This window comes from Phodopus roborovskii, unplaced genomic scaffold (assembly GCF_943737965.1).
Source record: "Phodopus roborovskii unplaced genomic scaffold, PHOROB, whole genome shotgun sequence".
NCBI lineage: Eukaryota > Metazoa > Chordata > Mammalia > Rodentia > Cricetidae > Phodopus > Phodopus roborovskii.
Window position 1 is genome coordinate 180,152 of NW_026126624.1, and position 144,179 is coordinate 324,330.

Sequence of the window (144,179 nt, forward strand, 5' to 3'; positions counted from 1 at the left end):
TGAAGAGAACATCTCCTCAAATGCTCAATTTAAGTAAAGAACAACTTGCCATAAGGAGAGGTCAAATGTTGTGGGAAGCCACAGCCCCAAGGTGGAGCCTGGCTGGATGCCAGGTAGTCCAAGCTTAGCTGTAAACAAGCCTTATTTGGAAGTGCTTGATGAATCTGGTGTGCTTCCTCCTTCTGTGGCCTATCCGGGATCTCCAGGTGGCATGAGCTGATTGGGCAGTGAGCGCATATTTAAGGGCTTGCTGGGGATGGGAGGAGCAGAAGAAGATTGTTCAAGGTTCCTGAATAAACTGCTTAAAGAAGAGTCCGAGCGTCTTCCTTGTGTCTTCCTTGCTGGTCGAGGTGGTCGTGACAAAATGTCCCTCTGAAAAATGAGCTAAGTGGGGCTCCATACCCCAAAGAGCCTCCTGAACATGTACTTGCAGCCACAGGCACACATCCTGATCCTAGTTTACAAAACTGTTCAATAAAGCAGAAATGGTGAGTTTTGATATTCATTTGTAAAGACAAAGACAAATTCCTTAAAAATGTAATATAAAGGTTGTTTTTTTTCAATGAACATAAACATAAGTGTATTAAAATGCCAACCTATCAATTCAGCAAAATATTTTAAAAAGTAATCGAGTTCAGCCCTGGTTTATTCTTTAAAATCCACATCTGTTTAAGAATGCGTATCTCTAGTAATGTGTCAGAATGGGATCTCAAATGAGAACAAACATTTGAACCAACTCACATCTGTTCTGGTTTTAGGAAAGGCACATCTTAAAACTCAAGAAGAGGATTACTCTGACATGATAAAACATACATTATTTGGCATGTAAATAAATGCCAAACAAAGCTTCTCTTCAGAGTGAAGCTTGGCTAATAGTACATGAAACATGTTAAACCACAGGTCAATCAGGAAACCCAGGTTTCTTATTCGCTGAGCTTCTTGAAGGCTTTCATATGGTAATACACACAGGAATTTCTAAGATGCTGTTTGTTCTTAATTATCATTAATCCTCATCCTCCTCACCTAGATGCTTTGAAACTCATTTATCTCATAAAAGAACTTTCACTGTTAACATAACATGAATCTCCTTTGTTCTGGAAAATTCAGCCACTGCCATGGGACTGTAGAACTCAGGAGGCTGTGAGTGCTGTAAAGGTTATTATAAATGGCTTACTTTCTCTTTTGACTAAAGAAAGAAAATGAACTGAGAATTGTATGCACTAGAAAAACAATCACTTTTCCTAACTGTGAAAACACCAAAATGATACCTTAGCAGGAACTGAGTCTAACATGAAGGACAGATGAGACACACATCAAGATCGCAGTTCATTATACGGGGTCTCTGCATGGGACTGGTACATAGATGCCAACGTTTCAGAACTAAATTTTACATTACACATAATGAAAATTTCAATGCATTTAAAGATGGATGAAGAATGGAAGGGAAAATTTGATACCATCACTTTCAAGTATATCTGAAAGAATAAAAACCAGAGATGGGCTAGTAAGACAAGTTAGTGGGTAAAGGTGGCTGCCACCAATCTAAAAAGTTGAATTTGATGCATTGAGACCACCATGGTAGAAAGAAAAAAAAACTCACACCAGCAAGATCTCCTCTTCTCTCTATTTGCACACTGCCCCATGGGTTTAGCCCAACACACACACACACACACACACACACACACACACACACACACACACACCTTGATAATTGTTTTAAAAACTTAGAGGTTAGATACTTCCTAAAGCATCACGAGAAGGCTAAAAAAAATGTATTGGCTACTCACACATAATGACAGCATGTAAAACTGCAGGACTTAAGGGGGAAATAACAGTAATGGAATATTACTAACAAATGATAGCTAGTGAAAGATCAACCAGGAAGCAGTATGAAACTGAACTTAAGCTCTTTCAAGGCATAGATTTATACCCATGCCTTTAGTATACCAGGTACCTCATTCATGAGTGTGTGGCAGTGGGGAGAAGCTGGTTTACTTGTAGAAAGAAACAAGCACTGCTCTTCCTCACAATCTAAAGTAAATTTACTAGTGACCCTCAACAGCCACTTGTATAATGTGGAACTGAATGAAGGGTGAAAGACTTGGCAGGTGGGAGGGGCACCTTGAGGAAGAAAGAGGGTATCTCAAAGCAGCAAAATATGGGGAGAGGAAATGCCTGATGGGCTTGAAGATTGTAGAGGAAGCCCTCACACCTGCTGCCTTCTTAAGATTCAAGTCTTATTCAAGGTATTCATTAAAATCAAAGATAAAGCTGTGATCAAACCCATGTCTGATCAGAATGGAATAGAAATAGTGACTATAGCCATGAAAATCCCAACCTCACAACTTAAGTACAAATTTAGATATAGTGACAGGCCACATTCACTAAGAAGTTAAGGATTAAACATGCTAATCCACGAGGCAAAAGCAACTCTGTGTCTAAGAGAGTGTAAGTTGGAATGACTTTTCTAGAAAGTAGTTTAGACATGTGTATTAGGAATTTTCACCAAATTTGTCATTTTCAACCTGGTATTTTTCATTTGAAGAAGGGTTAACTGGAGAGATGTCTTGACAGTTTTGTGTGCATGCTACTCTAAAAAAGGCTGAGTTCAGTCCCTAGCACCTATGTCAGATAGCTCTCAAGCATACAAACTCCAACTACAAGGGATGCAGCACCCTCTTCTGGCATTTATGGCCACCAGTACCCCTCTCTACACACAGGAGACATACACTTGTGCACATACACACAGAGGCTTGCACAAAGGCACATAGACAATTAATTAAAAATGACATATTTTTAAAAGAATGGGCATCAAAAACAAAGATTATTTTTGAAAATACTTGTCGAAGAAGCTTTACTTATCACTAAAATAATAAAAATTCTTATTAGTAAGGGTCAAAAGGTAAAGGACGCAAGAATGAAGAACAATTACTTATTCGCTGTGGATTTAAATCATGAAATACAATACCAGCCTTAAAATTCATAAATTCATATTTTATTAATTTATGTTTGTGTGTGTGTGTGTGTGTGTGTATGTGTGTGTGCATATGTCACATGTAACTGGGTACCTACATCCACAAGAAGAGAATGCCTGATCTCCTGGAGCTAGAATTACAGGTAGGTGTGAACTAGTTGAGACAGGCAGTGAGCTTTTTGGATTCTGATCCTCTAGAAAAACAGTGGGCACACCTAACTGCTGGGCTATCTCTCCAGCCCCCAGAATTCATATTTTAAAAGAATATTATTTAATAGCTTCAGAAAGAATTATGCTACATTGTTATATCTATAATCAAGAAAACAAAATAAGACAAAAGTGGTTGGACATGGGGTATGTCTGTAGCATGATCCTGAATCATCTTCAGAGAAGGCTAGATAGAAAACATAACCACAATGACAAGATTACCAGTGAATGATTATAAACAACTTCTAAATATTCAACTTAATCTTTACCACTTAAAAACGTGACTGAATTAAAACTGTATGCATTTTCACATAAACACAACACATGCTCTTGTAATCATTGGATCATTTGAGTGAATGACACATTCCCTTGGGGCATTATTCCATTCCTAGAGCAGAGCTTGGAAACCTACCCAAAGCTGTATTTCTTTAAATGATCTATCACTACCGCATATGCTAAGGAAGTGAGTGAGTGTAGGTCTTTTCATCTCGAATTTTGAGAATGAGAAATGGGATAACTCTAGAAAACATTAGAGGATAAATAAAAGCCTATAAAACCAGCCTTGCAAATCATCCTATTTATAATACTTTTCAGAGACAATGACAAAAACACAGCAGCCATGCATTATGGTAAGCTAGAGGATCCAATGGAGATAAATCAGATTATAACAATTCTTCTATCTTTCAATATTTTATTTATGTGTTTGTTGTTTGTTTGTTTGTTTAAAATATATGTGGGCACATGTGGAAGATTACTTGATGTCCTATCTACTAATTGGCTAGTAAAGGCTTATCTAAAATACACAGTTCCTCATCACTTCTTGAAGCCTTCTCTTAATTTTCTTCCAAAGCCAAGCATCTTAATGATTGGTGGTAGTGGTTTCTGGTTGGTTGTATCTAAATGGTGCAAAGGACATTATTTGACATCAGTGTAGAATGAAGTACACATGAAAAGAAATTTTAGGGGAATCAAGCAATGGTTATGCAGGTGTCCTACTTAGCTTTAACTATCAACTTGTCACAGCCTAAAGTCCTATGAGAAAGGTATTTGAACTGAGGATCTGCCCAAGTCAGATCAACCTGGAATTCTTGATTGTCAATTGATATAGAAGGGACAGCCCACTGTGGGCTGGGCAGGAGATTCTGGCTTGTGTGAGAAATCTGTGAGTGAGCCAGAGAGCAAACTAGTATGCAGTATTCCTCCATGGTTTCTGCTATACTTCATAGGCTGAGAGTGAGTTCCCTTGTCCAAGGTAATGCTTTGTGAAATTACAAGCAGTCACCTGGTACCAGCCTTGAGTTCTTTAATGACCTGTAAGTGTCAGCCAAATAAACCCTTTCTTCCTCTAAATTGCTTTCAGTCAGAAATGTAGCAAGACAAGAGGGTAGAACTGTGTCCTTGGTAACATAAAAAGTACTTTTAGCCCCACAATTAGGGCATTAATTATAAAGAGAATTGAGAGGCAGAACTTCTGTTGGGTTGATGAGCATGTGTAATGTTCTATCAATCCCAGGCCTTGTTTTTCTATAGTTCTCACAGCCATGCCAAAATTGGATCCATCAGCAGCACGTTCTTGGGGGGCTGACCTTCCTTTCCTCACCTGCCTTCCTTTCTGATCTATCTTGCTGTGAAGTTTCATCTGAGTAAGGCCATGTTCTTTTTGTTTCATTTCTGTAGTTAAGTCTCTGTGTTTGCCCTTTTAGTGGCCATAATTCTAGAAAGTCTGAGTGTGTTCCTCTGTTCTATATCACTTTGTTTCCAGGAAGAGTTTTAGGGGTTTACAAGATGTAACAGAATACATACAGTTTAAAAGCCACAGAGGAAGCATTTATTCAGTGCAGAACTTCTGAGTTTGGGAGAGTGGGTCAAAATGCTTCACTTCCTCAGTCTCGCCTGTAGGTTGTTGGTGAGGTAGAGCAGAGTGACCTCTGTGAAAGACCAAGAGTATCTATCTGTTCACGGAACCAGAACACAAAGCATTCTGTCTTCAATCAAGGAATGCTTGGTACACTGCCAAGTCCCAAGGTGCAGGAAGCCTGCATCTTCTGTTGTCTGCACCAGTGCTGCTCTCCATGGCTCAGTTGGGCCTGTGTCTTCCCAAGGCAGGAAGTAAGCTACAAACACACTACCTCCTTGGCAAAGCATGCAGTGCCCAAGCCAGTGTGATCCCTGGAGCTCTTCTATTGAAGTACTTGGTTGAAGCTGTTGGGTAGGAATTGTGCATCAGCTCTGTGACCCTGATATTTCAATGACACTCAGTGTTGTCTCCACATTAATGCCAATGCTTTTATATTGGAACATCTTTTCCACATACAAAAGGCAAGGCTCCACATTTTTATAAATTACTGTTGTCTTGTTCTTAAGAAATTTATTCCGGTATTTTCACAGTCCATTGTAAATGAAGTCCAGAATTTTGTAGAGTCCATACTCTAATATCCAGAACATTCTTGCATGTTAATATCTGTAGCCTAGTTTAAATATTTTTGGTTTTATGTAGAAGTATTTGTATTTTTACTTAAAACAATGTTTGTAGTTGTTGTGAAACATATTAGCTGTCATTTGACTGCTCTTTGGAAAGTTTTACTAGTTTTAGGTTCTAGCATTATAAGAAAATACCAGTTTAACATTTACATTCAGTTTGTGAGAAAAGTTGTATGTTTTTTTTTTTTTTGGCTTATCAAGCCTGATATTTTATGTAGATCATCATGTCAATGCCTACACCAGGTCCTCTGTCAACTTCCACACATGTCCCTGACTCTGGTTACCATTATTTCCTAATCTGTCTCGCCAAGACCTAGTCACTAGGCCAAGAACTTAGGTTCAGAAATAATCTTCTTAAATATTACCGTTTAGATGTTTTTCAAGGTAGGTGAATGGCATTTAAACAGCAAAACAGATTCTCTCCAAATAGGCAGGCTGTATCCAGATGCTATCAGTTAACTGACAGCCCATGCTTATGCTGTCTGTCAGGGGCATTTCAATGTCACCTCTGAAGGGCTCACCACTCTTTGGCATGAATCAGAGAAAACAGAGTTCACTACCTGTAAGCACATTACATTCCTGCTTAATGTGTGTTTCCAGGACTACAAGGTATCCCACTGAAATACCTATCTGAGCATATAAGCTCTGTAAATTATCCAACAGAAATGGCACAATGTCTCAAATTGGAGTTCTAAAATGGAAATTAATTCCTGGTGCCAGGACACACTCTTTGAGGTCAAAGTTGACAGGACGGGAGAGGCCTGCTCCATCCAATCGACTTTCCAGCTGGGTGTGGATTCCATACAGGCAGGCCAAAATCAGCAGAGTGGGAATCATAAACAGGAGGGCTGGAATAGTCCCCTGTACCTTCTGCAACTAAAACCTGGCAGGCAGAGGCTGAAAAGCAAATGATTCCTAAAACACATCTGTGTAAGTGAGAAGGCTCTACCAGAGGCAGTCAAAACTAACTGGAGAGTTCCAATGGGGAAGACTGGAAATTGCCCCTCTTGGCATCTCCAAACAGCATGGGCTAAATACTAATCATAGACAAGCACTCTACTGGGTCCTACGCTGTAGGAGAGGGGGACAGTGGCATGGGATTCTGCCTTTAGAGAATGTTTGCAAGATAAGACAAGGGAGCCAACAGTGGTCGGGGACTCTGCTGCTGCCATGCTCGGGCTCCTCTCACCACTGTATTTGTCACCAATAATATGAAAACTGCAGGATTCATTTTTGCTCAGGTTGTACCAAAGAACAGTTTGTAAACCACAAACATTCATCATGTTTAATTATTGTTGGAGGAATTAAAGAGATGCCCAAGATAAATCATGCTTAAAACTGAACTCTATGAATAGAAAGGAAATTTAAAAATTAAGAAATGAGCCCCAAACTCCAAGAGTACCAACGGACAAAGAAAGTTATCAGTGGTGTGCTGGGCTTTTAACTGCAGAAGGCCAAATTTTTCTGAGCTGGCTGTTAAACACAGCCGTCATTAAAAAGAAAAACACTTAAACGTAATGAGGAAATATTCTTGAAAGTAATAAATACTCAAAATTCACCCCCTCCTAATGACTACCTCCTCTGACTACATCGCTCCCTGATTTCTTCCTCTCCCTCCCTCCCCACCTCTGTGAGTGTGTGTGTGTGTGTTCCTCTTTTTCTTTGTGGCAGGAATCCATATAGCCCAGGATTGTCTGGAACTCACTATGTATCCGAGGATGACATTGATGTTCTGTTCTGGTGCTCCTGCCTTTATCACTGAAGTTCTGGTCCTCCTACCTCTATCTCCAAAGGGCTAGGATTACAAGTATATGCCAGCATGCCCAGTTTTATGCTGTGCTGAAGTGTGAAGCCAGGATCTTGCTGTGCATACTAAGTAAGCCCTCTAACAATAGGCTATATTTCTAATCCCATTCATTTTACTCTTATTTATGCATTCCCAACTATTTGTATTGTTTGAGCTGTGTGACAGAAGTATGATAACATTGTGAGCTGCATTGCCAGTCTTCCTTATCCAACCTTATCTTAAGTGATATCACACCAGTGGCCTACAGCCAACCACCAATGACATCAAATCAGTGGCCTACAGCCAACCTCGGTGCTTATACAGTGAGAATTATCAAATATCAAAAGTACAGGCTTGGTTTATAATTTTGTTTGTGACCTGCACTTAAGAAAGTGGATATGAAGAAAATGTTTTTAATTCAAAGTAAATATAAGATACACCAATTTGTAGTTAATTGTGAATTTTATACAATGTTAAGGGAAATGTTCCTCACTATTGGAAACAGGTTATCTCATTTACCAGGGGAAATAACAGCAGGTGCTTTTACCTGCCAAGCCATCTCACTGGTTCTATCTATACTTTAATTTCCCCCAGAAAGATGGTCACTAAATGATTATGTCAGTAGAGATAGAATCCATACAATATCTTAGCACTGAAAGTTATAGGATGCAGATGGGAGACTTTGGAATGAGATTGTAGGTGTAAAACTGAAAACCACAAGTAACTTTACCCCCCCCCAGATGGGACAGCCAATAGCTCCCTTAAGCCATCAAATACAGGGTCTCTATGTACTTGGTGATCTTAGCACAACAAAGGTTTAGGAGTGGGGCATCCAAGGAGAAGGCAGGAAGATGCAGGGTTCTGTTTTGTTGTAGTTTCATTGCACCTGTTTAAGACAGTAGTTGGATAGTGGATTACTTAATAGAGTAAGAATTATGTGTTACTAGCATGTGTAGCTTATAAATTTGCAAATGCTATACATGGTTGAGGTGACAAGAGGGAGTGTTTTCTATATGTGTGCACTTTGAGGGAAGGAACCAAGCCCAGGCATCACTGATCTGACACCTAAGACATGCAAGGGACATCTGTGAGGCCCTGACCAGTAAGGTCCTGACCAGCATTTGCTCTTCTGAATGACAGCACAGGACCTGAAAATGTCAGCATTGCACTCCATGCTCAGTTCTTACAGGGCTCGGTTGCTACCAGCTCTGGTGACTCCAGAAACACATGTCTAGCAAGCAAATCTTCCCTTATTTGGGAATGTTATTTACCTGAATTCTCCATCTGCTTTTTGTCAAATTTTGTATTGGTTTTAGGCAAAGAAGAGCCAAGAGCTCTATTGTTTTTCCACTTTTGGCAACCTATAAGAAGAGCAACATCATAGAAGTTAAAGATTGAAAACTTTCTCTAATTTTAAAATATTTGTCAGGCAAGTATGTATTCAAACACCACCTTCAGTTAATTCTATGTCTCTTAACCTTCAATGACTATAATAAATAACCCAATAAAGTCATTCCATAAACAGAAGAAGGTTGTTTTGACTCAGTTTGGAAGTGACAGTTCATGGTGAATTGGCTTCCTTGTGTTTGGTACCATGGTGAGTCAGGACATATTTAGATACCACAGCCAAGAAAATGCACCTCACCTTATCTGTAGGAAGCCATGGGGAGAATGAGGCCAGGTTTCCACAATACTCTTTAAAGATATTTTATCAGTGATCTACAGACTCCCTTCTGGTCACAATTTCTCAAAGACTCCATTGTCTTCCAACAGTGACAAGTTGGGGACTAAGTTCTGACATGAATTAACCTGGAGCACTCCCGTCTATAAGAAGTCTAATGAAACATGGAAACTACATGTTCTTGGTTAAACTAATTCCGAATAAGGTAACCTGGATAAAGCCCTTCATCTCTCAGCTTCTTAAATCATGGGACGACATTTGTGTGGGCTCATGTGACTGAATGTTGAGGTCACAAAAATTTTTGCAACAGTAAAAGGTTTCTGATTATGTGACAACCAAAAATGAACTAAAAACGAAACAGGTAATGAATTCCAGTTCATTCTACTTAACCCAAGTTTGCATTGGACAGCATGACTGTCTTCATGAACTTATGACATGCATGCTTTGTCCTGTACACCATCCTGCCCTACAGGTCTGGCTGTTCCTGCCTCAAATACCTCGGCTCCCATCCAAGACAACTGTGTGCTTTTAGTTGCAATGTTTTGACTGTACAAAGTTTCCTCTTGCAGAAACGAGATGGTTTAATAATGGACAGAGAAGCTCCTTCAGGATTAAAGCCTGAAGCAAACAAATCTCAGAGTGACTCAGTCAGATACTCCAAAGAGGTGTGATGGAGGAAGACAGCTGACACAGGTGAGAAGAGTTAAGAGATGAATAAAGAACGGAACTCTCAATTTAGGGGGAAAAACTCTGAAACTGACTTCATCTATAGCATTATTTTAGCTAAATGAGGCAAATTCCTTCCCTATTGCAACTGGCTTAAACTATTTTCTCTCTTACAAACTGGATGGTTCCTCAGCAGGTGTAACCCTGGAAACTTTGATGTGGAAACTGAACACACCCACAGACATGCCTATCTTTCTCCTCCCAGGATACTCATGGTTCCTGGCTACCCAGGGAAGACTTGAGCAGAACTCTCTGCTTCACTGTCCTCTATCTCCTGCCTGCCCTCGCACAATGTCCAAATAGCCATTTAATATTCCTTTGGAGTAGGCAGGACTAAGTGAAGAAGATTGGGTAGGCATGATGTTTTACAATCAACAGAAACAGCTGAGCAGCTCATCCCATCCTTAGGTTAAAGCGTTCTGGCTCAGGCATCTATTTGTTGTGTTTTCTTCTGACATATGTTTTCAATAAAGATGAAGCTCTAAAACCCCCTGAGCTAGATAAAACACAGGAAAACTCTAGAACTGAGAAGGAATACTGCCTCCCCACCCTCAAGTCAGAAAGCACATTTTTAAGATGACCTGGGGTCAGTGTCCATCATTGGAATTTCAATGCTTGGAACACTTTTCCGCTGAAGACATTGCCTTCAGAGAATAGAGAATTAGTCATGCAGAAACTCCCCTTTAAGCACTTGCTGTGAATCACAACCAGATTAATAGAAACGCTCAGGTTTTTAGCTGGAATATTCTCCCAGTGTTTTCTAAGTCATGTGAAATTGTTCAGTATCTATTTCAATAGTGTATCATTCCTTTCACTAATGAAAACCTTTGTCAGCTGGTAGACAGCTGTCAAACTTGGCCATCTCAGGAAACATAGCTAGGGTTACTGACAAAGTGGAAATGGAAGAAACTAGGGGTCTCAAGACATGCTAAGGTGTCCCCCCTAATGTACCCTCTTCTCTGGGCGTGCATCTGTCTGTCCAGGCTGGCTTACTGTCTTCTGCAGCATGAAGGCATGGCCTGCTCTACCAGCCCTGGAACAGTCTGGCCTTGTACAAAGCCACTCCTCATGTACATTCTGACCCACACCTCTCATGTATCAATCCTCTGTAGCACAGTCACCTAGATTAGATATTTCAAAATTATGGCTTCTTTCAAGAACAAACTCCTCCAATTCCAAAGCTAATTGTCTCCAATAGCTGATGAATTTACAAATTCCTATATGTAGCTGCTTTGCTAACATACAAACTTGTGAATCTATTCCTACACCTATAATCTATGTAATGGGATTTGAATATTCTAATGTGGATTTTTATTGACATGCAATATGTGTATTTTATTAGGCTACACATACATAATTTGCTACTTTAAAAAGATTTGTTTTTATTTTATGTATATATGTGTGCCTAAGTGTATGTATGTGCATCAGATGGGGACAGGTGCCTAAGGAGCAAGGAAATGGATGTGGGATCCCACTGACTGGAGTTGCAGCTGTGTATGAGCTTACCCATTCCTTTGGGTGCTGAGAACTGAATCCAGATCTACAAGAGCAGCAAGTGCACTAAACTGTTGGGCTATCTAGTCTCTATGGAACCTAAGTTACTTTTTTATTTGCCACAGACATATTAGACTGCCTTATCAAAGAATATATGTCTATTGTCTCATTGATAATGACTATTACTGGTAGTCCATTATATTAATATGTATAACTTACCTGTTATTTGTACTAATGAACCAAATGCATGTTCTACATTCTCCTCAGTTTTTTCTCATTGTGAAGATTTTTAAAATTCTCTGTATGCATTTATTTGTCTAGAATATATTTCCAAATGAATATTTTCAGTGAAATTAAATATGAATGCTTTTTTAAACACTATCAAAAAAAAAAAAGGTGTTTAAATGGATGTGTCTACAGCAATGGCCAGGTCAGCTTAGGCTTCATCATGATTTGAATGGCATCATCAGGATCCATGACTGGAGAGATGGTGGATCTATTTCCATACCAGTTACAGTGGTTGGTATTGTGATTGTGGAATGGATAGAAAATCAAACTGCTGAAGTTATCCATGGGCTGAAATCCTTAATAAAATGACATAAACCAGTAAAGTCAAACCAGACGATTCAGGTTCTATTTGCAAGTTGTTAAGATACCTTATCAGAAAGAAGCACTGGCATTGTTTTCACATAATTTCTCTTGTAGATCCAGTGTTTACACTGGGCAATGCATACAGTAGCCAGACAGAAGTAATCTTCGCCTGGATTCCTTTATTGATGCTAAATCTGTATTTCCACCCCAGTGCAGAAATCTCTGCCTTTGATGATGCAGTCCTGAAATCCAGAAATTCCATAGTCTAAGGAACAGATAGCTCTTTACCCCAGCATTCCTATCTCTGATACTGTTGATTCTATAATTTCTGGGCTCAACATTGAGCTATCCTTGATGCATCAAAATCCCAGTGGCTTCCACAAATAAAATCTGTGTTTCTCATCTATCTCTGAACACTAGACAATTGCTATTCTGCTTGCTTGCTGGGCTTTCCCATTATTCACTCACTTGCTCAATTACTTCTACGATTAATGACTTTTTCTAAGTTATGACTCTGACTCAGCCCCACTCCCTGTATTATATGCTGTGAATGATTCCTGTTTCATTGAATAACTATGAATATAATCTGGCTTTGAATGCTACATCCCATTTTTTCAGCTCAGCTGTTTAGCGATCATGTCTCTCTCTCTCTCTTTTTTTTCTCCCAGTTCTTTTCTTAGTATGTTTGCTATTTCACAGAATGGAAATAGTGCTATGTTCCACCCTGTTTCTGTCCTAAATATTTTCTCCAATCATTCCTTGTCTAAGATACTTTCTTTGTGCATCTTTTAGCCTCATGTTTTCATCACTACTTTGGCTTCTGTTGGACAATTTCCCATCATATTCTCATTTAGTCCTTTGGACAAGGTTTGGGTTTTGTGTTGCTATAACAAATACCTGGTGTTGGGTACTGTATAAAGAAAAAAATGCTAATTTGGTTTATAAATCTGATTTCTGGAAAGGCTAAACAGAGTAATTATAGCATTTGATTAAGACCTTCTGGGCGGTTCATCAAGGATACAGAAATAAAAGAGAAAAATATGTGCATGGAGGGTTTCTAGATGCCAGACACACTTATGGCAACCTACTTTGACAAGTATTAACCTTGTCTCAAATGACCTAGAACTTCTTTAATACAGCCTCAAACCAACCAACTGAGAGTGCTGTCTATCACCCCACTTCAAGGCCCGACCTCCTGAGGATTATTCATTACTCTAGGGTACATGTCCTAGCATGGAATTTGATGGGGAAAATTACACACAACTTATAGCAGGTATTAATTATTTTCTTATATGGCTCCTGTGAGCCATCTGTCTCACTGGGAGCCACACTTCTGCTTCCTTGGCTCCTCTGTGACTTGCACAGACTGTTCTAAAACCCCAAAGTCAGGAAAGTGCAGACAGGAAAACATGTAGCCTACTGCATGGTAAAGCATATTTTAATATTGACGATTGTTTAAACCAAGACTCCTTCACAAATGAGGCTGCCAAAGTCACTTCAGACACCCTAGGCCATGGGATATAAGACATACTTCCAGCAACCTCAGAACCCAGGAAATGGTAACAGGTTTTCCACAAGAAGGTTAACCCTAGGTTGGAATCTTTATTCCAATTGCCTGGTGCTTTCCAGAGGCGAGCACTGTAGTGAGCTTCTCCTCTCCCACAGAGACCGAGAAAGCTGATTAGAAATGACACCCTCTCCAAGAGGCAGCTGGCACGCTTAGCTTAGGTGACTTCCCCTTCCCCCCCCAAAAAAAAAGAAAAGAAAGAAAGGACTGACTAAATCTTCCCTTTAAATTTCATTCATATTGTTTCTCAAGATCTCGCTGCTTAGAAATTTGTGACTGCTTGCTGTTCATGCCTGGAATGTTCCAACTTGAATAAGTCTAAAAGAGTAAGTAATTTCTACTATTGGCTAAGCCATTCCCACACCCTCAGTCCCTTAAGAGAACAAAGATGAGGCAGTTGAAAGACTTACAGTAATGTCATTTCCATATGTTTACTCTGATTTGAAGAAACTTAATACATAATGTTAATGATGTCAATCAAGACAAGCTGGTAGTATTGACTGGAACACTTTCTTTTGCTGTTGTTTAAAGCAGTGACTTGTACAAATTAGATTAATTGATTCATCTTGTACATGTGTTGCTTTCATCCTGATGATAAGGCACACCACTCAACTGATATAGAACCATCAATACCCCTCCACTGTACCTAAGATCCAAACTTTGTGTGACTTGTAGCTCCTGTGGTCAATCCATACTGCAACTTTCCAGTTTTTGTTTTTATGTAGGGAGACCCAAGCCTGCTATGCCAAGCTCTGACATGTGTTGTAACCCAGTAAACAACTGGAAAGCTTTGTCAGACTTAGAAAGAAAGAAGTGCTGTGATTAGATGGGCCTTCAATGTTGGAAATGAACACAAGAACAACTTTCATCCTGGATGCTTCTCTTCCAATCATCCTAAGTCATCCTCATCCTTCCAGGTCCATGTCATGCACATGAGTCAAGCACACAAGTCACCTCAAAGCAGAGGCTGTTATCCTTGGAGGCATTCATAGCAGAAGTTGTCTGAGCTCTCCCCAGAAGCTGCTTCAGTGCATTGATAGTTTGCTGAACTTCACTGTCCACCATGGGCATGTAATGAGTGTCTAAACCATGCTGTTTACTTCTATTAGATCATCAGATTCTTGGAATGTGTGGCTAGAGTCTATACATCTTTAGATCCAAGTGACAATTTAGCCTAAGACATTTAGCACTGATGTGTTACCCATCACAACAAACATCCTTCGTGCCCAGGGACTTAATGCTGAGAAACATTTGCAGCTTCCTCTGGCTCCCTCTAGTGATGCCTGAAACATAACATGACACTAGTTTCACATTCTGTTCCATCCCATCTGCTGGCATTTCACAACTAGCACATGCCATACAGTGATTAAATTCAGCTACCAACAGGAAATTAAATTAACGTATTGTTCTACCCCAAATGGATCAAGGTCTTTTGCACTCCAAAGCTGTTACAGAAGTCTATGAACATTTTTACCTCACTGGCAGGGCAGTCAGGAGTAACTGCTCTGGTGTTTAGAAGAGAGGAGACTGGGGCATGGCAGTGTCAACGGAGTTGCTTAAGGTCCCCGGTGTGGTTTTTCCTTACTGCCTATCAGGCAGGGTTTAGCATACAGAAGAGTGTACTAATACTCCCAAGGAATTGGGCTATGGAGCTGGAGTGCATTACTCTTAAACCTCATTAGGAATTAATCAGGTTGGATGTTTATAGCAGGCTTGTGGGAAGAGCAGGTAATAGCTCAGCTTGGTTTGAAAGAAAATGAACTTTGCATTTCAGACAGCAATGGGATGAAAAATCAAAGGCCCGTTCTGACTGACAGTTACACTCAAATCTTCCAACATGGACTACATCAGAAGCCTAAGATGATAGTGCCTTGCCTATGAAAGGTTTCCCTAAAACCTGACTCATCAGGGCTGAAGACGTGTTTCAAGGGTTAAGGCCACTTACTGCACTTGCAGAGGCTCCCGGTTCTGTTCAAGCACCCTTCCTAGGTGGCTCCCAAAAACCTGTAACTCCAGTTCCAGGGGGATTTGATGGCCTTTTCTGGCCCACATAGGCACTTACAAGCATAGGATGTGGATACAAAATATATATATATACCCATGAATGCATACATAAAAAGAAATCAAATTAAAAACTGAAGCAATTTGCACAGCATCTACTGGGGGGCTTCCTCATCTGTTAGTACCGACACAAGAAGGTGGTGCCACCAGTGGTGTTGCTCACATGCTGTCAGAACTTGCAGAGATGGCTAAAAAAGAGAAACTATTTCCCTCCTATGCTATCTTCTCCCAGGGCTGTAAACAATGGGGACGATGCTTGTGTGGGCGGGACTGGGGATTTTAATAGAAATTTATTTCTATCATCACAAGACAATACCAATTTTTTTAAGAGACTAAGTTTTAATACAAGCACCCTCCCCCGAATGTAAATTGTGACTAACAAAAGACATCTGTTTCTGCTTAACACCAGGCAGGGAGATCTATATTAGGAGCTATGGTTTATGGAAATGTCAGTGAGGAAATTTAGCCGGTCCTTCTGTCTCAGGTGCATTTGTAGATTTGAAGTCATTTTAATCACCAGCCAATCTCTCTCCCTCTCTTCCTCCCACCTCTTGAAATTAAATATTAAAAAATAGCTTTTTCTGTATTTAAGCCATGTGAACATATGAGACAGTGAACAGGTCTCTCTCTCTCTCTCTCTCTCTCTCTCTCTCTGTGTGTGTGTGTGTGTGTGTGTGGTGTTTGTGTTTGTGTGTGTGTGTGTGTGTGTGTGTGCGACAGGACAGTATGGGAGATGAGAAGAGAAATTCTTCAGAAATAAGCCCCCAGGTTGCACTTTATCTACTGAGTGGGGAACCAGATCTTACAATTTCTCCACAGACATTAAAACCTATTTTTAGGGGTGATTCTGCCACTTTGAATGATAGCCAAAAAAAAAAAAAATAAATGCTCTCTCATCTACAGACTGAAGTGGAATTGGAAGGCCTGACTGAGAGGCATGGGGGAAGCAGCCAGTGGGAGTCAAATGCTGAACGGAGGAAGCCCTTTGAAACCCACAGACCAAAGCCCAGGGCCATGAGGAGGGAACTGGTTTTCCAGCCCATCTACCAATTGCTTGTGCAGTGACCCTGAGAAAATGAGTAAGCTTTCCAAAGCGTCCTGTTCCTCTGTAAATGAATATTCATTTCACAGGACTGTGTTGAGGAGAAAACCAAAGGAACCCTCATTCCATGTCCTTTGCTAGTGCCCAGACACCAGGCAGGCAGACTCTTCAGTATGTGTTTGCAGCAGCCCTCCACTTCTTTCAATGTACTGTAGCCTGTCACCTGTTTAAATCATCTGCCCTGGGCATCCTTCCTCTTACAGAGTGACTGCTCTAGATTACCTGAGACGAAGATCAGAATGTTCCATGCCACCTGTGCTAATTAAACAAGGGCTCATTCACCTGCATGCTGGTCCCTGAGCCAAATGGGAGTCCAGTATATTTGCCTGACAGTCCTCACAGAGATGTTTGTGAGTGCCCTTTCACTACCAAAACAAAAAGACTCAGTTTGCTTCTGTTCCTGTAACAGTATAGAAGTATAGAAGGCCCCTGGTTTCTGCAGAGGGACTTACTTTATGGAGGAGCAAAAGCCATCCACATTAACAAGAGGGCAGATTTTGAACTTTGCTCTCTTTCCCAGGCTAGTCCTACACATTTGGAAACCTACTCGAGATGCCTGACAGTTATATTCCATAGTCAGCCATGAGATCACAGAGAAGAATACCAAGACCCCACACAGTGTTATAACCTACTCATGGATTTTTACCAGACCTTTCTTTCCTTTTTGTGTATTTGTTTGTTTGTTTGTTTTGAGACAGGGTTTCATCTCACATAGCACAGGCCATCCTACAACCTGCTATGTAGTCAAGGATGACTTTGAATTTATTTAAAAAACAAAACAAAACTATTGATTAAGTGTTTGAATTTCATAGATGTTTATATGAGTTTCAATTAAACCCACCCATGCTCCCTTACCTCCAGTTTCCTTTTATCTCACCCAACTTAATGTGCTCACATTTTTCCTTTCCTCACTATACAGACCTGGCTTGCCTAGAACTTTCTGTGTATTCTAGGCTAACCATGAAACTCACAGAGATACATCTGCCTCTGCTTCCTAAGGGGAACGTACCTGACCATATGAACCAGTATTTATCCCTACTTCAGGAATGGGCTCTCGGGCCCATTCCCTATGGAAGGATACTCTCTCAGCCTATATACATGGGGGACTGCCTTGGTCCTGTCCCAAATGATGTAACAGACTTGGATGATTCCCTATGGGAGGCCTCACCCTCCCTGAGGAGTGGATTGGGGGTGGGGAATAGGAAGATGGGAAGGAGAGGGAACTGGGATTGGTATATAAAATAAGATTGTTTTTAGTTTGAATAAAAATTAATTTTTTAAAAAAGACCATATGCAAAAAACAAACAGTAAAACCACACTAAGTGTCTATTTAGAACATCCACGTATTTGGACATAGAATCAACAACCTACCAGAGTACATGTAGCTTCTCAGGGGCCATGTCTGTTCCTTTAAAAAAAATTACTCTCCACCCCACTTCAGACACCATTGCCAATAGCTCCCTAGTTAGTGGTGAGATTTCATGGGCCCCTCCTCCAGATCTTGTGCTTCCAAGCACTGGTATTGGAGAGATTTACAACCACATGTGTTTTATGCTGTACTAGGGATTGAACCCAAGGTGTAGTGTATGCTGGGCAAGTGCTCTATCCATGGAACTACACCTGTAACTTGCCATAAGATGTTTTTATTAAATGATACTGAGCTCTTTGGGGATAATCCATGGCAATCCAAGGACAGGCTATAATTCTGTGTTCTACAACTTCCTCTCAAAATTAAATAAACAAGAAACATTTGATTGTGGACAAGTAAGCCAGATGGACCTGAGAAAGCAACTGAAAGATTAAACAAGGCATTGGGATACCCTAATGGAAGAAATATCCCCAAAAGCAACAAGTGCCTGGGGCATATAAACCTTGGCATTTCTAAAGAGCAAGAGACTTGTCATACCTGTGTTCACTCTGCAAACCATGATCTCAAGAGTTCTCTGGGATAAGGGTCACTGATAACTTTAGAAATTGTCTTCAGATAATGGAATCTTGAGATTCACAGGCAAGTGGATGACACTTGAAGAAACCATCCTGAATGAGGTAACCCAGTCACAAAAAGAGGAACATGGTATGTACTCCCTCATATGGATTTTAGACCTAGAGCAAAGGATCACCAGCCTATAATTCACACTACCAGAGGAACTAGTATACAAGGTGTATTCTAAGAGATTCATATAAAGTCCCTCACAGAAGAGGGGGAGGGGACAAGTCCCCCAGAGCACAGGGGAAGTGGCGGGGGGCAGTGAATGGAGAGAGAAGTAGGAGAAAGAGAAGGGGAGGAGAGGAAAGCACATGCAATTAGAAAGATTGTGTCAGGGTAGGAATAGAAGACAGAGAGAGAGAGAGAGAGAGAGAGAGAGAGAGAGAGAGAGAGAGAGAGAGAGAGAGAGAATGAACATAAAAGAAGGAGCCATTATTGGTTTGAAGAGAAAACTGAACGTAAAGAAAGGTCTAGAGACCTACAAGACTGCCCCCAACTGACAAGCAACCGTGGAAAGGCTATAAATGCCCTTCCCAGGCATTTATCCACCATCATGGAGCCCTCATCTAGTACCTGTTGGAAACAGAAGCAAACACCCATACCTAAACACTGAGTCGAACTAGAATCCAGATGCAGAGGGAGAGGACAAGACCAGGTTGCAGAAACACATAGAGACAGCTGACCTGAACAAGGAGGAGCTAACAGGCCCCCAGACTGATAGCTGGAAATCCAGCATGAGACTGATTCAGACCCCCTGAATATGGGTCTCAGCCAGAAGGACTGAGCAGTCTAAGGGACCTCAGACAGTGGAACCAGGATGTATCCCTGGTGCACAAAAGGACCTTGCTAACACATCCCCCATGGAGGGATACTCCCTTAACCTAGAGACAGGAGAGAAGTCCTAGTCCCTACTTCAAATGACTTGACAGATTTACATGACCCTACCTGGATGGCATTGACCTACATGTGGAATTGGGGTGGGGGGATGGGAGGGGAGGGTGGTCAGGGTGCATGTGAGGGAGAAGAGAGGGTAAGAGGGAGGGAGAGGGAACTGGGATGGACATGTAAAATAAAAAATAATAATAAAAAAATAATGCTGCTATGGAAAAAAAAAAAGAAAGAAAGAAAAGAAATTGTCTTCAGAAGCCTAGAGGTAAAAAGCAAAGACTGAGATGGAGCTAGGAAGGATTGAAAAGTAATTATCAATGCTAACCAAATGCCAACTGTCTGCAGAGCACTGTGCCCTATGAGTTTCATTTTGCTCCATCCTCAGCAACTCTGTGCTTTGCAGATTAATACTCCCTCTCTGCAGTTAAGATAATGGAGTCCTGGTGCTGTGAAGAGGATGCCGAGGGAGAGCTGAAATTTCAACCCAAATCCAAATGAGCATGTTGCTTGTTTCCTCTCATTGCACTGATCTTCCTATGAAAAGAAGAAAGATGCCTTCTCTGGATTAGTCTTACTGTTATGATTAACAGTTTCATTCAGAAAATTATGGTAAACCCAGATGTAATTATTTTTGTGAAATACAAATGAACAGATAACAATTCAGCTCTGACCTAAAATGTGACTGAATATTCTCTGAGGGGCAATTTCAAAGGCTTTACACTCTGCAGTTCTTTAACAAGTAATGATTAAGACAAAAATGTAATTTAATTATCACACCCAATGCTTACAAGATTCTTGTTTTGTATTTTCTCTTATGTATTCATTATATGAGAAGCTCCATGCAGTCTTGATATTAATAATATTCTGAAACTAAGAGGGAGATATTTGAATTTCTATGGTATGTAAGGTGGACAAGGACAGCTTCACCACTCAGGCATTTACATTATTGTCCAATACTGACCATATCTATTATTTACCTTAGTAAACATTTCCTAATAAAGTTTGGTTCTAAGAAACACAAATACATTACAGTTGTTTATGCAGAGGAACTTCAAATCTCCTCACTCATTTGATATTATCTATACCAATTTTAGTGTTTCAAGACAACACTTTATTTGCTAATGGGGAGTGCAATTGAGAGTTTCTGTGTCTAATTCCCACATTTCAAATAAAAGTAAAGACATACATTTTTTTAAAAAATCTTCTAATTTTGTACTTAGTAATAAGGGGAATGAAAATCAAATTTCATTTACAAAGTTCTAGTTACAATAACCTTTTTAAGACACAAAAACCAAATCACCTCCAAATTTTATTCCCATATGCAATGTTCTTTAAGCTAAAGACAATCATTTTGTCATGCTTCACTCAGTACAGAATGTGGGGGAAATGATAGATATAATTTTCTTGTAGGTCATTTAAAGTTTTTTTAAGTTGACATTCCATTGCTATAACAAAATATCTTAGGCTGGGGGATTTACAAGAAAACACTTGTTTTTCTTTCATTTTTTTTTTCAGTAATGACCATTGTACCCAGGGCTGTTAAAAAAAAAAAAAAAACTAGGCATGTGTTTTACCACTGAACTACATCTTCTGCCCTGTTAGGATTCCAATATGATCCTAGCCTTGAATTAGATGTGTATCCCAGGCTGGACTTGAACTCAAGCTTCTCTTGCCTGTGCCTTCTATGCTCCTATGCCAGGATTATACACACACACACACACACACACACACACACACACACAGAGGCTCCTTCTTTCTTTTGTTACTGTCCACTCTTAGAACAAATCTATTCCCAGTACTAAACCTACTCTCTGAGATGTTGGAGTAAGAGGCATAGAGAAGCCCTAGTTGAAAATCTTGCCTGAGCTCTGCCTTGGAGTCATCCCAGCCCATGTTTTCAACCTGTGAATGAATACCCTTCCAAATGATTCCCTCGATGAACTGTTCCCACCCAAGCTCTTATTGCCTTAGCAGGGGAGGCCGCAGACACCATGGAACAGGATCAGCCTATCCAGCTGTGTTCTGTTTAAATTCCCGACTCACTTGCAAATGATTATTAATCCTTTCGGTCTTCCAAGGGCCCCAGGAGAGGATTCAGAAACATGTAGGCAATGACTATAACAGGGAGGAAGCTGCTTTTCCGGAAGTCACTTTGTTGTGAGAAAGAATACTGATATGGGCACACTGACCTTGAACTTGATTGTAAGAGCCATCTATCACACAAAAGGAGAGAAAGGGCCAGGTGGTAACCATCTAAAAGAATCCCAGCCAGGGGATACGAACATCAAGAACTTGCAGAAACCAAGTGTCCCAGAGAGCCAAGAAGAATCTGCAGTTTTAAACTGATGGAAATAGTGACTATGAGAGAATAGTTTTTCTGCTAAGAAATGGTGATGTGCTTATTACAAAACTGATTCTTGAGATCACATTGACTGGATGGGTTGGTAGAGGAGACAGCCTATGGAATAGCTGGAAAGCAGAGACGTTCATCTCTTTCAGAAGCTGCTTGGTTCTTCCCAACTAGAATGAGGTGACTCACAAGCTAATACTAAGCACATGCAAATCATCACAGAAATTAAAGTTAGATCTCTCCTTAAATTCATGGCCTCTTTTTTCATTAATTGTTGCTACACACACACACCTAAATACATAAATATAACCTGCACAATCTGTATAATATTACTTGTACATGTGCATTTGCAGAGCTAACCATTTGGATAAGATACAAGGGAAAGACAGACAGACAATGGTCCTAGATTATTTGAGACGGTAGAATCTCTCCTGAACCTAGCAGTACCATGTGTACACTGGTCCTTTCTCTATTCTTTTCAGTGTCATAGCCTGACTATTCAGTTCAAAGCTTGCCCGCACGTTCCTTTTATGGGCATTGCTCTGCATATATCTACCAGACTCATGTTTGGTACTGCCTTCTCCCATCTGCCTCATCTACTGGGAGGGAAACATGGAAAACAGCTTACTGCTGGGTTTTGAGGTGATTGTATGATCATAACACTCACTCAGAGCATCCTACAGAAGCATGGAAGAAAGATACTAAATGAGACAGAGTACCAAATCTCAGCAAGGGCTTCAACTAGAAGTCCTGCTAGGCATATGCTCTGAGAAGTGCAGGGAATTCCTTCAGGGAAGCAGCAGTAGGGGAGGAGGGGGAAGAGGCAAAGGGGGATGATGGGCAGCACATGCAGGTGAGGAGCAAGAGTTGTTGTTTGTTCCTCTGAAGACTACATGTTCTGTCATCCCACCTCACTACCAAGCGCTCTACTGTACTAAGTATTTGGTCAGTCAGGCTACTTGACCCACTGAAGGAAGGCCTGTGTGGTTTATCAGGGCATCCCTCGGGCTATCTCAATGCCTCATCGATTCAGTCTGTGCTTACTTACTGTCAGAGCCAAGTTATAAATGACACCAACTGATCCAGCTGTTCAAGAAAGATCTATCTCCAACTTCATTCTGGCCCATAAAACCTCACTAGAATGAACTGTTGGTTACCATTAGGCTAATATCACCAATTTACTCTGAATAGTTGTCTAGTCTAAGAAGTCTGGCCCCACAATAGGGTGAGCATTTTTGATTCTTGGTTTTGTCCCTACATTCTGAGTGATCTTGAATGTTTTCCACTTCACTTCTTAGCAGTAAAATAGGTATGACAATCAAGTTTTGCTATGAGGATTAAGCAAATGGAGAACAGAAATCACTTTGGAGTGTTTGGCACATACTAGTCCCTTAAAATGGGGAAATGAATCTCCTTGTTCCCAGCTCTTTCCTTTATAGTCTGTCCTAAAAGCCACAAGAAAAGAGAGATGGATTTTAATAGAGGTACACTTTCATTCTCATAGGTCTTCTTTCTGAGTTCTTTTTGGAGTTGTTTCTTGTAGTTTTTGAGATTACAATATAGTTACATCATTTTCCCCTCCCCTTTCCTCCCTCAAATCCTCTCATACACCCCTACTTGATCTGTCCTTCAAATTCATGGCCTCTTTTTTCATTAATTGTTACACACACACACATATATATATACATACTCCTAAATACATAAATACAATCTGCACAGTTTGTATGTTACTTGTGTGTATACATTTGTAGAGTTGAGCATTTGATATTAGATAACCAGTTAATATGCTTGTTACTGGGAAAATCTATTTTTCCCACTCAGTGTTCCTTAATTCTTTGTGTAGAATTGAGGCTTCTGGGGCCTTGTGAACTTTCCTCCATCCATGTTAGTATGCCTATTGGTGCTGTCTTCATTCAGCTGATGTTTAGCCGGTCATGTTGATGAGAACTTATGAGTGTAACTTTGGCCTTACTAGGAGACATAAACTCACAGCAAACTCCCCAATCATCTTGTTCTGACAATCTTTCTGTCTCCACTTTTGCAATGCTCCTGAGATTGGGGTTGTATTATAAATAGACTGGGCTCCATAACTTTGCATTCTTATTGGTTATGATTTTGTGTATTGGTCTCAATTTTTTGCAAAGAGAAATTTCCTTGATGGTGAGGACTACACTTACCTTTGAGAATAAGGACAAATACTTAGAATGTAACTAGGAATTAATGCTTAGTTTTGTAAAGTATTGTATATATGACTTCACTAGCTCTGGGTAGTTGGCTAGGTTTCCAGTATAAGGTATGGTTTCCCTCTTGTCCAGTGGCCTTAAGTCCAATTAGAGAGCAGTTGGTTACCATCAAGGTATGAATGCCACTACTGCACCTTAGAGTTAATATGCCATGGTGGTCATTGATGTTGTTCATGGATTTCATAGCTGGATAGCTTGCTTATCTCATTGAGAAGATTGAATGACACCTTTGGAGGCTTTCAGATTAGTCCCAGCTTAGGGGTTTCAGGGCTCTGTGTGTGAAGCACATGGCACCTTTACTTGCTGTTGTGCTCTTTCTATAAATTATTTACAATTATTGCTTAGTGTAGCTGGGTAAGCCCCACTTCTGACTACTAGATACCAGGATGCAGATGGCTTGTCTCAGGCCATGTACCTAGAAAGGAGTTGGCTGGAACTGATACTTTGCAAGTGGCCTTTTATGGGCTCATTATGGTAAACTGCTATTTTCAGAGGTTCAATGCTCCTAAGAGAGCTACTATTGAAAACTGGATAAAAACGCATTATTTATGATTATTTTTGACATTTCATTGCAGTCTATCCAGAAATTAGCATGTCCTGCCCAGCACTTAAATCCTACCCACTACCTCACTTTGTAAAGAAAGTTTCACTGGCATAGCCTCATTCATTTGTAAAGGATCTGTCATCTGTTGGGGGCTTTATAGAAGCAATCTTACTTAGTAATCTAAGGTTCTAATTACTCAGAAGGAATCGCAGCACCTGGGGTTCAACTGAGGGCCAGTTCTAACTTTGTAAGAATAGTTTTGTAGATGGAGTAAAACTGTTCGGTGACTGTTTTTCTAATTGTATAATGGTCGCATATGGCTTAGCAATTGGCATTTAGAAACCTTAAAAAAATTCAAGACATTGGAATCAAGACAGCAATGCTAGTCATCTACAGTTTTGTCCTCTCCATTGGTAGTAAGTCGGAAGTCATTCTAGGACTGCACAGACACCAAAAGACCAAACCAAATAGCTGTTTACTATGTTCACTGACTCTTAATCAGCCCAAATTTTTCTGATAATATAATTCATGTAATTTCCAAATGCAAATCATCAGGCTCCAACCAGGGGCTTGGCACTGTTTTCAACTGATTGAAAACTAAAAATTTAATGTGAACACATAGATTCAGATGGGAGATTTACTTGAATGATACTAGACAGTTTTTGTTTATTTCCATGCACATGTACATACCAGTGTGTCTGTGTACATGCACGTGCCAGCATGTGTAATTCAAAAAGAGAGGGATTAGTATTAATTTGGAATACACTATGAAGATATCAAAAATTTTGAGCAGTAAAGAGTCATGGCTTATGTTGCAGCATGGTTAATATTCTCTCTAAAGTCAAGCTGTATGAGTGACTGTATTCATCCCATGTGTGCTGCTATGATCCAAACTCCTGAGAGAAACAGCTTAAGGGAATACAGATGTATTTATTACATCTTGGCTCATGGTTTCAGTCCATCACAGACAGGAGATGTGGGAGAGTGACTGAGTCGGTGGTAAGAGAAGCATGAAGTTACAGATGTTTGTACCATGGTAACTCAGGAAGCAGAGAACATATGCTGGGACCTTTAAAATTCTTCTCTAATGACCCTCTGCAGCCATCTAAGTACTCCCCCCCCAACTCTTAACTATTCAACACCTCCTTAAAATATCATCTACTCAAACATGAACTTGTGGGGACATTTAAATACAAACCACAACATTCTATACCCAGCTCCAAAATTCTTGAGGGCCTTTCAAGCCTTCATTCCAGACTTATCTCAATTATCACCACAAACTAATTTAAAAGAACTAAGAACCACATGATCATCTTTAGTCACAGGGATACTTCCACTTCTCGGGTACCAGTTTCTGTATTAGCCACTTTCAAAACACCACGACCAAAATACCCAACAGAACAACTTTAAGGAGCAAAGAAGCAGCAAAATTTATTTAGGCTTACAGTTCTATCCCATCAGATCAGAGACAGCAAGAGATAAAGGCTCAGTATGAGGTGGTGGTTATTCATGGGGAGGTGGGCCAAGAAACAGAACACCTCCTGAACCAAGCCCACCCTGGCAGCTACTTCCAAAAAAGTCTCTTTTCCTGAAAGCTCTAAAGCATCCCAAATAGCAATGCTCTCTCCAAATGCTCAAAATGTGCGCTTGTGAGAGACACTTCAGATCTAAAGGATAATAGATGACTAATTAATCCATGTGTGGAAAGCTTCCAATGTTTCCTTGGTAACCTCCTAGGCCCTATGACAGGATCTCCAAGAACCAATGTGTGGCTCTGTAAGAGGCATTTTGACACATATAGATTTCCAAGTTAAAACTTTGGTGAGCATTTCCTATTCTTTCCTCTCCTTCCTCATTATACCCACATCAATCAAACAATGGCCCATTGATAATTTGAGACTTTCTCTTCTTCTCCATGGTCAGTCACTGACTAGTTATCCATACAGTGCAGTAGATATGGCTCTATCTCTGAAGTCACCAGTCAGAATGTGGCTGTAGCTCTTGGTTGTTCATGTATTGACCATGGAACTATTCCAGCAGAGACAAATCTATTCTAAAAAGAGGCAAGAGTGCCTCTCCCTTTGGCTATCAGACTGTTGAATCTCCCCAGAAATTTCATGCTATCCCAGCCAGAGAAGGGACTTCTCTCCAAGGAAGAGATTTCACACATTTCTAAGGATTAATCAGAATACCTTAAAAGAGAGACTAGCCCAGGCAATGGTGGGTAGGACCACATCTTGACCAGGACTGCTTAGTTATACATACCTAGTCTCTGTTTAAGCCTAAGTCAGGACTCAAAGGTGCACTTGTGGTCACTGGCTTCATTATATATCTCCTGCCTAAGAGGATCACATTGAATTCCAAACTCAGTTTTTCATTTTTGTCTTGTTAATTAGCATACTGAGGAAGGGCTGTGAATCTTAGTTTAAGGGGGCTGACAGAGCCTAGGCTTTGACCCTAGCAATTCTGTTATCAGGACATTCTAAGTAAATTTACTCTTCTGGTTTGTAAGTGCTTATAGTATAGTTTGGGGATTAGAAAGGTTAATGCTGGTGACATGCTTACTGTAGTGATATATATTTAAAGCTTGCCTGAGGATTCAGAAAGCAAAGTCAGCCTTAAGCTATAGAGGTCATACAGTGGTGATACATACCTTTAATCCCAGCAGCTTAGAATTAAGAGACAGACAGATCTTTGTTAGTTCAAGGCCACACTGACTACATGAAATTGATACAGTCCTAAAAGAAACAGCTCACACAGAGGTGATCTCAGCACCTGGGATCCCATCCATACCTTTAATCCCAGCACTAGAGAGGTGGAGACAGGAGGATATGGCTGAGTGGAGAAGGGAATATAAGGAGGAGACAGGAGACAGGATCTGAAAACATTTTCCCTCTGAGGATTCCTGGAGACAGGATTGCTATTTCAGCTTGGTAGAGGTGAAATCTACTGGCTTGGCTACTTTGCTATTCTGATCTTTTATTTTTCATGTTACTCATGCACAAGGAAGCTCATAAAAGTAGCTGTTGTTGTTCTGATGTTCATGTTGACAACAAGAACATCAACCTGTAAGACAAAGCATATCAATCTCGTTTCCTTACTCTGAAGCCTGCTCACACTGTGTGGCCTGTGTGAGATTTCTAAAATACTTGTTTCCTCTCTGCTCTCTCCCACCTCAATATACAACTCATAATGCCTGTCTTGGCCTATATATACATGTATATTACCAAGTGTACATCAAAAACACTCCTCATTTGAAGCCCTGCACTCCTAATTATACAGCTCCTGGAAGCTTATGCTTTTTAGTGTTGTTTCCATGTTACACTTCAACAAGGACTGACCAAATACTTAGTACTTGGAATACTCTGCATTGCATTTGGCCCAATTGTGCCTTGTTAGAGATGTCTTCCTTAGAGAAATCATTGAAGACCATCATTGTGAGCCATTCCACGATTTACTTTCCATTTTAGCCCTTGTCTGTTATAAGCTGTGCATTTACAAATGACCTGACATCTTACTGTCGAGAATAAGAATATTGGACAGACACTCTGCCAAGTTAACATTGTAACTCCAGACCCCAAAAGCACACCTTCTTAACAGCAGACACTAGAGCTTGTTGATGAACTAAACAAAGAAAAGTGAGGGAACGAACACAGGGTCCGGTATCTCTGTACTTTCTGTACTTTTTTTTTTTTTTTTTTTTTTTTTTTTGGCTTTAACACAAAAGCCTTTCCCCACCTGTCTTCTTTGGAAATTCTGATTCATGCATCATGGTCTGTCTTAATCAGTAACTCTGATGTAATGCCTCCCTTGGCTTTTAGGTAAGGGAGAGATGTTTTACCTCTGCTGTCCTTGTGACTTGGAATTTCAGTGACTGCAACATGTGTAAGCATTTAAAAAGTTGTTCCACACACACATTCTCAGAGCTTCAGCATGGAGTCAGGCTTTGATGGATTGGGCTAGAGATTTGTCTATGCATTCACAGAGCCTTTGGAAGATAGTTGATGGGGTAAACCATGTCCCCTCCTTCCTCTAAAGTTTGCACAGTGCCTCTAACATGAAAGTCCTGGCAGGAGCAATGACTAAGAAGGATATCTTCAAGCAGATGTCCTGGTCATAAGACAGAATCTACTGGCCAAGTTGTTTGTCAGCCTTGGCCCCAAGCACTTTTGCTTTTCTGCAAAAGGGTCCCAGAGGGGAACTATTCATTTTAGCCTATGTTAGTGTTTGGTAAAGAAAATTCTGGAAACTTATATCTTGAATCAGCCCAGGAACCCAGCTTGGGACAGAGTACCAATTCTATCTACTAGCTTATTATAGCTTTTTTATTTTTATTTTTTTCACTTCTCTGAATAAATCATAGGATACCTGTAGACTACAAAAAAATCTTCATTGCAAAGCAACTCCTCCTCCCTGCTCTAAGTCAGGAGACCTTTAATTTTCATTTCCTGTCATGTGTAGAAGGTGCACTGAGTAGCTGGGGGAAAATATTTTTGATGTGAAAAGCTCCAGCTTAGCTAATGGGTAAAGGTTTGTGGGGGATTTGAAGAAACAAGAAGCAGTTAGTGGGATAGAATCAGTTAGCGGGATAGGGAAAATAAATTGATTTAAAAAAAAAAGAAGAAGAAAAAGAAAGAAAATCCTTCATGGTTAAGATTAATTCTGATTAAATATATGGACCCCAAATTATTAAGTATTTTTGTATCACAACTCCTGAAACGCACCTATAGGTGGAGTTGGGGGGAGGGCTGTTTTAACTTATTATGACTTCTAAAGAGAATCCATGAACACCCATCCCCCTACACACAAAGGAGAGATAGGCAACTCCTCCCCCAGTTCCTGTTTTCAGATAATCTCTTCATTTCTTACCTTCATTACTACAGGAGCATATTCTCCTTTATTAGGTATTTGGTATTTTCCTACAAAAACACAAGCCACTAGGATATAATCCAAAACCGATCACACTTTACTTTTCATCCATAGACACAAGTTGCCACCAGGCAGTCTCTAAGCTCTGACAGTATATGACTGGAGACATTTACTAAATAGTGAATATTAGGAGGATCACAATGCCTCCATGATAGACAAGTTGTCATTCATGTACAAAGAGTGAAGAAAGCCATTCTGTGCAGACAGAATGCTGAGAGCTGCCCACGTTTTCCCTTGCTTTCAGTTCCCTGGGAGAGTCAGTGTGAGCACAAAGCCACAAAAACAATAGGCCCAGCTGCAAGGGCAGTAAGGCAATTTATTAGGGAGATGACATTTTTAATGAGAAACACTTGTGGGAGGAGAACAAAGGGCCTGTTTGGTCCGAAGAAGGATGCTCTCGAGTCTCCTCTGAAGTGCATGAAAAAAGTAATTTCGTTTTCGCGTCATACTACAAGCACTGGAATTTCCTCAGACTCCAGATGTTGTCCAGCACAGATGCTGAACAAATGGAACAAATTTCTTAAGAGTTTTAGAAGAGAAAACAAAAAAGGTAACTCAGGGGACTTTTATGAGTTTTGTGGCCAAGAAAATCATTAACAAATAATGAGCTTAGGAAAGAAGGCTGAGGTTAGCAAGATGTGGCTGGACCCATGAAACTGTTCACAACCATCTGAAGTTAAATGGGAGCTCAGCTTTCAATGTAGAAAACTGGAAACCTGTGGGCGGAGCTGTGATGTTGGACTTCCCTGTCAGCCTTCTGAAAACAATCTCTGGAATATTGTTTTGGCTAGATTCTCAAAATGATTAAAACCAATATGTTTACTCTTTAAAAAGTGAAAATCAGGGATTATTCGCTGGTGCTAGTATTTCACACGCCTCCAGAAAAAGAACAGTTCCAACCTTATAGTTTGCTTCCCCTGGGAGGGATGTGAAATGCCCTGGATCTGCTCTCTCTCTTTCTCTCTTTTTTCTGTCTTTCTCTCTGTCTCTGTCTCTTTGTGTCTCCCTGTGTCTCTGTCTCTCCCTCTTACACACACACACACACACACACACACACACACACACACACACCAGCCTGAAGATGCATGTAAGGATTACAGTATAGAAGGAGATAGAAGGAGGAAAGCCCAGTTTTTCCTTGGAGGGGACATCAAAGGCTGCTCTGTTTCCTAGGAACCCACTGAGAATGTTGCATAGGCCTTCCTACCCAGTTTCCTTTACCCTCTCGGGCAGCGGCTTGCCTCTGTGGCTTTGAAAGGCCAATATGCACTGTTTCAAGTCACAATCCAAGATTTAACAGGTGTCTGAAAATTCAGAACCAAAGTGAGCCTTTGGTCTGGGTTTCAAGATTTCACAGATGCACCCTCAGTCCAGGAGGGCTCCTGATAGGAAGGGCTAACAAAGATGTAGTACATAGAACACAGAGCAGCTTTGACAAAGATTGTGGAAGAATACAAAAGGAAAATGCTATTGCTCATGCGCTAAGATGGACAGGAATCTTCTTGAGTCTTGGCAGCATTCTGTGTGGTGAACTCACCAGTGACATTGTCATTGTCAGCATCACCTTTGAGCATCTCAGCTCTATCTTTGTCAACATTCACCAAGTCAGTAATGACAGCTCAGCATAACCTGGAAGTCTCACTAATCCTCGAAGCTCATAAAAGTTAAGTAAAATTGTCCCAGGTCACACAGGCAGCTTGTGGAGGGGAAGGTCCCATGGCCCTATCAGCAGCCCTCTTGGTCCTTACAAGTTGTTAATTGGCCTTTGCATACATTTATGGATGGACCACTCTGGCAACATTTGGACTCAGCCAATCAGTGATCTGTAAACTATGATAAACCCTCATGGAGGCCATATTTAAAACCTCAGCAGAGTATTGTGCCAAAAAACAGTTCGGTCTTGTCTGGAAATGGTTTTAAATAAACATTCTGAAGAAGTAAATCATCTTCCATCTCTTAAGAAGCAGGAAGGTAAACAAGGTCAATGAAATTGTATCTGTACTTGAATTAACCCAGTGGTGGAGATGCATGGAGGGCGTCCTCATCTATGAATGAGACCAAGCAGGAGTGTAGTGAGCCAAGGCCCAAGATCTTCTTTCTCCTTTCTAGGATAGCTTCCACTGCTGTTTTCTGACATTGTCTACTTGGCTCAGCAGCAAGGACCAAGAGCAAGTAACACATTTCTCACAACTATTTACCACTCTCTGTAGGAAGGACAGTATCCAGCCATTCCTGGCAGCTGATGCCTTTCACAAGCAAATAACCTCTCAGGTTGGCCTTGAGCCACCAAGGGTGACTGCACTTTGAAGAGCAAAGGACAATCAGGGTCTTTGTCTTAAAAAATACCCAGGAATGATGAGAATCAGAGTTTTTGAATACAGGAAATTAACTACAAATTAAAATTTTATTGGCCTCCCATATGAGCACCCTCCCCTTAATCCAGAAGCTATCTCCAATTTATAACTGCTCACAAAGGGAAAATTAAGTTTTCTGCAACAGTGTCTCACTGGAGAGACAAACCACTCTTAAGGGAATGGTGTGGGGGGTTCTTTATTTATTTATTTATTTTTATTTATTTATTTATTGACTTTTGTTTAGTTTTGCCTTTGTTATTGTTTGGACTCACAACTCTTTGTCCAGGCTATGTTTCTTTAGAGATCTTTTGCTTATATAATATGGTTTCTGATTTTGTTTTGATAGGTTTTTATGTGTAAGAATGAATGTGTCCTAAAGTCTGTATGTGTTTCTTGTGCTTTTCTTCAGTTCTTTTTTATGTTACTATATCCTATTGTGATATGTTTGTTTTTATTTTAACTTAATTTGTTGTTATTAATTTCCTGATACCTTTTTGCTTTCTGAGAGGAAAACAACAGATGTGAACTTGGGTGGAGGTTGGGGTCTATCTAGGAAGAGATGGGGAAGGAAACCATGGTAAGAATATAATACATGAAATATATATTTTCAGTAAAACTTCTAGAACTTACCTACAGAAAAAATATCATTAGTCTCCATGTACTTGTGAATTGGAAAAATAACTTAAATAGAAGCAAAAGCAAAATTTAGGAGGATAATTTAAGCCTGGAAAAATAACATCTAATTAATTAATATCCACCACCTACTGAAACCCTTCCTGGCATGGAATGCTGTGCTATATGTTCTTACCATGCTATTTTTATGCTTATTTTAAAATTGTTTTTATTTGTATGTGTCTATGGGTGCTATGGGTGTGGATGCTCTGTGTGTGTGTATGTGTGTGTGTGTGTGTGTGTGTGTGTGTGTGTGTGTGTGTGTGTGTGTGCGCCCGCGCGCGCCTTTGGAGGCCAGAAGATGGTGTCAGATCTGTTGGGACCTGAAGCTATAGCCACATGTGACTGTGAGATGCCCAGTGTGAATGTTAGGAACCAAGCTATGTCCTTTGGAAGGGCAGTGTTCTTCACTTCTGAATCATCATCTCTCCAGTCCCTTTTGTAGTTCTTTTTGACAGCCCTAGGAAAAAAACTTATTTTTCCTTGAAATACTCAGTCTCAAGGTGCACAGTATTTGTCCAAGCTTCCCCAGCTGTTGAGAAATGGATGAGAAATGGAGCTGTAGCCAGGTCTATCTGAATTCAAAAATGAATGAATTAACACACCTAAGACCTTTCATTCATTTCTATAATAAACCAAAATGACCAATGACCCTAAGAACTCTTGAACAGAAAAGTCCAAGAAAGTGAGTTTAGAATGTTTTGAAAAGTAAAATTTATGTTTAGAAGATAAATTTAGTTACTTTAGTAATTTAAAATCTTCTAAAATATCTTTTCTTTTTTAATGGGGTTATTTGGATTGAGCAGCTCAAAGGAGATGGGTTGGTGATGGTAACATGGGAGAGGGAGGACTGGCAGCTTCTCTGCTTGAGACCTTTGCAGAGTGAAGCAACCCCACCTGATCATCACCCTTTACTAACTGCAGACTTGACCATAGTTGTAGTTACCCAGTATGGTCACAATGTTCCTGGCAGTGGGGTAGGGGCCTGAGATGGTGCTCCAGACTCTTGTCTGCGGAAGTCTGCAGAATTCTTTTCAGAGAGCTGGAATTCTTTTTTTGTTTGTTTGTTTAATTTTACATGTTGATCCCAGTTTCCTCTCCCTCCCTCCCTCTTACCCATTTTCCCCCTCACATGCACCCTGACCACCCTCCCCTCCCATCCCCCCAACCCAATTCCACATGTAGGGCAATGCCATCCAGGTGGGGCCATGTAAATCTGTCAAGTCATTTGAAGTAGGGACTAGGACTTCTCTCCTGTCTCTAGGTTAAGGGAGTATCCCTCCATGGGGGATGTGTCCGCAAGGTCCTTTTGTGCACCAGGAATACATCCTGGTTCCACTGTCTGAGAATTGTGGCCAGTTTCATAATTTTTTTCTTTTTTGCCTCATTTCTTCTGTGCATGTCAACAATATCCTTGTTCCTTTTTCAGATCAGTTCTCCAACAGGGATGTGCATATGCCTATTCCTCCATGGTACATCTATTCTCTATCCCAGCTACCAGTCCAGGGGGAGGAATATCACTTCACAGTTAAAATGGCCCAGAAGAAAATTTCACTGGCTCTATTTAAGACAATACACTGTTTCAGGCACTGGGCAGACCAGCTAGGGTAACAGGCTCTTTCTTCTGTGCAGGTAGTTACAGCAGTCTCTGACACTCCAGAGACTTTGCTATGATATTGAACTAGCCTTGATGCTCTAATGAGCAGAAGGTAAGGATTTGGGGGTCCAGATATAAACTGAGTATAATTCATGGCTCTTAGCAGCTCAACCACATAGCCATTCTGTGGTATTCATGAATCTCTTTACTACTTTGGAATACAGCTTGCTTCTTTTATAAAGGGACCAGTCATCACAATTAAATAAGCATTGGGATGAGTTGATAAAATCTAACTCAGCACTTTATTCACCAAATGCTGCCCAATGTCTTAAACTACAACTATGTCAACTGACTTCTAGAGTGGGCAAGGTACAAGATACTCTCTTACCCCCATTGAACTGGTGGGGAGACTGAAATTGAAGAATTTCCATGATGTTTAAATAATTGCACACAATTTTAAAGGATGCAAAAAGTCCAGCAAAGAGTACTCTGCAGCAGGGAAGAAAGCTATTTCAGTGTGGGAAGGGGAGGGTGAGGTTTGTTGCTGGTAACTTTCCAATTGACTTGAACTCTCCAATAGTGAAGACCTCTGCATGCCTCCTCTTTCACTATTTTCCCATTTTGAATTTTAAAATGTATCTTAGGCTAAATGATATTGGTAGAAAATATAATCCCCTTGCTAAAGGGAGAAATAGAGGATTGAAGACTGTCTTATTAATGATTAATTTTTGTGCCTCATCTTTTAAAATTTAAAGTCCTTCAAAATGTGCTCAATAGTATTGCACAAGCAGTAACGAAAGAACTCAGTCCTCCAACATTGTCCCTGGAGATTCTGGAAACTTTGATGAAAATAGTCAGACAACCTAGGGTTATATAGTGAAGTAGCACATACTTGCCCCTGTCTACTGCTCCACCAACTGTTCAGTGAGTTTGCTGTATGACATATACCCTGTGGAGGAGAGCAGGATAAAGCAGAAAGTCAAAGGAAGTAAGAACATATTGAGCATCTCAGACAGAAGCTTCCCCTAACCTCTACAGGCAAGCAAATTGCATTATTTGATTTTATCTTTTAAATTATTTATTTAAATTATTTTATCAGTTATTTGGAAATCTCACATCTTCCACTCACCTCGGAGTCTTCCTCCTCCCCCTCAACCTAGTGCTCTCCCCACCCTCTGCCCCCACCCCAAAGTCCATTTTGTGTTTTCCACATATTCACTGGAGCATGGTCAAATTCCAAGTGGCCAACCCTCTAAGGGAGGATGAGGTTTTTTTTTGTTGTTGTTGTTTGTTTGTTTTTTCTCCACCTGTATCCATGCCCCAAACCATCAAGTGGGGAGAGCAATGCCACGGCCACAGTGGGACCCGACTAGCTCTCCCATATTCACACTCATTAACATGGTTTCAGGCAGCAGCACAGACCACGGACATCCACATGTGCTTTGGTGGTAGCACAGGCTACAGATACCAATATAGCCCTTGGCTGCATCAGGTCCACTGACCCACTCATGATCTTTGGCAGCTGCACAGACAGTGAGCTTCAACATGGCCTCAGATGGTCCCACATACCACTCATATCAACATGGCTCTCTGAGGCAGCAAAGCCGAAGGACATCACCAAGGCATCAGGCAGCAGCACAGACTGCATATGACACACGAATCTCAGGCGCCATCACAGTGTGGGGCAGCAGCATGGGCCACAGACACCAGCATGGTCTTCAATGGCATAACTGGGCCATGCTGATCCTTCAATCTAGAAAGTGAAACTTTCCTGATCTCAAACCTCCATCTCTCCCCAAGCCAATGGGATCCCAAGTTCAGGCTGCAGTTTGGAGGCAAATCTGTGTCAGCTTAAGCTCCAGGCTATTGTACACCATCCTGTCAACCCTACTGGCAATGATAGCATGTTGACTTCAGCCCTCTCTCTCATCTGTGACCACCATCACACCTCCAGTGTTGCATCTTTCCATAGTGCATACATGGCTGTTTTTCTATCTTTCCTACCTACTTGTTTATTTTTGAAAAAAGGATCTCATTACTTGGCCTTGGTTGGCCTGGAATTTTCTAGATAGAGGTGGCTGATTTTAAACTCACAGAGATCTACCCTGCCACTGCCTCTAAAGTGTTTGAATTAAAGGTATGCATCACTGTGTTTGGCTCTAAATTATAGTTTATCAGCTCTGATGGTCAAAAGATGGAGACAGGGATCATAACTAAATAAGGCTCTAGAGCATAGAGGATTCTAAATACTACCAGTGCTATCATAGAGGGCTTTTAAGGAGTTCAATGACTATTAGTTTGGGTTGAAGGAATGATCTATGTATCAGTGTAAGAGGATTTGCACAAAATCACGATGAATGAATTGGAGGATAATATGTAAATTGGTGCAAATGGTGGGCAGAGTAGAGAGCAGCAGGAAGCTCCCAGCCCGGGGGCAATAGTACCTTAGCCAGAAAGAAACTATATTTGTTCTAACACATGTTAGTTCATGATAGTTTCCTTTAGGACTAACTGGGGGATCTGATGAGTTAAAGTCACAGGTGATTGAATCTCTAATGCAATAGGAGATGCTGAAGAAGAAAAATAGGTATGTAAGACAACACAAGCACAAAGAAAAATAGAAACCTACAACTTAGAGCACTTAAACATATGTTCTGTAGATTTTGCAGATTCAAAGTGCTACTATGCTGAGTCTTTCCCTAGTGCTGTAGTCAAGTGTGTCTGTCAGCAAGTGTGGTGGTTGGAATGAGAATACCCTCTATAGGTTCAGATATTGGAACACATTAAAACAGCCCGATTGGTGGTGCTGTTCAGGGACTTGATACAAACTTGCTAGAGGAAGCATGTTATCAAGAGTGGGGCTTTGAGAGTTTATAGACATGCCCCCGTATAGTTCTTTCTCTGGTTTGTGCTTGTGAGGAAGGGTATAGTCTTTCAGCTCCCTGCTCTGGCTGTCTGCAGCTGTGTCTTTTCTGCCATTGTGGACTCCGCCTATGAAACTCTAAGCCAAAATAAACTTGCTTCCATAAGCAAGTTGCTTTTGGTTATGGCATGTCCCCATAATATCAGTAAAGTCACTAACAGTTCTACAGAGCAATGGGAGGGGGTGGACATTTTAAAGTGAGACAGCCATGTGCTTTGTGTTGGGTAGTAAACTCACTACAGACATGTACACTGCAGGTGAATGCTCTTCCTCTGCTGCAGAAATACTATGAGTGCATGTTGCAATAAACCAGGCCTCATGCTTCGTGTAGGATTAGTGAAGTAAATTCTGTATGTTCACGTGTCTAGTGCAAAGGATACAAAGTTAGATGGTTAAACATTACTTAAGGGTATATCTATGAAAATGTTTATGGGAGAGATTACTAGTTGTCTGGTAAAGGAAAGCCACAGCCCCCACCCCCACTCCTGCTCCCCTAAATGCTGCTAGGGTAGGCATCATTCAGTATTGTAAAGGCCTGAACACAAAAAAAGATGGTGGGAGGGAAAAAGCATACATTCTCTTTCTCCTTGAGCTAAGACATCCATCTTTTCTTGCCATTAATATCAGACATCCTGTTTCCTAAGGCTTTTAGCAAGCAAAAACTACAGATTCTTCCTGTCTCTTGACCCCTAGTCCTCAGCATGAGGACTGTGGATGAGGACTGGATTATAACCCAGCTTCGCTGTATCACCAGTTTGCAAATGGTATATTATAGGCTTCCCATACTCGCAAACTGTGTAAGCCAGGTCCTACAATATATCTATCTGTGATGTTTTTAATGAGATGCTGTCTTATTGCGCTTTAATAAGGATCAGGATAAACAATTAGGCTGAACAGATGTTTATTTAGGGAGAAATAACTCACAACATAGACAGATGAACACCAGCAGCTTCCTGGTCCTAAGGATGCCTCCAGAAGTGCTCCTGTCCCCATGCTACAAGCAAGAGAGCTCTCCGAGCCCCTTCCTCAGACCTAGTTCCCTCAGGTCACATCCGGCCCTGTCTCCACCCCCATGGGCGTGGTCTATGCCACAGGTACAGACAAGGTGAATATCTCACTACACTGTCTCACCATAAGTCTCAGAGATTTGAACACTTGGTCTCCTGTTAGTGTCTGTTTGGGAGGACTCAGAAGTATGACCCAGCTGAAAGAAGTATGTCACTGGGATTTGAGGTTTCAAAAGTCTCAAACCATAGGGAGTTAGCTTTCTCTGCCTACTGCTGGTGGATCCAAATGTAAGCTCTCGGCTGTCTCTGCTGCCATCATGGACTCACCCTTCAAAACTATAAGTCTAATTAAATGCTTTCTTTTATAAGTTGCCTTGGTCATGGTGTTTTGTTATAGCAATAGAAAAGTGACTATGACTCTATTGTCTATATCTTTCATCTACCTATCTATCTATCTGCCTATCAATCATCTATCCATGTATTTATCTACCTATCCATCTACCTATTATTTAATACCTGTTTCATCTATTTATCTGTCTATCTATCTATTATTGCGGTAAATAAGGGTCAGGATAAACAAATAGGCCGAATAGATGTTTATTCAGGGAGAAATAACTTACAACCTAGACAGATGAACACCAGGAAATTCAACCCGATCCTCTCCTGTCCGAGTCACGCCAGAGAGAGCGCCTTCCTGGCCCCCTCCGACCTCCTTCCTCAGGTCCTCTCCGCCCATCGCTCCACCCCCCAATGGGCGTGGTCAGTGCTACAGAAGGACTACCTCACTACAATTCCCCTTTTAGTCTAAAGAAAAGATTTAGGCTTAATACAAAACTATATACAAAACAGTGAATAACAAGTGTGCTCTAAGAAAAGGAAAATCGAGAACAAAATGACCTACATATCTAGTCCTAGGGTGAGGGCATAATGGAGTTTACAATAGAGTTGTCCTAAGCTGGAAAACGTAAGTCTAGTACCTAATATATCTAACTAGGAAGAGAGAATAATAGTTGTGATAGTTTAATCTTCAACCTCATCAAGACCTGAGAAGGAAAATAACAATACTAGAGTAGACAGGAAATGCGGATGGACAACTTCCAAAACGGTGCAGCAAGGACAGAAACAGCAAGCCACCTGAACAGTCACCCTAGGTCTCACAGCGACGTTGGTACACCCAGATTTGGCTAAGGCCAAGAGAACTTGACAGACCACAACAACAGCAGGGAAATAGAATGGCTGTCTTACCCTGACTTGGCAAGGTCAAGCAGTCTTCTATATTTGTCTCCTGCAAGCACATAGGACTGCATGTCCAAATCAGTGGTCAAGGTGGGGGCAATTCTATGCCCAACAGGCCATTAGCTGAGGCGAGATTGAACTCCAGCAGGAGCAACAACAGTGTCCAACATATTTTCGGGAAAATGCACGGTGCTGTCAGGAGCAACAGTGTCTCATGTCAAAGGAGTACTAATATTAAAACATTTAAATGCCATGTTCTGCATGTCTATGAAGGATTGAAGATTAAGCATCTATATCTGACTAATCTCATAGGTACAGGAAATGTGAGTGAAGATAATCTGTAATACTCGGGAACTTAGCTAAAAAGACTGATTAAAACTTTCCTGAGTAAAGCAGGAACAAATACTTAAACAATATAACTATTTACATATACCTACATGTAAATCCCTAAAATAGAGGTAGAGTATAAGTGTCAAGACAAGAGGTAGAACTATAAAGGGCAGCAAGATAAATATCCCAAATTGTATCAATATACAAAATGTCTTGAACACAAGAAAAGTATACATACATAGAATATGGTAAAAAATAATGTGCATAAATATTATAAGTGGAAACATTTAACACAATATAACAAAATATAAACTTAATTTTACATAGCTTACCACATAGGAATGCATAACAATGTAAGCTGTAAAATACTATCTCATTCAAACTCAAATTCTCAAGGAAATAGGCTAATCTACTTATATCCCATCTAAACCATACCTTTACCCACCATTCCCTATTCCTGTCTAAAAGATAAACCCGAGTGTAAGCATCACCCAATCCCAAATAACTAAAACCAACCCAAAGACGATGACTATTATCCCAAATTTCCAAGGGTAGGGAAAGGGGGCGTAGTCATATTAAGATTACTTCCTGCTGAAATGGGACGATGATTGCTCCAATGGATCCTGTAGGAAGAAAATTTTTAGCAACCAAATTTCTCAACAGAACTGGCTGTGACATATGTAGTTAGTCACTGTGTGGCAGAAAATTCTTGACTGTAGTTCTATTTGAAACTGGCCAGGGTGTAATAAAAAGGTGCACCATTACAGCTAGCTAGTCATGAGTTGTCTCGAGCAAAACAGTCTCAAACCGGTTTTAGGGGTGATGTTTGTAGTTCCGATGCATCAGGTTGAGTCAAGTGGAAATGATGATGTGGGGCCCCATCTTCTTTCCGGAAAGTTCAAAGACTGCTGTTAGGAATCGTTATTATTCCTTGTGGAAAAGTTACACATCAATATTAAAGTAAAATTTTCAAGTTTTAAGGTATGCATTAGGGAAAGACAACAATAAGCATTAAAAGTATGTGAGAAAATTAGGATTTCAGAGAGAAAATTGCATAAGATATGAGTCCCCAGATTTTGTTTCTTCTGCCTTACACCAATTGGCTTCTTGATTTAAGGCAGAAACCATGAATTTAATCTTAACAACATGCTTGAATTTAGAGAAGGAAAGCCAAATCCAACTCCAAAGCCAGCATTGGTTTACAAAATTTGGGACTTCAGGAATACTAGATAATAGAGAGAAATAGATTTCTATATAGAAATAGTTTACTACAATTAAATTTTTTTTTTTTTTTTTTTTTTTTTTTACCATATATCAGATTCTGCTTCCTTAAGTGATTGTTTCTGAAAAGCTGTCTTCTCTTCTGTAGGCACCTACATGTTCAGTGTCTTTTGGCTGTTTGATGATAGGTTTTCTCTGTTTTCCTGTAAAAACAAGAACAGAACACTTCCCCTACCTTTGAGAGGCCTCCGCACACCTCATAGGACCTAGTTTGTTGGATGACTTGTCATTTCTCTTCATTAAGATGTTTCTCTTGTTCAACTCGGATCTTGATTAACTTAGATGGTATCCATAGTTTTTCTTCTCCTGTAGATACAAATGCAAAACCCCTACCCCAACGTAACACATATCCTGCTTTCCATTCTGAGGTCAGTACATCCTTGAAATACACTGGCTGATTTAGTTCAGAAGTTTTTTCTATTGTCCAGTGTCTTTCTGCAGCTGTTTTTCCTTTTTCATCAGCATTAAGAAAGTTTAATGTTAATAAAGCATTATGTAATCTGTGTTTGGGTGTTTTGGTTCCTCCTGCCTGTTTATGGAGCATTTCTTTTAAAGTACGATTGGATCTCTCAACCACTGCTTGTCCTGTAGGATTGTGTGGTATACCAGTTATGTGCTTTATCTTGTAATACTCAAAAAACTGTTTCAATTTGCTGGAGACATATGCTGGAGCATTGTCAGTTTTTATTTGTGCAGGTATGCCCATAATGGCCATTACCTCTAAAAGGTGCGTTATAACAGAATCAGCCTTTTCAGAGCTCAGAGCAGTAGCCCACTGAAACCCTGAAAATGTATCTATAGTGTGATGTACATATTTTAATTTTCCAAATTCTGCAAAATGAAACACATCCATTTGCCATATTTCATTCCTATTTATACCTTTAGGGTTACTGCCTGGTGGTAAAGGAGTTTGGTTATAGAATGAGCAAGTAGGACATTTCCTTACTATTTCCTTGGCTTGTTCCCAAGTGATAGAAAAATCCTTTTTTAAACCTTTGCTGTTCACGTGGTGTTTCTTATGAAACTCTGAGGCTTCTAGCACACTTCCTATCAATAAACGATCAATTTCATCATTGCCTTGTGCTAGAGGACCTGGCAGACCCGTATGGGATCTGATGTGTGTTATATATATAGGATGAGTCCTCTTTCTGATAGTATCTTGTAACTGTATAAACAATGAAGTTAATTCTGTATTGTCAGGAATAAATTCTGCAGTCTCAATGTGTAAAACGACTCTCTCTGCGTATTGAGAGTCAGTAACTATATTGAGGGGTTCTTTAAAATCCATAAGTACCATGAGAATGGCATACAATTCTGCCTTTTGTACAGAATTGTAAGGGCTTTGAACCACTTTACTAATATTTCCTGATTTATATCCTGCCTTACCTGATTTATTTGCATCAGTGTAGAATGTATGAACTCCAGAAATAGGTGTTTTTCTTACAATGCGTGGAAGAATCCAAATCGTTTTCTTTATGAATTTGATTCTCTCAGTTTTGGGATAGTTGTTGCTAATTGTTCCCAAAAAGTTACTGCAAGCTCTCTGCCAATATTCGTTATCTTTCCATAAGGAAGAAATTTCCTCATTAGTTAAAGGTACTATAATTTCTGCTGGGTCCCTTCCTATTAGCTGACGAAGTCTTAATTTACCTTTTATAATCAAGTCAGAGATCTTTTCTATATATGTTTTCAGTTTTTTATTCTGTTTATGTGGTAGGAATATCCATTCTAATATGATATCTTCTCTCTGCATCAAAATCCCTGAAGGATATTCTCTAGATGGTAATATAACCAGAATACAGTCTAGGTTTGGATCCACACGGTCCACATGTGCTTCTAGTATCCTCTTTTCTACCCATTCTAATTCCTTCTCAGCTTCAGCTGATAGTATTCGTGGACTATTCAAGTCCTTATCTCCTTTAGGGCCATTTTCAAGTTTTTCAAATCATGCCCTTCTACTCCAATTATGGTTTGCAGTTGAGAAATCTCTCCTAGTAATTTTTGAAGATCATTAAGAGTCTGGTAGCGATCTCTTCTGATCTGTACTTTTTGTGGTCTAATTTTCTGTAGACCTATTTTATATCCTAAGTAGTTGATAGACTCTCCTTTTTGTATTTTTTCAGGTGCAATTTGTAATCCCCAGCGAGGTAAAACTTCCTTTACTTTCTCAAACATTTTTTCTAATATTTCTCCTTTAGAGTCAGCTAACAATATATCATCCATGTAATGATAGATTATGGATTGTGGAAACTGTTTACGAATTATTTCTAACGGCTTTTGTACGAAATATTGGCACAGGGTGGGGCTATTTAGCATTCCCTGTGGCAAAACCTTCCATTGATATCTCTTCACCGGTTGAGAATTGTTATAATTAGGTACCGTGAAGGCAAATTTCTCTTTGTCTTGTTCTTGTAAAGGTATAGTGAAGAAGCAATCCTTTAAATCAATAACTATAATAGGCCATTCTTTGGGTATCAAAGAAGGCAAGGGCATTCCAGGCTGTAGAGAGCCCATTGGCTGGATAACTTTATTGATGGCTCTCAGGTCTGTAAGCATTCTCCATTTACCAGATTTCTTTTTGATCACAAATACAGGAGAATTCCAAGGGCTGGTTGATTCCTCAATATGTCCAGCATTTAGCTGTTCCTGAACCAGGCTTTCTAAAGCTTCTAACTTCTCAGAGGTCATAGGCCATTGTCCTACCCAGACAGGTTCCTCTGTTAGCCATTTTAAAGGTAGGGCTTTTGGTTCCTCTGTTTGTTCAGCATTTGTATTTTGTTTTTGTACTGCCTGGATATTTGGTCTCTGTCTTGTATAGTACTTAACAGTATTCTTTCCACAATCATGAGGTCGTCTATGGTTCCTATCTAATACAGGAGGAATGTTAATCTGTGTATTCCATTGCTGTAATAGATCACGACCCCATAAATTTATCACTACATCAGCCACATATGGTCTCAACCTCCCTCTCTGTCCTTCTGGTCCTATACAGTCAATCCATCTCGTGCTTTGTTTTACCTGAGCCAGGGTTCCAATCCCTAAGAATTGAACATTTACCTCATGCAGGGGCCATCTTTGAGGCCAAGATTTATTAGATATGATAGTTACATCAGCTCCAGTGTCCACCAGACCCTCAAACAGTCTATTATTCATCTTAACTATCAATCTAGGCCTATGACTATTTATAGCAGTTTGCCAAAATATACGTTTTTCATTTCCTTCTGTCATGTTTGATTCAACTTCCGTCACTAGTTCGTCATCCAGAGCAGTATGAGTTTTTATAATAGGCACAGAATTTTCTAATTGTCCTGTGGGAGATTGTCTTCCACTGTGACTGGGAATGTTCGAACCACCTGTGATGTGGGGGCCTTCGAGAGGCCCCCAAGGAGTTTCCCGATGGTAAAGGGTTTCCTTGCTTGTCTCTGGTCGATCTACACTCATTTGTCCAGTGTCTGCCTTTGCCACACCTTCTACATAACCCAGAAGGCTGAGGCCTTCTGTTTGATTCATTCCTGGGGGTGTTACTTCTAGGGAAGCTTTGCCTACAATTTCTTTTTAGATGTCCTATCTTACCACAGTTATAACATCTGACATTATGATATCTTTTCAAACCTTTGGGGATGGCTTCTCCTACCCAAGCTTCTAAGTCACCATAGTAAGGAACTCTGTTATCTTGATATCTTCTCTGACCTTTAGATATGGCTTCTCCTATCCATGCTTCAGTCTTATTGTCATTATACTCAATGTTGCCTGTATATAGGACCCATTCATCCAAGGGTGCTGATCGCATTTTTAAAGGCCAAAGCACCTGTTTGCATTGAGGATTCGCATTCGTATAAGCTAAAGATTCTATGAGTATTCGCCTAGCATCTATGTCTGCTATCTCTAATTGTACTGCCCTAGATAATCTTTCTAAAAAGATACTAAAACGTTCTCTAGGTCCTTGCTTTATCTTGGTATAAGGTTCTATCCTCTCTCCTAATTCATGAACCTTATCCCAAGCATTCAAAGCTGCTGTACTGCATAGAGACAAGATGTGTTCATCATAGGCAGCTTGGGTTTCTGGGTCAGCATAGAGACCCTCACCAAGAATTTTATCTTGGGGAGCTTTATACCCTTTCTTTAAGCCCTGAAGTTCAAGAGCTTTTGCTTCCTCTCTCCATAAAGCCCTCCATTCTATTTGAGAGGCGCTTTCAAGGACAGCTGATATTAATTGATCCCAATCCTTAGGGGTTACCTTGTTATTCCATGCCCATGATTCTACTAATTGCTTCACATAAGGTGAATGCATGCCATAAGAGACTACTGCTTCCTTTATATCTTTTAAATCTTTCATACGTATTGGTTCCCACTGATATGCAACGACACCTTTTGGATGTTTCTTCGTTGCTGGCTTTTCATGAATAGATACAGGGAAAGCTCCCCTGACCCTAAATGGTGTGGAAAATTTTAAATCTTTTTCATGCCCTATTACCTGTAGTTCTTCTTCTGATGTATCAGACTGAAGGGTCTTCTAAAGCCTGAAATCTATTCACCATTGTTTCTTTGAGTGTCTGAACTTCTTGAATCAAATAACTTTCTAGAGACTTCATTGTATCAGTCAGTTTCTTACTTTCTCCAACTACAAATGATTCCATGTTTTTAATCTTATCATCCTTAGATATTATCTGAATGGCGTGTAAACTGCCTTCCAGAAACAATGTTCTATCTGCTAGCTTGTCATTATCCTCAGACATGGAAGAGATTCTGTCATCTAGTCTTTCTATCTGATGTTCCAGTTTTTTAAACTTATTAGTAGCTTCCTCCGACCAGGAGTGGGCTGTTTCTGCTAGTTTGTTAATGCATTGCATTGTTTCTGTTCTGGTTATTGAAGTATCTGACATTAAACAAATTATACCTTTCAGCTCGCCAACGCCATCTTCAATATTCTGAATCTTTCTTTCTATATTTTCTATGCTTTGAATTCTATCATTTTCAATGTTTCGAATCTTAGTCTCTATGCTTTGAATTCCATCATTTTCAATGTTTTGAATCCTTGTCTCTATGCTTTGAATTCTATCATTTTCAATGTTTCGAATCTTTGTCTCTATGCTTTGAATTCTATCATTTTCAATGTTTCGAATCTTTGTTACTAAGTCTCCCATAGTTTGTACAAGTTCCTTATTGTTTGCTGTAATCTCAAACCATTTCTTTAAGAATATCATGTTAATGATGAAACCCATTGCTATTACAAAATAAAAGTATATATTGGTCCAGTCATAAGTTTCTTCTGCTAAAATCCCTTCTACATATGAAGTAAAATAATTCCTAAAGTTCTGCATAGTAAAATTATCTGCCATAGTTATAGAACAATTTATCTCAGATTTTATATCAGCTTAAATTGCAAAAGATGTTACAATTACCTTAGGTGTAATTCTGCTGTCCTGGAACTTTGATGCTTTTAGTTGTATATCTCCGCTTGTGGTAGCTACGCCTGGAGGTGTGTCATCAAATAGCGCCTAGCCGCCCAGGCTCGTCTGATCCCGGTTCCTGTAAAAAGTTCTTAACAAACTATGGCAAGCAGAATTTTGTTAAAAGGGGACTTTTGGAGTTACTTGTAACACAAGACGAAACGCGTGCAAGCCGGGGCGGGTGCCGCCGGCGGGTGCCGCCGGGTGGGTGCCGCCAGGCGGGTGCCGCCGGGCGGGTGCCGCCGAGAGGCTCTGCGCGAATGCAAAGTCCCCTGCGGAAATGGGCAAAAAATGTTAAGCGGTAAGTGCCTTCTCAGGTCTGCTTTAGCGGCAAAGATCTCCTTTGCAGTAAGGAAGAGGCAAATGTCCCAAAGCTGTGGTGAGTCCACCTGGTTAAACCCTGCCCGTTGGGGAAGGTGGGGGGGAGGGGGCGGCTTCTGCCGCCTGGGGGCAAAACCCAGGTAAATTCCGCTTCTGACACCAGATATTGCGGTAAATAAGGGTCAGGATAAACAAATAGGCCGAATAGATGTTTATTCAGGGAGAAATAACTTACAACCTAGACAGATGAACACCAGGAAATTCAACCCGATCCTCTCCTGTCCGAGTCACGCCAGAGAGAGAGCGCCTTCCTGGCCCCCTCCGACCTCCTTCCTCAGGTCCTCTCCGCCCATCGCTCCACCCCCCAATGGGCGTGGTCAGTGCTACAGAAGGACTACCTCACTACAATCTATCTATCCACCCATTTAACATATGACAGACTTTTTTCTGGGGAGGTTCACCACACACACACATGCACATGTACACACGCACACACACATGCACACACACACCCCTACCTTTCTTTATCCCATAAAGAACAAAGGAAAGGCAAAAGTAATGACTACACCAAGGTACAATTTATTGAACCAACGGATTCACTTTTGGTATGAGTGTTTTTCTAACAAATAAACATAGAAGTTTTTCTCTATAAATTAGATATTGGTTCCTATTGACTGTCCAGAAGGACCAAGCCTGAAAGAATACCAAGAGTTCTTAGTGTGAGCCATGTACAAGTAGAGACACCTGGTGGGAGGAGGGCAGGATGGTGGGAATTGTCCTCTCAGACAGGCAGCCAGCCAGTCCTCTGCAGATCTTTCCTTTCTCCCTGGTACTCTCAGTCAGTGATATGCACATAAAGGAGTTGGAATGAATTGTTAGGGAGAAAAGAGACCCAAGGGAGGGCTAAAGGAAATTCAGTCCTGTAAATTTAGAAACAAGCCTGGCCTTCCTAGCCAACCAGAGGAGGGCGAATAGTAGCACAATGGGAACACAAAGCAGAGTATGTTTCCCAAACCTAGTTTTATTTGAAATGATCAATAGATTTAAAGTAAAAAAAAAAAATAATAATGATAATAATAAAAATAGTAATAGTGATCTCCTAATGTGGTAACTGACACACAAATCTAGTTTTATGCAATTGCATTTATTTATTATCTTAGAGAAAAAAATGAACACATTATGTCAACAAATAGAGAATAATGGAGGTGCAAAGGCAAAAAGATCAAAGAAGGAATTGTGAATACTTTCAGAAAAAAGTTGTAAGTCAAAAAAATTCTTTGTTTTACATTTGTATGTGTGAGTGCGTATGAGCACATTAAAGAAAGAGATAGCCATTGTTTTTCGAAGTAGTAGTATCAGTGAGAGAGACCATCACTCATTTAATGTTCTCCTTTTTCTGTTATGCCCAGCATGTTAAACTGCTCTAAAGCAATTGATCACCAACCTATGGCAATGCAGGTATTCCCAGGGGTTCACCTTCTGAAAGACTGAAGCTTTTATGATGAGACACTTAAAGTGTTAAAGTAAAAGCGGGATTAAAAATTGAACTCCTGTAGTTTAAAATGAGATTCTTTTTATGTATTCACTTGTAAAAATTGAATTAATAACGTCTTAAAGTACATTTTTAGTGCATATGAGCATTAAAGAGATGTAAAAATCGAGATACCACCAATTAGTGGGGATGGTACTGATGTCCAGTGTAGGAGCATAATTTGAGAGTATAAATATTTTTCTGGTGGATAATTTAAGAACACACACATCTTAAACATATGGTTTTTGACCTACTGATTTTCATTTAATGGAATTTGTCCTGAGGAAATAACTGTGGAAGTGCCTAAGGCTTTATTTAACACCATTTAGATTAAAATAGAAGCCAATCAAGTAAAAAAAATCCTGTGGGGTTACTGAGAACATGCCTTACATCTGTTTGATGGACTCAAACACTCATTCAAAGCAAAATGGTTTGGATAAAACAAAAGGTAAAAGTTCATAATATATTTTAAAGGGAAAAAACTAGAAGCAATGTGTGTGTGTGTGTGTGTGTGTGTGTGTGTGTGTGTGTGTGTGTGTGTGTGTATGTGTGTGTACCCCATACTACATATGTACATATTCATATACGGATAGACATATTAACTTTACTATGCTGAATTCCAAGTACTACCTGTAAGAATTTTTAAGGGCTGTTTTATGTTTATTATTTCATTTTGAATGATGTCTGCAATAAATATTGCAACTAATTTCTCTATTTTTACTCTTAAGGTAGAGGATATAGAGGCACTCCTTAGAAATCTATATGGGTTTTCTCGATATTTAATGATAATTGTTCAATTTGCACTGTATCTAAGCACCTTGTATAATTTGAATAAAAGCACTAGAGGTGACTAAGAACCTGTAGGAGACTTACCAGAGGACCGTACAGTAGGGCTGGAACTGAAACTTCACTTTGAACTTTCAATAGATTTGCACAAATGCTGTGTCTCTCTCTGTCTCCCATCTGTGGATCAAAACGGAAGCTCTCAGCTGTTCCTGCCTCCATGCCTTTGTTGTGCCATTAAGGACACTAACCCTTGGAAATGGTAAACCCAAACGAAATGCTGTTTTCACAAGCCACCTTGGTCATGTTATTTTATCCCAGCAATGGAAGAGGAACGAAGCCTACTGGTAACAAGGTAATCTTTCCACTTTGATATTGGGGTCATATGAATGCACGAACTGAAAGGGTCACTGAAACAGGAAGAGAGCTCTACCAGTTTCCAGATTCTGGACAAGCACACAAGTTTTTCTTACTGACATCTTCTCCTGAACAATGTTTTCTTGGAAGTTCTTAGATGACCCTTGCTTCATTGCCTCTACTGCCCTGTTGTGTATTGAACTCCTGCCCCACAGACAGCATTCAGTCCCAGATCTTATAAATGTCAGATGAGATTTTCAACCTCTCATTCTATATGGTTTCACCTGGAGATGATTAACAGCTCAATAAAATCCCACCAGGTCTACTCTGGTAGCCTCAGATCGTGCTCAGAAAACTAAAAACAGCTCAGCAAAGATCACTCTAGAAAAAAACCTAGAGGAATCAAGAAAGCCAGCACTTGGTCCCTGCTCTGTGTCAGGAGCTGGTTTGGAGACTCTTGCTATTTCTCATGGTCATCACTGTGTTGACCATCAACACTGGTCACCCTCAGAAAGAGTACCTTAACAATTTCCATGCATTTTTTTCAGAACTAAGTGTTATTGTTAGCTTCTTCAAAGCATTTTCTTGGAGCTCTCTCATTAAAATTTAGTTTTCTTCCTCCAAAACTCCCTCCCCTTCAACTCTTAATTATATCTTTACTGTGAGGTTGGGACTTTTTACTACTATGTACACCTGGGAAGCAGAGATTTCCACATCTCATTTGGTGCTCTCTGGTGCCTCAGTGACTTTCTCATGACAAGTCACTGGTGGGACTTATAAATCAATGGGTGATTAATGGATTTTTTATTTCGGCAACTTTTGATCATTAAGGAAAAAAGAAAAAAAAAAAAAAACAGAAATTCACCTGGCAGTAGTTAGTTTGATGAACTGTCAGAAGGCAACATTTAGAAATATTAAAATAAATACAAAAACAATGCTAAATATAATGGTTAAGTAAACAAATTTTTCCTTTTCTGCAAAGTGCCTGACATGAATGCCAAAATGAATCAATGGCTGGAGCCCGTGTTCCATGTTTAAAGTAAAAACACTTCACATGAGGGAGAAACCAAATACAAAACAGCTTACAAAAGGCCAAAATTTAGTCTACTTATTTCCACAGTAACAAGGGTGTCTCAATGCCAAGTATATATCAGAAAAAACAGACTCTGACTCTTCTCATATTGAAGCTTAAAATATGTACCACAATGAGACCTATGGTAGAGTGGATTAGATGAATCACGGGCTTGGAAGTTTCACATCACACAATTTAGTTCACCATAGTCTACATGACAAAGAGCATAGAAGATCCAGGTGCCACAAGTAGAGAGTACTCAAGTTACAGCACAGATATCTTAACCTTTGTCCTAGCTGCAGGGAGAGATGTTGTGATAGCTCCAGGCTGTAGGCTCTGGCCTTTATGAAGTCTTTTAAAATCAAGCCTATGTTCTAATACTTAAATATACCTATTAAATTATGCAACAACAACAATAATATCAACTAGAGGTTCCAAGTTCAATTCCCAGCAACCACATGATGGCTCACAACCATCTATAATGGGATCTGGTACCCTCTTCTGGCATGTAGGCATACATGCAGACAGAGCATTCATACATTTAAAAAAAATTAAGAGTACTTAAACACTAGTTTATCAACAACAAAAAAAGACACTTGTGCATAAGAAACATTGCAGAGACAAGTTAAGGATTATCAGATGAATTTGTCAGAAATTATATACCCATTGATCAGATAACATATTGTGTGGTGATTATTATCCACCAAGTTATCTGCATTTTAAATATAACCTTGATAGATACTTCATAAAGTATTTTTATAGAATTGTCGTATAAAATATGGAGAGAATTAAAACTCTGAAATAATAAACTTAAAAGACTTATCCTACTTGACTATAAAGTTTGCCATACTTGTGTGCAATCAAGATAGTATAGTGTTTATTTGCATAATATACAGCAAAGTCAGATGCATACAGTCAAGAATCATAAAGTAGCCTTCGTATAATGTCATTCACAAATGAACCAAACAATTCAATGAGGAAGAATCACTGTTTTTCCACAAAGGGTAGTAGTTTTATACTACTAGTTTTATAGTTACAAGTCAACAACAACAACAAAAAGAAGGGCTTTGAATGCTTGCAAGAGTCACATAAAATTTATTGCATAGTACAGTATCGTTCTGAGAACTGTGTCTTTAGACCTGTAGGGAAACAATGGAATAACACTTTCTAATCTCTCTCTCTCTCTCTCTCTCTCTCTCTCTCTCTCTCTCTCTCTCTCTCTGTGTGTGTGTGTGTGTGTGTGTGTGTGTGTGTGTGTGTGTGATTGGGTCTCACTGTATAGCCTTAGCTGCCTGTATGCTGTATGTACTTGGTATGTAGACCAGTCTGACTTTAAACTTATTAGATGAGTATCTAGCTCCCAATACCTCTGCCTCCTGCATGATGAGACTGAGTTCTTTTAAACTTTTAAAATACATGTTATGAAGGAGAGTCTTTAACTTTTTATATAAAATAATATTTTTATTAATCCTTTGAAAATATCCTACAATAAATTTTCATCACATTCACCATATCTACCATCTGCATGGTCATCTCCCTACTCACCCAAACTTGAGCTACCTTCTTTCTGTGTTCTCCCTCCCCATCAAGTCTAGTTTATGTTACAAAACAATTCTTGGATGTGAAGCTTTCTCTGAAGTGTGTTTGACCCACCAGAAGCAGTGTCATTAAAGAAATCTTACTCTCCCTCTCCTAATGTCCATCAGATAACAGTAATTTCTCAGCTTGTGGTGTGATTTTATGTCAATCTCCTGAACTATATGCCAGGATTTTGTCTGGCTTGCTCTTGTACAAATCTTGTGCTTGTTGTCACAACCATTGTGAGATAAAATGCCTGATTGCTATGTTCAGAAAACACTATTTCCTGGGGTCCTACTTCCTCTCTAGATGGTAACCTTCCTGACTGCTGAGATTTGAGAAAAAGGTTGTGATGTGTATTTTTTCATTTAGGGCTAAGCAATCCTGTTTCCAGTTCTCTCTGCACATTGGCCATTTGAAGTTCTCTGTGTGAATTTCTATCTTCTGCAAGGAGAAGCTTCTCTGATGAAGTTGTGCAATGTACTGTTCTATGAGTATAGCAATGAGTCATTGGGAGTCATGCTAATTCTCATTTAGCAGAATAGTATTACGTTCTCCTCATAGGCCTATGACCTATCTAGTTACATGTTCTTATTCTCATCTTCTCATTAGCAGTGTTAGGAATAGGCTCCATTGCATGGAGGAATTCCTAACTTTCCATTCAGAAAGTGGTTGGTTACTACCATAATATCTATACCACTATTGTATCAGTGGGCCTCTATTTTTCCACTTTTTAAAATTAATTCATATGTAAGTACTGTATTTACACAATTCCCCTTCCCTATGGCCATCCTATTTTTCTTGACTTCATAACATATATAAAACCTGGTATATTCATCTAGCATTGCTCATATGTATATGCTTAGGAATTACCACTTGGAATTGTATAACTTATCAGGTGTCTCATCCCTGGACAAGACTAGTTGTCCCTCTCTTAGTAGTCATCAATTTCCTGTAGATCTTCATCTAGGGGTGTGTCTTATGAGATGTCTTCCAACAATGCTGGCATATCAATTGGTGTTTGAGGTTTTACTTAGGCAATCATATTGTTGAGATTTTATGGGTGAATCTTCACTGTAATGTGTAGAAAACACTCTCTTATAACAGAGGCTGTGGTCCTCTGGTTTTACCACAGGATCTCCAAGCCTGATATATATATATATATATATATATATATATATATATATATATATGGGTTATTTTGTAGATTTATCAATTGAACCTTGGTATCCCATAGTCAATTGCTCTCTGCATTTTAAACAATTGTGCCTTTCTGCAATGACTTTCACCTGCTGAGATAAAAGCTTCTTTGGTGAAAGGTAAGAGGTGCATTTATATTTGAAGATCCAAAATGAAAGAAAGGGGAAAAAATTTGATCCTAGTGGGATCTCATGTAGAAACAAATGCTCACCAGAATATTATTTTAAACACAACACTGAAATCTATGGCCCCAGACTTGTAGGGATACACAATGGGATAATAACACCTTTAATATCTGGGCTAGCAATGTTTTCCCACACAGTATGATAGTTAATCTTGTTGGCATTTGGAATCACCAAAGAAGCACAACCCTGTACATTCCCACAAAGTTCTTCTAGATTGAAGTCATGAGGTGGGAAGCCCCACACTATGGTGTGGCACCATTCTGTAGATTAGGGTCCTGAACTGCATAAGATAAAAAGCTAACTGAGCACTAGCATTGGTCTCTCTGCATTTCTTGACTGTAACAAAGATGTAATCAGCTGCCTCATACCCTGGTCACCATGCCATCTTCCTGCCACAATGGACTTACTTCTCTTTGAGCTGTGAGCCAAAATAAACCCTTTCTAGTTCAACTTGTTCTTGTCAGGGTATTTTTTCTGGGTGACAGGAAGAATAACTAATATGTATTATACCAAAAATATTTGCCTTAAAAATTAAGATGGGCAAGTCAGTGTTTAGCAAAATTAAAATATATTAAAAGATATATTAAGGAAATCAGAAAGACAAACAATAGACTGTGAAAAGTATTTTAAAACCATATATCTGATAAATAACTTTTATTTTCAATATATAAAAACTGTATAAAACTCAAGAGAAAAGAGCTAAATAACAAAAAATTGGATAAATATTTTAATGTAAAAATTTCCAGAGTATATGAATGTTCAATAGGAATATGAAAAGAGGTTACCATCAGTTATCAGAGAGATGAACACGAAAATAGTGAGGTAGTACTTCATGTTCCCACAGTATGACTGAAAATAAAAAGACCCAAAATAGCAAATGTTGGTGAAATGTGGGAGATTAGATCCATTATCCATTGTTGGAATAAGGTCTCTTCCATTGTTAGACATAAACACATATGTTCCAGAACTCCCTATTCCAGTATCCTACTGAAGAGAAATGAAATTCAGTATTCTCTACTCAGTGAAAGCATTGATAAGTGGATTTTGCAATGTTCAAATTATACTTCCACGAAGATATGAGAATATAATGTAAACTGTTTTGAATTTTTCACTGCCAGCAGTCAGAGGGTATGAGATGCCAGTTTGTTTTTTTTGTTTTTTTGTTTTTTTTTTTTAGTTACCTGGTTCAATAGTGTCTGATAGATTTAGTCATTGCATAGAAACATGTTATGATCTGAGTGTTTGTCTCCACATGAATTTATTGAAATCTTCATTCCCAAGAAAATGCCTCTAAGATGGGATGTTTGGAAAGTAAATAATTCATAGATAGAGCCTTCATGAACTTGATTATGAAAAGGGGAATCCCAATGAGAAAGAGACACCCACCAGCCATGTAGCAACCCTACCAATATTGGAATCCTCACTTTTAGACTTGTGAGAAATAAATGCCAGTTGCTTATACCCTTCCCAGTCTATTGTGTTCTGTTAGACCAGTTAAATCCACCATGGCAATAGGTTTTCTGGGTCCAACTAATCAGTAACCTGAGGAGTTATATTCTGATTGTATTTGAATCTTCCCTTTCCTAATAAATTCTTACTGTTCAATGTAATCATTTATTAGTTGGTCATCTTTCAAAGAGTGAAACTCACCCAACACTATTTTTTTGTGTTTATCACAATTGTGCTGTGTGATATTATGTCAACTTGACACAAGCTAGATTAATCAAAGAGGAGAGATCCTCAATTGAGGAGATGCCTCCATAAGGCCAGACTATAGGCAGGTCTGAAAAGCATTTTCTTAATTAGTGATTTATGGGGGAGGGCCCAGCTCATTGTAGGTCGTGCCATCCCTGGATGGTGGTCCTGTGTTCTATGAGAAAGTGGCTGAGCAAACCATGAGGAGCAAGCTAGTGAGCAGCACCCCTCCATGGACTCTGTATTAGCTGTTGCCTCAAGGTTTCTGCCCTGCTTAAGTTCTGCTCCCGGTTCCCTTCAATGATGAAGTGTAGTATAGAAGAATAAACCCTTTTCTTCCCAGTTTTCTTTTAGGTAACAACGTTTCATTGCTGCAATAGAAACCTTAACTAATACAACTATGGACACTTATTTTTTTTCTGTATAATATGGTGGAGTTATTTCTTCCTTTCAGCATTTTATTTTATATTCACATTCCCCTAAATTTGACCCACTGGAGTCTCTTCAAGTCAGTTGTTTTTCTTCTGGACATATTCTTATCAGTCCTTATACTATATGGCTTTCTAACTCATTGTTATAGCCACAACTTTCCCTTTTCTTGACCCAATCATTTCTCCATGCACCTGTGATTGCTTTGGTGGCCAATTCTGTTTAATGTATTATGAAACAAAATCCTCTTTGTTCTTTCTCTATATTTACCCAATTGAAAGTCTGAGGAGTTGCTGAGCCCATAATAAATATTTCCAATAAGTGCTAGTGAGATTAATGTCCTTACAATGATGTGGGGACACCTGGGTGTCTTGTGATGGATATAATGGTGAATAGGAAGAGACAAGGAGTGGATTAGAGCTGTAGCTCCAGCCTTCATTGGCTAGCACAGGTCAATATGCTATCCGATTCACTCTGTCCAACTGTCAAAATAATTACCTGCATCCTAAGAGTTCTGGGAAAATTAATTTGCTAATGCTTTTAGAGTTGTTTGAAGATCAAGAGGTCTATGGGTATGTTAATATTATTATCTTGAATGGTCCTCTTGGTCCTGAATGAAATTGAGCTGGCTAAATAATCACAGTGGTACTATGAAACAGCATGAGCTTCATCATCACAAACCTCTGAGCAGGAGCATGCCCTATGCAAGATGAAGAAAGTGGCTTTTGAGTTCCAAGGTCCATGTATTGCTTGTGGTTGAACCAATCTATACATGCTAGGGAAGTATTATACTGCTGAATGTCATCCCTCATCCCAATTCCTTCCTATGGTTATCTTTAACTCAAAAAGTTCTCTATCAGATGAATGGTGAGTATGTAAATTAGAGATAATATGCCATGTTGAAGAGAAGCTGCTGCAATGATATTGGCAGAGGTGAAGTATGTCACCTCTCTGTAGCTCTAGTCACTGGTCACACTCAGAGATGCTGATACTGTGATTCTTCACAGGTTACTAATGATGTATGGCAGACCACATACCTAGATAGCAAGGGCAAGAATGCAATGAGCAAGTACAGAAAAGGGAGGCAGGAAGGTGAGAACCATAAAGGTAATGCGGAAACCCTCTATTGGCTGATCTTCAGTTTGCAACTGTCTGTGTGGCATGTGTAGATATATGATGGAGTTATGGGAGAGACAGAAGTTTTGATAAGCTGTTTCTAAGAGGCCTATAGTCATACCATAACTCCCTGAATGAACACCCCTTTTTGTAATATGATAATGACAAATTTCTCTTTTAAATGAAATGTTTTTCATTTCTACCAATCTTTACTTGTTCTGATATTCTGACAAAAGAATATATTTGGGGAGCTTAAGAGTCTGCTTTCACCTGATGCACACATAGATAACAGTGCTGAATATAATTCCAGGAAAGACTATATGGGAAAGAGGCCCAACCAGCTTAGCTAATCCTCCCATCTGAGTGGCTGGGCACCCACTGGGTAAGGCCTGGATAGGCCATTAGAGAATATACTACACCAATTATCAAAACTCCCAAATAATGACAGTAAAATAGTAACAATGTGCTCCCTGGTTGCTCATGGCTGTGTTAGTTCTCAACTGCTGTGACAAAATACCTAAGATAATCAACTTATAAGGGGAAAGTTTTATTTCAGATAACAATTGCAGAGGTCCCAGTCCTTGGCCACTTGCCCCTTATACTTTGGGACTATTGTGAGACCCAGGTCATGGCAAGGAGCACTGCCCATTTTGTATCATCTGTAAAGCAAATGAGAATTGTAAAGTCCATGGTTTCACAAACCCTTGTATGGGCATATTCCCAATGGCCTAACTTACGTCTCCTAGGTGTCACTTCTTACTTCTCCCTGCCCTAATAATTATTTTCACAAGTCATAGGCACTTGGCCCTTTGGGGACATTTAAGATAGTGTTCATACCAATAGGCTCAGAGGCCAGTGCTCACCTAAGTCTTTATAATAATTCACAAAGCCCTTTTAACAATACTGAGGGTTAAGTACCACTCTGACTTCTGTCTAATAGATAAAAAATCTGAATCAACTTGTCACCATTTTTGCATAAACTTAGTGGAAGAATAAAGATTTGGTCCTAAGTAGATTCAGCTTTGAAAACTCTGTTAATCCATAATCAAAACAATATGTTATAAGGCATTTCCCTAGAAGCATATAGGATATTCTTATAGTCTATAGGTGCTTACAGAGAGATATGGGAATGTTCATTACTAATGATGCATTTATTAATATCTGTCCAAAAGTCACAGTGCTGGAGAGAAGTCCAAAAAGAAAAATACCTTGCCTCCTTTCAGAATTACACCAGACTATGAGTGCATCTTTAGAATTCTGAAAGACCCATGTGAATTCTGAGCATCCTTTCTTGATAGTATATAGACATATAGTTCTGAGATGGCAACAAGGACAGAACAGTAGAACCAGATGTGTGAGTCTGGTACTTCTGAACAGCTTCCTTAATGGAACCGACTGGCTTGGCAGACGTTGCATAGCTGTTTCAACTGAATTCAAACAGTCCCTCCCAGAGAAAGGATGGTTGAGGAAGGATTTTGATATTTAAGGAGCTCATGGATAAATGCTTCTCAGAAAGTTACCAGATCCACAGGCCCTTCCATAAGGTTGTGAAAGTAATAAACTATCCCTTGGTGAAGGGACTCTCTAGCCAGCAGAGCTGCCTACAACTGTCTTTGAGTCAAACACCACAGGTAACTGCAATAAACTCATTGACTCAACAAATGAGACTAGGATGGGATCTTTTATTTGGTCTATTGTCTGTACTCTGTCTGGGAGAGTAGACATTTGCTCACACATCTTTGGTAAGTCACACAACACCAAGGGACAGCCAGTAATTCTTTGCTGTGCAGAATGAGAGGTAAGGCTGTCATGTGATTAGGTCTGACAAGAGGACAAATGAAGTGCCAGCAGCAATTACTTCTGATACACAGGCAGATAGATAAACAATCAGTGGCCCTCAGAAGCAGGTCCTGACATTCAGGAAAGCTTGATAGCAGAGAAGTGGCATTCAGCTGTGAAATCTGGGCACGGAAAATCTTATATAAGGCAAAACCCAAGCGGCTTCTGATGAAGAAGAATTGTGTGGATGATCATGAGTGAATTCAAGGAAATATGAACATCCTCTTGCACTGTGTGGAAAGCTCAATTACAGAATTAATCTGGTTGGGAAGTGTGAAAAAGATAAAGCTTGGCTTATCTGGTTACAGTTTTGCTCTTTGTTGATTGAGTTACTTGCTGTGAGGTATTCTATGTTATCTGCAATATCATAAAATATAATTAAAATAACAGTGGGTTAGTAATTAATACAGTCAAGAAATTACTTGCTAGAGTATTTTCAAAGGCTCAATACTGTATTACTTTAAGGATGGAAACATATGAAGGGTTGGGGGTTGCGTGAGGGAGAGCATCCATAAGAATGTTTCTAGGCTGTCTCATACCTTGAGATCGAATGCCACAGCTTCAAGGCAACTTCTTGGATTCTCAGTGTGAATGCCTTTATGTGAAGTGATGCATTGAACTCAATGAGGATGCTACACCACAGGGGTTCTAGCTACTCCTAAAACACAGACCACTGTGAGAATGAAATAACATAGAAGAGTAATGGCATCCAGAAGGCATTAAGTGCTCATTTGTGATATAGTGTAGGGTATGAAACATATCAGATAGAACAACCAAACTGGCCACATACAGAATGACTTTTAGGAAAATAAAGAGAAACTCCAAGAATAAGAATGTTCTAGAAGCTGGAAACAGGTACCATTAAAGCTATCCTGATGTATTTTGTCATTGGGCCACATTGAAATGGTCTGCCAATCAGCTTCAAATATGAGAATTCTGGAAATCTTGCTTTCTAATATTTATGAATTGTCATGCTGCTGCCTCCATTGTTTTACTGCATGTATTATTTTTTTTGAGAGTCATCAATTGGTGGTGTTTATTGATTCCTATTATTTTGTTGTTATGGGGTAGATTTTCTGTTGTGGAGTTTTCTTGTCCCGCCAGGTCCCACCACCCTTCTAAGCCACAAATAAGCTCACAGAAACTTATATTAACTATTAATCTGTTGGCCAATGGCTAGGGATACTTATTGGCTAGCTCTGTCTTAATTATTAACCCATAACTACTAATTTATGTATTTCTACATGGCCTTATTTTACCAGAGAATGCCTGGTGCATCCTATTCTCCCCATCCCTCCAGGGTGTCTCTCTTTGTGGTGGGCTTACCCTGCCTACCTTTCCCAGAACTCTCCATCTATCTTCTTAGCCCCACCTATCTTCCTGTCTCTATGGGCTATTGGTCAAACAGTGTTTTATTCATCAACCAATAAGAGAAACATACATACAAAAGGACATCCCCCATCAGTTTTCCACCTCTTTTGACTGTTCTGGATCTATGTATTATTATTAACTGAGTTTATATATATATATAATGTGTTGTTTTCTCTATTAAAGAATCGATAGTAGTAAAGATTTAAATTGCACCTGTCCATAACCAAAAAAAAGTCATGAACAAATACAGAGTTATAAATGTGTTTCCAATTGTCAAACAGAAATCTATGGGGCTGGAGAGATGACTAGGTGGTTAAGAGCACTGGCTGTTCTTGTTGAGGTCCTAAATTCATTCCCCAGCAACCATATGGTGGCTCACAACCATCTATAGTGGGAGCTGATGACATCTTCTGGCATTAAGTTCTATGTGGAGATTCAAATACATAAAATACATAAATTAAAAAAAAAAAACAGAAATCTCTAATGCCATAGAGTTGTGCTGTCCAGAAATTAACCACTAGTCAAATATGGGCTGTAATTTAAATTGATTAAGACTAAAATAAAACAATCTTTTTGTGACATTAGCTACATTTTGTGTTCTTGGGGACTCCTAGTGCCTTTGGCAACTGTGTTGGAAAGTACACATGGAGAGTACAGTCATGATGGCAGAAGAGTGAGGAATTGTTCTTATCCTTATCTTGTTGATTCTTCCTCAAATGTGTCCTTATTCATCTCTTTACAAATATCCTAACTTATTTGTCTTATTTCACACCTATCAGCTCCACAAACTAAAAACCCTGTTATATGCTTTCTACTTACTCCTCCCCTTCAGTGCCTAACAGAAAGCATGCGCTCAACACACTCAACTAGCAATGATTAGAGAGCTGTGATCTCTCTATTAGAGCTCTCTAGTAGAAAGTTATGAGCGCTCTCTCAGAGCTATGTGTTTAATACATGCTTCAAGCTTGTTACCTGCCTCGTTTCTTTCCTTGAGGGTCATTCCTTGAGTTGGCACTTTCCCCATTGCTACCCTACTCATGCCACTCTGTTTCCCATCCACCCTTTGAGCTAAGTCCCAACACAACTTGTTCTTGACAATATTTGAATTCTATACGTCCACACCTGTGCTTCCCAATGGCACCATGAGATACTTATGTACTGGGATGTGTGTCATCTTGAAAACATGAACTTACTATCATTTCAGGGATACAGGAGATGGCTCTGTTATGAAAAGCCCACAAAACAGAGAAGAAAACAGAAATCAATATGATTCTCAGATTCTGCAAGATCTTGTCCTATGTGCCTAAGGACCAGTAAATACTGATGAGTGTACAGATACCAACCGAGTTATTCTGAATCACTCCCTTGGTGCTTTCTGTACTTGGCATATCAACTTTGAGATATATAAAAACAGCAATAAAGCAGTAATAGCTGTCCAATATGAATGAAGAGAGATAGGGACAGATAGATAGTGATGGCTAGCCAATGTCGTGTAAGAAATGGGTAGGAAGATAGATACCAGCTAGTTAGATTATTCATTCATCCATGTTCCCACCCCTGTTTCCACTGCACTAAGAACCCTCTATCCCCTTAGCCTCACTTACCCCTTTCTGAGTCTCCCACCAGGGAGCCTCTGCAGACCAGCCTTTGAACTCAATCCTAATCCAATCCCCACAATGTAAATAGCTCAATTTAGAAATGCTGGGAAGTTATTGTCAGTCAGGGAGAAGATGTAAGGCAAGCATCTGGGCAATGCACTGTTATGGAAATGAGAAGCAAATGGGAGAGAGAGGAGGGGGACTGATTAGAGATGCTGATGGTGCATGGGAAAGTAGAAGAAAGCGGGAAAGGGAGAATAGAGGCTTATGAAAAGTTGCTTGCCAAAAATATTTTCTCCCTGTGGCCACAAAACAAACTCTTTTCAATTGATTTTCTGTGTGAGCTGCTTTAAAATAAAAACTCACCCTTCTGTGATAAGGACATCAAAAGAGGTTGATGTGTATTTTTGATGTTCAAATGATAATTTATCCTGAAAGTTTCAAAGGTAAAAGTTTGTATGAATACAGGGTGGTGGTGGTGCACATCTTTAATCTTAGCACTTGAAGATAGAGACATATGGATCTCTGTGTTCAAAACTAGCCTGGTGTACAGAGCAGGTTCCAGGACAGCCAAGGCTACATAGAGAAACCCTGTCTTGAAAAGCGAAACAATCAAACAAAAAAAAGTTACAAGTGAAAAATTTCTTATTTAGGGGCTAGAGAGATGGCTAAGCAGTTAGAAGTGCTTGCTGATGGCCCTCAGGACTAGAGTTCAGTGTCAGTACCCATGACTGCTGGCTCCCAACTCCTGTAACTCCTCTTCCAAGGCATCTGATACCCTCTTCTTGCCTTCACAGGCACTGCCATGAACATGCAAACATACACACAACAAACAAACGAACGAAAGTAAATCAATAAACCCAATTGAAAATTCTTCTCTGAGTATAGAATGGGATCAAGAAAATTATGGTTTCCAATCTGTTAGGAACACAAAAAGAACAGCATTTGCATTTTACCAGTTCTCAAAACGTGCCATTTTCTTGTTCCTTGCATGTAATAACACATTCTGGTTTTAGGATAACCTTAGGAGTTAGATAATGGTGGGTTTAAAGGAGTCAACCCATATCCAGATAAAGAGTTGACGGTGTTTATTAGAGTAGCACTCATGCAAAGAGGGCAAATAACCACCGTGGTCTTCTTAAACCTGAAGATGCAGTCTCTGCCCTTCAGGATGCTCCAACCACAAGCCAAGAAAGCACAAGTCAGCCCTCTCCCTTTCTTATAAGCGGTCACATCTGTACATCTGTAGCCATGTCCTACGGTGTGGCCACCACCCCAAGTCCCCTGGCAAAACATGATGTGCTATAGCTAGACATTCTTGCCATGTTATAGATGGGCCTGTTGAGGCACAGAAAAATTAAACACTCCTGGGAGTCATAAGTTCTGAAGGAAGCTCCAGCTCCTAGCTCTGGGCTTCTACTAGACCAGTGGGTCTCAACCCTCCTTTGAACCAGTGGTCCCACAACCCTTTATACAGTTCCTCATGTTGTGGTGACCCCTAAGCATAAAGTTATTTCGTTGCTACTTCATAACTGTAATTCTGCTACTGTTATGAATCATAATGTAAATATCTGATATTCAGTCCCTACGGGGTTGTTACCCACAGGTTGTGAAACACTGCTTTCGAGATTTTTCCACATGGTCTGTTTTTACTCAGTATACCACCATGTTGCAGACTTGATGCATGATGGTCAAGGGTTGCAGAAAAAATTCAGAAATGGTCCCTTACCAAGAAAAAAATGTCTTATGAGAATGCAGAGCTCAGATTTGATGCCAGGATCTCTGGTGCTCACAAACATTTGTGGACAAGAGTAAGCCCGGAGGAGGACTGTGTCACTGCAGTCACTGATACACTTGGTGCTACTAGACTTTCAGACTGCTCTGACATGTTTGTTTGTTTGTTTGTTTGTTTGTTTAGCACAAAGCAGGGCTAGGGAGATGGCTCAGTCAGTGTATTGCTAGCTGTGCATCCAAGCTAGGATGCCCAGCACCGTGTAAAAGCTAAAAGAGGGAATGCACACCTGTGTCCTCAGCACTGGTCCCTGGAGCTTACTGGCCAGTTAGTCTAACACTGGGGAAGCTGCGTGTTTAATGACAGACCCTTTTTCAAAAATAAGGCAAAGAGCAATGGGGGAAGACACCTCAATGTCTAAATGCTTTCCTCCATATGCTTAACTGTTCATGCTTACTTGAAAGGACTTTTCCTTGCTACTTTACCTCTTTTAAAAAATCTGTCACATACATCTCCTTTGATAGGTATTTTAGAGCTGGCAATTAAACCCACATATAAACATATGGTTATGTCTAGTTACACAATTAGTGTTAATATATGGCATGTAATCATCATCTAATTTGAATTATATAGCATGTGGTGACATAATTATAACATGTAACGACGGAAAGATTTTTATTGAAGCTGAGTGAAATGACTGCAGTTTGAATTGGATGGTTCTTAAATTATAATTTCCTAGTTTCTTCAAGAGTCCCTCTGGGACAGGGCCAGGATGAACTAATCCTATTGTTGTGAGAAAAATAAAATTTAAAATATGTACACATGAATAATTAAGGTGAGCTGAAATATGATCTTTCTTGTTTTCATCAGACAGGGGAAAAAAAAAAGAGAAGAGCTACACCAAAGGCTATTTTAAGATTATTTGTTAAGTAAAAATGTCTTTCAAACTGCAACAAAATATATATTTTCTGGAGCTACTATTTAAGTTCACCTGTTTGGTCCCCAGAGGGCATCCATTAATCATCGCATGGGCCACAGAGCAAAACCATGGTGGCCCTGCTTAGCCTCACCCCCCCCCCCCCCAGACCAACATCTCTTCATGTTGGTCCCCTGTGGCTATTTATCTGAACCAGGCATCCTGTTACAAATCACTTGTCCTTGGTGGAGAATTCTGCTGCTGGAAAAAGCAAAAGATGGCATCCTTGACTCACAGCTGTAATTGAGGAAAGGGAGGCAAGATACCCCGCCCCACTTTGCTCTGGAGGACCTGATGAGAATTCCTGGGGCTCTGACTAATAATGGGAAACCCGTAAGTGGAAGAAGTATCGGGTATCAAGAATTGAGTCAGGGAGTAATAAAACAAATGAGCAAAAGGAAACCATCAGGAAGAAATAGAAGTGCCCCTCAAGCTGACCTTCATGAAGAACAGAACCCTGCCAAGGAGAGTACTTGGAGCTGTCGATGGATTGCCATTAAACATTGTAGATGATGGAGATGCTGTGTGACAGGGCCAGCTTACCAAGGAGTAGCCTTTGAACAGGGTGCTTTCAGAAGAATTTTGTTTTGCTTTGACTCTTTACAATCACACATAGGATCAGGAGACAATGCAATAGGTAGGCTCTGTTGGTTTGTGAGTTAATTTTTGTTTTTTTATGATTTATTTTATCTTTGTGTGTATATGCAGAAGGTGCATTTGCAAGTGTGAGTGCAGATGCTCATTGAGTCAAGAAGAGCATATTAGAACACCCTGGAGTTACAGGTGGCTGGGGGCCACCTGAAGAAAATACTGAGAAGAGAATTCACATTTTTTACAAGAGCAGTGTGTGCTGTTAATGGCTGAACTAGCTCTCCAGACATGCAGCAGTTTGGTTTGTTTGTTTTGTTTCTTCCTTGCTTTAAGTGATCTTCTAGAAAGCCTTTTGGGAAGCCTGTGACTCTTGAAGAACTCTGATGTAGAGGCCTGTGCATTCCATTCCATCAAGTGGCAAATTGGAATCCATGGTCTCAGGGCCATCAGAGTCTGAGTTTTATCCCAACCTTTTGTTGCTTTAGCCAAGTCATTGTATCCAACTACACTTTTTATGGCATATGTTAGATGGAGATATAAACTAGGCAAGGTGTAATGCAAAACAGACATTTCTTGTTAGAAGCCTTTGTATATGTCTGTCCTCTATTGCTGCTACTGAATAGCAATGAGTTGATATTTTATCGTAGAATAATAGGGTTTTGTATTTAAAAAAAAATGGTTCACAAAGTTCTAGAGGCTGAAGAGTCTAAGGTTAACAGGCAGTGTGTGTCTAATCAAGGCCTTTAGCTGGTACTTCCTTTCTTCCTGGCCCCCGCAGAATCCTGAAATAGTGCAGGGCACCACAGGAAGAAACAGCATAGAAGAGCCTAAGAGGACGTATGTTTGTAACAAAGCCATTTCATTGATAGCTCATTAGCCCATTATCATGCCAGTTCTGGCTCTCAAAGCCTTCACCTTCATCTGTGTGACTGGGGATCAAGTTTCCCACACATGAATTCCTGGGGACCCAGCCAAATCTTTTAGGACTGTGATTTGAACTCTGACATCATAATAATTGGGGTTGGAAGGGTCTGCTTGCTTTGTGGGCCTCCACTTGAGCCTTGGAATTCCAGTTTCAGACTAAGTATTCTCACAACAGTGTCTGCTCAGCCCTGACAGTCAGGCCAAACCAGAAATGGGCAGCAAACCCAAACAATACAATAGAATGTGGCACAGGGTGGCACTGAAGTAGGAACTGCTATGCTATGCTGTCATACCAAGTTATTCGATATCAACAGGGGTTCTTCTGCTGGCTCAAATATGTCAGGAGGGCATAGCGATACTGGCTGCGGTGGATCACCCTTGAACTCCTGGAACTGGGCAGGTGAGACAGGACAGAGGAAGACAAGAGGCAGAGACAGAGGCAGAGACAGAGACAGAGACAGACAAAGTAATTTTGTCCTTTGGGTGGTTGCTTCAGAGTATGTCCACTGCCTGCATGTTGCATGTCCTGTTTTCATTCCCTTCAAGCTAGAAGAGCCATCCTGAGTCAAGACCAAGATAGACAGTGGGGCATCCACAGTCTTTGCCTCACAAAGGCTAAGGAAGTAAAGGCTCTGGGCATTCCTGGTGAACATTTATTCCTTTCCTGTTCGACTTGTTAAACAGATGTTTCTGTCTAGAGGTAAGATGAATTGAACTTGAGAGGAGAAGGGTGAGTGAAAAATAATATATAGGTTTACATCTTGTGGATCTAGATCTAGTAGAGGACCATGTAGATCCCCAGCCCTAGTGTAGTGTTATGTGTCCCAGTAAGTATCCTAGATCAGCCCCCATGTGAAAAACAGAGTGAATGCAGTGCCCCCACGCTATTCAGAGAGGCAGTGAATGTCTTCCAAGCTCCTTGAGTGTCAATCTGCCTTACAAACACTTCCTCCTCCCTATGTTTTAACATAGCTTTGTAGAGGATGACCAGGTTTCAGTACAAAGGCATCTGTTAGCCCATGTGCTCAGAAATTCCTGTTGTTGGTCCAGCCCTCAGTTATGTAAGGAATCTGGACCCTGCATGCTGACACAGTGTTCTCTTTATTTTCTGCAGTGCAATAAACATGGTGTCATCTGGCAGGCATACATATTTATATACATATACATATATATACACATATATACATATACATATACATATACGTATACATATAAATATGTATAAAGATACTTTGTGTTGTGTCGCTTTTGTAAAGAGTGATGTTTCTTTGATTTCTTTCTCAGACCCTTTATCATCTGTAGAATAGGGCTACTGATTTTTTTTAGTTAATCTGTGTCCTGCTAGTGCTGAATATGTTTATCAGCTGTAGGAGTTCCCTGGTAAATTTTTCAAATCTCTTAGGTAAACTATCATATCTTCTGCAAATAGTGCAGAAGTGACCGGAAGTTACTTTTGATACTATTATGACTTATGAGTTTTCACAGGTGATTTAAAAATATTTTAGTTGACATAAAAATGGCCTATAACACACATACACTCACACACACACACACACACACACACACTCACTAATTATGTTGCAGATTTTACAATGTTATGGGAAGAGATGAGTTTTTCTTCCAGGAACAAAACATTGTATGGATTGTCTACCTTAACAATACAAGCTGTAGAATTTGACTCTAAATTCACACATTAAGCACACATACATGCATTAATAAGGGATAGCAGCTTGTTTTATTTTAAAAACTACATAAAAATTCGTGTGTTTATGAGTGTGTTGAACAACTGTCAACATAGGCTCTGTGGTGGGCAGGAAGTCTTTGCAGGTGTCTTGGGAAGTTTGTACCTGAGCTTTCTCCATCACTGTAAGTAACTTAGGAGTATGATAAAGGGCTTCCGATTTTGTGTATTCAAGCTGCCTGTATCAAAAGAAGCATGACCCTACTTTCAAATGTGATCCACATAGGAGCTGTAAAAGCCAGCTTTTGGGATGGAAAGCCAATAAATCAGTAAGCAGCTGCCTGGCAGGCCACGCTCCTGTTCAGTAGCCTTTTCTGAGACATGGCTGTCACTCTTAAGCAATTTCTGGGGGCCTCACTCATTTGGCTCATTGTAACAGAGCTCTGGAGGTCTCAGAAGGCAGATCTGTGCTCTAGGAGATTAGCACCCAGGCTTATCTCAATGTGAAACCTGCTACTGTCACTGAGTAACATTGGAAGATGAGAGAATGCCAGTGCCTGTGAGGAATTGGCAACACCTATGAATAAAATGGTTACAACAATGGTAGGCATACAGTAAGCATTTAATAAACTTGAGGTGCCATTATCAGCTTTCAGACAGATATTCTCAGGAAGCTTTCTTCCTAATGAGACACCCTATGAGGACACATTTCTTTTCCCATGAGGCTGGGTTTTCCATTCATACCTGTGCTCATTTATACTCTCATATTGAATACGTGTTGACAGGTACTGATATATAACACTATATTGATATGTTTAATTTAATTGTTCAGCAAATCAAACAATTCAAAATGCTAATCTTTTAGTGATACCCTGTCTAAGAAGTCTGTAATGGTCAACCACAAGCCCCAAAGATCCTTGGTCTTACAGCTTTCCTGTACTCGGGTTCTTTACTAAAAAGAGGTCTTTAAAATGAGAGAAAAAAAAACCCTAGCATTTATTGAGCCCCTGGCCACATGACAGGTGTTTGATTCATTCATTGTATGTTGCTTATTTGATTCACTTAGTCTTCATTACAACCTTACAAACAGGGATTGCAAATTCCCTTTTGACAGGTGGATAAACCGGGGCTCAGAAAGGAAAGATAGCCTTCTAAATTCTGTTGCAGAGGCAGAATCCCAGCTTGTGCCTCTCCTCTCCTCCCACTGAGAGATACTTCTTTGTACCTGAGGAGCAGGCAGTTCACCAGGGATGCTACCCTTTGCAAGATATGCATCCTACAAAAAGTGGCAGGGCGCATTCACTATTTGGTGGTACTTTCAAATTGCGGGGCAGCTCCTGAGGCTATTGTATTCATCCTTAAGCTAGAGGTAGACATGCAGTTTCTTCAGCCACAAACAAGGTTCCTGTTCAGAAATGGGGCTTTTAAAAAAGACTTAATGGAAAAACTTCCTCATGTCATTTCAAATCAGAATCCATAACACTAGACCTTCAAATAACTCAATGAATCCTTTGTTTAGACTAGAGAACCATTATATCTACACTGCTTGTCAAGGAGGACACAACTCTGGGAAGAGGCTCTGAAGAGCTTTCTTCAAAATAACTCTTCATAAAAATTCTCTGTTTGCCTTCTTCAGTATGTTATAGCTTCCAACATGGATAGGGATTTCCAAAGGGCCTGGGAGTCTCATAACTAGATATAGTCCACATATTCAAACCCTTTGTGAATTATCCTCCAACCTCAAGTGGATGTGCAATACCTTGGTACCTGGTAAAGAGGTCACTTTTAACCTTATGTCAGTATGTGTGACATCACCACATGCTTTTATGATTTGTGTTGATCCTTGTTCTTGAAGATCCAGAACGTTTCCTTAGTCCTATTCCTGTTAGAACTTTGAATCTTTCTTCACCATGTGTGAATGAGCCACAGGATATCTCAGCTCAGATCTCTGGATGTGAGGGTCATTCATAAAATTTGCTCCAAAACCCAAGTGTTCAATACTATAATAGTACAGCCTAAAGGAGGCTCAAAGGAGAGAATGTTTTACGCTAATTTCCAACCCAAGATCCTAAATGTAAGTGAATCCCAACAAAGATAGGAGATCTTGAATGGAGTGATGTACATGAAGATGAGTATTGCTACTTCCAGAAGTGGAACCCTGTGCACACATTTCAGACATATACATATACATATACATATACATATACATATACATATACGTATACATATTAACCAAACAAGTGAAAGACCTATATAGCAAGAACTTTGTGTCTTTAAAGAAAAACATTAAAGAATATACCAGAAAATGGAAAGATCTCCCATGCTCTTGGATTGGTAGGATAAACATAGTAAAAATGACAATCTTGCCAAAAGCAATCTACAGATTCAATGCAATCCCCATCAAAATCCCAGCAAAATTCTTCACTGACATTGAAAGGATAATAATCAACTTTATATGGAAAAATAAAAGACCCAGAATAGCCAAAATAACCCTGTACAATACAGGAACTTCAGGAGGCATCACCATCTCCGACTTTAAGCTATACTATAGAGTTATAGTCCTGAAAACAGCTTAGTATTGACACAAAAATAGACAAGTAAACCAATGGAATTGAATTGAAAATACTGATATTAGCCCACACACCTATGAACACTTGATTTTCGACAAAACAGCTAAAATTATACAATGGGGCGAAGACAGAATCTTCAACAAATGGTGCGGGCACAATTGCATTAAGGCATGTAGAAGACTGCAGATAGACCCATGTCTGTTGCCATGCACAAAACTCAAGTCCAAATAGATCAAAGACCTCAACATCAACCCAGCCACATTGAACCTCTTAGAAGAGAAAGTAGAAGGTATCCTTGAACAAATTGGTACAGGAGACCGCTTCCTGAACATAACTCCAGGGGCACAGACACTGAGAGAAACAATTAATAAATGGGACCTCTTCAAACTTAGAAGCTTCTGTAAGGCAAAGGACACAGTGGACAAGACCAAACGGCAGCCCACAGCCTGGGAAAAGATTTTCACCAGTCCTATATCCAACAAAGGGCTGATCCCCAAAATATACAAAGAACTCAAGAAACTAGTCAACAAAACACCAAATAACCCTATTAAAAAAATGGGGTACAGAACTGAAGAAAGAATTCTCAATAGAGGAAATCAAAAAGGGGGAAAGACACTTAAGAAAGTGCTCCACATCCTTAGCTATCAGGGAAATGCAAATCAAAACAACTTTGAGATACCATCTTACTCCTGCCAGAATGGCTAAAATTAGAAACATCAATGATGACTCAAGTTGGAGAGGATGTGGAGAAATGGGAACACTCCTCCACTGTTGGTGGGAGTGCAAACTCATACAGCCATTTTGGAGATCAGTATGGCGGTTCCTCAGGAAAATGGGAATTAGTTTACCACAGGACCCGGCAATCCCCCTCTTAGGCATATACCCAAATGATCCACATCCTTGCAACAAAGACATCTGTTCAACTATGTTCATAGCAGCACTATTTGTAATAGCAAGAACCTGGAAGCAACCTAGGTGCCCCTCAATTGAAGAATGGATAATGAAGATGTGGCACATCTACACAATGGAATACTACTCTGCAGAAAAAAATAATGGTATCTTGAAATTCACAGGCAAGTGGATGGTACTTGAAGAAACCATCCTGAAAGCTGAAAGCGGTAACCCAGTCACAAAAAGAGGAACACAATATGTACTCACTCATATATGGATTTTAGACATAGAGCAAATGATCACCAGCCTATAATTCACACCACCAGAGGAACTAGAATATAAAATGTGTTCTAAGAGTTTCATAAAAAGTCCCTCACAGAACCGGGAAAGGACAAGTCCCTCAGAGCTCAGGGGAAGTGGGGGGGCAGCGAATAGAGAGAGAAGTAGGAGAAAATGAGGGGGAGGAAAGGAAAACACTTTACCATGGAGATTAAGCCCGATTAGGAATAGAAGACAGGAGAGAGAGAGAACATGAAAGAGGGAGCCAATATTGGTTTGAAGATAAAATTGAACACAAAGAAAGATCTAGAGAACTACAAGACTGCCGTCAACTAACAACTTGAGCTTCCATGGAAAGGCTACCATAAATGCCCTTCCCGGATAGTGAGATCAACAACTAACTTATCCATGGAGTCCTCAACTAATGTCTGTTGGAAACAGGAGCAAACACCCATACATAATCACTGAGTCGAACTAGAACCCAGATGCAGATGGAAAGGACAAGACCAGGTGGCAGAAATACATAAAGACAGCTTACCTGAACAAGGAGGAGCTAACAGGCCACCAGACTGATAGCTGGGAAGCCAGCATGGGATTGACTCAGGCCCCCCTGAATATGGGTCTCAGCCAGAAGGACTGAGCAGTCTAAGGGACCTCAGACAGTGGAGCCAGGATGTATCCCTGGTGCACAAAAGGACCTTGATAACACATCCCCTATAGAGGGATAACTGCCTTAACCTAGAGACAGGAGAAAAGCCCTAGTCCCTACTTCACATGACCTGTCAAATCTATATGACCCCAACTGGATGGCATTCCCCTACATATGGAATTGGGGTGGGGGGGATGGGAGGGGAGGGTGGTTAGGGTGCATGTGATGGGGTCTGAGAGGGTAAAAGGGAGGAAGGTAGGGAGGGAGGGAAGGAAGGAGGGAGTGAGGAAGGGAAGGAGAGAGGGAGGCAGAGGGAGCTGGGATCAACATGTAAAATAATAAATTAAATTTAAAAAAAAAATTCTTTGACTCCAAAATTTAAGTTCAAGGACAAGTTACTGGGGGAAAGGAATTCTATTTTTGTTTTCACAGAAAATGAAAAGATGTGGATTCCTTCCAGACTAATGTGGTTTTATCAAGCCAGACCCCCTAAAATAGAGTACCAGGTGATTTTACATTCAAAACAGCTGGACAAAGCAGCTTTACAAACTACAGCCAGGATTTCTGCATCTTCTTAGAATCCCCCATGACAGTGCTCCTTACCAGCAGGAAGTACTTGGGAAAGAACAATGCCCAAATTCCCAAATATTGTCTATAAATGTTTGTTTTCATTTAAATGGAGTTGGTTATATAAAATAAATAAATAAATAAATAAATAAAAAAAAATTCATAGCAGGTCTTGTGATCTACCAAAGCAAAAACAACAACAAAAAACAAACAAACAAACAAAAAAAAGTGGGGTATGGAACTGAATAGAGAATTCTCAATAGAGGAATCCAAAATGGCTGAAAGACACTTAAGAAAGTGCTCAATCAACCAACATCCTTAGCCATCAGAGAAATACAAATCAAAACAACTCTGAGATATCATCTTACTCCTGTCAGAATGGCTAAAATCAGGAACACCAATGACAACTCATGCTGGAGAGGATGTGGAGAAAGGGGAACACTCCTCCACTGCTGGTGGGAGTGCAAACTTGTACAGCCATTTTGGAGATTAGTATGGTGGTTCCTCAGGAAAATGGGAATCAGTCTACCACAGGACCTGGCAATCCTCCTCTTAGGCATATACCCAAATGATCCACATCCATGCAACAAAGACATCTGTTCAACTATGTTCATAGCAGCACTATTTGTAATAGCAAGAACCTGGAAGCAACCTAGTTGCCCCTCAACTGATGAATGGATAAAGCTGTGGCATATTTACCCAATGGAATACTACTCAGCCGGGGTTGGGGGAGGAGAGAAAAACAATGGAATCTTGAAATTCGCAGGTAAATCTATGGAACTTGAAACCATCCTGAGTGAGGTAACCCAGTTACAAAAAGACAAACATGATATGTACTCAATTATATATGGATTTTAGACATAGAGCAAAGCATCCCCAGCCTATAATTCACACTGCCAGAGAAACAAGGACACAAAGATGAACCTAAGAGATTCATATAAGGTCCCTCACTGAAGGGGAAAGGCACAAGATCTCCTGAGGATACTGGAAGTGTGTGCGTCAGGGGTGCAGTGAATCGAAAGGGAGTTGGGAGAGAGAAAGCAGAGGAGAGAACATGTGGGACTAGGAAGATTGAGTTGGGGGACAAATAGACGAGAGCAACAAAACAAAACAAAACAAAAACAAAACAAACCATAATAGAGGGAGCCATTATAAGTTTGAAGAGAAAACTGACTCTAGAGAAATGTCCAGACACCTACAAGAATGACCCCAACTAACAATCTGAACAAAGTGGAAAGGCTACCTTAAAGGTCTTTCCCTAATAATGAGACATTCCCTTAGCCTAGAGGCAGGAGAGAGAGCCTAGTTTCTACTCCAAATGACTTGACAGATTTTGATGATCCCTCCTGGAAGGCATCACCCTCCCTGTGGAGTGGGGGTGGAGTGGGGTGGGAAGGGGTGGGGGGCATGGAAGGGAGGGAGAGGAAAGTGTGATCGATATGTAAAATAGGAAAAAAAAAAACAGAAAACAAAAGTGACTTCTGTGGGCTGGGAAGACAGATGACTTGGTGGAGAAATAATTTACAGCACAGCATATGGATCTGATTTCAAATCCCCAGAACCGGCATAAAATCAGGTGAGGTAGCACATATCTACAGTCCCAGTACCCCTGTGGCAAGATGAGAGGTGAAGGCAGGAGGATTCTTCCAAACTTGTGGGCCTGCTTATCTGGCATTTGCTGCAGGGAATAGTAGAGACCTTCCCTCAAACAAGGGAGAATATGAGGACCACACACTTCAAGTAGTTCTCCTTGACCCTCATATGAACCAGAGAGAGAGAGAGACAGAGAGACAGAGACAATTGATCTGTGAGCTGCATTTCTCATTTAGTAAAGGCAAAAATATTCTCTGGCTATTTGAGGACATTACTCCAATATGGAAATACACCTTCAATGATTGACTGGCGTCATAAGTTTAACACTGATGTTTGTTCCTTTGCTGTTATTGTGATCAGTATAATACTAATATCATCATATATCTCAATCACTCATTAACATGCTTTCTGGTTTTATTTATAAAACAACAAAGGCTTGAACAAATGAAAGTGCTGCAGGGAAGTGCAGTTTCCTATGCTACTGACAAATAGTTTACTTGTACAATACTGATTACATTCTTTATGCAAAACTAATGATGCTGTTTCATGCACTGGGTCATTTATTAAGCATACTTTTATTGAACTATGCATGTAGGTGATAAAAGGATGGAAGAAATGAGCATGTTTCCTGTTTTAAAGGAGTTTTTGACCTTAAGCAAGGGTTGGTAACTCTTATTTGAAGGGAGCCAGGTATTTTAAACATGTGGTCTGTATAGTCACTGTGGTAATGACTCCATTCTGCTGTATCACAGTAAAAGAGCACTGGAAAGAATGAGAAGGACAAGTATGGCTATGTTCTGACAAAGTTTCCTTTGCAAAAACCAATGATAGACTGGATTGGGCTTGAGAACTCTTATTTTATAGGGGGAAGCGGAATATTCATCAAATAACCAGAGAATTATAAAGTTACAATAGCAATAGAGCCACAGATAAGAACTATGTTTCTCCAAAATCATGAAGAGCAGAATGGCTCAATGCAGACATAGAGGTCAGGGAAGTGTCTTGGGAGAGGGACAACTGAGCTGAACTTTGAATGATGGGATAGATATTCACTTGGTGAAGACATACAGAAGAATGCTTCATGCAATGGAACAACACTTCCAATGCCTTAGGATGTGAAGGTATTTGAGCTTTAGAACTGAAGGAAATCCACAGTATCCCAAATGAAAGAGAACAAAGTGGAGAGCTGGCAAATAGATGATTGGCATATAGAATAATGCCAAGTCTGCCTTCAGTTAGATCCATCCCAGTGGCGAACTTCATGCTTGCATTTGTAAAACTGGCCTGAAAGCCCAAAGTTGTAGGCATTGTTCCCAAATGAAAGTTGGGCTCCTTGTTTCAGTCCAATGTCTCCCAAAAGTTGACATATTTCCATACTGATCACAGGGCTATGAGGACCCTGTGAGCAGGAACACAGTAAAAGGCAGAGAAATATGAAATAGACCCTGTGTGGGAGCAAGAGGAAAATGGTTCTGAAGCCTTGCCTTCTGCAATGGGACCTACATGAAATCATGTCATCATAATATAAGAAAATGTAGCCATTACCTAGATCTGTCCCTTTCCCTCTGAGTTTTGGGGAGCCCTGAGGTTCTTCAAAGGCACTTTGGAGGGTGTTGAGTAAAAGAGGGGAGGTTCACAGTCAGCTGTCAGAGACTTCACACCTGTCTGCTCTATTGTGATCTCTGAGACAGTAAGGGAATCCTGGGTCAGATTCTGCCTCAGTGAAGGCAGCAGAGAGGAAAATAAAGTGGAAATACATTGCTCCATTGTTATTATCTGATTAAACTGCTTAAGGAAGGAAGAGTTTATTTTGGCTCACAACTTATCATGTTGAGGATGGAATGGCCAGCAGGAGCATTGGACAGCTGGTCACATTCCTTCCATAGTCAGGAAGCAAGGAACAATGACTGCCTATGGTCAGTTTGCTTTCTCTTTTAAGTTTAGCCTAGAGCTTCAGCCTAGGAAAAGGCTCATATATTTTCCCACTTCAACTAATCCAGTCTAGAAACGTTCTCACAGGCTTGCCAGAAGTTTATCTTCTACATGAATATAGATCCTGTCAAACTGACAATCTATATTAACCACCACACCCTGCTAGCTCTTTTGTGAGTGAGGAAACAGGCCCCTGGGGCTATCATCTTGTTTGAAAAGAACAGATGCTCAGACCTGTTCTTTCCATCTCCATGTGGTTTTTATGAATCAGCTTAGGGGTGACTTTCTCACCTGAAAGGGGGTGTAGAAAAGGAAGGTCAAGTTGGAGACAACAGAAGAGAAGAGTTGCTAAACCACTGGTGCAGAAACAAGAGTAAACGAAAAAGGAAAATTCAAGGAACTCTTAAATGCTGCAAGGCTTCAATCAAATCAAAATGCAACAAAAATGGAACCAGAAATGCATGAATGCCTAGAATCCTGCATAGGATGTCACAGAGGAGACACAGTTCAAAGTGAAGGGGAAAAGGCATGATAGAAGATGAGGAGAGTCAGCAGCAAGACACAGAACTGAGAGATGGGAAGGTTTTTTCCAACATCCTTTAACTGCTCATGTTCCCAGGGGGATAACCTGGAGTCTGTTTGCTGAGCGTCACGGGATGACTGGCCCTATACCACATTCTCTGAGCCTGTCCCCTGAAATGGGTTTTCAAAGTATGACCTGAAAATTGTCTGGGTTTCCTCAGTGTCCGTTGTTATGTCCCCCCTTTTCCTTTCTGATTTTGTTAATTTGCATGTTCTCTCTCTGCTTTTTGGTTAGTTTGGATAAAAGTTTGTCTATCTTGATTTTCCTGAAAAGCCAACTCTTTTTTGCATTGATTTTTTTGTATTGTTTTCTTGGTTTCTACTTTATTAATTTCAGCACTCAAATTGATTATTACCTGGAATCTCTTCCTCAGGGGTGAGTTTGCTTCTTTTTGGTCTAAGGTTTTCAGTTGTGCTGTTAACTCTCCATTGTGACTATCCTCCATTTTCTTTATATGGGCACTTAGTGCAATGAACTTCTCTAGTATCACTGCTTCCAAGGTGTCCCATAAGTTCGGATATGTTGTGTCCTCATTCTCATTGAATTCTAGGAAGTCTTTAATTTCTTTCTTCATTTCTTCTTTGACCCAGGTATGGTGCAATTGGGCATTGTTCAGTTTCCATGAGTTTGCAGGATTTCTGCAATTTGTGTTGTTGTTGAATTCTAACTTTGAAGTATCCTGGTCTGATAAGATACAGGGGACTATTCCAATATTTTTGTATCCATAGAGGTTTGTTATGTTGCTGAGTATGTGGTCGATTTTAGAGAAGGTTCCATGTGGAGCTGAGAAGAAGATATATTCTTTTGTGTTTGGATAGAATGATCTATAGATGTCTGTTAAACCCAATTGGGGCATAACTTCTGTTAGTTCTTTTGTTTCTCTGTTAAACTTCTGTTTGGTGGTCCTGTCTAGTGGTGACAGTGGGATATTGAAATCTCCCACTATGAGTGTGTGAGGTTTTATGTGAGCTTTGAGTTTTAGTAGTGTTTCTTTTATGAATGTGGGTGCCTTTGTATTTGGGGCATAGATGTTCAGAATTGAGACTTAGTGCTGATGGATTTCTCCTGTGATGAATACATAATCATTGTCTTCATCTCTCTTGATTGATTTTGGTTTGAAGTCTAATTTGTTAGATATAAGTGTAGCCACACCTGCTTGCTTCTTGGGTCTATTTGATTGGAAGATCTTTTCCCAACCCTTTACCCCGAGGTAGTGGCTGTCATTGAAGCTTAGATGTGTTTCTTGTATGCAGAAGGATGGATTCTGTCTTCGTATCCATTCTGCTATCCTTTCTCTTTTTATAGGCGAGTTAAGACTATTAATTTTGAGGGAAAGTAAGGACCATTGATTGTTAATTCTTGTTTGTTTTAGGTTTGTTGTTGGCAGTGTGTATTGTGAATATATTTGCCCTGCTTTATCTTTTGGATTCTGGTGAAGTGGGATTATCTATTGCCTATGTCTTTGTGAGCATAGTTAACTTCTTGGGTTGGAGTTTTCCTTCCAGAACTTTCTGTAGGGCTGGATTTGGAGATACATATTGTGAAAATCTGTCTTAGTTATGGAATATCTTGTTCTCTCTGTCTATAATGATTGAGATTTTGCTGGGTATAGTATCCTGGGCTGGCATCTGTGTACTCTTAGTATTTGTAGAACATCTATCCAGGACATTCTGGCCTTGAGAGTTTCCATGGAGATTTCAGGTATAATTTTGTTAGGTCTGCCTTTATATGTTACCTGTCCTTTTTCCTTCGCTGCTCTTAGTATTCTTTCTTTATTCTTTATGTTAGTGTTTTGATTATTATATGTCGAGGGGTCTTTTTTCTTTGGTCCAGCCTATTTGGTGTTCGGTATGCTTCTTGTACTTTTATAAGCATGTCCTTCTTCAGATTGGGAAAGTTTTCCTCGATGATTTTGTAGAATATGTTTTCTGCACCCTTGAGCTGAGCTTCTTTGTCTTCTTCTATGCCTATTATTCTTAGGCTTGGCCTTTTCACAGTCTCCCACATTTCCTGGATGTTTTGTGTTAAGGATTTGTTGGATTTAAGATTTTCTTTGGTCGATAAATCTATTTCTTCTAGTTTATCTTTAATGCCTGAGATTCTCTCTTCCATCTCTTGTATTCTTTTGGTTATGCTTGTGTCTGTAGTTTCTGATCATTTGCCCAGTTTTTCTATTTCCAGCATTCCCTCAGTTTGTGTTTTCTTTATTGTCTCTGTTTCAGTTTTCAAGTCTTGGACTGTTTCCTTCTTCTGTTTGATATTTTTTCCCTTGGCTTTCCTGACTTTAAGAGATTTGTTTATTTCTTTCAATTTTTTGTTTTTTCTTCCATTTCTTTAAGGGATTTTCTCACATCATCTTTGAAGGCCTCTATCATTTTTATGAAGTTATTTTTTAAGTCGTTCTGCTTCATCTGCTTTGGTGTGTTCAGATCTAGTTGGTATAGAGTCCCTAGATTCTGGTGGTGTCATGCTTGTCTTTCTATTGTTAGGTGTTTTCTTGTATTGCCATCTTCCTATCGCTTCTTCCAGTGAATGCAGGTGGAGTCTCTCTCTACTCTACTCTCCAGGTGGGTGTAGGTGGGTCAGGTGTTCAATATCTGTAAACCTGGATGGTCCAAGCTCTCTAGGAGGTCTCTCCTCTGGCAGAGCCCTAGTGATGGGGGCCAATGGTCAGGTAGGCAGATATTCAGATTGGTCCTGCATGGATAGGCAGGTCCAGTGTGCTCAGAGCAGATTTAGGAAGTTCCCTGGAGGTGGAGAGGTTGTTGGACCTGCACTTTGGTCCAATACTCAACCAAAGCAGTGGAACAGAGGGCCCAGTAAGACACAGGGTTGGGGGAGGGCAGGTTCTGGGTGGGGTGGTTTGTGGATCAGAGTACTAGGACTGTACTATCTAGGGACAGGATATAGGGGGAAGTGAGATTCAGGGCTAACCCAGGGAGTTCCCAAGGAAGGGTGGGAGGGGATTCAGCTTGGACTGGTCTCAGACTCACTTTCAGCAGAGGCCCGGTGATGGGGGTCAAAGATCCGGCAGAGAGGATTCAGGGTCCAAAAGACAATTTTCACGTTCAAAACTTCCCATGCCCTCTTAAAGTTGAGAAGATCCTCCTGAACCAAGGAGATTCCACACAGTATCAAGGCTTCTGTCCTTGCCACCTCCTCATCTCCCATCTTTTTGTGTGCCTGAGTTATAGGTGGTACTCTAACAGGTCCCCCACACTGCCACTGGACTTGGCACACTGCTTCCTCATTCATGTCTTTTGTACACAACAGAGTCTGTAAAGTTTTGCTACTGATTTATTTTCAGTAGCCAGCATCAAGCAGAGTATGGGTCATATAAGGACAGATTCTCATTCTCAAGGCTGGGCCTAGTGTGCTAAGCCAGCTGTACTCAAAATTGGAACTGTAAAAAGTCTTGCTACAGTTCCCTCTTGTCTTCTCTGCTGGCTAATAAGCAGCAAATGGCTCTAACTGCTCAATTGGTCAAAGAAGACTGACAAAGTGCTCTTAGGCAACAGCTACTCAGACCAGCATTGCCAATACACAAGTAGCTCACTGATTTTAGCCACTTAGCAGTTTCAAGATTGATACTGACTGCTTTATAGTTCTTTGGCTGAGTGAAGGAGAGTGACCAGATGATACTCAAAGGATCCCTGCCCCCTGTCATTAAAATCTTCATTAGTCAAAGCTCATAAAGCCCTGTCCATGTCCCCATGTCCCTGTTTCAGACTGGGATCCTGCATGCTAGCTTTTCTATTGGCAGTGAAATAGCTGAGTCTTTTCTGCTGGTCTTCAAACATATCTTGTTCTTATTACTTGAATGCAGGATTGAATTGTCATAATAAAGAGCCCAGGCTGTTTGGATTCCCATAAGACAATATTTCTGTCAAATTTCATGTGGATTGATTATACATTAATCCATTACTCTTGAACTCTCCTTTCAAGGGACAAGAACTAATAATAAAAATAAATAAATAAACCTATTTGAATTTTAAAATCATCATCCATGTGGGTGCCTTTCATAAGTTTATGAGACCAATTTCAAATACTAAAACTTTAGACTATGTAAGGAGAAGAAATATCTTGCCTGCAGAAAAAGAAACAAAGGACTACAGAAGACCACAATCTAGAAGAATTCTTAAGCTGTAGCTAATGTGGAAAATGAAATAAAGTTAATGAGGACAAAAGCATGGTTTTAAGACGATTCTCTGAAGGGGAGTTCCTTTTAATGGCCACAGAAACGTGTATTGCAGGAGCTCGGGATATAAGCTCAAGCTGATGAAGTGCTTGTCCGATGGGTTAGGCTGGTTTCTATTATTGTGCTAAAACACTGACCAAACACTGGAGAAGAAAGGGTTTATTTCATCTTACAGCTCACACCAAGGTCACACTTCATCACTGAGAAAAATCAGGGCAGAAAGTCAGGGTGGGAAGGTAGAGGAAGAAGAGACCATGGAGAAATGCTTATGTAATCTGAGCTGCTTTCTTATACAGCCCAGCCCACATGATCAGGGATGGCAGCAGCTACAGTGGGCTGGACCTCCTACATTAATCATTAATCAAGAAGGTGCCCCCACATACATGCCCACAAGCCAGGCTGATGGCGGCAATTTTTCAATTGAAGTCTCGTCTTGCTAGGTTGTTCTAGATTATGTCAAGTTAACAGAAATTAACAAATTCCCCTTGTAGGCTTGAAGATTTAAGTTTGATCCTCAATTCCCATTTACAAATACATGATGCGGTGACTCAGACTTTTAATTCCTGAACTGGAGAGCCAGAAAAGAACCCTTGGCTTACCAGCCAGGCAGTTTAGCCTAACTGGTGAGCTCCAGGTGGGCCAGCCAGTTCAGCCTAATTGGTGAGCTCCAGACTGGTGGGGACCCTGCCTCAAAAAGTTGTAAATGGCACCTGAAGTTTCTGTTGGTCTCCATAAATGTGTGTACACATGTGCATCACAACACACACACACACACACACACAACACACAACACACTGAAAAGAGATGCAAAACCCAGAGGAGGAATTTGCTTGTCAATTGTGCAATATTGAATTCCTTTCAATCAATTCTAATATTTGAGTGTGCAAAGTCTATCAGAGCAGAGTTTTGAGAAAATTACTGTTATTCAAATACATTTGACAAGGCAGGGAGAGAAATCACAGTTTATCGGTGCCGAGAACCATGATACCTGACAGACACAACTCAAGGGAGAAGGATTTATTTGGCTCTGGGTTTCAGATGCCTCCATCCATCATGGTGAGGAAGGTGTGGCAAAGCAGCTCCCAGAGGTGGGAGCATGTGATGGAGGCTGTTGACATCGTTGCAGACAAGGAAAACTAGAGAGTGAGAAAAGGTTAGGGGTGGATATAACCTTCAAAGGTCACCCCTACTGACTCACTTCTGATAGCTAGGACCCACTCACTCTCTCAAAAGAGTAATATCAGCTGGAGAAAGGGCATATAAATGTGAGCAGGGTGAGGAAGGTATCTGATTTAAAACATAAGGACAGTGAATGAAGTTTACTGAATTGATTTTAAGCACTTGGGAGACTGAGGCAGGAGACTGGGGAATTCAAAGTACTCAACTACATAGCAAGTTCAAGGCCAATTTGGATTACATGTGATCCTAAATCATAAACAGTGCAGCAACAAAACATCATAATCTAGATACTGTGCACATTTATAAATCTTGTGACATAGTATTAGTCTGTTCACACAGTCAGACACTTAACAGTCAGTGATATATTGCAGTCAATTCTTATCACATTAGGACATCTGAGTTTTAATTATAATTATAACTGATAGTAATATCCATTATTTCAAAAATAAGAAATATGAGTTTTCTATCAGTTAAATGAATACAGATAAATTCAATGCTTAATAGTTACCAATTTTGTTTTACTATACTTTTTAAATATTCTCATAAAATTGTGATTATTGTAACAATCACTAGTAAATGTGATGCTGTTCATCTTTTGCTTCCTTTACATTTGGAGGGTTAAGCTGTCACTCTAAAGACAGTACAACAGAAATAGCTATACCACAGAAATCACAAAATGCTGCAGACCATTGCTCATTTGTGGCTTTTCAGTACTTACATAAGATATTCATGGAGAAATGCCAATGGTGCATATTAAACTTAGAGAAATGTGTTTAAAGTCATTGGACTGCCAATGGCACAAAAAGTAACAAGCCATCATTTCCCTATTCAGAAATTAGTTTTTACTAGATTCTGTGAAATGTCACTTAAGTTGCTGATGAGTGAGTGACATCCTCACATCTGTCTCTGTCATTCTACTTGCTAACATACACTGAATGGCTACCAATATTCACTTCACAACTACAGTTGTTAATAGTAACCAGAAGTTGTCTGTAGATACAAGGTTTCAACAAAAAATTAATGAAATCAGTTATAGGAAACTTATGATAGAGAATTGTGTTATTATTTAAACTCATGCTATATTTCTCATGCTTTATATTCATTGTATACTAATATACATAATGTGTTTCATTATTACATTTTAAACACCTCTAGCTTGTACTTCAGCCATATTCACTCTTCCTTTCTTTTTCTTTCTCCCTTCTTCCTCTGTCTCCTTCCTCTTACCAAGCAATCTCTTTTACAGTTTTATGTATTATCACTATATTTTATGATATTGAGTCTACACACGAGAGAAAAGATATATTTGTTTTTCTGACATTTAACATCATGCTCTCCAGTTCCACCTCTTTTCCTATGAATGATGTGATATTGTTCCTCTTTAAGGCTCACTGAAAAGTCCACAGTAACTATTTCTACCATGTTTTCTTCATCCATTCCTTTGTCGATAGGCACCCAAGTTGAAGCAATCATTAAACATGGGTTTACATATATATTGTATCAATAAGATTTTCATTCTACTTTATTTACCTATATGTTTGTAGAGAAGGAGATAATATATAAACATGTGTGCATGCCATGGAGGCAGAAGAGGGTGCTGGGTCACCAGAAACTGAAGTTATAGGAAGTTGTGTCCTGCCTGATATGGGTTGGGTTCCACAGGGTCCCATTAGGATCCCACTAGGGTCCTCTGCAAGAGCAACAAGCACTCTTAAACAAAAAGCCATGTCTCAAGTTCCAATAAATATATATTTTTAAAGATCATTGTGGTTTGAGTGAAAATGGCCCACAAAGACTCATAGGGGAGTGGTACTATTAGAGATGTGGCCCCGTAGAAGTAGGTGTGCCTTGTTAGAGGAACTGTGTCACTGGGGAGTGACTTGGAGGTTTCAGAAGATTAAGCCAGGCTTAGTGTTCACTGTCTCTTCCTGCTGCCTGTGAATCCAGATGGAGAACTTTTAGTTATTTCTCCAGCACCATGTTTAGCTGAATGCCACCATGTTTGCAACCATGACAATAATGGATCAAACCTCTGAACTGTAAGTCAGCCCCAATTAAATGTTTTCCTTTATAAGAGTTGCTGTGGTCATAGTGCCTTTTAACAGCAATAAAACCCTAGCTATGGCAGTCATACTATGTAAAGTACTCAGGTGGAGATAGAATCACATGAATCAGAAGAAAGATTTTACATATCTGATGTGTCCAGTCTCTCTCTTAGGTTTTCCTTTTCATCATGTCTCTGTTTTCTATAAAATCTCTTTCTTTCTTTCTTCCTTCCTTTCTTTCTTTCTTCCTTCCTTTCTTTGTTCTTGTTGGCAGATAATTCTTGGTCTTATAGAACACAAATTTACCTCAATAACTCTGTCCACTTTATAGATCTTGAAGTTAAATATGCACAATCCAAACCAGATCAGACTTATGTCCATTATATCCCAAAGATGAATCATCAGTACTGTGGCCCTTTCCCTGGCACATCTTGTTAAAGAAACATTTCTGCTGCTCTTAAAATAAAAAAGAGTCACGTTCAGATGACAAAGCATGCTCATCAGCAGTCCCCTTCAGCAGGAGCTAGCACTTACAGCTGATGTATGGTTGTTTTCGTCTCCAGCTTCCTCATTTCTGCACAACAGAAATGAAATTAAGCCCTCACCTTTTTCTAGAACTTTAAACTTTATCATGTACTTTATAGCTGCTGTTTCATTTGATCCTCACAACAGTGGTGAGATACAGAAGAAAGATCTCATTTAACCCAAAAGGAAATTGAGACCGAGGAAGATTAAAGCAATCCTGTACAGTTTTTACCCTATTACAGTGTAACTCACATCTTATTTTTCATGATCACAGTCTGCAGTGGAAATGCAAATAAAATTACTACAGTTCATTGAGCAAAGTGAGGTAATAAAGAAAGATTACAGTGTCCAAATAAATTGAGCAGCAAAATGCCCACCAGAAACCAAAGAGCTGGAACAGGAAAGAAAAAAGGGCTCTGAAGATGAAAGTTTGTTCATTCTGAATGATTTTTCTCAAAGACATAAATATTCCAGCTAACTGTGGAAAATCCCCCGAATTGCTGATGGAAGTCCATGGTGCAAACAAGCTGATTATTTTTATTATGGAATCAAGAGTATGATGAGCTAGCACTGAAGAGGTGGATCAGTGGGTAAAGTGCTTGTGTGCAAGCATGAGGACATGCATTTCAGTCCCCAGACCATGTAAACCCAGGTGTGGTAGCTTCTGTCTGTCATTCATCCCTACAAGGAGATGGATGTGGAGACTGGAACATCCCCAAAAGCATTCAAGCCAGCTACTGTGGCAGCTGCAGCCATGAAACGCAAAGATTGCTGTCTCAAGCATGGTAGAGGGTCAGGATTGACACCTGAGGTCCTCTGACCTCCATGTGCATATCAGGCCCTTGCATGTGTGAAAATCTAACAGGCTAACACAAATGCACACACACACACACACACACACACACACACACACAAAGAAAGTATACGCGTATCTTGAAAAGAAAGACTTTGCCAGTGTACAGGTTGAGCATCCCTGACCTTATCACGTGATATGCCTCAGATTCTGAACTTTGATGCTCATGGAATATTAGGATTTGGGGTTTTTTGACTGAGGATGCACAAGCACTGGTTAATGTAAGTACTGTGAAAATATTTCTAAAATGCAAACAATCTTTGGCCCCAAATATTTTACATAAAAGATGATCTGCTTGTAGTGAATATCACTTTGTATTTATCTGTAGCTTGCATATGCTGACATTTTGCCAAATGTTTTAAGTCAGTCTATCATTCCCTAATTCCTCAGTATAATCCCATTTCATAATTGTTCCAGAAATGGAAGCTGAGGGTGTAGCACATCTTGAAACTTAGATTTCAATGTCCATTGAACTTTAGAAATTGTATCCTGAATCCTTTGATAAACCCAAGAAAAACCAAGCTGTGTGAGCCTGATCGATCTGTACAGCTGCTGCCACTGTGTATATTTGGTAAAGGCACAGCCCTTCTGAATCAGGATGCAAGTGAACCAGGTATGAGATATTTAGTTCAAAATCCACTGTCCACTGTAATCACATTTGATATTTATTCCTTGATTGCATACACCTCCAGTTCTCCTATTCTTCAAATAACTCATGCATAATCTTTTTAATTTTTCAGATTGACTTCTTTTATGTGTGTGACTCTTTTTCCTCCATATATATATATAAGTACATAAAACATATGCTTGGTGCCCAATGAGGCCATAAGAGGGCATCATATTCCCTAAATCTGGAGTTACAAATGGTTATGAATCCCTGTGTGGGTGCTGGAATCCAGACCTGGGTCCTCTGCAAGAGTAGCAAGTGCTCTTTACCACTGAGCCATCTCATATCCTCATGCCCTCATGCCTGTTGTTCAGCTTCCTTTGCTTGAAATCTACTTGTCACAGAGTTAGGTAACTCTAGTACCAGTAACAGCTTGGTCATGATCCTTAGATATCAATGTAGAACCTGTGTGCTGGTCAAGGGAGCCTACCACAGGCCCAGCTATTACTATTTAGGCAAATGGTATCATACCTGAACCCCCAATCCTTCATGCAGATTGGATGCACACTTTGAGAGATTTCTCTGGCATAATATGGATTAAATTACATAATGCTGAGATGCCTGAGGTACTTGTCAACCATGAAAACTTTGGTCACTTGCCATTGGGAGGTTCAGGTAAAGCTTCATGAGTGTAAGTTAGCCTCTGAGCAAGTATACACACCTGGGATTTGATGGAAAAGCCACCCAGAAAGGGAGGGAATGAGCAGACCATTATGATCTCCACATTGTGCACTTCACAGGCTTCAAAAATACATGCATGAAGTGTATGTCGAACTATTCTACTAGGAATTAACCTATGCATTCATATCTGTTTGTCCACTTAAGACCTCAGGGACCCAATGTTCCACAGAGATCATGGCAATGGCTTCTGAAAGCTATGGAGACAAAACACTTTCCAACATCATTTCTTCTTTCAAAAAATTAATTTTTCTCACTGCATCACTTCCAGAGTGTTCTTGACTCTCCCTTTCCACTCTGGAGACAATGACTCCATCCTAATGAGGAAAAATCTGTGTGTGCATGAATAAAAATGAATTCCAGGTACTGTTGTCTCTAGTGGATTATTGTATCAATACCTTGGCCTATTGAGCCTCCACCTCACTCTCTCTCTAGTTCTTTATCTGTGAAAACTTCTCCTAAGCTCAAATCCTACCTCATCTCTCAAGCTAACATTCCTTCATTGGATCAAGGTACAGTCTAGAACAGTGATTCTCAACCTTCCTAATGTTGTAACCCTTTAATGCAGTCCCTCATGCTGTGATGACCCCCAACCATAAAATTACTTTCATTGCTACTTCATATCTGTAATTTTCTATTATGAATCATAACATAAATATCTGAAATGCATGATAGCTGATATGCAATCCCTGTGAAAGGGGTTGTAACCCCCAGGTTGAGAACCACTGGTCTAGACTATTCAGAGATAGCCATTGTCCTTAGAATGCTAGGGACATGCATGAGTCCTTAGCCTCTCTCCTGCCCATTCTATCATATCTGTGATTCCTTATTTTGAATTATCTGCAGTTTTACCAGTTCCCATCTTTGCATATGCTATTTCTACCCCTTCCCCTTCTCTCTTTGAACATGGTGAGCATCAATAACACCTGGATTAGAGAGGCTGAGAGGCAGAGGCTGCTTTATGGCATCATTTACTTTATCACAGCTCCTATCCAGCAAGATTATAATAGTGGCTTCTATATCTGCATCTTTCACTACTTCAGGAGGTCCTGAAAAGAGGGAGACTCTGCCTTTCCTTGCACTGTCCACATCTTTTGCAGACTTCCATACATGAGTTCATTGCAAATATTTATGAAATGAACACATTTTGTGCATTGCATGCAATATCCTTGGGTGTATAAACAGGCACAGCCACAATTGTATCTTTATCTCTGCAATTTGGAAACAAGTTCTACAAACAGTTTCAGATGAAAAATCTAAATTTGAGTGCCAGCTCTACTACTGATGTGCCATGAAAATGTGGGCAATCAATGAACTTTTCGAACTCTTCATCTGTGTACAGATGAAACAGTCCCACTCTGCTTACGTTAGAGAATGTTTTATGATGAGAAGTGATCATATAGTGAGTCTGTTGGTAACAGTCCCATCTGCTCTTCAGAGAAATGGCTATATCCTACAAAGTGATGGGAATTGTGACTACATAAAGCCATTTCACAGAAGTTTAAGTAAGGCAGAGCTAGAAATGATGAGTTGCAGATGCTCCAGGACAAGGCCCAATCTCGCACTGGACCATCACAAAGGTGTCTGTTCATTTGGAGGTCACTATACAAGGAATATAAGGTTACTATGTCACAATGGGTGCATTTTCTGATTCTATGGCATGCAGAACTTGACATCTGTGTTCCTTGGTTTCTGTCAGATCAGGCCTGCTTAACTAGAGATCTCAAAGTTTTTAAGTTTACAATCAGCATTGGTACCCAGATAAACCTAGGCACCTAACTACACTGCTCTAAGATGTGAAATGAGTTTCACCAGATATGAATTTTGGTTATAATGTCATAATGACTATTAAATTCAGTACCGGATGGTGCAACAATTGTGATACTCAAGTAGTTATAAATATTACTAAATCATTGATTTGAAAATAGTTGTTAAAGTGCTATGTGATGAAACTGGGGGGCTTTAACTGTAATATTTAAACTGTAATGTTCAGGGGCTGGGAAGATGGCTCTGATTATCTGCATCAGGCAGCCCATTGACACATGTAAGACTAACCAACTCCAAGAGACCTGACTTCCAACTCTGGCCTCTGGGAGGGTGCCCTGCACACACACACACACACACACACACACACACACACACACACACACACACACACACACACCACATGCATGCACATAAACACAATAAAATAAATTCTTGTCAAAAATTGTAATGCTTATAACAATTGCACTACAATGCACATTTCAGGTTCCTATACACAGAAGGAGGGATCTTAGGTGGCCTTGGAAATCTATATTTTAGCAAGATCTTAGGTGGTGCTTACATAGGTGGAGTTCAGTCTATGCTTTGAAAGAGTCTGGGTGTTCTATGTGACATTTAAAATGCATGGTCATTTAGGTAGAGTGCTGTTAGACAAAATAGCATGAGGCATTTGCATTATTAATTTATTTCTCTGAAAATCTTACACCTGGGTGATATTGTCCATATCCAAGGCAGTTCAGTATCTGCGAAGAAGAAAGGAATGTATGTGATCAAAACAAGTAAAATATACTGCATTCAGAGAAATGTGCTTTAATTCCTTGTTCTTGATTAAGCCTCACACCTACCCAGTAGCTCTTACACATGCAGAAATGGAGGCATGAGAGGTTTAGAAATTTCTCCACATCACAGAGTACATACAGGACAAAACTGAGTTTAGATTCTGCCCCATCAGATTGACCTGTAATGTGTTTGCGTTCACACAACATGCTGTTTTCTCAGTCACACTTTTCAGCTCTATTACAATACTTGGGGGTTTCTGACAGGTGCTTCTAAGTCTTTTAAGACAGGGTATGGTACACAAGGCTGTGGATTGTTTTCCCTGAGATATCTTTATTATTATAGAGGCACAGCCTTCTGCTACCTACCCTTCTCAGCCATCCTTGGCACCTCGTGGTATCTTCTGATGAAGAACAGCCATCTGGAAGGTTTTCTTTTAAGATCTTCAAGAAATGCACCACCAAAATAATTTTATTTCCCACCCTATTGGCCAGAATGCAGCAACAAGGGAAGAAAAACAAGTAAAAATCGAAGATAGGCAGTTTGTTCCCCTAATCTACCCTCTAACCCAAACTCTGCTTGATTATAGAAAAAGAAAGAAATCCCAATCTGTTAGAAAAAAATAAGAGTCTGAGAGTGTGAAGACCATCCATCCGAGTCCACCAAAAGCTACTGGCCCATTTGTCCCTCTTCATATAACAATGCTAACTATCCCATCTGATCTCTGTAGAGGAGGAAGGGCTGAGTAACTGAGTCTATACCTCAGATACATGCCTCTACCTACCACCGTGCCACCTAGATGGGGGGGGAGAGCATTAAAGGAACAGGGGGGGATGAAGAAGGCAGAAGACCATGAAGCCACATTTTAGATTATTGAAACATGATGGGCATTCAGATTTAGGCTTAACTTTTACTTCTTTAAGTGGTGAGTGGGAACAGATGCACCCCATTTGTCTGAATGGTCCTGTGAGATTGTCTGCAGAGGCGCAGACCCAGGCTCCTTGCTGAGGCATGTTCTATATTTTGTTTCTCAGGCTTGGTTTTCTTCCATTCCACAGGGATGATTTCCTGAGGATCACTCATTTATGATGCTCAAGACAACAGGATTGGTACTGATGGTTATCATGCATTGAAATACACTCCAGAATGGGCCCCAGAATGGCTGTGCTCGAGTATGGTTCCCCACAGGCTTTTCATAAATGCAGCACAAAACTCCAGGAGGCATGGTCCTCCTCCTCGGAGGATTGGAACAGCACCAGGCCAGCTGACTCTCCCCATCTCTGACTCACATCCTTCCTCTCCCAGCTGGGATCAGATGTTGCCAAGAGAGCTGAAAACCTCAGTACACTTCTATTTAAATAGAAGCTAATCAAGAAGTTGGGCTTGGACATGAATGTTGATGTCTCTGCTGCTAAGACTCCACGATTGCCCAACACCTCTAGCAAATGGCTTCTCAGTACCAAACCTCACTCCTGCTGCCCCCACATTGGCCACATCCAGCAGGCTTGGCTGGGTAAGTCTGAGGTCGGAGTTAGGAGTTAGTACATCACACCCAGATGTGGCAAGGGTTCCAGATGGCAGGAGCACCGCAGCTGGGCTTGGGCTGGGTGGAAATAAAGTGCATTTCCCTTCCTATATTGACCAATGGAAAGCCAGTTTATCTAGTATATGTTGTTTGTGCTGACTGTAGAGGTACCACAGGAGTAGAATAAAAAATCAAATAGACATGAAAAGAAAATAAATCATCTTGCATACTGGATCCTGAAATGACTACTGTAAAAATTGCTTCAATCCAATGAAGAAATATACTCTATTATATATACATATTATGTGAAGAGTTCATTTCATTATTTTATACATTTCTACTTTATTGTAGATTATCAAAATCGTAAATGTGCCATGTCTCTTAACACCATGTTTTAATTTTCCAAGATTATTTTCCTGTATAATAATAACAACAATAACTATAATGCTCACTGTTATTTTCACAGTACATGGTGTTTTATGTGCATCATAATATACAATAACAACAGTCACAGCAAACGTCACATATAGGGAAACTAAGACAGGGAGCCATGAGCTGACTTGTTTCACACCACTCAGGGTATTTAACCAAGGCCTCGGACTGCAGAACTCATACTCACACCAGCACTATGTGTTAGGAGGCTTTCTCATCTTCATGGCAAGAGACCCAACAGAAACAGCTTAACAGAGGCACAACTTACTTTGCTTGCAGTTTAATGGCTGTAGTCCATGTAGGATACCATGAAGCCCAACAGCTCACTTCCCATGTTCCTTGTACCACAATTCTTAGTCACCAAGACACAAAAGCAAGCTAAATGACAATTCAAAGGTAAACGGATGAAGGAAACTTGATCAGGTAATATAACAGAGTGTTGTTCAGCTTAAGGAAATAGAAAAGCCTGGCCTTTGATAGCTTTAAGCTGTTCTCAGTAAGACAAATAGTGTATAACACTACTGAAATGAGACCTCTGCTATTTAGTCTCACAGGGGAAATAATACAGGTGGCACAGCAATGAGGAAAAGGGCAGTGGGAGTTTCTCTGTGGATATATTAAAGCTTCAGTTATGCTACATGAATGAGCTCTAGACAGCAAAGGGTCTATCATTCACAAGATGCTATTGTGCACGTCATTGTCATTTGTTAAATGGATAGATGCCCTGTTAAGTGTTTTCAGCACATGGACCCAAATCAAATGAAATACAAAGGGGCACAAGAAAACCTGGGGAAGTGTTTGCTGTGTTCCATGACTATGGTAAGGTCACAAATTCTGTATACATCCAAACTCAGGGCCCATTCAATATGCATAGTTTCTCGGGCCTCCACTGTATGTAAATGAAACCATTAACTCTAGCTGACCTAACAGTGCTTTCCATCTTCTGAACCCAGTGATTAGCTTCTTCTCCGGTTTGATTCAAGCTAGAAGTCTCACTGATCATAAGCACTAAATGTCAGAAGCTATTTTTGAGATGATTTTGGTGGCTGGCTTCTTTAAGGAATGCAAACTAGTATGTAGCAGTCATGCTTCCGGGTTCTTACAGGATCAGAAGAGGTAATGCTGTTCAAGTCTCAGCAGCATCCTCAGATGCAGGATCCCCTCCTCCTTGCAGTCTTACAGTGATGGCTCCAGCCTCCCTCCAACTCTGGCTCCATGGAGACCCCCAGCTAGCACAGCCATCTGATTCATTCACCCAGCCTTTTACCTGCACCCCTTTCATATCTGATACATCAGTTTCAGGAACTGTGCTCTTGGCCTGAGGCACTTCCCACACATGATTGTAATCTTCTGCCACCAAGAATTTTTTTTCAGGAAGGAATCATCTTGTCAGGAAAGAAAACAAAAGTCTTCTCATTAGAAAAAAAATACTGATCATGGTTGCCAACTTTCTTCATTAATAGGACCTTAAGCTCTACTGAGACATCCAGTCCCTCAAATGCCTGGTTGACACAACTATAAATTTAGTATCTCGGTTTCTGTCACAGTTTGCCTGTTACCCTGAGCAGAAAGTAAGTGGACAGATGACTCATTTGATTTATTGGGCTTGCTCACAGCCGCCTGGCAGTCATGGTCAATGTGAGCTCCTCTCTCTCCATTATGCAAAGACTGCCCTGGACTGTGTCCTACTTCCCCAAGCCTAGCTGGAAGGCTCGAGAATAGCAATCCAATAATCCTGTCTAAATGCATAGATTAGTCACACAGCATTCAAAGGAAATGAAAGTAATGTAAAAAACACCTTCAGAAAAATAATACAAGTCTTTAGCAATGACGTCTTCTCTTGTGCAGCATCACCAGGAAAAGGAAAATAAATAGGCTCAAAATTTGGGTGAGAGGAAGAAAAATTTACAGTTATCTTTAATGGTCTTAATGAAAAGGAGTAAGGAATAAGTTTAAATGTTTTACCACCAATCAGAGTTGAGACCTGTGAGAGAACTTGTATGGAAACACCTTAAGGAAGGAGGCTCATTGTTTGAAAGTGGCATTTCCATGTAGCTGAGGGCTCAGCCTTGGTCCCAGTTTCTCTGTGCACCTTGAGTCAGATGGGAGCTTTGCCTCAAACTTTTCTCTCCTCATTGAAGCATCCTTATTTCTAAACCTTCATAATTTTATTGATTCTTATGAATGTGAAAAAATAAAAGTTTATCATGAAACAAAATACATAAAATTATAATTAAATAATATAAATAAAATCATCAGGAGGAGATATAAATTGCTAACATTCTGACATATTTTATTCATGAAAAATTATATATTTTTACCTTAAATCTCTTTAATAATGTGTCTTCTTCCATTTTAATTATTTAGCATATATTTGGTTTATTCTCTTTAAATGTTAAACTATGAAAGTAATATGCTTTAATTGTAATAAGACAAACAACATGAAAAAAATATAACAAGCCTTTTCCTTTATGTGGGCATTTCCTGCTCTCAATAAATCCTCTTTACTCCCCTAACTCCTTCAGAGTTCTCAGACAGCTCTCAGAGACCACAGAGCTATCTAAGAGTAAGGCCTTCTGCTGCAGCTACTTATGGGAGAATTTGATTCTCATCTGTCCTGCAGAGACATTAAACAGGCTGGAGAAAGCGTTAGCCAGGTGGGGGACAATAACACCCATTGCTCCTCATAGTCATTGAAACTGTGCTAGGCCCATGGAAATAACTAACATCAGTTGGTCACCCAAATGGTTAAAAGAGCCATATAATACAAACACATGCACATCAGTGTTTGTTGCAGTACTGGTGACAATTGCTATATCATGGAATCATCCTAGGATAGTTTACTCATGGGTAAACTCTCAGGCATATGTGAAAGTGTATGCATTACAAAATTCTTAATGGGATTACAAAGGATAGAAAAGACAGGGGGGTGGGGAGGGAATGAGGGAAAGAATAAAGTATCAAACACATAGTTTAGATGCTTGATAATAGGCAAGTTTAAAAGTCCACAGTATATATCCTTTTGAGAGAAAGATACCTTAATTATATAACAGAAGAATAATAGCTAGTGATAAACATCACTCAGTTTTGTTGCAAGCAAGAGAAAACAAACCTTGGTTACAATCAGAACCAAAGTGTAGGTTATTGGAAAGATTGGCAGCTCAAAATGCACGAGGAAATTGGGATGTGGTGGAGACCTAGTATGTGGTCCTACAGAGGTCCCTATGTTACTAAGATAGTCTGAGTATGGTGTTGCCAGGGGATGTGAGTGAATGTCAATCATTTTGCTTTGTTCTCAGAATCTGTAGCAAGAGTGAAATGTGCAGAAAGGAGCATCCATCTGTTGCAGCTCAGAAAAACTGTCTTCCCTTTTTTTTTTTTTTTTTTTTTTTTTTTTTTTTTTAGGCATTGCATGGATGCAAATAATTAACTGTTGAATGAGGAGAGAACTTTCCATTTCTAAGTCCACAACATTTATAAGATGGAAGAAGGTATCCTGGGCAAATGAAAGCCATAAAGATCCACAACGAACATAGGGCATTCTTTATATAGTCAATTTTAGAAGGAGAAAAGAAATCCTCTCTAATAAGACTCAAGTAGACTTTTATAACCACAAATAAATCCTCTCCTTTTGAAGTCACAGGAAACCTATCAATGACTAACAATAATGTTATTGACATGCTGGTTATACAGTTGTGTTTGATTTGTAAAACTTCATTAGCTTTGGTTCATATTTTTCTATGCATATATTATCTTTGAAAATAGATTCTATTTTTATAAGCAGGCCCAAAAAATATCTCATAAATTAAAAAAATCTTTCAAAATCTGAACCACCTGGGATAGTATTTCCTGTATTGATATTTTAAAACATTGGAATAATGTCAATTTCAACTGCCATAAATATAACCAATATAGAACAGTAGTAGAGACATAGGAGAGATATGCTAATTAAAACATTTATTACAATGTGGGAAAACAAAAAAAAATGAGTAGACTGTACTCCTTATTGTTTGTTGTGACTGGTGCCCCTCTATTTGCTGTCTGTGTTCCCTGGTAGTTCATCTATCATCTTTATGGCTCAGAGTAGAGAAACACACATTTTAATTCCTAAGAAAGCTTTAGCCTCAGTTATTCTGGTCACATAGAATGCAAGTTTTAATAACCATCCTCTTAGTATTCAAAAGATGCTGTACATGGTCAGAGCAGATAATAATGAACTCTTGTTAATAGGCTGGATCATTCTTAGGCATTTAGAGTCTGCCACATCTCAGGAATAAGACAAATGGTATATTACACAAGGTGTACACACCACCTACCCAGTGGTAACAAGGATTTGTTCATAAGCACTCATTGTCTCTACTATGATTACCCAACAGACTGTTCTGGTTTGAATCTGAACTGCATGGCCCATGAGTGCATGTATCAGAGTGTTTCATCCACAGCTGATATACTGCCACGTTGGGAGGTGGTGTTGCTTGTTAATGGAGACAGGTAACTAAGGAATTGCTGCCTTTGGATCCAGTTGCCTACTTCTCCAGCAACATGTCTACCTGCATGCTACCATGCTATACACCATGATAATAAAGAACTAAACCTCAGAAAATGGATGCAGGCCCCAGTTGAATGCTTTCTATCAGAAGAGTTGCTATGGTCATACTGTCTCTTCACAGCAATAGGTCAGATTTGGTACCAGGGAAAGGGGCACTGATGTGACCATGATGCTTGTTGCAGAATGTTGACTTTAGTACTTTAGATTAGGAAAGCAATTGAATGTGTTAAATGGTGCCTAATGAACCATACTAGGAGCATAGAAGACAGTGGTGCTAAGAGCAATGTAGATTATGACAGTCTGGCTCAAAAGGTTTCAGATGAGAAGAACATTAGTAATTGACACAGAGATTGTTCTTGTGATACTTTGGCCAAGAATATGGTTGCTTTCTGCCCTTTTCGGGAAAGTCTGCCTGAGGCTAAATCGAAGAATTTTGGATTAATGATATTAGCATAAGAGATTTCCAGACAGCCTAGTGTTGACTGTGTTGCTTGGTTGTTAGTGGTCACTTTTATGCAGATCTACAATGGAAAGGAGCAAGCTGAGCACACACACACACACACACAAAATGATGCAAAATATACAGTTTGAAGAGAAACTGAACACAGGAATTATAAAGGAACTCTGTCCAGTGTTCAAGAGGATTGAAAGTTTAAAGGAGCATTAGGCTGGATGGAATAAAACTCAGAGCAAGACCCTATCCAGCTAAGCATCCAACTTGTGAAAATGAATGAAAGAAAAGCTTGATCAGTGACAGAATCTATTTCAAAACAAAAAGCTGCTAAAAATGTATTTGAACAAGGGAGCCAAGTTCCAGCTCCATCAAGCAGCAGAACCTGGCAGCTTCAGCCACGTGGTTCTTGATTTATAGTCTAGCATACAAAAAAAGGGTTATCCCCTCCTCCCCCCCCGAACTCCCTGGGTTGGCCCCTAATCCAGCTGCTCCTGTGTCCTGTCCCCATCGAGAGTGCCCTTGGAGCTCTGATACACCCCCACCCATCCCCACCACGAGCCTACTCTCCTCTACCCTGTGCCCTACCTTACCCACGGTCCTGCTGCTCTGGTTGAGTACTTGGACAGAGAATGGAGCCAACAGTCCACCCTACTTCGGAGACTTCTCGGAGCAACTTTGAACAAAAGGAGACCTGCCTATCCATGCAGGACCACCCGTAATTTCCACCTGCTTGGTCTCTGACCCTACCTCCAGTCCTCTGCTGGAGTCCCTGGACCCTCCCAGAGATCCGCCTATCTCTGCAGGTCCACTCTGAATTCCTGCCTGCAAGATCCTTGACCCCCAAATCAGGGCCTCTGTTAAAAAAAGAGGCCTCAGCTGGAGAGTCCCAGTTTCCAGTGAGATCCGACTATCCTGCAAAACCTTCCCAAGTTTCAGCTCAGGCTTTGGCCTCTTCTGCCAGCTATTGGCTAGAGCCATTGGCTAGTGGCATCTTCTAATGGATCCTCAGCCCTGACCCCATTCCTGGGTCCCTGTCTGTGAAGAGACCTCTTATAGACCTTGGACCACCCAGAGCTACAGATATTGAATCTCTGACCCACATAAGCCCACTGGGGAAGTACCATAGAGAGAAGGGGAGACCCCACCAACACCTATTGGAAGAAGTTATGGGAAGACAGAAATACAAGAAAACACCTAACAACAGAAAGACAAGCATGACACCACCAGAATCTAGGGAATCTACACCAACTAGAATGGAACACAATAACAAAGCAGAGGAAGCAGAAGGTAATGACTTAAAAATTACCATCATAAAAATGATAGAGGCCCTCAAAGAAGATGTGAGAAAATCCCTTAAAGAAATGGGGAAACAACAAACAAAAAAGTGAAAGAAATGAACAAATTCCTTAAGAAAAGTACAGAAAGCCAAGAAAAAACAATTAAGCAGGTGAAGGAAACGGTTCAAGACTTGAAAAGTGAAATAGAGAAAATAAAGGCAATACAAACTGCAGGAATGCAGGAAAGAGAAAAACTGGGTAAAAAAATCAAGAACTACAGACACATGCATAACCAACAGAATTCAAGAGATGGAAGAGAGAATCTCAGGGGCAGAAGATAAATTAGAAGAAATAGATTCATCAACCAAAGAAAATCTTAAATCCAACAAATCCTTAACACAAAACATCCAGGAAATGTGAGACACCATGAAAAGGCCAAACCTAAGAATAATAGGCATAGACCAAGGTGAGGAAGCCCAGCTCAAAGGTGCTGAAAACATATTCAACAAAATCATCGAGGAAAACTTTCCAAATTTGAAGAAGGGCATGCCCATGAAAGTACAAGAAGCATACCGAACCCCAAATAGGCTGGACCAAAGAAAAAAGACCCCTCGACATATAATAATCAAAACACCTAGCATACAGAATAAAGAAAGAATATTAAGAGCAGCGAAGGAAAAAGGACAGGTAACATATAAAGGCAGACCTATCAAAATTACACCTGACTTCTCCATGGAAACCCTCAAGGCCAGAAGGTCCTGGATAGATGTTCTAAAAGTATTAAGAGAACACGGATGCCAGCCTAGGCTACTATATCCAGCAAAACTCTCAATCACTATAGATGGAGAGAACAAGATATTTAATGACAAAACCAGATTTTCCCAATATGTATCTACAAATCCAGCCCTACAGAAAGTATTGGAAGGAAAACTCCAACCCAAGGAAGGTAACTACGCCCACAAAACTGTAGGCAACAGATAATCCAACTACACCAGAAACCAAGGGTGAAGCAGAACTAATATATTCACAAAACACTGCCAACAACAAACCTAAATCAAACAAGCATCAACAATCAATGGTCCTTACTCACCCTCAACATTAATGGTCTTAACTCACCTATAAAAAGACACAGGCTAACAGAATGGATACGAATACAGAATCCATCATTCTTCTGCATACATGAAACACATCTAAGCTTCAAAGATAGACATTACCTCAAGGTAAAGGGTTGGGAAAAGATTTTCCAATCAAATGGAAATAAGAAGCAAGCAGGCATAGCTATCCTAATATCTAACAAGTTAGACTTCAAATCAAAATTAGTCAAAAGAGATGAAGACGGTCATTTCATATTCATCTCAGGAGAAATCCATCAACACAAAGTCTCAGTTCTGAACATCTATTCCCCTAATGCAAAGTCACCCACATTAATAAAAGAAACACTACTAAAACTCAAAGCTCATATAAAATCTCACACACTTATAGTGGGAGACTTCAATACACCACTCTCAACACTAGACAGGACTACAAATCAGAAACTCAACAAAGAAACAAAAGAACTAACAGAAGTTATGTCTCAACTGGGGTTAACAGACATCTATAGAACATTCCATCCAAAGACAAAAGAATATACTTTCTTCTCTGCTCCACATGGAACCTTCTCTAAAATTGACCACATACTAGGTGGCATAACAAACCTCAGCAGATACAAGAGAATAGGAATAGTCCCCTGTATCTTATCAGACCACCATGCTTTAAAATTGGAATTCAGCGACACAAATAGCAGAAAACCTGCAAACTCATGGAAACGGAACAATGTGCAATTGCACCACACCTGGGTCAAAGAAGAAATAAAGAAAGAAATTAAGGACTTTCTAATATTCAATGAGAATGAGGACACAACATACCTGAACTTATGGGACACCTTGAAAGCAGTGCTATGAGGGAAGTTCATTGCACTAAGTGCCCATATGAAGAAAACAGTCACATAAAAGAATTAACAGTTCAAATGAAAGCCTTAGAACAGAGAGAAGCGAACTCATCCCGTAGGAGTAGACGCCAGGAAATAATCAACTTGAGGGCTGAAATCAACAAAATAGAAACCAGGAAAACAATACAAAAAATCAATGCAATGAAGAGTTGTTTTTTTGAGAAAATTAACAAGATAGACAAAGCTTTATCCAAATTAACGAAAAAGCAGAGAGAGAACATACAAATTAACAAAATCAGAAACGACATGGGGAACATAACAACGGACACAGAGGAAATACAGACAATTTTCAGGTCAATTTTGAAAATCTGTATTTCACAAAAATTGAAAATTCAAAGGAAATGGACAAATTTCTGGATAACTATCACTTACCAAAATTAAATCAAGAACAGACAAACAACTTAAATAGACCTATAAACCGCAATGAAATAGAAGCAGTCATCAAAATCCTTCCAACGAAAAAAGTCCAGGGCCAGATGGATTCAGTGCAGAATTCTACCAGACATTCAAGGAAGAACTAATACCACTACTCCTCAAACTGTTCCACAAGATAGAAACAGAAGGTTTATTGCCAAACTCTTTTTATGAGGCCACAATAACTTTGGTACACAAACCTCACAAAGACACAAAACTAAGAAAGAAAACTACAGACCAATATCCCTGATGAACATCGATGCAAAAATACTCAATAAAATAATGGCAAACTGAATTCAAAAATACATCAGAGAAATCATCCACCATGATCAAGTAGGCTTCATCCTGGATTGCAGGGATGGTTTAACATACGAAAATCTATCAACGTGATCCACCATATAAACAAACTGAAAAAGAAAAACCATATGATTATCTCCCTAGATGCGGAAAAAGCCTTCGACAAAATTCAACACCCTTTCATGATAAAGGTATTAGAGAGGTCAGGGATAACAGGAACATACCTAAACATAATAAGAGCAATATACAGCAAACCAACTGCTAACATCAAACTGAACGGAGAGAAACTTAAGCCAATTCCTCTAAAATCAGGAACAAGACACGGCTGTTCTCTCTCTCCATATCTCTTCAATATCATACTAGAAGTTCTAGCTAAAGATATAAGACAACAAAAGGAGATCAAGGGAATCCAAATTGGAAAGGAAGAAGTCAAACTGTCTCTATTCATAGATGATATGATAGTTTACATAAGCGACCCAAAAAACTCTACCAGGGAACTCCTACTGCTGATAAACACCTTCAGGAAAATAGCAGGATACAAGATAAACTCAAAAAAATCAGTAGCACTACTTTTTTCAGATGACAAAGAGACAGAGAAAGAAATCAGAGAAACATCACCCTTTACAATAGACACAACATAAAGTATCTTGGTGTAACGCTTACCAAACAAGTAAAAGACCTATATAATAAGAACTTTGTGGCTCTAAAGAAAGAAATTAAAGAAGATACCAGAAAATGGAAAGATCTCCCATGCTCTTGGATAGGTAGGATAAACATAGTAAAAATGGCAATCTGACCAAAAGCAATCTACAGATTCAATGAAACCCCCATTAAAATCCCACCACAATTCTTCACTGACAATGAAAGGATAATAATCAACTTTATATGGAAAAGCAAAAGACCCAGGATAGGCAAAACAACCCTATACAATAAAAGAACTTCAGGAGGCATCACCATTCCTGAATTTAAGCTCTACTACAGAGCTATAGTTCTGAAAACAGCCTGGTATTGGCACAAAAATAGACAAGTAGACCAATGGAATCGAATTGAAAATCCTGACATTAACCCACACACCTATGAATACCTGATTTTCGACAAAACAGCCAAAATTATACAATGGGGCAAGGACAACATCTTCAACAAATGGTGCTGGCACGATTGGATGAGGGTATGTAGAAGACTGCAGATAGACCCATGTCTGTCCCCATGCACAAAACTCAAGTCCAAATAGATCAAAGACCTCAACATCAACCCAGCCACATTGAACCTCTTAGAAGAGAAAGTAGAAGGTATCCTTGAACAAATTGGTACAGGAGACCGCTTCCTGAACATAACTCCAGGGGCACAGACACTGAGAGAAACAATTAATAAATGGGACCTCTTCAAACTTAGAAGCTTCTGTAAGGCAAAGGACACAGTGGACAAGACCAAACGGCAGCCCACAGACTGGGAAAAGATTTTCACCAGTTTATATCCGACAAAAGGCTGATCTCCAAAATATACAAAGAACTCAAGAAACTAGTCAACAAAACACCAAATAACCCTATTAAAAAATGGGGTACAGAACTGAAGAAAGAATTCTCAATAGAGGAAATCAAAAAGGGTGAAAGACACTTAAGAAAATGCTCCACATCCCTAGCTATCAGGGAAATGCAAATCAAAACAACTTTGAGATACCATCTTACTCCTTTGAGAATGGCTAAAATTAGAAACACCAATGATGACTCAAGTTGGAGAGGATGTGGAGAAATGGGAACACTCCTCCACTGTTGGTGGGAGTGCACACTCATACAGCCATTTTGGAGATCAGTATGGCGGTTCCTCAGGAAAATGGGAATTAGTTTACCACCGGACCCGGCAATCCCCCTCTTAGGCATATACCCAAATGATCCACATCCATACAACAAAGACATCTGTTCAACTATGTTCATAGCAGCACTATTTGTAATAGCAAGAACCTGGAAGCAACCCTCAATTGAAGAATAGATAATGAAGATGTAGCACATCTACACAATGGAATACTACTCTGCAAAAATAATAATAATAATAATAATAATAATGGTATCTTGAAATTCGCAGGCAAGTGGATGGTACTTGAAGAAACCATCCTGAAAGCGGTAACCCAGTCACAAAAAGAGGAACACAATATGTACTCACTCATATATGGATTTTAGACATAGAGCAAATGATCACCAGCCTATAATTCACACCACCAGAGGAACTAGAATATAAAATGTGTTCTAAGAGTTTCATAAAAAGTCCCTCACAGAACCGGGAAGGGACAAGTCCCTCAGAGCTCAGGGGAAGTGGGGGGGGGCAGCGAATAGAGAGAGAAGTAGGAGAAAATGAGGGGGAGGAAAGGAAAACACTTTCGACCATGGAGATTAAGCCCGATTAGGAATAGAAGACAGGAGAGAGAGAGAGAACATGAAAGAGGGAGCCAATATTGGTTTGAAGATAAAATTGAACACAAAGAAAGATCTAGAGAACTACAAGACTGCCGTCAACTAACAATTTGAGCTTCCATGGAAAGGCTACCATAAATGCCCTTCCCGGAGAGTGAGATCAACAACTAACTTATCCATGGAGTCCTCAACTAATGTCTGTTGGAAACAGGAGCAAACACCCATACATAAACACTGAGTTGAAGTAGAACCCAGATGCAGATGGAGAGGATAAGGCCAGGTGGCAGAAACACATAGAGACAGCTTACCTGAACAAGGAGGAGCTAACAGGCCACCAGACTGATAGCTGGGAAACCAGCATGGAACTGACTCAGGCCCCCCTGAATATGAGTCTCAGCCAGAAGTACTGATCAATCTAAGGGACCTCAGACAGTGGAGCCAGGATGTATTCCTGGTGCACAAAAGGACCTTGATAACACATCCCCCATGGAGGGATAGCTGCCTTAACCTAGAGATAGGAGAGAAGCCGTAGTCCCTACTTCACATGACCTGTCAGATCTACATGATCCCAACTGGATGGCATTCCCCTACATATGGAATTGGGGTGGGGGGATGGGAGGGGAGGGTGGTTAGAGTGCATGTGAGAGGGCAGAGAGGATAAAGGGGAAGAAAGGTGGAAAGGAGGGAGAAAGTGATGGGGGAGGGAGGGAGAAAGGGAGGAAGGGAGGGAGGGAGGGAGAGGGATTTGGGATCGACATGTAAAATAATAAATTAAATTTAAAAAAATGCTTCGACTTCAAAATTTAAGTTCAAGGACAAGTTATTGAGGAAAAGGATTTCTATTTTGGTTTTCACAGAAAATGAAAAGCTGTGGATTTCTTACAGACTAATGTGGTTTTATCAAGCCAGACTGCCTGAAACAGAGTACCAGGTGATTTTACATTCAAAACAGCTGGACCAAGCAGCCTGACAGATTACAGCCAGGATTTCTGCATCTTCTTAGAATCCCCCATGACAGCGCCCCTTACCAACAGGAAGTAGTTTGGAAAGAACTTTGCCCAAATTCCCAAATATTGTCTATAAATGTTTGTTTTCATTTAAATGGACTTGGTTATATAATACACACACACACACACACAAAGAGTTTGTAAACACCAATAAAATTTTAGAATATTTAAAAAAAAAGGGTTATGGAATCACCTTCCATAGCTAGGAAAAGCCATGGAGGCCTGGTATGTGTCAGGGATGTCCCATCAAGGAGAATTGCTTGGAGATGTAGCTCAGATTGCCTTGCAGACCCCAAGATATTAGAGATGCCAGAGACACAGGATACCTGACAAAGAAATACACAGACTCATGTTTAACCAGCCTAGAAGACAGAAGTTTGTTGTAGTCAAAAAAGCTGAAAGAAGTTGGCGATCTGTAAAGTGCTTTGACATCTAATGTGGAGATTCAGTTTGGAGTTTACCGTGGTGATGTCTGGACTTGCTTTGTGCAGTATTTTCTTACCATGGACCCTTTCCTCCCTTTTGTAATAGTAATGTGTATTCTGTCCCACTGTATATTGTAAGTATGTGATCTGCTTCTTTAATGGTGACTTTTACCAGGAGTAGCAGTTAAGAGATTTCTATGAGTCTTAGAGACTTCGAACCTTGGACTTTTAAACCTAGTAGAGACTGTCACAGACTATCGGGACTTTTGAAATTGAACTGAAGATATTTTTGCATTAAGATATGGCTACAAGTCTATGGGGGCCAGAGAGTGGAGAGGTAATTTGGATAAAAATGGTCCCCCAGAAGTTCACAGGTTTGAAAGCTTTGTCATTAGGGAGTAGCACTATTTGAAAGGACTAGGAAGTGTGGCCTTGTTGGAGGAAGTGTATCACTGGAGGTGGGCTTTGAGGTTTCAAAGGCCTAAGCCAGGTCCATCCAGTGGCCTTCTCTTCCTGTTGCCTGCAGATCGGAATGCAAAAACGTTCAGCTACTTATCCAGCACCATTTCTACCTGTGAGCTGATGTGCTTCCCACGGTGATGATAATGGACTAAACCTCTGAAACCATAAGCCAGCCCCAATTTAATGAGTTCTTTCATAAACGTTGATGTGGTCATGGTGTCTCTTCACACAACAGAACACAGACTACAATAGATACTGTAGAAGATTATAGCCCCACATTGATTCTAGGCTCATTTTTTTCTTCCTAATTCATCAAGGCATGAGAAGTCACACTGCTCAAAGCTACACTACTCCACCATGCTTCCCTCAATGTGGCAGACAGTATCCTCTAAATTCTTGAGCCAAAACAAAGCTTTCTGCCTCTAAGTTGCTAAGTTGCTTCTATCATACATTCTGTTATGTATTACACATCAATGTGATAAGTTACTAATACCAGAACTTGCTATAGGCTTCTGGGGGTTCTGTTGCACCACTGAGCTTTTTATCATGGTCGCACTGATTCAGCTCAGTTAGCATCATCATTTGCTATAGATTCTTGACAACTTTACATTTCACCCAGCCTTTTGTGCCTGATAAAAAAATCCCTCCAGAGGGCACACCCCCTCTCACATTCTATGTAGGAAATCTAAAGACAGCTACCTAAGTCTGTGGCTTCTTAGCTTATTGATCCTTTCCTTGAAAATTTCCTCCCCAAATGCTGCAAGTCTCAGAAGTCCAGGCATTTCAGAGGTGCCAGATGCAAGAGTTTTCATACTATTTTTTTCTATCTAGATTCCAGTGGAAACTGCACATCTCAGCAGGGCATATAATGACCCAGCTATTTCCAGTTTCCTACATGTTAACAGTACAATTTCATCCATTTGATGTGAGAGTATAATGTCCCACAAGACAGTGACTGTATCATAGCAGAGATCTTTCCTGCCAACTCAACCATGAAATGAGAAAGTAAATAACACTGCTTCTCCTGTCAGGACAAAAAAAGGTAAGATTCTAAGCACTTTCTGATTATAAGAATTCAGGCCAAAAAATGTATTTGCTAGACCAAAAGGTACCTATCTGGTACCTGGGGCTTATTGATTGTATTCTTTCCACTAATTTTTTTTTAAAGATTTATTTATTGTGTTTACAATGCTCTGCTTACATGTCTGCTTCAACACCAGAAGAGGGCACCAGACCCGATTACAGATGGCTGTGAGCCACCATGTGATTGCTGGGAATTGAACTCAGGACCTTTGGAAGAGTAACCAGTGCTCTTAACCTCTGAGCCATCTCTCCAGCCCCTTTCCACTAATTTTTAAAGTAAATGTTTGTTTTATCCTTCTCTCCATAGAAGGGTTATTCATTTTTCATATATGTGGCACTCAGGCACAGCCATGTGACCTGCTTGGGCCAATGAAATTAATAATGAAGTGAAATTTGTTATTCCTAAGCAGAGGTTTCCAGAGCTGCTGCTGGCACACTGTGCTCTGATCAGTGAGCCCCGGGATCCTCTTGCCTTTGCATCCTCAGTATTGGGGTTACACAGTGCACACACCATTTCTTTTTCTTCCATGGGTGCTGGGGATTGAACTTAGGTCCTCATGCTTGCACTAATAAACTCTCTCTACAAGCCCAGACTGCATATTGTTCAACCAGTGATCTTTTACAAATAGATGTGAAGTGATGTTTTTTTAAAGATGGCTCCTGAATAAATAGAAGTTTTAGCTCACACCTTAAGCACATGGTGAATTTTGACTTTTTTGCTGGCATCTCTGAGGTCTATGTTCTTTTAGCTATTTACAGTCTCCCTAGGTTTGTCAACACAGAACATTTATTCTTAATCATTATATGGACTATTTATATATGGTAACTTTTATTCCATAAGTAGGAAAAACACATCAAAGATGTGTGTGACTTTTATGAATTCCAGTCAAGGTTTATTTCAATTAATATTTTCTTAAAAATGACAGTTCACCTAAGAGCATGAGACTTTCTGTGAACTTAAAGTGAACACAACGAGGGAATTATCTAGTATAAGAAACACATTTAACTGGCAGGGAATGGTACCTCTAGAGAGCTTTACAAGCTATTTCAGAGTCAACAGCTTTGCAGGATTCACAGTCAATATCAGTTCACAGTCACAACCACACTTTACAGGTCAGTAGTAACTCAAACTGATGAACTTTATATCTGATTTCATTTAGAGTGCTAGTTTCTAAGTACTTCTCTCTAGTTCTTAATGTTCATTTGATTTCTTTTCCCCCGGTTCCCTCTCCCTCCCATGTACCCCAACTCCTCCTCCAGTCCTCCCCCCAACTCCAAATCCAAAGGCAGGATGATGCCTTCCAGGAGTGGTCATCAAAATCTGTCAAGTCATTTGGAGTAGGGACCAGGCCTTCCCTCCTGCCTCTAGGTTAAGGGAGTATCCCTCCATGGGGAATGTGCTCCCAAAGTCCTTTTGTGCACCAGGGATACATCCTGATTCCACTGTCAGAGGTCCCTTAGACTGCCCAGGCCTTCTACGGAGACCCCTGTTCAGGGGGTCTGAGTCGGTACAATGCTGGTTTCCCAGCTATCAGTCTGGGGGTCATTTGATTTCTTTTGAACTAAAAATTTCAATGAATTTGTAACTTGATATTTCTGCCTTTATCTAAGGCTTTCACTTACTTCTGACATTTCGCAGTTCCTTGTGTAAGAATAGGCAAATGACTCAATATAATAGGCTCCAGACTCAATCAAGGAAAGAACAAAGAAATACTAGAGTGATTGTCATTAGTTGTTAAGTGAAGTATGTTATATGGCAACAGATTTAGAGTCCTACAGCTACTAAATGCCTTTCTTTGAGTAAACCTGCTATGTGCCAGACATCTTAGAATATGCAGTCCTTCATAATTAACTTTGGCCCATCTTTCCAGGATCATATCCCAAGACTCAGATGGGAACATCCCCCCCAAGCTATTGTAAGGATGATGTAATAAATATGGAAACTGGAAGGACGGCCAGTCTTAGAAATCAGTTATAATAAAGCAGTGGACAAATTGTGATGGATTATATCAGTTATGGTAGTAGCAAAAATAAATTGGAGACAGTGAAAATTAAGTAGGAGGTAAAATTGAGAGAGCATGGTGATAATTAGAATTGTGGAAATTTGGACAAAGGCAGAAATAAACAAACAACAAATCTTAGGGTTTTGTTTTCATGTTTGCTTTCCTGTCTATGAACAGCAGAAAGCTGCTGTCCATGTTCATCATAGGAAATGATAGGGTTCTATTACCTGGAAAGTGGTGAGGAAGGGATAGTTAGGTAATAGATTAGGATCCAGAAGAGAAACTGTGCTGGAAACACAAAATTATGAGCAATTATCACACAATGAGAGCAAATGGATTACTCAGCTGGAGCCTATGATATCTGTCATATAGGTGAATTTAACATGACCAATATATAAAATAATGAGCTACTGAAAGAGTGACTCTTTCATATATATATATATATATATACATATATATGTATATATATATACACATACATACATATGTGTGTGTATGTGTCTGGGTGTCTGGGTGTATGTAAATATGTGTGTATATATATGCATACATAATATATATTTATATGTGTATGCATATGTGTATACACATATGTTTGTATATGTAATGTGTGTGTTCATTACTATATTTAGTAATGAAATTCCACCTGACATGATGAATTCCTGATGGAAAGAAGATTAAATATGTCCTATTTCAGAAATACTTAGACTAAACACAGTAGGTTAGTCATGGAATATGTTACTATTATTTTTATCACGGTTCTAACAAGGCTAAGAAGTGTGCTTCCCTTGAAAGGATACAAAGATGTGATTCATCACATCAGAACCAAGATTAAGACCACTTTTCTTTGCTATCCAATGACAAGATATTGAAATACAGATTTTCCACTTCAGGAGTCCAGACTCAGAAGAGAACATGAGTAAAAGGGGAATTTGTTCCTTGGACTGTGGTGTCAAATGCTCGATTTGGAGGCAGCTTCACAGACTACAGCCACATGGAGAAAGCAGAAGAAGGCTGGAACACTAAGGTTCTTTCCTTCTCAGAGGTAACAATGAACCTCTACCGATGCCATGCACCCCAGACCCCTGGAGTGCATTCTTTTTCTGATAGAATGACAGAAGCACAGGTCTGTAAATCAGTGTTAATCCAGTAATATTCTTATTAATAATCCTATCTATCAATGCATGAATAGAAATTCCTTTCAGATATTTATAATTTAATGGAATTTTTGTTTGTGATTTAAAAACCACAGGGTCATGTCCTTTTACCCTTCTCCTTCTGAAAACCTCTCTAGGATAGTTTGTGTTCTTCAAGTGGCAATAATGGGCAATTAATATGTCAGCAAGGTAAGTGTTCTTTGTTTAAATCATGCAAGTGTTTGATCAGTCAGCTAGTAGCTCTTGTAAGTGTGCCTGTGACCTTCCTGAAGACTGGGATTAGGTGGAGGAGAGGGGCAATTCATTTCCTCTTGCAATCTATTAGCCTACCCAGGCACTGTTCCCAAGTTAATTTTCCTAAAATGTTAAAAGTATGATTCTCTTTTGAGCCAAGTGAAAGTTTCTGCAGGTGTGAAGTCACCAAGTTTTGGGGGAAAGGATAGGAAAGTCAGGAACCCTGCAGAAGGAAACCTCAAGAGAAAAGAGAAACAGAAATGTTGATTTCACACCAAAATGTAACCAAGGGATTGGACCCTTTCAAGGGGAGTACAGTCATTAACACTGCTCTAGTGACTCTAGCTGAGACAGAAGAGGCTGTGACTTAAGGGAACCTTCCCTCTGTTTTTCAGAATTAATTATAACAAGGCACTATGACACCAACAGAAGAATTTTTACCTGGGTGTGTTTATAAACAGCCGTACCATCTTTTTCTTCGTTTTTGGTGTAACAGGCATATCTGTTATTGTATCTCCCGGGTTGACCCTTACACTGGAGAGACAGTTCTTTCCTTTGGTAATCATTTTAGGATATTATCCTAACAAATACATCCTGTGCGAGTTACTGTGAATCTTCTCACTTATTCATGACCAAGGAGAATTGACTGCTGTCAACAAGTTCAGAGCCAGAAACAGGCTAAACCGATTCACACTGGGCTTCTTTTCTTTCTTTACAGGCTGGTGGTCACAGTCTCATTTGTGGCTCATGCTAGCCTAAAGCTTACTAGGTACCCTAGGCTGGCCTTAAATTTGTGAATCTCCTGCCTCAGTCTTCTAAATGCTTGGGTCATATGGGTGTAGCATCATGTCTGGCACACTGTGTTTCAGAGTCAGCAAATCAGCAAGTTAAAAGCTAGACTTACACCTTTGTTGAAGAACAAAGCCTCTGCAAGACAATGGATTTTAGACCTAAGATTTGATCCCAATGCTTCCTATGTGGTAGGCCACTATATCTAGATTCAAGATCTGAGTCTTATAATATTCTCTTTCCTTTTGAGTAGGAGATACTTTAGGTATATTCCTTGTTTTTTCTCATGTATATTTAGGATAAAGGGTAAATTATTAATAGGACCATTAGGGATTGGACAATAACCACCAATAGAACAATTGTAACACTGTATGGTGCCAAGTTCCATAAATTCAGTTAAAGTGTTTTGGTGGGTGTGTATACAAGTTCGAGTGTGTGTGTGTGTGTGTGTGTGTGTGTGTGTGTGTGTGTGTAAACATGGAGATATATTTGCACAAGAGTGTTCATATCCATGTGAAGGTCAGACATCTCCTTCAGGTGTCTTCCTCAGTCATATTCTACCACTGTTTTGTGCCAAGATCTCTCTTCATTGATTTGGCTAGGCTTACAGCAAGTAAGCATCAGGATTCTGCTTCCCTGTCTGCCTCCTTCACCCCAGCACTATGGTCCCAGATTGTGAGTGCTGTCGATTCAAACTGAGACTTTCATGTTTACATGGCAAACACTTGGCTAAAAGAACCATCGCCCTAGCCCCTCAAATTATTTTATTGTGCTTTCTTTCTGTCTTCCATTACTTTTGTTCTCTGGTGATGTGAGGTAAAATTCAAAAGAGGCACCTGGCATCTCCTGCGGGGTAGCCAGTGGTCAGGATCGCTTCTCTCAGACCTTGATGTTACTTGATGTTTAAGTAAATCAAGGGTTGTCTGAGCACAGGCACTGCATTAGTGCTATAGTCTATCTGAGAACCTAGACAGCTTCAAAGTGGCTAGCAAGTGGGCAGCACATACAACATGGATGATCTGGACAAAGGGGGAACCTCTGCACTGCAGATACTGAAGCCAGCTACCTTGTGCTGCAACAGCCATGCTTTCACATCTGTGAGGCTAGCCAAAATAAATCCTTCATTCCTTAAGTTGCTTTTCATCAGGGATGTGCTTAAAACAGCGAGGACAATAACTTACACCATCTTTAACTAAATAATTATTTGGGAGAAAGGATGTATCTGAGTGTTCTGTGTGAACTTTTAATAATGTTCCAAATGTGCCATCCTTTCTAACTTGAAAACCAAAGCATTTTCATTGAGGAAAATCTAATTGCAAAGTTCAAAAAACATACAAACAAACAAACAAACAAACAAAAACCAAAACTAGCCACCCAAAAGAACCTATCACCCACACAACCTGTCTTTTATCTTTTTGGTTTCATGCATATTATCATAAAATATTTCACAGAAACTCTTTATTAAAGAGTAAGATTTTATGAGTATTTTCTCAAAACATGATTACTATAAATCACATTTTTTAATTGGCTTCATGGGCCTCAGTTGACCTTTGACTTTTCTTATATTTGTTAGAGTTCTGCTCTATTTAGCTAGAACAAGGATTAGGATTAGTGTTAGATTTAGTGAAGTGTTTGTTTCTCTGTAGGTCTTCATAATTACCAGCTTACACACAAGTACTCATACTGAATGATTTTTCCATGTTTCTGGATGATAAAATTGTATGGGGTTGGGGAAACACCCTGCCCTCAGAATATTCCAGTGTTCCCTTGGCTCTAGGTCCTTTTTCTTAATTCTTGTCTAGTACTGGCCTTTGGGAGTTAGGCACTATACTAAAGACTTCGTAGAGAATACATCTTGTCTTGGGGAGCCCACAGTTCCCATTGGGGCATTTGGCATTTTGTATTTTCTCTTCTCTTACCCATGTCTGGAGAGTACACACCAGTTTGCCTGCTGGTTTAAAGTGAAGGTTCTGCAATTGCACAAGAAGCTGTTAGCCATTGGTATTATTTAGTCAAGACTGAGAGACTATAAAGTTTCTCTGACACAACTGTACTCTGGCTATCAGAGTGTAAGTCTAGCTTTGTGGAGGAGGGGGCAAGAGGGGATTGGCTGACATAAGAAGAGTCTGCCCTTTCCATTCTGGGCAAAGGAAGACTAACTCCAGGCTGCTTTTGAGAAGAAGGGTGCTCCTTGAACTTGGGAATTCTAAATGAATGATTTTGTTTTGTTTTATGCCAGGCAGTGATGTTGCACGCATTTACTCCCAGCATTCGGGAGGCAGAGACAGGCAGACATTTGTGAGTTTGAGTCCAGCCTGGTCTACAGAGCAAGTTCCAGGACAGGCTCCAAAGCTACAGAGAAACTCTATCTCAAAAACAAAAACAAACAAACAAACAACTAAACAAAAACAACTGGCTTTGGCACCTAGTAGCATCACATACACACACACACACACACACACACACACACACACACACACACACACACTCCTACGTGCACTTTAGGTTACTGTTTATATGTATTGTCTTCCTGTTCTGAGTAACAACAAATGGAAAAATGCATAGCTTACATGCTGCCAGGGCACTGTGAATAGAGGTGAAAAGTACAGTCTAAGAATTCGAAGACAACCCTCATGGTTTCAGCCTGTTACTCTGTGAAAATGTATTCTGAAATAGGGTTTATGATGCCTCAAACATAGTTTCTGGGGGAAATAAATATTTATTTATGTATGTATGTATGTATGTATGTATGTATGTATGTATACCACCCAGTTAAATTTAGCGTTTGGATACACAGCAGATGGTTTTTAGTATCTACATAACCCTTGATCTGTGTCACATGAAAGTTGGGACATACTTGTACCAGATATGTTTTCACTCTCAATCTGGCTGGCTGACATAGGTGGTATCTATGGACTTTTAAAGAACTTGATCTTATATTCTCCTAGAATATTTTAACATAATTTCACTTAATTTTTTATAATGGTACTATAATATGGGCATGGCCATTTCTAGTAACAGAAAGAAGTAAACTTCACAAAGTTGAAGACCTATGCCCTGCATCCCACTTCTCATGAGTGACAGAGAGATGCATTATAGACAGGTCACATGACTCCAAAACCCACCATCATTCCAACACCCCCAAGGGATTTAAAGCATGTTAGGAACAGTCAGCAGCTCACTCATCTCCATGATACAAGCTAATGCCTAGAAAGCTGACCTTAAGCGCTCAGAGAGCTCCTCTGAGGTTCACAATGTAATTATAGTGCTTGGTGTTCAATGCAGACACATGCATCATCATACTAATTAAGCAACTGTCTTAATTACCAGGTTCCCCAGGGAAGCTGCTGTACCATGGCCAGTATTTCATGAATAGTTCTAAAAACAGACATTATCTCTTCTCTCAGCAGAGAGAGTGATGAAAGCCCAAGACAAAAGGAGGCTGTAGGCTGATGCCAACAGGGACTGCTCTGAAGGGCTTGCAGCAAAGAACAGTCATCCTGGATTATATGTTCCTGAGGAGTATTGAGTGGAGCTGCACCATAGTGAGGTTCACTGGACTGAACCTCTGCTTGTGTGTCTCACAAAACAGAAAGACAGCCACTTCCTATGACTTGTTCCCACCATCATCTTGCCAGTACCAGTGAGTTCATTTTTAAGATTATATATATGTATGCATATATGTATGTATGTGTATATATATGTGTATATACATTTATGTATATATATGTTCATGTGTGTATGTGTGTGTACATTGTATACATATGTATGTGTGTGTATACTCATAGGTGTGTGTATGTATATACAGATGGGGATTGGCTCTAGTTCAAGTCTGTTTTCTCTACCCTAAAAGAGGACTAGCTTTTTTATAAGCAGAAGGACCCAATATTTCTAATCAGAGAGAAAATCAACTATGTGGTGGGTCAATTGGCTTCCAGCAGTGTTTTAAGTTTTAAATCAATTTTAGATTGTGGTCTACATCCCACTCACTCTGTTGTTACCTTAAGTAATGGCTATAACATGACATTAGTGACTGACCTTGCTTGCTTTCTGAAGGTTGACAACTGCAAACATTTTAATGAGAAATAGCCTGCCTGTTATCCACGGAGATTAGAATTACATGGGAACTCAGATTAACTATTGACAGTTCCCTGTGATTATTAATATTCATAGTCAACTGGATTTAAATTCACCTATGCCTATGAGGGCATTCACACAGAGGATTTACTGAGGTGCGGAAGCCATATAGAGTGAATATGGATGGTCCCTTCTCATGAGCTAGGTGCCCAGATGAATGCAAAATAGAAAATGAAGGAACACAGTTGAGTGTTGGCAACCCCCTTCCTCTGCTACATGGCTTGTCACTGCTCTATCCTCGCCATGATGGACTGAGCCCCTCCCACCCCAAAAAAGACAACTGTGATCCAATACATCTGCCAGGCATTTTGTCATGGCAACCAGAAAGGTAACTAATGCCCCTAAAAACAAGAGTCACAATGAGTAATGCACATCTGCCAGGCTCTGTACAGCTTGCTGTAGGTGGGAGCTCAACAATTTCAACTTCCCACTTCTTTCCACTTCTACAGAGCAAGGCTATGATATTCCTAATCCCAAACACCACAGCATAGCCACCGTCCTGCACTGCCTTCCCAGAGGGATGGAGAAGAGCCGAATCCCAAGAGACTAAGCTAATGGTTAAAAACTAAGGTGATGAATGTGTGTGCACTCTGGGGATGAAACTCAGGGCTTTGTAAATGCTAAGCCCCTTTTTTACTACTAAAAAACACCCACAGGAATTCCTTTGATTTTTTTGTTAAACTTTTATCATTAATCGGAACTTGAAAATATAAATATTCCTCATTCATACTTGGATATCTGGTATACATGTTTGGAAAGGTCCTTGTTGTACCCCTGTAGGGGTACTAGTTTAAAACCTCTGTCTCTTTGGAGCCTGATGATTATTTTATCTCATGAGGAAGGAGTTTCCATCCTTTCCCATGCTGTGCTAGTCTTTGGAATTACTTTAGGAGAGTATTAGCATCTCTCATCACCACTAATTGCTACTTACTAAAGAATCACACACTGTTGAACAAATCAGAGACACACTTGAGAGAGCTCTGGCTTCAAGAGGAGAGAGAGAGTGGGGATGTGAATTAGCTTCTTTTCATGCATATAAAGATGCTTGCCTGCCCTGCCCTGCCCTGACTCTCAGGAATACTGCCAATGTGTGTGGGGGGGGATCTGGAATCCTAATCTATTAGCACTAAATAGCATGATAAAGCTGACATGAATCCAAATGACAGGGTGCCTTCCACACCTCCTGTTATTAATTCCAAGAGGCCAGGCAGCAGTGAGAGCTGAGGATTAGCCCCCTCTCCTCTGAAAAACTTGTTCCTCTGTTCTTATGTATACATTCACCTATATAAAGGAAAAGAGACTGTTGTAGGTGTAGGAATGCTGTTGGAGGTGTGGGGATGCTGTTAGAAGTGTGGGGATGCTGTTAGAGATGTGGGAAGGCCATTGGAGATTTGGGGGAGTGTTACGAGTATTTTCCCACCAGCACTGGTCCCAGAGCCATGTCAGTTCCATAACAACACACAGAGACTCTATTAGTTATAAAGCTGTTGGTCAATGGCTAGAGCTTCTTATTGGCTAACTCTGTCTTAAATATTAACTCATTTCTATCAATCTAAGTGTTCCGACGTAGTCTTATCTTACCAGAGAAAGAGTTGAGACCTCTTCTCTCACGTTCTACATCTTGACTCCTCTCTACTACATCTCCCAGTATCCTCCTTGTCTCCTAGTCCTGCCTATCTTGTTTTCCTATAGGCCAACAGTGCTTTATCCATTAACCAATAATATATTTACAGAATGACATCTCCCATCAGGGGGAGGCTGTCATAGCTGTGGGAGGCTGTCAGAGACCATAGCCATGATCAGTACCAGAGGCTCAATCACCATTTTTTTCCGCTGGAAATGTTGGTACATTGTTGGATCTTTTCCACATAGAAGATAATAAAAATAAGCTTATAGATGAAAGTGTTTAGAACAATGCTTGGCTATTTGATATTCCTGAATAAAAGTTAGGTAAAAACTTTTTAAATTATATTTTCGTATATATATATATAAATATATAATATGAAATACTATATATATTTTGATTCCTAAACTTGTGTCTGCTTTATTATTATTAAATGATCTCCTAGGATATCTGCATTAATAAATTATGCTAATATCATATATTTTGTGATGTTCTACAACATATTTTACATTTCTATTAGTTATAAAAAAGACAGAATCTTGGCTGGTGTGGTGGCACAGTGGGTAAAAGCATTTTCTGCCAAACCTGCTTGCCTGAGTCAAGTTCCTGGAGGTTCTTATGGTAAGAAAGACCCAAGTCCCACAGGTTGTCCCCTGACATCCAAACGTGAGGAGTAGTCCTTATGCACTCACCCTATCTTTCTGTCTCTCACTCTCTCTTACACACACACACACACACACACTGTATAAACAAATACATCTGTTTTTAAAAGACAGAATCTATCACTCTTTGTGCATAATTTTTATCAGGTTTTAGAAAAATAAAATATTTGTTCATGAGAAATGAGACATATTTGGAAATTGACCTCTTTGTCTGTGCTGCAGGACGGCTTAACTAGCACCAGGACCACCTACCCTTTAAAGACTAGCAGGGCCCTTCATACATCCACCCTCCATGTTCCTTAGGCAGATGTGGACTTCATACATGTGTGGTGCTCTTGTGGATTTCATCATAAAGGTTCCATGTCATTGAGTTTTTCAAGTCCACTAGCTTCTGTTAAGTAACATGCTTGGATTTATTTTGATTTCTCATGCATCTGAAGTTCCCCCTTTGCTTGGCTTCCTGCTCTGTGATTCTTTTTGTATTGCTTGGTTAGTGAATGACATCATAAAACCAGCTTGCACAGGAGACTCGTTTCATTTCTCGGAATGATTGATTTCTGGCATTTTAATTCCTTAATTCATCTCATCTCTCTTGGTCTGACCTGCTTGTCTCGAGCCCATTTTGTTGTCCTTTTTGACTTTCTTGGTTTAAATGTGAATCCTTAGCATTTGGGATGAGGCTACAAAGCTACATGAGCTCCAAGCTCCATCTGATCTCTACACTCTGTTGGATGTTCATAATTTCCTGGATAAGCTAAGAATATATAGCATATTATTATTAGTGCCAAGCATGTATGAAGAAATACCTTTCAAATATCAACCCAGGTAGAGCCTTTGTTTCCTGATGGTTAAATGTGAAAGTTGTTAATCAAAGTGTTACGACATGATGGTGAAATTTTGTTTTTTGTAATTTACCATGATGTACTTGCCAAGTTAACATACGTTGAGAGTTTTACAGTCATTGACAAAGCATTTACTTTCACATTGAATAATATAAAGAATTTCCAATGTTTCTTTTTAAACTGATTATTTTATTCATTTATTAATTAAACTGTTTGTTTCTCTTTCTTTTTTTCTTCCTTCCTCCTACTCTTCCTCTGCCTCCTTCTTTTTTCTACAAGTTTGTCTCAAACTCCTCAAACTCGCTAAAACCTGGCCATGAGAGTCCCTATTGCCACCCAAACTTTGTCTACTTTAATGTAATGGCATGAAGATCAAATCGACATTCTTGTTAGTGTTCATGTTCCTCTAGGTACTGACTAATGAGCAGTTGCTAGAGCAGCAGTGCTTTCTTGTCTGCCTGCTCAAGGTTTAGGGATAGAGTTCCTTCATTTGTGTTCCATGGGCACCTTGTTTTCTCTGACATGCTCTGTGGGTGATGAAGACTTGTCACCCTCTAATGATTGGTGATGCTCCAGCTTCTGTGCCAAGTCTTCTCCATCCTTAGGGACACAGGTACAGTCTGTGTTTGTTCCCCTTTCCTGGCCATAAAACACCATGGATTAGCCACTTATGAGTCTTCCCTTTCTTTTCTTGGTCCATTCAAATTCATTTTCTATTATCTTCATGAATATTTGCTTTGAGTCTTTCATGTTCAAAATGGTCAGTGGGTCTCAGGTGCTCAGTCAGTAAAACGTTTGCCTGGTAATCAAAAGGACCTGAATTTAGCTTCACTAGCACTCATGTAGAAAGCTTTGGGTGGTTCCCACACCTGCACCATGAGAGTGGCCAGGATAAGTAGCTCCATGGCCAGCCTCCAAATCAGGAGCTTCAAGTTCAATGAGACACCCTCTCTCAAAAAGTAATTGGGCAGAGCAATTGAGCAAAGACATCCCATGACAAACTCAGGTCTCTCTATGCATGCACATTCATGTACATGTGCAGGGCACACAGACTCACACAAGCAACGCACACACATACACACTCACACACTTTTTGTGTACTGTAAAAATGAACAGTCTACACACTCCTTTCTCAAGGGTCCTGTGGGTATTGCCCTGCCCATTTCCATGGACTGTTAAGGATAAACCACACACACACACACACACCACCTCATGATTACTTTCCTTTGTAAGTTACCTTTCTCTTTTAAAAAATATTTTATTTAATCTTTCGTGTATCTATACAACGTCTGATATCATACCCATCATCCATTTCCCTCTGCAGCACCACTAAACACCACAACACATTTGTCCCCACTTCCTGTTCTCTTTTTTTCCATCACTTGTTTGTCAAACAAATCTTGTGTTATATTGAGACCACTCCTGCCACTGAAATATATAGCAGAATCTGATGACTCGGATTTGTTAATTGTACCCTGCCATATTTCATAGCCTTTCCTATTCAGGTTCATGCTGTAGTAAATGTTTTTAGTTATTGATGCAAATATTTGCTTTTCAAGACCAGTAGTTAAGAAGACTTGCTGCTCTTTCAGAGGATCTGAGTTCAATTCCCAACACTCACATGGTAGGTCACTGCTGTTTGTAACTCCAGTCCCAGGGGACTTGACATTCTCTTCTTGACTCTAAACCGCATGTATGCAGTTTAAAGAATTACATTTAAGCAAACACATCTAAACATAAAAATAAATATTAAAAACACTTGTTTGATTGATAGCTTGGCAGTTTTCCTCTAGAAATAGCAGGAGTTGTTGAATAGCTTTGTGGGTGCTATACAATTTCCCTCACACTTTCTAAATATTTTAAACTTTTTCCATTTTGTATTTGCTTTCTCATTTCAGACGTTGGTGTCTTCACTGTGACTTCCTCTAGGTTTATTATGTCTTTTACTTTAGGCTTGTTTTCAGTGATGGTTTTGTTTCTCCATAAGCTTTTTTCTGGTTTGTTGGTTCATATTTCATATCCTTATGATAAATGTGCTGTTTCTTGCTTCTCTTCTCTCATTCTAGATTCATGATCTTTCTTTAAAAGATAATCACTCCTTCAGGTTTAAAATATTTGCATCGTGGGGCTGAAGAGATGACTCAGCAGTTAAAAATGTTTGCTGCTCTTCCTGGGGATCCAAGTTCAATTCCCAGGACTTCCATCAAGCCACAAGTCACAACTTCCTGGAACTCTAGCTCCAGGAAACCAAGTGCAAGTGCCCACTCTAGCTTCCTTGGTCACCTGCCAGCAGCAGCAGCAGCAACAACAACAAAACACACACACACACACAATTATTGTCATCTCTTTTTTGTTACTTTTAAGTCTGTGTACTGATGCTGTATTATTATCTCATTTAAAATACTTACTATTGAATAAGTTATATTTTAGGGAAAATAAGAGATATTTCTAAATGATCTAAAAGATTCCATCATTCTCTCACACCTTAGCTTTCCATAGTTTAAATATCTGAGTGTTCAGTGTCCAGCTAATGTGTCTGATATACTTCTCTCAGTCTCCCTGTTTCTTTGGTCTCTTTGTCCCAGATGGAGGTGGGTTACAAAATCTATGCAAGACCCCAATCCACATAGTTTCCACACTTCGAGTTTCCTGCCATCCTAGATACTTGGTTATGGTCAGTTAGCCGTTGATGGTCTGGAAATGTTTGGCTACAGACTAGCATAAATACTTGCCAAATTAATGTATATGCTAACTGATTGTATATACATTAAACCTGTAAGTTATGGTTTCTCAATTATCTGCAGTATATTTAAATACACAGGATTATTCAATTTCTCCTGGGATTTCTGAGAAGCTCATTACATGAGATCTTTTCTGGTAGTTTCCTGTCCGTCTTTTTCTTTCATGATTCAATTTTGTAGAGATGAATTAAGGTTCCTTCAGTCAATACAATCAGAAATTTTAGGAATTAAAATAGAGTTGCAAAGTGAAGGGACTTTGTGTGGCCTGATGTTTTATAACTTAATGTCTGTTTAATTGCTATCACTTTCTTTCTATGAGAGAATTTATTAGAGGATTGAGTCCAGATGTTTATTGCAGGGCACACCACTCTTCATCACACTGCTAATTAGCTCAAATACTCCAATACTTAGATCATTACTTTCTCCTGGTAGCAACTGAGATGTTCTTTGTGTTCGAGAAAAAGGCCAGGTGTTGAACTTCAAATAACAATTACCACCTAGACGTCTGGCCTAAAAGCAACAAAATACTCATGGTTCAAATCTAAAAAGAAGAAAGGGGGTGCTTCTTGCAGTTTCTTTGAATGATATTCACCCCCCAAAAAATGTATTAGTGAATAAATTAACTGTCTCTTGTGGTATAAACAATTTCCTCACAAACAGTCACCATCTTAGGTGACTTCTGAGGGTCAGGAATCTAGGAACAGCTTTCTGGGTGGTTTTGAGTCTGTACTTCTCATAGGTTTCACTCACACTGCTAGGGGTGTAGGCATTTGGAGGCATCTAGAGCTGAAGCATCTATCTACAAGGTGGCTATTGACAGGAAACCTCAGTTCCCAGTGTGTGGGTATCCCCATAGGATTGCTAGCAATTCAGCAATTGGGACTATGAGATAGAAACAGTGTGTGTGTGTGTGTGTGTGTGTGTGTGTGTGTGTTGGGGTGAGGTAAGGTAAGAGGGGACATAATGCAAAGACCAAATTTTTAAGTTATGTGCCTAGAAGGAGTAGAATTTCAAGTCAATGGCATAAAACCAGATCTTCAACATGGTCATAAAGGAAAACTGCTAAATTAAGGCAAGTCATACCCACACAGGTGCTGTTAGAGTGAACAGAACTAATGAGCACACTTAATTGTCTGTTTACTAAAGCCATCAGTGAAGTTGGCAACTGTGTCACAGACTCTATCAGGGGAGCATCAAATGGGTACGGAATTCAAAGTCAAAGTGTATCTGTATGCCTGAGTAGCTGCCATAAAGGACAGTAGTCAGTCTAAGGCTTATGAATTGTGGAGTGTCATGATCATGTGTGTGAGTAGATACTGAAATCAGGAGAAATCCAAGCATCTGACAGAGCAAGAGTAAGGGAACAACAGAGCAATGTTCTTGAGAAACCGATCAAGAAGTCATGATGCAGGCAGCGTGGCAGAGGTGGTGTGCATGGGCTGGAGCAACACACTTGCAAGTACTTCACAAAAATCAATGCCAGTCTGGTTGGAAGGAAGGTGTTAGCTAGCCCTGACTTTGGATTGACACCATGATACCTGGCCTGACCTGAAACAGAAAACATAAGAGAAGAAGGAGAGGAGGTAGGCAGTGGCCAGAAGTGAGTACCAGTTTGTTTTCAAGTTTTGAATTGAAGATGTCCATGAGATTTTTTTTTAGTGATTTAAGTCAAGTCTTAGACAACTATTTAACTGCTTTTACTGTCCCCTGTCCCATAATTTACCGTCTCCATACATCCTAATTGTTTTTAATTTTCATAGAGGGCAGCAATCCAGGAGGATATTGGTTGCTACTGAGTTCCCACTAATAGCTCCACACAGATCTTCACAGTGTAATGGCCCTACCACCCCACCAACCCACATTTCCCATTCAGAATTTTGAATTTCTAATTACAGGCATAAGATCCAGGTAATGACTGGGCTACAATTTCTGCAAGACAAATTATGTATCTAATTATAGGCACATACTCACAATGATATGGAAGCATCAGATGATTCTATAGAGAAGATAATTGTCGACCTTTGCACTGCAATTAAGTCTAAATGGGACCTCATCAGTTTCCAAATGAGCAAACACCAAGCCAGCTTTGATTGGCTGTATCAAGGTAGCACATGAAATGGATTTGCTGCACAGGTTAATTAGTTATCTACGGATGTCACAGCCCTCTAAAAACTCCACAGTGAATCTAAATAGCAGAGTTAATTCCCAGTGCATTGTTGAAACTCTGTGTGGATGTTTATACGCACCTTGTCTTTGGCAGGCTAGCCTATTATAATTCTGCCATCTATATGATTTACAGCAAATGACTGAGAGTTCTACCCATCAATTCAAATATAGACATGAGTGAAAGATTCAGGAAGAGAGAGACCCAGGTTTAAATTCCACTTGTTCTCATTCTTACACTGAAATTTTGATTACCATTAGCTCTTCTCAACTCAGAAGTTTATCCATAAACTATGTGTGATTCATCATATTTTCTATGTATCTCTAAGGCATTATTAATGAGTTCTTCTCCAGTTATTTATCATACACAGATTTCACTACAGGAAGATACCTGTCTATAGATGTTCCTGATTAATGATTGATGGGGGAGGACCCAGCTCACAGTGGTTGGTGCTACCCTAGGCAGGTGGTCCTGGGATGGATAATAAAGTAAGACGAGCAAGTCATTAGGAACAAGCTGGTAAGCAGCACTCCTCCATGACCTCTGCTTCAGTTCCTGCCTCCAAGTTCCTGCATGATTTCCTGCCCTAATTGTCCTTTGTGATGAACTGTGGCATGGAAGCATACGCCAAAATAAACTCTTTCCTCCCCAAGTTGCTTTTGGTCAGAATGTTATATCACAATAATAGAAAACAAACCAAGGCCCATATCATGGTGAATAAATATTATTTCAAAAATTCTACTGCAGAGTATAATACAAATGTATTTCTCAGTCATCTCAGAGTGCAGCAGTGTGGGTATTTATGATTCAAGGACAGCTTTCTTGACTGTGAGGAACTTGGGTTCCTGTGTTCTGATATCTCACCTTTCCCTAAGACTGTCACAAAGCCATTCAGAAGTGGAGGAGAACCCTCCATGGCTCATATACCACTCCAGTACTTCTCATTATTGTGTACATGTGTTATTAGTGAACATGGGTCACTAGGCCAGAGTGTATACAAATATGGGAAGCAAAGGCTCTGGTTGGGCAGCTTCATTCTTGAATGCACCCTACACCACGAAAGGAAGGGCTTCTCCATTACAGGCTGATAGAAAAATGCTCATGGATTCTGTTCTTTTTCCATCTTGAAGTCACTTATCAATTTCCATCTGCCCTATTGCATTTTGTTCCAAACACGCCTTCTCATATGGCTGAGCCACGGCGTCTATGGGCTGCTGAGTGGCATCAAGGGCTGTTGTCAATCTTGTCTCTACTTCTTCACTCAGATCCCTCCCATGTCTTCTAATCTATTCAAATACTGACAATGGAAAGTCATTTGCTTAGATAAGAGTTTCTCTATTACCCGGATACCATTTTCTTACAAAATTATTAAATAATACATAAATTTTTGATTGAAAAAATCCTCTTGTCAGTTCAATTTTTAAAAGATTAATTTTATTTTGAGTGTGTGTGTGTGTGTGTGTGTGTATGTGAATGTAGATGACTGTAGATGCTAGAAGAAGGCATCAGATGCCTAGAAACTAGAGATCCAGGAGGTTGTGAGCTGCTTGATGTAGATACTAGGGCTTAAATCCAGTCCTCTGGAACAGCAACAAGTACTCTTGATTGCTAAGCCATTTCTCCATCCCTAATTTACTTTGCTCAACACCATTATCAACAATATATATATATATATATATATATATATATACATATATATATATGATTTACTATTTATATGGCCCTTTTTTACCTAGAGATCTTTCAAATATATTATCTCTATCGTCTATGGGATTTTTTTTTTTGTCATTATAGAACATCTTTGACTAAGGTCTGGGGATTAAATTCTAATGCCCAAACAGGGAATGACCTGGCATTTAATCATAGGATCATAAAAATTATCTATTTAATTCCTTCATTTTACAGACAAAGAAACAGAGACCAAGGACTGGAAATAATTTGTTTATGACAGACGGTGGGTCAGGCCACTTCTAAATCAGAACTAAATTTGAATTGTTTACTTTTAAGAATAATATGTCATTGCCATTTTGCATAGAGTGTACTAGTGCATAATGTTTGAGTTGATCTCTAGTTGATAGTGACCTGAAGTCATCCTCATAGCTGTGCTTATCACATCACCTACAGCTTGCACCAGAATGCTGATATAGCAGTCAACCAGCTGTCTTCCCATAATGAAAAATATTTCCTCTTTTGAGGTCTTCCAAAAACCTTTCTTAGCAAAGGCAAAAGGGCATTAATAGGGTTATTTCTGGTTCAGAGGTATAGATTGGCTGCAGAGGTCCAATACAAAGTCCATATAGCCTTACAATTCACCCTCTCATATCCCCTTTTAGCTTTGTTTTTAATGAACAAAATTCATTTTGGCTCAGCTCTGAAATAATGCCACAGTTAACTGCAATTACATGTGTTTTCTATATCTGTTATTGCAGTTATCTGCAGTCTATATCTGTTATTGACTATAAACCAGCATAGATTAGGAGTCACCCTTACACTAAAAATGAAATTTAAAAAACTAGAGGCAATACAATAAAATATGTTTCGAAAGCAACATCTAATGTTGTTTTGTATGTTTAGTCAAGAGACTTGAAAGCAACCAGCCACAGTCTCCTAGACTATACACCTTTGGAAGATTTGCATTTTCCTGGGTTAGACCAAAAGGGAAAGAGAAGCACTTCAGCCCTCTGAAGAACAATGGAATACAATCCTGCAAGCCAGTCAACAAAACACTTTAAAGAGAGTGTACTTGCTAGAGTGATATGCAATTTGTGGGAAGCCACTAATTGCAGCTTATATAATGTGGTTTTAAATCTTTCCCGAAAAAGTACACAGCTCATTCAAAAGAAGGCATTTAAAAGCTGCAACGCTTCCAAAAACTCTTGCCTGGGGTGACTGGCATTTTCCTGCACTTGTGCTTATAATGACAAGTGAATGTCACTGTCCTATGGGGATAGTGGAGCTGTTGACCAGGAATGAGTGGAAAATGTTTAAAAAGAAAGCTGCTGTTTGACTGAGGGCAATATAATGTCAGGCCACAAAACTCCTTTTATGGATTGATGGTTGCACAGTGGCAAGGCTGGACTAGTCTTTCTTATTTAAAAAAAAATTAAAATAAGAAAGTTGGGTCCAAATGACTTAGTAACCAGAACACTGCTCCTTCTTGTCAAGTGAGCACATGACAACTGAGTCTTCATGTTCCCCCCTCTAGAGCAACAGCCAATCCCACTGCTATCACACCTTTTTACATTCCTGGTTTTCTATGGTTCCTCCAGGTAATTTACTCACATCTAAATATATGAATCAAAGCACCTCAGATGAGAGAAAGAATAGGCATGAATTTGAATAGAAGTTGGAGGAAACAGAGGATGGAGAGAAAAGGGTGACAATAGAGTATTCCTGGATGGAACCCTCAAATATAAATAAACTACAAAAAGTGAATGGATGGTTTCTGAACGACAAAGACCTGCCTCAGTTATTAACTCCCCAACATGGCTGTCCTTTGCTTCAGATGAGCCTAGCTCTGGGAATGTCCTTTTTAAGTTTTTGTTTTTGAACTTCAAGAGGTTTTGAGGCTTCCTTCTTAATACATGTTGTGAGTAAGGGATCATTTATGCTGTCAGTTGGGCCTTTCCACCATATTTGTATGTTGTGACAATTACCTCTCTTGACACCTAGACTGTGTTGACCTGCCTTGATGTCTCAGGAATATTATTCACCTCCCCCCGAAAAAAAAATCAATTCTTGGACTGCAAAAATGGCTCAACAAATAAAGGTGAACAAGAGTATTTGAAGTTCTGCCTCTCTAGCGCCACAGGAAAACACGCACAGGCCAGAAGTAGAAAGCAAGATACTGTGGGCTGCACCTGCCTAGGTCTTTATTGCTGTGTCTCTGGATTTGTAGGCCACTCCTCGACTTTTCAGCTCCCGAACAATTCCTTGGGGCAGGCGACCAGTGACTGACACAGCATATACACCTGGCTTAAAGTTACTGACTCGCTGCCACTTGGAGACAATGAGGAGCTGGTGCAGTCATACACCATCTCTCTGTTGCCCTTCATTTGTAGGTAGGGCTCACAATTGTCACACCCGTCATATTCAAACTGGTCTATAGTCTTGACTAACGAACACAGCAAACAAGCGCGCAGATGCCGCAGGTCCTTCGGCACCGTCTCCAGGGCCATCCTCACCGACACGACAAAACCCGGCGTACTCCCTACCCTCTGCATCAGGTCGGCAGACCCCCATGAAAGCAGCACCTCCAGCCCTTGAGTCATTTCCCTTTCTCTGACAACTGGTGAAGCGTGAACGTCTGGGTTGGTGGACTGGAGACTGTAGGAAGGAGAGAGTAAGATGCTGGTTTTTCTACCTCTGCCCAAGCCGTTGCCTTTGTCTGTGGGCAGGACTTAGGTTCAATACCAATAAAATGAACTTTTGGGATGTGCTCAAAAAAAAATAAATAAAGGTGAACAAGAATGTGGAATTGAGTTCTAATTCCTAGTACCTATTAAAATCTGGAACACCTATGAAATACATCAATGTCCATCATAGCTCAATAATCCTAAACATGCAGTAGTGGTTCCCATAACTTGGTGGTAACCAACAACTGTCTAATTGGACTTAAGACGATCTCAACAAGAAGGAAATCTTGCCTGGTACTGGAAATTTAAATAACAACTTAGTGCTAGTGAAGTCATAGCTATTGGAAAATCCATTATAGTTCTAATAGATCCGTCTATAACACAGCTTCCTTACCTAAGACTCAGAACATTTTTTGAAAGAGAGGGCAGGAAGATTGTAACAGGGAGAGTATCAGAGACCTTGCTCTAAAATTGTATCTCCTACTGTCAGAAGCTACACCCATAAAATCTGGCCAACAGGACCAATGGACATGGCAAAGTAAATGGGGAAAGCCCATGAGGCATCAACCTTATGGGAAAACAATATAGGCAACTGGGTAAAGCTTACAGCAGAAGAGGTGATCTTCCCCAGGGAAATGGTTTTCCACTGCCAAATGGCCAGCTCTCTAAATATAAATGCAAGTAACATTATATGGACTAAGCAGGAAATTATTAGAAATATATGTATATATCAATACACACACACACACACACACACACACACACACACACACACACACACACACACACAGAGCTATCCGTATATAATGCCCAGGGAGTCCAAAGGACCCAAGTAGGCAGGTAAACAACTCGAAATGGCTTCAGAAAGTTCCTGAAACTAACCACATTCACTAGGCCCCTCCCTCCAAAGAGTAAACAAGCCAAGCTAAGAATAAGACTAGACCAGAGCAGCTGTGTGCTCCAGGTTCCCAGCTTTTGTGAGTGTTCCCAGCTTTGGTGGTGCAGCTGTCTTTGAAGTATGTCTGCCCCTTTAAGTAAGCCTTAGAAAATGAATTGATTCACCAAGCTGAACGTTAGTGGTCCCATACTTTAACCACTTACAGACTCCCTATCTAGCCTATCTAGGGGTGAGTAGATGAGTGTGTTCTGTCTCCCCAAGAAAAGCTTGTCACACAAACAGGGACTAGGAATTGGACCTGGATGCTCTGGAAGAGCAGTAAGTGTTAATAATCACTAAGTCATCTCTCAATCCAAGAAGCTATTTACAATTGATATCCACTGACAAAGGGAAAACCAATTTCCTCCAATAGAGTGTCATTGAGTGTATCAACCATACTCCAAGGAGGGCCCAAGAGTAGTTAAAACAAAATGGAGTTTTTGTTTCATTATGTTTTGGTTGGCTTTTCTGTCTTACCATTTTTTGTTTGTTCCTTTTTATTTTTTTATTTTATTTTAATTTTTAATTTTTGATTTTTTGAGAGATAGAACATAAAATTGGGTGGGACAACAACATACAAAGTTGGGCAGGTAGGAAATGGGGAGTGGACCTGGGAGGAGATGGAAAAGGGAATGACTATGACCAAACCATTGCAAGAAATTCTAGAGAACTGAAAACAAAACAAAAAAATAAATAAATAAATAAACCTTTCCCACAATATAAATAAAGAAGGGAAGGGAAAGGGAGGGTAACAAAAGATACCTCATGATTGCTGAAAAGGATGTCATGGGCCAGGGAAGAAATGAGGCCATACTATGTTCTCCCACGAGACAGAAGTTCCAGATGTGTGGGAGCTCACCCATCAGGTCAACACTGAAGCAGACCACAACCAGAAAAGGAATTCCTCTGACACTATCAGGGACAGACAATTCCTGTAACCATTTCTTACTCACTTTTTGGCTTACTCACTACTTTAGTCTCAAGTGTACTGACTTATAGCTACATAGAATTCCTTTTAAAAATTCCATCATCCCAGAGATGCAGAATTAGTAATCATATCAGAATGGGTGATGTCATACTAATACCAAGAAGGCAGAAACCCACAAGTTCATTTGAGGAAACATAGTGTGAATGCCTTTCTGGGGGCTTTGGAGCAGCACAGGTAGAACACAGGTGTCTAGAGTTGCGTGAGGGTCTCCATGGATGCCATGGGAGAGAGTCACAGTTTCAACTGTGGACCATTCATCTAGAATTCGAAGTGACAGGAGTCACTGAACTGTCACTGGCACATGTCCTACAATGATACAAACCTACAAAAACAAAACAAACCTCCCAAACAACAAAGTTCTAGTCTTCACTTGGTTTAGTGACAAGTTCACAGGTGAGGAAGTAGCCTCACTATGTACAGAGAAGTCTGTCCCTCAGCTTTCTCTCTCAGAGCAAAAAGGACCAGGACATTTAAGTGTTAAATACCAAATGTGATGACACCACAAGATTTGATACATACAGACCATGGAAGGCTTGAAAAAAGGGGGAAATTATCTCAGCAAACAGAGGTTTTCTGGAGGATTCCCAGAGCCAAAGATTGGAGGATAATAGGAGAAATATGCAAGCGTAGGGGATTGTGGTAAAATTCTAAGAGAAGCATAAGTCTTATGGCCAAGAACTAATTATATTCACTTATTAAATAAACACGCATGACACATTTTTTCTGAGTCAGTTTCAGAAAGTGCTAAATTCCAGAACTATGGAAAAAGAATTATACAAGGTACTTAATACATTATTTTTCTCCACCATGATTTCTTGGTTAAGTGAAGAAATCAGTCATGTGGGTAGGCAATTACTTTAGTATAGAAGTGTTCCCACATGCAAGAATTGCTCAGCACTAAGACAGTTCCCAACCCACACACTGGAGAGTTATGCAAGTAATGTGATTCTTAAGGAATATTATTCCAAGTGTTAGTTCTGCCACTCACTGGAATAGGCCAACACTGAAAGAGGGCAAGTCTGCAGAATGCCATTGGAGCAATCCAAGTTCTAATGTAGTAAAGTCTGAAGAATTAATATCTGGTATTATGAATTTCATGAATAGTGACTGATAAACATGATTTCCCCTGTATTAGTTACTTCATGTATTGTTGTGACAAAGGTAGCTTAAGGGCAGGACATATTTTGGCTCATAGTTTGAAGATGCAGTCAGTCATGGTGTAATAAAAACTGAGGCATGGCAACTGCTTGAGACAAGTATCTGCACTTGGGAAGAAGGCAATGGAATATTAATGTTCAACTCACATTCTCCTTTTCATTCAGTCTGGGACCACAGCCTATAGGATGCTGCAACCCACAATCAAGGGATTCTCTGCTCAGGAAACACCCTCATGGACATAGGTGGAGGTGTGTTTCATGACGATTTGAACTCCTGTCTAGATGGCAATCAAAATTTAGCAGCACACTTCTCTTTGCAGTCAAATTTATGGCTAGGATACCTAGATTTAGCTCTACTTCTAGCTTTTCTGGCACTATAATATAATATCATCAGATCACAATCATTTAAGGTAAGCCTATGAATTCATCCATCAATTACTGTCTAGAAACAGAGCTAAGATCTACCAGGATGAATAACAACAACAACAAAAACAAAAACAACAAAGATAGTAGTTTGTGTGTTGTCAAATAGATGCCACAAGGTGGACAGTTTTGAAAACAACCTTAAGCCTTTGCCCACCATGAACATAGCCTGATGCTTTCTAATTTTTTCTAGTCTGGTATCACATCAAGGGCATGGTAGGATAAAGTGAAAATGGCATGGTCTGGCTGGAGAGTGGATCAGAAACAGGAATTTGCATCAAAATCACCTGGAGGCTTCAGTTTCTGATCAGTCATCCTGGAGGGAGCCTGGGAACACTGCTTGTAACACATGTCCAGAGAATGTTAATGAAGGTGGTCCATGAGCCACAACACTGAGAGCTTCTAAAGACACTACCTCCTCCATGTCTTTCCCCATGTTACTCTGGCTCCAAGAAGCTTTCTTTCCTTTTCTACACTGTTGGCATTAAGGTTGAACTTTATTGGGTACCATTCTATGTTTCATGTGTGGACTTCTCTTTCCATTGGACTAAACAGTGTACTAATAGATTCCTTTGGGTCTCTTTCATGCTAATAACTAGATGTTCATTAAATTGATTAATCTGCTGTATAAGATACTCAGAAAAAGAGAAAGTAGTCTTTCTGATGTGAAGGGGGAGTTTGGCTTAGTTATTTAATCAAGTAATCTTAATTACTCATTGTAATTACTCAAGCAATCTCAATTCCGCATTGAGACCAGAAGACACACATTCTGGAACAGTTGACTCTAATATAGTATTTGTTCAAGGGCTTATGTCCCACAAAGCTTTCAGTGTTTGGAGAGTGAAAACTCAATCATGGTATGTAAACCATACTTTTCATCTAGAAATTGAAGTTTAATTGTAGTTAATTTAGAATCTTGGGGGAAAAAAAGATCTAGCCATGAATTGGTGGAGCACACCTTTAATACCAGCATTCAAGAGGCAGATGCAGGTGCAGGTGGATCTCAGAAGTTCAAGGCCAGCCTGCTTTACAGAGCAAGTTCCAGGACAGGCTCAAAATCTACAGAGAAAACCTGTCTTGAAAACCGAGAGAGAGAGAGAGAGAGAGAGAGAGAGAGAGAGAGAGAGAGAGAGAGAGAGAGAGAGAGAGAGGGAGAGAGAGATTACTTCCACATTAGAAGAATCACTAATGAACTGCATGAATCTCAAGGTGCCTTTAATCAAGGGACCAGCAGCTACCTAGGCAAAGAGTTCACCTAATTGGAGAATATAGGGATTCACTACATCATTCCTGTACATTTATAAATTGAGGTCAAACATCAGTTTGTATTAGCACAATTTACTACAGGTTTGTTTCACTTAAAAATAAGTTTTATACATTCATTTCAAGTGTTTATAGGAATTTTTCCTTAACACAAGTCTAGTTAGGTGCACTATGTTTAACCTGTTCACACATGAGGAAAATCAGCCATTGTCCCAGCATCTGTCTAAGGATCTCTTTGCTGTACTCATGCATACTTGGGGCACATAAGGGAGCAGCCACACTGCATTGACCAAACTCTCAGAAAGAGCTGGAAGGCCTCTATATATAAGGAAGTTTTCCACTCTAACAGAATGTGAATGCATGGGTTCCCATCTGAATTACTCTCTCCACCCAGGGCTTGGCACATGAGAAGTAGCTCATAAATACTTTAAGATCTGGAATTTAATAGGGATAAAGGAACCAAGGTTGGGTGGGTTTTACTCATAAATCCTCAATTTATTTTGACCTCAAAATATTCTACAATAAAACATTCCCCTTTGCCCTTTTGTACTTGGTCATTCATACACACACACACACACACACACACACACACACACACACACACACAAATATCTGTTTGTGTCTGTGTCTGTGTGTATATAAAATCCATTACATATACATATACATATACATATACATGCATGCATGCATACATACATACATACATACATACATACATATCCTTTAATTGTCTATGATAAGTCCTAAGAAAGCCTAACTTGTAGCAAGCTATGCGCTGGCACCATGAGGAGGAAGTAACTCCCACAAGAAATCATTTTGCAGGAAGCTCAGTGACTAGAGACATCATATCAGGCTTAATTTACAGTGATGTTTTTCCAGCTGGAGAATGGATGGCAATGTTTTACAAGCACTTGGTTTTCAAATGTGGAAGAATGTTAATTTTTTTCTTGTAAAGTATTAGTGTTCCAGTCATTGAAATTTTGTAATATACAAACTTTTTGACCTCTGTTTTGTTAAGGAAAAAAATGTCCAGCTATGTCACCAGGTTTCCAACAATATTTACTAGAGAGGGGGCTACATTCTCAGGTAAGTGTCAAATCCAACCTTACCTGCCTGGTGTTCTCAGAAGACACTACAAAGTCAGCTGAGCAGCCAGAAGTATTTGTAATTTTCAGTTCTTAATGAATGAATGGAATGGCAGCAATATTAGTTAACTCTATACTTTACCATGAAATTATAGAAACTACTAAGTAAGAATGAACAAAATGCGTACATATGTCTTGGCCACATTCTGCACAACAAAATTATAATCTTCCCATTTCTCCAAATATGTATAAATAATTTTAAAATGATAATTATTACTTTTAAATGGATTAAGTAAGGAATCATGTATGGTGCCTGTAATCCCAGAGATTGGAGATCTGAAGCAGGAGAACCACCATGAGTTCAAGGCCTTCTGCACAATATAGTGAGTTCAAGGAAGACTGAGGTCCATAAACAAATACTGTTTATGTCTCAAAGAGACAAACATATAAGCTACATTTACTGGTTCCTCTATGTTTGGTATCACACCAAAGCCCTTGCTTGAATTAGCTCATTTTCTTTTTAAAATGATTCTAAAATATGTCCTATATCCCATTTCAGAGACAATTTTTACAAAAAGGAGTTTGAAAGATGAGCAAATACCAAAGTACTAAAAACTTATCTAAGATAAATGGAAGTTGATCTAATCATAAAACCAGTGTCCATAAATATCTGTAAAAATACTAGTAGTCCTATGAATCAAACATTAATACTCTCCTTTTATTTCTTAAAGAGTTTACAAGCTTTATTATAAAATCCTTGAAAATTTTTAAAAAAATCACACATCAAAATTAACAAAGTCTATGCATCTTAATGAACTTCTATATAGTTAGAACAGTGATTATGAGGCTGTGGCAGTTTGCAGTGGAGTTTACACTTTTGCTACAGATTTAATTTTATATACGTATCCACCACCAAAAGCACAAATCCCAAGAAAGAATTAGAGATGGGAAAACAATTAACTTTATATACTCTTTTACAGTTCATGTTCGTTATCCACATTCAGTCTTTCCATATCCCTTAATACTTAGCCTTTCTTGTTTTTTCTAAATGCTTGTTATCCTGAGCCCACAAGTACCGTCTTTTGTTTTTTTTTTTTTTTTTTTTTTTGTTTTTTTTTTTTTGTTTTGTTTTGTTTTGTTTTTTTTTTACATAAATACCTATATTATTATTAGGTAGATTCACGGCATGAGGAAGGACATATGCTTTCTTTTCTTTCTGAGTTAACATGACCTTGCTTAAAATTATACACTCTAAGCCCACCTTTTTCCTATAAACTTTAAATCTCATCTTTTTTCTACAGAGCTGTGTAATATTCATATTTATAATTTTGATTCATATCTTGATGGGCAATTAGGTTGGTTTCAACTATTTTCTATAGTGAATAGAGCACTACTAGTAAACACCAGGGTACCAATATCTCTATGAAAGGATAAGGAATTCTCTGGTTGTATGTCCAGGAGTGAAGTGGCTGGGTCATTGGGTAATTCTACTTTTAGTTTCCTGAGTCTGTGATGTCAGACTGATTTCTACAATGGATAAATTGCTTTTCATCCCCATCAACAGTTAATATAGGTTTTTTTTTCTGTCCATATTCTCTCTAACATTTGTAGTTGGGGATATTGATGATTGCCATTCTGACTGAGGTGAAGGATATTTCCAAGTAGTTTTAATTTGCACTTCACTTATAGTTAGGGACATTGAACACTTTTAAAGAGCTATTAGCTATTTGCGTTTCTCTTTGAAAACTGCTACCCCCTTTAAATAATACTTTATGCTTTGAACATTCTATATGTTTATACAATACATGGTGATTATATCTATCCACTGCTACATCTCTCCTATTCTTCATGGTGCCCCACCCTTCCTCCCTCCAAGCTTCATACCCTGTTTTTATATTGTTGTTCTAATAACCCTTGAGTTCAGTTAGCGTTGTCCATATGAGCATGGGTGTGGAACCATCCACTGGGTGATGAGCAACCTACTGGCTGCCACATCCGGAAAGGAAAGTGACTCATTCCCTTAGTAGCTGTAAATGTCTAAAAGTTCCTCCTCTGAACCCCTGACTCCATCCATGCTGGCATTTTCATAGCTTGATCTTGTGCTGGTAATCATAGCTGCTGAAGGTTGATTTGTGTGACAGCCATGTCATGTCCAGAAGTCAGACCTTCAGAGTTTTCCTTCCCATCTGCCAACTGGGAGCATTCTTTTTGATCCCTCTTCCTCCAAGTTCCTACATCTTGGCTGATGCAGATGACCCAATCAAAGCTGAGCCCTCAGAGCTACTCATACTTTGTACTTTGAGAAGTTATGACTTTCTGCATTGACCATTAACCACTGAAATTCCTGAAGCCTTGAATGTGGAAGTTGATGTAGATGGTCCATCTACAGCTGAGCACTCAGAGCTATTTGTACTCTGCACTTTGAGCAGTTGTGAGTCTGCATTAACCACTAACTACTTCAAAAATAAGATTCTTGGGCAAAAATGGAGAGTAATACAAATGTGTGGGCATAAGGATGTGTATTTAGTATGTACTTTGACATCGTGTTCCCTTGACAACATATCACCAGTAGGTTTCCCTCTCCAGGGCCTATGGTCTCCCAAGCTAGGCACCTTTTATCAAGTCTGTAGTAACAGCCATGAAATCCTTCATGTGCTTCAGCCTCCATACCAAATAAGAAAATAAATGGTTGCTCATAATTCAGTCCCCTATTGCACCAGTGGGTTTATCAGTTCAGAAGGTTGGTATTGCAGTGCAAGGAAGGATCCAGTGTTGGGTGGGATGCTTGATGTCTTTTCTCCTTAAGAAGCATGCATAGCATCTCTGCCACTATCTGTAGAAGCCAGCAGCAAGAAAGTTTCCTGATCAGGTAAAACTTGATTTGTCTATGCCCTACATCCCAAGTGAGTGGTATGTTCAGCAACAGGGTCTTAGCGGCTAGTTATGGTAGACATCCAAGATCAGTGGCAATAGTCTATGTTGCTTTAGGTGCCCCTATGGACTCCCTGCAGTAATTCATCATATGTATGTATGTATGTATGTTCAATGGATTTTATTGATATTTACATTTAATAACCTCTGTCTCCTGGAGCAGCATTGGTGTGTGTGTGTGTGTGTGTGTGTGTGTCTTTTTTTACTTAGCTTACAAATTAGCAGGTTTCCATAAAACTTCTTTATGTATCCTTAATTCTGACTATCCCATCTCTATCTTTTATTTCTCAGTTCCCCTATCCTCCCTTAAATGTTCAACCCCAAGTATAATATCCACCCCTCCCTTTTCTTTTGCCTATGTTCTATTGTCGTCTCTAACTGAAAATTTTTTCCTTGGTCTATAAAATGGTATGTTTTCATATGTATTTTCCATGCACCTACTATTTGTGTTAAGCCAACACCTCACTTCCCATTTCCCACTGACGTCAATGGTTGACACTTTCCACTCCCAGTATTCCCCCTCTACATGTATTATACTAGCCCACATTCCCTAAGGTATAGATCCATAGTTGTCTGTTTCCAGTTTCCTGATTTCTACATTTACTCAAATTTAAAATATTAGAAGTTAGGATATACATAAGGGGGAGAAGATGCAGTGTTTGTTTTTCTAGGCCTGGGTGACCTCATTCAGTGAAACATTTTCCAATTCTATCCATTTACCTCCAAATTTCCTTAATTCTTTTGATTTACAGTTGAATTCTATTCTACTGTGCATATAGGGCCACATTATTCTTATCTATTTACCAGTTAATGGACATCTTGTTTGATTCTACTTCCTAACCAGTTTGAATTGAACCTTGAAGAAATGGATATGCAAATACCTCTGTAGTATGGAGTCCTTTGAGGCTCTCTATGTCCAAGAGGAATATATGTAAGAGATATGCTATTTCTATTTCTTGACTTCCACAGTGACTGCACTATTTTACACTCTCACTAACTGTCCACCACAGTCGCCCTTTCCCACACATCCCTGCCATTTGGTGTCATTTGTATATCTGATAACAGCCATTCTGATTGGGTTAGATGACCATCCCCCCTTTTAAAAGTTATATAGTTATGTAGTGTAATTGGAATTTTCTTTGGGCTACCATCCAGCTCCCAAATAAAGATGTGGAGACTTACTATTAGTTATGAATGCTTGGCCTTAGCTTAAGCTTGCCCCGCTAGCTCTTCTGACTTAATTTAACCCGTTTCTGGTCATCAACATTTTGCCTTGAGGCTTTTTACCTTTCTTTCATTCTGTGTGCCCTACTCTCATGTCTCCTCTGAGTCTAGCTGGCTGGCCTATGGCATCCCCCTGGAGCCAACTTTTCCATCTCCACTCCTGCCTAAATTCCTCCTCCTACTTACTCTCCCTGCCTAAAAATCCCTCCTAAACCTCCTTTGTCACTATTGGCCATTCAGACTTTTATTGGACCAATCAGGTGCCTTAGGCAGACAAGGTAAAACAGCAACACATCCTTACATAATTAAATGCAATATCTCTTTACCTAGTTAAATAAATGCAACACATCTTTGCATAAACAAATATTCTGCAACAATGTCACAAGTAAGGAAGAAGAAGGCAGAGGACTGAGGAAGCAGAAAATAGGAGGAGAGGAGAAATATGCACACACTTTGTTTATCAAACCCAATACATTCTGTGACTCTTGATAGATTCTTTCTGAATTTGATAGATGGATCAATGTCATATCTCAAATTGAAAAAAAAACTTAAATCTTAGTCACTTTAAGGCACAAAGTGACTTAGCTTAAAAAAAAGTTTCTTTTGAAGTAGAAATTATCTGCAAAATTAATAGATACAATTTTAAATAAAATTACATATGAATGTGAATATTTCTTGTGGTGCTAGCAAGATGGTGAGTTATGAAGTTTCAGGTCATATAAGGTAAGAATGGGAATACAAGAGACTAAAAACCTGGAGAGACATTTGGAGGCCAGGGGTAGGAAATAGTTGCAAATGAGTGAAATAATGAGATGTGCCTATATATGAAGAAGCAAAAAAAAAAAAAAAAAAAAAAAAAAGACATTTGGGGGAAATTAAGATGCTGACAAAAAACAAAAATACATACACATAGTGAGGTAAGATGCAGATAGGAAGACATTGAGACTGCCCAAGACCCAACTCCTCTCAAAGCCAAGTGGGCCCAATGCAAAGAGATGATTCCCTATGTCAGTCTGCAAATATTGGAAAAGGTAGGTTTATTTTCAAGTATCTATTTTTAACAAAAATATACAAAGAAACATAATATGCTCTACACAAATAAATAAAATAAATTTCCAAAAATATTCCAAGAAAGGCAAATGATTTGGATATACATGTCCCAAGAGAATATATACACATAGCTAGTAAGCCAAAAATGTTCTCAATATCCATTAATCACTAAAAAATGCAACAGAACCCACAATGACACATGATCAAACAGTAACAAACAGTAACTCAGGGTGGTAATAGCTCATTAATTTGATTATGTTAATCATTTAGTAATGTATATATAATATTATTCACTTTGTACACTTTGAATATGTTTGCACATCTCATATTAATAAAGATGAAAAGGACACCCCCACTTCACATAATTCACCATTTGAATAACTAATATAAACCAAAGCAGAAAGCAGTAACTATAAGAAGCAAAATTAGGAGACAGTCATTCTTGCTATGAATTAAAAACAGTGTAGCACCTATGGGAATCAGTACAGTGGCTCCTCAAAAATTAAATGGAACATTATTATATGACCCAGCAATTCTATTTCTAGCATATAAAACAAATAACTGAAAGCAGAGGCTCACACAGGTATCTGTTCAGCTATGTCCACGGTGTCATTACTGCCACAGTTAAAGGTGGATGCTAGAGATATATCCATCAGTAGAATGGATAAAATTGTACATGGGATACAACAGCTGAAGGCTCTCAGTCTTAAATTTTGACACATGGTACAACATGGATGAAAATATTCTGCCCTGTTCAGTGAGCCAATTGCAAAAGGACAAATGCAACTATGTCTGCATTTATATGAGATCCCGAGAGAATAGACAAATTTATGAAGACAGAAAGTAAAATGGCAGATGTCAAGGGCTGGGCTTAAGCAAAGGAAATGAGGCATTGGAGTTAGGAGTTTTAGTTGGGCAAATGGAAAACTGTAGTGATAAATGGTGTAAATATCTCAGGACAACCTATTGAGATGGTAAATCTTATGTATATTTCATTAAAATAGAAAGTATCAAAAGTGAATATTTTGTTAGGCTATGAAATTGTTACAAATTACTGCTTTCTGGGATGTTTGAGGCATGTTTCCCCCCTTGATATTGTATTAGCAAGCAAGTTTCATTTTATTAGTTTTCTCATTACTTTGATGAAATGTTTGACAAAGGTGACTTAAGGAATGAATGATTTATTTGGGTTCACAGTCTGAGAGTACAGTCCATTATGGGAGGGACAGTGTGTCAGCAGGACCATGAGGCAGCTGGTCACATTGCATCTATTAAGAAGCAGAGAGATGCTGATGCTCAGCCCACTTTTTTCCTCATATTCAGTTCCCAGTCAATGGAGTGACTGTGCCCAAAGTTAGGGTTGTCTTCCTGCCTCTGTAAGCCAGTCTAGAAATTGCTTCAGAGACAGACCTAGAAGTTTTTCTCTTAGGTGACTAAATCAATATTAACTATCACGAACACTTTTCTTGACAATCTGAAACTCAAACATACCAAGTTTAAGTCATCGCCTTCCTTTCTTTGAGTTCATAGGCTCATGGACATTTCATAATGCAAATAATAGTTCCAACTCAAAGTCACTGTGGTCTTTAACAGTTTCTTTATTGGTCAATGGTGTAAATACAGTCTCTGAGATCTAAGACATTTATGCAGTGTATCTTACAAACTTGGCACACAGTTGAGATGTCTCCTTTTTTTCTCACATGTGTTACTACCTGAGTGAGCTCCAAACACATCACAGTCTACTTATTTTGGTTCCCATATTGATAAGATAGATGACAGTTGCTCTGAGGCCTCTCCTTACTGCATGACTAATGTGTGTGAAGGAAGCCCCATGTCTCTTCACCCCAAGACTACTCTAGTGAAATTACATAGATGGGGTCCTTAAACAGTATTTCACCTTCTCTTATTTCTAGAAGCTATACAGTTACAATTAATTCGGGTGAAAAGATGTCTTCCTTGCTTTCACACAGCTACCTCTCTCACTGTAGAGTAAGAAAGAGGGAAGGGGGAAGAGAAAAATAAAATATTCATTCTTACATGTGCATCAATGCCCTTGAGTGTTCTATGTCCTTGAGCCTTCTACTTCAACCACTAGTAACACTCCAAGGCTTTATCTCACATACATTTTATGGGACTAGGGCCTCAATATTTGAATTTTGGGGGGAAAATCTTTGTATAATTAGGAGACAAGTAATGTGAATGATACCTTACATTTAAATAGCAATGCTAGAACTCTAAGAGAAATTCTCAAAACAAATACAGGAGTCCACCTATAAGTGTGTGCCTACTTCAGGTTTACAAGAAGGAAGATCTGATTTTGTGGCATACATGTCACCTTGTAATATACCATTTCTTCTAAGATATTAGTAGTGAAGAATATAAAATGTTTTAAATACAAGAAGTACTACCTACATGCAAACTAGATTTACAACATTGCTTGTTCAAGACTTTGAGCCCTTAACATTGAAACCACCACTCAGCATCTATACTTCTCCCTTCGAGGATCCCATTCTTTTTTTTCTTTTTTCTTTTTTTTTCTTTTTAATGTTTTTTATTTAAATTTGAAACAAGCTTGTTTTACATGTCAATCCCAGTTCCCACACCCTCCTGTCCCCCTCCTGTTCCCCCCACCAACTCCCATTATATCCCCTTTCTGCTCCCTAGGGAGGGTGAGACCTTTCAAGGGGAGTCTTCAAAGTCTGGCATATCATTTGGAGCAGGGCCCAGGCCCTCTCCCTTTTGTCTAGGCTGAAAGAGTATTCCTCTATGTGGAATGGGCTCCCAAAGTCAATCCATGTACTAGGGATAAATACTGATCCATTGCCAGAGGCCCCATAGACTGCCTGGTCCTCCCAACTAACATCCACATTCAGGGGGTCTGAATGATCCTATGCTGGTTTCCCTGCTATCAGGCTGGAGTCCATGAGCTCCCCTTGGTCAGATCAGCAGTTTCTGTGGGGTTTTCTAGCTTGGTCTTGACCCCTTTGCTCATCACTCCTTCTTGTCTGCAGCCAGATTCCAGGAGTTCAGATCAGTGTTTACTTGTGGGCATCTGCTTCTGCTTCCATCAGCTGCTAGGTGAAGGCTCAGAGAGAGGGCCAAGAATTCTGCTCTCTCTGTCCTCCATGTTGAATCTCCTCTCTGTTCTGGAAACCTCCTTGTCTCCTAGTCCTGCCTATCTTGCTTTCCTATTGGCCAACAGTGCTTATTCATTAACCAATACGAGAAACATATTTACAGAGTGACATCTCTGATCATCTCTTTTCTGTCTAAAATAGAAAGAAGGGTTTTAACCTTAACATAGCAAAATATATAACAAAACAGTTATCAAATAAGAACCACAGTTAACAATATTTAGTCCATTAACATTTAGCAAGATTTAAAGAAAATATTTTATCATCTATCCTATCTTTGTGAGTCTAAAGTCCTATATGTAACTTATCTTTAATCCTAAGGAAAACTATAACCATAACTATATTATTTGACTGCTGAAGAAATAGCAATGACTGTTAAAAGAAATGCTGCTAGATTAATCCAATTTACATATTTTAAAAATGCTTTGACTTCAAAATTTAACTCCAAGGACAGATTACTGGGGAAAAGGATTTCTATTTTTGTTTCTACAGAAAAAAAAAAAAAATCTGTGGACTCCTTCCAGACTAACATTGTTTAATCAAGCAAGACCCCCTGAAACAGTGTTCCAGGTGATCCAACATTCAAAACAGCTGGGACAAGGCAGCCCCATGACAGCGCCCCCTACCAGCAGGAAGCAGTTTAGAAAGAATGATGCCCAAATTCCCAAATATTGTTTATAATGTTTGTTTTTCATCTAAATGGGGCTGGTTATAAATGATTAATGACCACAACCAATCTCCTTTTAAAGGTAAAGAAGGGGATTATGGTTTAAAAATGTGTATTTATTTCCAGTATGTCAAAACTAGCCATTTGGACAAGATACTGCTCTTGTCTGGACTGTTTGACTTTATGCTGTATAAACTGGACATTCACAACCCACAGAGAAGTGACTGTTAAAACAAGATGGACATTGCTATAGGGTTCCTGCTTCATGGAAAAATCTGCCAGACATTCTTCAGGACACAGAGAAAAGTGACTGACAAACTGCCAATATAGATGGACAGTTTAAATTTTCCTGCTTTGCTGAGGGGTCTGCCAGACACACTATGGCCTATAGGCCGAAGATGGAACATGACAGAACTTTGGGTGACTGACCAGAGAGTGAGATGTGTCTGTCATTTCTAGAGTTATATATTATCCTTCTGTGGTCTTTGATGGAGTTAAAGAGGTCCTATTCTTACCTTTAATCTCTTACTTTAAATTTTATATTATACTTATTTTTGTGAGTATATGTATGTCTTGTGTGGGCACCCGTAACACAGTGTGCACCAGTGGAAATGAGAGGACAAAATTTGAAATCATCTCTGTCAAACTCGGTTTTCAGGCTTGAAGCAAGTCCCTTTACACACTAGATCTTATTACCATCCCAACTTTGTGTTAGATTTTTCTTTTATTTGTTTCTTGAGAGACAGGATTTTGATATCCAGAGTATCCTCAAACTGTTGGACTCAAGCGCTCCTTCTGCCTTAACCTGCCAAGTATCTAGATTCACAGGAACACACCCACATGTGCAGTTCTCCCCTAGTTGGTTTTATAGTGTTATACAGTTACAGAGGGTGTATTTAGAGAATATCCAGATACCTACAGCTTGTCAAAATAGCTTATTTTCTAGATAATCAAAGCTCATAGAACTAAAAATTGGTTTGTCATTGTGTGTGTTTACTTTTAACATTAATAATTTCATATTTAATGTTTGGTGAATGAAAGTCAAAAGAAATTCTGTTTTTTTTTTCATTATAAACTGCTTCCACACTAGAAACGGTGGTTAACTGAAGAGTGACTCTTCAGACAAAGCACTAATAATCTTTTGTGTATGTTAAAAATTTGTTAAGGAGAATTTAATTTTTTGTATTTACTTATTTATCCATATGTGTGTGCCTCTCTCTCTCTGCCTCTCTCTCTGTGTGTATGTGTGTGTGTGTACTTGGATGCCATGGTGTACATAGAGAGGTCAGAGAACAACTTGTGGGAGTCAGTTCTCTCCTTCTACTATGTGGGTCCCAGGAATCAAACTCAGGTTATCGGGTTTAGTAGCAGGTGCCTCTACCAGCTCAGCCATCTTCTGAGAGATAGTTTTGAATTAGAATTATAGCTAGGGTTCCATTCATTGTCCTTAAATTATTTTATTTTCTCTGCAGCTGAATAATATTCCATTGTGTATGTGTGCCACAATTTTTGATCCATGCATCCACTGATGTGCATTAGATCAAATCTGTAGCTTGGCTGTTATAAGTAGTGCTGCAACAGGTATGGGTTTGCCAGCATGTCTGTGATGTGCTGACTTTGACTCCTTGGGTACATATCCACAAATGGTATAGCAGGATCAGGTAAATTTACCTTTTTGAGGAACTTCCATACTAGTTTTCTTACTAGAGCTTACAATGTTAAGTGAAGTAGGCCATACTTACCCAGTATCCCATATCTTTCCACATATGTGGAACCTTAAGGGTGAAAAAAGTAGATAACTAGAAGCAACTAAGTTTTGGAGATTCAGACAAGAGACAAGAAGAACCTGCTTTTCTCCTATAATAGAGTGAATTTTTTTCAAAAGGAAGAAAAATACCACTGTTCCCCTTGCTCCATGAATTGACTTAAATAAGTAAGAATCTGCTTTACAATCTCTTTACATTCACCCTATGCTAACCAATAATATTCCCATTAGTTGCCACTGAGCTGTTGGCTCATCATATTGATCTCAAACCTGATCTTTTAATTCAGTTTACATGAATAAGTTTGAGGCACTTTCTTAAACCCTCTTATCTTCTATTGATTCAACAGGGAATGGACATTACAACTAGCATATTTAAAGTGATTATAATTTCTAGTTCAAGCAAACTGTCCTGCCATAACCATCAATAATGTCCAGTTTCTACTCTAAGTTGTCTGAGTTTAAATGGGAAATGATACTGCTCCCCATTAGGGATAATGGTGTATCTACAAAAGCTTAGGAACCAGTTCTAAAGAGAGAATAAGATGATTGTGTAACATGTATCAATTTCCATGCTATAAAACCCTCACTCAAGTCAATTTCCCATGACTGGTAGGTTTAACTCACAAAATTCAGGAAAGTGAAAGTGTAATAAGACACTCTTGGAAGACAGTACAAGGCAGCTTAGCTACCACCAATGATGACACTCAATATTGGCTGCAGATTTAAACAATTTTTGTGATTGGACCTCTCTAATTAAGCTTCCGATGTTCAGGGCAAAGGTTTGGAATCCAAAAAAAAATTTAAATCTTACACCAAATATTCTAATATACAGTGAATATTGGGGATCCTTACTGTATGTATGTAGTTACTAATTTCATTGGTCTCTGAATGATTCCATTTTCATTTGCTCAGACTTCAGTATAATCCAGTTAAATAATACAGATATGGAGAGTCAGAGGATCACTTGAAAATATAACTTGGAACAACTTCTTTCCATTGTAAGTCATCATTCATGCCTTACTTCTTACTTAAAAATTAACCCTTTCATCCCCCCCCCGCCCCACCGAATAGTTCTGTTTACATTATGTATTCCGAAGCTTTCCTCTGGACTGTCTTTCATGGAAACTGTGATATGAAAAGGAAAAAAAACCATAGAGATTATTTCAAAGTCAGGGAACTGGCTTAAAAAATGCTAGAATGTTAGAGCAATATGTCCTGGGGATGAGAGGAAAGCAATAATTCAGTCACAGCGAAGGGGTAGTAAATGGCCCCTGATTGATTGATACCATCTGAGGGGACAGGGTCACCATGGAATTGAGCAGACATAGATTTTAATAGTCAAG

General features: G+C 39.6%; 1 pseudogene; it reads right to left on the bottom strand.

Annotated features, from left to right (window-relative positions):
* Nucleotides 1-125,639: 125,639 nt before the first annotated feature.
* On the bottom strand, nt 125,640-126,055 carry LOC127238060 (transcription elongation factor SPT4-A-like; annotated as a pseudogene).
* Between the last annotated feature and the right edge of the window lie 18,124 nt (nt 126,056-144,179).